Source organism: Cervus elaphus, chromosome 20 (assembly GCF_910594005.1).
Source record: "Cervus elaphus chromosome 20, mCerEla1.1, whole genome shotgun sequence".
NCBI classification, from domain to species: Eukaryota; Metazoa; Chordata; class Mammalia; order Artiodactyla; family Cervidae; genus Cervus; species Cervus elaphus.
In genome coordinates this window covers 113,454,482-113,576,377 of record NC_057834.1, presented here as the reverse complement: position 1 = coordinate 113,576,377, position 121,896 = coordinate 113,454,482, and the positions used below count along the sequence as shown (strand labels likewise).

Below are 121,896 nucleotides of genomic sequence, written 5' to 3'. Positions count from 1 at the left end.
CCAGCTGGGATTTGAACCCAGATCCAAACCCAAAGCCTTTACTTGACACCAGGCCCTGCAGGAATAGCAGGAGCTGGAAGGAGGCGCAGCACAAAGGCGCCAAAGCAGCAGAAGCAGAGTCGGAAAACTCAAGTCTCAAACTCCACGCCATCTTTACAGCCCTTGTGCGGGTTAGAGGATCTGCTTCTAGAACACCAGGACTGTCTCCATTTTCCACTAAACACTTAGAGTGGTTCAGACAGGTGATCTGAGCTTGTGCCTACAGCACTGGGCCACCACAGAGCCTGCGTGAGCCCCAGTTTGGCATCTCACTGAAGAGCCTACTTCTCTGAGGGGAGAGGATGGGGTAGGCGGGGCATGAGGTGTGTCCTGTGGCTGGAGAATACCTTCCCTACCCGGCTGCAATGATTAAAATCTTCACGAATTTAACACAGTAGGCACTCAACATATGTGCTGGTTCTCAAGTCCTTCAAGAAGGCTGTCTTTAGTTGATGTGTATTCAAACAGTAGAATCTTGCTTTTCTAGCTCCACTTGAATCCAGACTTAATGTTGAGAAGACATGAGATGCAACTCTGTGTTGGCTCCTGTCCAATCCTGTGAATCATACCAACTCTCATAAGTTTAAGCTCAGAGAGAACTGGAATTTGAGGCCAAAGAAGGCAAAAATATTTCCCTTTCCCATTCTTGAGTTCTTGATGTAATGGAAACAGACAGTCCTGGATTCAAATCCAGGCTCTGCACTTTCCTGCTTAAGTTACCTGCTGATCTCCATCATGGAAAGAACTCCAGTTATGGGGGAAAGTACACCTGGCCATTTTACGCAATCATTTATCCTTTCTAACCATGTCTCTGTACCTGCCAACAGAGGCAATAGCAGTTCTTGTCTTACAGGGTTTTTAAGGTTAGAGAGTAATGCATGTGGTACAATCAGGATCCAGTAGCAGCCGCAGGGAAAGGTCTGGAGCCTTTACATGAGCTGTTCATTCATTCAGGGCTCTGGAAATTGAAGTTGAACAAGTAGTCCCAAGTTTGAGTTACTTATCCTTTCCCCTCTGCAGCAGGAGGGCAGCCAGGTAAGGTAGCGGTGGGTGCTCTCCCACAGGCCAGAGCAGGTATGGGGGAGAGCCTTGTTAGGCAGTGGAAGGGCCAAGTACCACCTAACCCAGCCTGATCGTATTCTACCGCCAAAGACCCTGGCGCCAAACAGTGTTGCTTCAGCTGCTAGTAGTTAATACTCTTTGACTTGGAAACGTCTTCAGCTCCTGGGAGCAGTATGGTGCCACGAGGGCTCACGGCTCACCCCCTTAGTCTCTCTGCGACTGGGATTCCCAGGCACCCTACTCTCAGCCCAATTTATCGTCCTTCAAGGCTCACCAGGCTGTGGGCGCAGGGCCTAGGTGTGGGGGTGGAGGGTTGTGGGGTGGAACTTTTCCGGGAAGGGGCACAGCAGTGTCTTGGCTCGCTGCCCAGTTAGCCACGGCCCAGGACCCCAAGGTGGGAGAGTGAACGGAAAGGTACTCTTGCCTGGAGCGGTTGCAAAATCCTCTGCGGGGAGGGAGGTAGAACTCAGACGCACTTGGTGGAAGGGGCCCGCTCCCCCGCCCGCCCTTCAGGTGCTGGGGCCTGGAGGGGGTCCGGTTCCACTTGGGAAAGCTGGGAACTAGGAAGCGTCGCGGGCTAGGCACCCCGCCTTCCCAGTCTCCTAGAGAGGGGTGGGGGCGTGGTACTGCGGCCCCGCCAGGGCGGAGAGGGGTGAGGGGTCTGTGCGGCGCCTCTTCCTCCGGGGGAAGTAGGGCTCAGACCGGTCCAACGCCGGGAGGGGCAGGCCCTCCCGGCCCGCGCCTGCCGGGACCCTACGCCTGTGTCCGGAGGAGGCCGGCGTCCAGCAGATGCACGCGGGGGGGGTGGGGGCGGGGGAGAGGCGGGGAGGAGAGAACCCACAACAAAACTTGCGTCGGTCGCCGAGCGCACGGCTCGACTTGAATGGAAGGAGCCCACGCCCGCGGAGCGCAGCCGAGACTCTGGAGAGCGCGGTCGGCCGGCGGGGCGCAGCAGGTACCGGGCGCAGGCGGCCGGGTGGGCCGAGGGCCGGGACCTGGCTGGGCAGCGGACTCGGACTTCCCGCCCTGGTGCGGTTGCCCCAGCAGCTGGCCAGGCGGGGCCACGCATCTCGCCCCCTCAGTCAGAGCCCTACACGGAGGGCGCAGCCGGAGAGATCTGCCTCAGGGGGCGCGACCCTCCGCGATCCCGACCCGGTAGGGGCCTGTTCCCATCTCCGGCGGGAGGCTGGTCCCAGCCCCGGCCCCTCCCGCTGCGCACATCTGGAAAGAATCTGCGGGCGGATGGGAGGGGGGAGTGGAAGGACGCGGGCAGGCGACAGGAACGTAGGGGGCAGGTGGAACCGGGGAGGGTAGAGGAGTCCTGTACTTGGAGCCTGGTCGCTGAGTATGCCCGTGTCTTTCCACGTCAGATCATCCCAGGTAGCCCACTCTTCGACCCCTTTACAGACAGAGAAACTGAGGCCTGTAGCGGGGCAGAGATCTGCTCCCAGGACGCGCGGACAGGTGAGGCGGAGCCCGCGCGTCCCTGTCCCAACCCGCTCTGGGCTTGGCTCCTCAGCCCCGCGCCGCGCAGTCGCTGAGCCAGAGCTCTCAGCTGGGGCCCTGGTGTCTGTTTGTCTATCCGGGTGCCTCCCCGCTGGGACAGCGGGACTGAGAAGGGGGTTGGGGGATAGCGGCGGAGTGCAGGGTCAGGGGCGAGGCCGGCGCGCCCCGGCGGAGGCGCTCAAAGCTCCCAGGCTGCAGGTCCTTAAACCTCCAGGCTGGCCTGGGCGGGGGATGCGATCCGGCATTAGAATACCTGATGCGCCGTCAGGTGGAAGAGGGGGCGGCGGCGAGCTGCTGGTGGCCTCCGGGGCTGGGGCTGAGACTGGGGGTGGGCGGTAGCTGCAGCCTGAAGTTCAGGAGAGGAGCAAACGCAAGCGTGCTTGCGGCAATGATCGTCCGGATCCGAGTCTGGGATGCACAGAAGGATGCGCACCCTGCACCTTGCAGAACATCACGGAAAGATGGAGGGCCACACAAACTGGAGCGTCTACCCTTGGACTTCAGGCTGGTCAGGGAAAGTGATGCTGTGGTCAACCCAGCTACAGAAGGCCCCACTGGGAGCCCCTGGGAGGTCATGTCCCCTTTTAGGGTCCAGGGCCAGCCTATTCAAGTTAAGAAATGTCAGATTCACATGAATGCTTTCATGAAATCTTGAGGGAGCATCTTAGTCCCTTCTATCTGAATCTTGGGACAGGGGTTTCACCTTTAGGTCTGGTAGAGTCCTGTATAAGAGCTCTGACCATGATCTGCTTAGAACCCTTGATAGCTCCCTATCAGCAACCCTTTAGCAGAGTGCCTGATGCCCTTGGAAACTTGACTCTCCCTTTCCTGTTTACCCTTCCTTAAACACACCTCCCTCTTTACCCTCAGCACATTGTGCCTTTGCTCATGGCTTGCCCTCTGCCTTGAGTGCCTTTTCCTCCCCTTCATCCACCAGGAGAATTCCCTACTCAGTCTTTAGGACCGGCCCAAGGCTCTGAGCAGGAGTCAGAAGACACAAAATCTAATCCTGGCCTTGCCTTTAAAATACTAATCAGTAAACTGAGGAAATCAGACCAGATAATAATATTGTAGATCTTTCCAACTCTGCCTTTCACAAATACATTCCTTCATTCAGCAAACATTTCCTGAGCACCTGCTCCTTGCCTAGGGAGTCAGGGAAAGCTCAGCTGAGCCCTGAAGGAGCTGTGGGAGCATCACGGAACTCCTAACCCAGCAGGAGCCGCTTCCCAAGGCAAAGGCATTAGAGTAGCAGCTTGCTGGGGATGGGCAGCAGTGGGAGTCTCTTTGTGCTTTAGTTTTCTCCTCTGCAAAGTAGGAAGACTAACTCTTAGTCTTGGGATTTCTGTTGTAGTCAGTAAGATACAGCTTTTGGGGCCCAGCACAGAGCAGATGCTCAGCAAATTTTTACTGAATTTGAGTGGAGGAGGGAGGTGGTGCTGGGCTGAGGATTGACCTCCTGATCTGGATCTCCCTTCACCAACTGGGGCCACCACTCTCCAAGCCCTGTCTGTTACTGCTCCCACTCCGTTGAAACCACCTCTTCCTCTCCATCCTGCAGTTCAGCAGCTCCTTCCACCTAGACCAGTCTTATTATCCCTTCACCTGCCTTAACCCCTCATTTAAGCAGTTCTGGGCCTTAAGGTTTGGTTCCCGGGGGGTAGGGGTGGGTGGGTGATGGTGGGTTCCAGCTATTTCCACAGTAACAGTAACCCCAAGTATGTTGCACTTGCTGGGTGCCAGCATCAGCTGGGCATGTCTTTTCACTGACTCCTCATGAAGAGCTCTTGTCTCATTGCCTAGACTAGTAAACAGAGGCTCAGAGCACTGAAGTGACTCATCCAGGTTCACACAGCAGTTCAAATTGGAACAACTCCCATAGACTGAACTGTCCCCCTCGCCCAACAGTGTGAGCTCTGCTCATCAGGACAGCTCACTCTGGGGACTTCCAAAGCCTCAAAAGCCTGTTCTTCCACACACAGCTCTAACATGGCTCAGCACAAAGGAGGGGCTTGGGGGCCTATCTTGTTCCACATTCTTAGAGAGACAAAACAAAAAAATTGAGACTCAGATGGGTCAGTGATGTCACCAAAGTCACAAGCAAATGAGGTGGTGGAACTGGAGCTACTCAGGATCCCAAGGCCCTGAGGGTGGCTGGCCAGGCTGGAAGAAGGGGGACCCAGAACTGGGGCCACCACTCTCCAAGCCCTGTCTGTTACTGCTCCCACTCCCTTGAAACCACCTCTTCCTCTCCATCCTGCAGCTCAGCAGCTCCCTCCGCCTAGACCAGTCTTATTATCCCTTGCCTGCAGCACTGCACAGTCTCTGTGAGCTCCCCGCTGGTCCCTCCATAAGCCTGCCTATGCCACACTCCAGTTCTTCAATAACCTCTCATATCTCCAAAGATAAGGGATACTCTTCCTAATCTGGCTTTCGATTTTTTTCTTGGCTTGGACCATGGCCATTGCCCAGTCCTCCAACCCCACCAGACACTCTAGTGAGCTTTGTAGAGGTCACATGGGTGCTCTTGCCCCAGGGCCTTTGCACACACTGACCCCCTTGCTTGTATCACCCATTTCCTTTTGCCTGATAGTCATCCTTCATGGCTAGATAAAGCATTGCTTTTTCTTGAAGTCTTCTTGGCCTCGGACATACTTAGGCCTCCTCTGGGCCCCTGTGGACTCTAGGTTCCTTCTATCACACCTCTGATGACAGTGGTATTATAATACTCAATTTACACAAAATGTCTAGACCAGCGCTGACCAACAGAAATATGAGAACCACCAATGTAAGCCATGTGTGTGACATAAAATTTTCTAGAAGTCATGTTAAAAAGAGTAAAATGAAACAGGCAAAGCATTTTTAAAAAAGTAATTGATTTATTTTTAACTGGAGGATAACTGCCTTGCAATATTGTATTAGTTTCTGCCATATAGCAACATGAATCAGCCATAGTTATAAATATGTGCCTTCCCTCTTGAACCTCCCTCCCACCTCCCACCCTGTCCCACCCCTCTAGGTAGTCACAGAGAACTGGGTTCAAGCTCCCTGCGTCATATAGCAAATTCCCACACTGACATCTATTTTACATATGATATTGTATATGTTTCAATGCTATTCTCTCTATTCATCCCATCCTCTCCTTCCCCCACAGTGTCCACAAGTTTGTTCTCTATGTCTGCATCTCCATTCAGTTCAGTTCAGTTCAGTCACTCAGTCATGACCAACTCTTTGTGACCCCATGCACTGCAGCACGCCAGGCCTCCCTGTCCGTCACCAACTCCCGGAGTTCACCCAAACCCATGTCCATTGAGTCGGCGATGCCATCCAACCATCTCATCCTCTGTCGTCCCCTTCTCCTCCTGCCCTCAATCTTCCCCAGCATCAGGGTCATTTCCAGTGAGTCAGCTCTTCATATCAGGTGGCCAAAGTATTGGAGTTTCAGCTTCAACATCAGTCCTTCCAGTGAACACCCAGGACTGATCTCCTTTAGGATGGACTGGTTGGATCGCCTTGCAGTTCAAGGGAGTCTCCATTACTATCCTGCAAATAGGTTCATCAGTACCATCTTTCTAGATTCCATATATCTGTGTTAATATATGATAGAAACAGGCAAAATTTTAATAATTTAGCTCAAAATATGCACAATATTGTCACATAATACTATAAAAAATAAATGAGATATTTTGTTATTAATATTAATGAGATATTTTACATTTTTTGTACTGTTTGAAATCCATATATACTACATTTTATACTTATAGCACCTCTCAATTTAGTGTAGCCACATTTCAAGTACTGTTTGCCACATGCAGCCACTATATTGATCAGTACCCATATGAGGTTTTTAAGGGCAGCAGCCATACCTGAGTCACTTGTTTGGGTCCTCAGTGCCCAGCTGTGCTTGGCCCAGGGAAGGGCTCCATGGCTTTGTGGTTAAGACCCAGGCTGGGAACTTGGCCTTGCCACTTAACAGCTGTGTTATATTGGCCAACCCCGTTGGGCCTCAGCTGCTTGTCTATAAAGTAGTGGTGATAACATTTTCAATCTGCTTCATAATCTTCATATAAATTAAATATTAGTATAGATAGAGTGTACAGATCCTTACAGATGCAAAACTGAAGGTGAAAGAGGAGAACTAGCTGGTCTAGTGAGTGTATAAGATTTATGGGGAGGGTCCTTCTTCTTGGCCTCCTGCCCTGATTGAATCTGGGGCCTGGGCCTGTGCCCATACTTCGCCTCCCAGAGTTTGGATCTGCAGTGGGGTCAGACAGGCGGCAGGCAGGCTAGGGAGACTCAGGTCTAATGCAGGTGGCTCCAGGGGCTGAAAGCTGTTGAGATAGCTGGGGGGTTATAACGTGCCCTGGGAATGACGGTCAGTAGACTGGCCAAGGATTTATTGCCCATTTGGTCAGGGCACAAGGCAGCGGGGTGTGGTAGGGCAGGCAGGGCCAGGCTGTAGTGTGCATCCACCTCTGCTGCTGATGGAGCCTGAGAGCCGTGTGTACTTGGGCCCCCTGGTTCTCTGCCGCCTCAGGGGCCTGAGTCTGCTGAGGCCTTGTGGACCTACCTATGGGGTCAAGCTAGCCTGGCTGCCGGCCCTCTTCTCTCTCCTCACAGCTTTCTTTCTGGGGCCTCATGCACCTTTTACAGGGCTCACGTAAGCTGGTGGGCAGTGGTTATTTTACTGGGGTCTGCTGCCTCCTGGAGACTAACAGCAGGGACCTTATCTACTTTACCTGTATTCCCCGGGCCTAGCACAGGGCTAGGTGGGGCCTCACCTTCAAGAGCTGGCTGAGCCAACGAGTGAGGCAAAGCAGTATCTGAAATACCGCAGCAGCCATGGAGCTGCATAATTCGCTGAAGAATGGAATGTGCAAATCTTCAGTGAGGAGGTGGGCTTAGCACTGGACCAGAAAGGCACAATCAGGAGCTACTCACTGGAAGGGGAAGAAGCAGGGGTTTCTGAAGCAGACAATGTTGTGGTTGAGACATCAACAGTGCCCATGGATCAGATATTGGTGGTGGAGCTAACTACCAGGGAGCTAATATTTATTGAGCACTTACTGTGTGCAGTACATGCATCCCACTGACTCTCACAGTCTCCCCAATAGGAGAGCCCTGTGGCCACCCAGTTGGATGGAGAGGAATGTGAGGTTTAGAGGGTGGCAAAGCTTGCACAGAGTCACAGGACTGACGAGGACTAGAGCAGAGCTCACAGTCCCGGCTCTCTGGCTCAGAGCATGCCTGCTTAACCAGACACTGGTCTCATCATCAAGCTCCCTGTTTGCTCCCAGCCCAGCATCTCGTCAGAGCCTTCTAACGACTGGGCTGTGATCCCTGGGCTCATGGTGGGAAGAGATGCTCAGGCTGCAGAGTGGGTGTGCCCAGGCTTGGATGCCTGTCGTGTACCTGCATTTGTAGGCATCACAATAGTAGGAGCAGCCTCATCACCCAGTGAGTGCTGGGGGCTTTGCATCTACTCTCTTGCTGACTCCCTCCAGGAGCTGTGAGGTTAGATCTGTTATCTGCAATGTAAGATGAGGAAACAGGCTCAGCAAGGTCAGAGTCACCAAGCAGTAAACGGGGACCTAACCTGGGTGTGTATGACTCCAGAGTCCATGTACCAGAGTGACTGCTTGTCCCAACTTACCACACCCCAGAGATGTTTGCTAAGTGAGTCTCTTAAAGGGAACTCCAGGGACCAGCCCAGAGTTAAGCCATGCCCATGGCTGGGAAGATGGAATCCCAGCATCTTCCTCAATGGCCTAAGGCCATGCCTCTACCTTCTCTTTGCTGCCTTAGGGACCATGCTGGGGAGAGGTCTCTTGCAGGTGGCAGTTGATCACATGAGCACTGTAGGTCCAGGTATGGGCAGCTGAGGGTGCAAATACCAGAGACAAGACTTGAGGGTTTTTCAGGCAGTAGCAGCTCCATTCACTAATGACTACTCTGTGCCCAGCACGCAGGGACAGAGAATGGCTCATAGCCCTGTGTGGGAGAAACACAAAACATCACATTTTCAACTCATGCCAAGCCCTGGGGGAACAAAGTGATACAGAGCCCTGGGGCATCTCATATCCCAGGGGACCTAACACTGGCATTAGTTCTTGGAGAGACTCCTGATTGCACAAGAGAGGAGGAGGGGCGGCCTAGGCAGAAGGAACAGCACTGGGAAGGCCTGGAGGGAGGAACACAAAACAGACAATAAGCAGGGCAGGTGAGTTGTGGGAGCTGGAAGAGAGGCAGGGCCGAGTCCTGAAGATCCTGGAATGGCAATCTGAGGTGCTGGGACACCTCAGACCTGTGGTGTCCCAGACCTATTGCTGGCCCACCATGACCTGTGGCTGCTCCAGGAAGGACAGCCCCCCTCCCCGCCCCACCCCCCTCCCCCCGCCCCCAGCGCTGTGTGTGCCAGGACAGCGAGAACTCAGCCAAGTCCAAGCTAAGCCCTGCAAGTCCAAGTTCTTCCCAGGCCTCAGCTTTCCTTTCTGTGAAATGAGGGTACAGATCCCTTGAGGCCAGGCCCAGAGAGGGCTCTGGGAGGTTTTGCAGATCTGCTTAAGGACAGGGATTCAGCTCACCTGTCCACCCTCCCCGCGCTGCCGGAGGGCAGAGCTGATAAGGAGGTGTGGATGGGAGGGCAGCAGCCAGCAGAGCAGGTGTGTGCGGAGGACAGGGTCCAGAGGGGCTCTGCCCTGTGGCCTGGAAGGCCCCAGCATGACTTCTATGGACCCTAGTCCCTTGGCTGCGCTACCTGATAGGTTGTCAGCCCCGGCCTCCGGGTGAGTCCGAATTGACCCCTCCTGCAGGCACCATGGCCCAGGGCTGGGCGCTGCTGCTCCTGCTGCTGTTGCCGCGGCAGCTGGGAGTGGTGCTCGCTACCAGGACCCCCGGGTTTGGCCGAAGCGGCGCCCGCAGCCTGAGCTCCGAAGAGAATGAATTCTCGGAGGAGGAGCCGGTGCTAGTCTTGAGCCCTGAGGAGCCAGGGCGCGGCCCAGCCACCATCGACTGCCCTCGAGACTGCGCCTGCTCCCAGGAGGGGGTCGTGGACTGCGGCGGCATCGACCTGCGCGAGTTCCCGGGGGACCTGCCCGAGCACACCAACCATCTGTCCTTGCAGGTGAGGCTGCGGCGCTGTGCCAACGGTCACGGTCGCCGGAGGCTGCCGCGCACATGGTGGCTCCCATCCCGGAACCGCCCCCACCCCTACCACAGTCCTTGCCCATGGCCTCCCACCCTCCAGACACAGGGCGCTAGGGCAGGTCAGACAGAAGGATGGCTCCACCAGGGGCATCCTGGCTCTGACATCCCCGGCACAGAGCACTGTGATGTTATGACCTGCTTTGTCTCCTGGGAGGAGTCTGGGTTGAGGCTGTCAGTCGAGTCAGGACCTGTCTGAGATCCGACACAGACCTGCCCTCAGCTGACCCTCTGGGAAGACAGGGTACCTCAGACACCATTATGGACCAGGAAAGTGAACACACAGGAGACCCCTGAAGAGCACCCTGGGGGGTCCAGTGCTCTCCCCAGCTGAGGCCCAGTCTAGATTTCAGAACCTCCAGAAGTGGGACACAGCATTCCAGATGGGAACTCTGGGGGCACTGATGTGACCATAATCACCCTCGTGTAACCCTGAGGGACAGGGAGGGGCTGCTGCACCTGTTTCCAGAGGAGACCAGGCCCAGAGTAGGACAGTGACCAGCCCATGGTCACACAGCCCCCATGGGTCTGCACTGGTGGTGGTGGGAGCCCAAGACCAAGGTAGCCCCTGAGGGAAAGAGACAAGCTGAGGACAGGACTTATTGTTGGTTCATTCACCAAGTAGCTCCTGTGTACCAGCTCTATGCTTCTGGTCCTGTGTGGGCTTCTGGGCAAGTAGGGAGGTCTCGGACATGTATTGCCTGTGAGGTGCTCACTGTCTGGGAGGCAGAGACCTAAACAGGTAGAAAGAGCAGACAGAGATGGAAGGACTAGTGCTGTGAGGCCAGAGCAGCTCCTCGTCCAGCCCCCAATCCAACCCGGGAAGGCCTCTGGAGGAGGTGCTACCTGACCCAGGTTCTAAAGCATCCCAAGGGGAAATGGGGTCCACTGGGCCAGGAACCAAAAGTGGGTTTCTGGCTTGGGGAAGGGGAGAATGGGCTGGGGACACCTGTCACTAAGTGGGAACAGTTCTGGAGGGAAGCCAGCATTCTAAGTTTGAACTGCCTGTGGATATCTGTGTGTGTGTGTGTACGCCTGCCTCTTAGAAGGGAGGCCCACACCTCTGCTGTGGTTTCTGCTGTGCCTGTAACAGCCGCACCTGGGCCTGGCTCAGAGCTAGTCCCCAGGGGCTGTCCACCATGGGACAGAATGCCAGGGGAGGGGCCCAACAGAGGGACTGGCTCCTGGGAATGGACTGAGGTGGGTGCAGGCCTCTAATGGGGCAGGAGCCCTGGGCACCCCCTGGTGTTGCCTCCTCACCGTCCCCACCTCTCCCCGCTAGAACAACCAGTTGGAGAAGATCTACCCCAGGGAGCTCTCCCGGCTGCATCGGCTGGAGACGCTGAACCTCCAGAACAACCGCCTGACTTCCCGAGGTGAGAGATCGCCCAGGGCTGGGGGCTGGGACCCCAGACAGGAAACTAGGTGCCTATGGGGAAAGCCCTGCCCTCCAGACCCTGGCATGTGGGAAAGAGCAGGCCTGGGCTGGGCTGGCCTCCGGACCCATGGCAGGGGCTCCCTGTGGTTGCCTAACAGCCACTGCTGGGTGTTTCTGAGACTGGGGAGTCTGATCAAGGGAGAAGCTTCAGAGCAGCAGACTCCAGAGTCCAAGGACTCACAGAAGGCCTTTATAAACAAAGAGTGTAGAATCCTCAAATTTTAAAAGTTTTTTTTTTTTTCTGATGATGAAAATAGTTTCTAATTATAGTAGAAAATTTGGAAATATAGAAATTGGAGTACAAAAAACCCCACTCCTTATCCTGCCACTGCCACCTGAAGAGTGAAAGTGAAAATCGCTCAGTCATGTCCGACTCTTTGTGACTCCATGGACTATACAATCCATGGAATTCTCCAGACCAGAATACTGGAGTGGGTAGCCTTTCCCTTCTCCAGGGGATCTTCCCAACCCAGGGAATGAACCCAGGTCTCCTTCATTGCAGGCAGATTCTTTGTCAGTTGAGCCACGTGAAGTTCGTCACTATTGACATTTTGGTATATTTCTTTTCATTAAAAGAAAAAAAAGCATAATTTATATACCATAAAGTTTATCCAACTTAAAGGTACAATCTAATGAGTTTTTAAAAGTTTTTATGTTGTACAGCCATCACCACAATCCAGTCCAGTCCTTTTTCTTTGTGTTTTTAATTCATAGCTGTACTGATAGTATCGATACTATAACTGTTATAATTGCTTTGTTTCACTTAGCAGTTAGCTCAGCAGCATTTCTCATGTTGCTGAAAACTCTCCCCGGCCATCATTTGATGCAGGGTATTCCGCAGAGGGATGCTGCACAGTTTATGTAACTGTTCCCTCTTGTTAGATACTTGGGCGAGTCCCAGGATCTGAGGGTCTGGGAGCTCAGAACCAAGTGTCAGAGGCCGACCTCAGGACTGGAGAAGGGCCAGCCTGGCTGGGCTCCCGTGACAGCTGGGTTCTGACACCACATCTGCCAGATGGGGCAGGAGAGGGCCAGGTGCAGGGTGGGGATGGGAAGGGGCTCAGAAGCCATTGCCCTGCCCTACCCTGCCTGGGGCTGGGTGTGGAGATTCTCTCTGACCCTCTGGAGCTGTCCCCAGGGGCACACTCCTTCTTGGCAGGTCCTCTGCCCTGTGGCCTGATCTTTTGGGTGCGCATTCCCACCCAGGCTGCCCTGAGAAAGTGAAGGATCAGTCATCTCTCAGCAGACACTTGCCATCTGCTCTTCTGAGCCTGGGCCTCTGAGAGCAGGACTGGGGGTGGGGTGGCCCTGGGCAGGCCTGTTGGGACTGGCTGCCTAGGGTTCAGAGCCGCATCTGCCCCAGGCAGTGCCTCCCTGTCCTGGCAAGTGGGGTGGGTGTGGGGTGGTCAGTGCTCACGTGCTCCCCTGTAGCGTCTCCTTCATCCAGGGCTCTGACTGATGCCTGTCCTTTGAAGGGCTCCCGGAGGAGGCATTTGAGCATCTGACCAACCTCAATTACCTGTACCTGGCCAATAACAAGGTGAGGGGCCCGCAGCAGGGCAGGGTGTCTGGGGCTGAGCTCAGGGAACTTTCACCAGGGCCTCTTTTGGGCCGGCTGCTGGGTTCCTATTGCTGCTCAGACACGGTCCAGACCCCACACTTTAACACAGGGCTTCAGAATGGTCAGATGATGACCGAGGCCAAGGCCTACATCAGCATAGTTGGGTGAGAGCTCATCCCCATGGGGAGGGGGCATTGGAGGGATAGCATTTGAAGGGCCATGAAGGGTAATGGGATTTCAGCCAGAGGCCTCAAGGGGAAGGGCACTGCAGTAAAAGGGACAGCATGAGTAAAGGTACAAAGCCACTCAACCTCACAATATTTGGCCTGTCGCAGGGCTCTGTCCTGGCCCTTCTCTCTAAACTCCCAAGGTGACTATCTCCTCCTTGGTCTATAACACCCATCTACATCAAGGCCACATCCAGAGGCAGTCTCCAGGCTTTCCCCTACTCCCACGTGAGACTCAAAGATCCCCCTGCCTCCTCAGCATCTCCCCTGGATGTTTGATAGAAATAGAACCACCCGCTCCCACCACAGTCCTCCTGTTGTCTTCCCATCTCTGGAAGGGGCATCTCCAACCACCTGCAATGCCACTGGTCAGAGCCATGAATCCAGGAGTGCTTCGCTCACCCACATCTGCTCTCTCCACAGCTCCCCAGCCCCCTGTCCTGCCCACCAGCACGGGACAACCCACCTTCTCATCTGTGGCCCTTCTCCTCAGAACAGCCAGAAGGGCTTTTCAAAATCTTGCCCCACTCTAGCTCTACATCGTCCCCTCCTCACTTAAAACCCTCCCACAGCTTCACCATCTGCTCAGGAATAAACCCACATGTCTCCCTGAGACCTGCAGACCTGGGTCCCCTGCCCTCCTGGCTTTCTTAACTCATCTCCCCACTGGCTCCCACCCCCAAACCTGGCAGACCGTCCCCCATGGGCCTCTGCTCACTGTCCCTGCTGTGTGGGTGCTCTCCCACACAGATGGCATTTAGGGTGCCGTCATCTCTTCTCCAAGCACCCCCACAAAGTTGTTCATTGTCTTCAGTCTGTTTGAATTCCTGGCACAGCAGTGATCACTCTCGATGCTTTTATTCCTTGTGTATCATCTTCTCCACTAGGATGTAAACTTTTGGTGTGGGTGGTGTGGGCAGGGATCTGTGTCTTGTTCCCTAGGGCATGTCCAGGGCCTGGAACTCTGCCTGCACATTGCAGATTTCAGGGAGTACTATTGAATACTGTTGGATAGTGTGGACTGGGGCTGGAGAAACGTGGGTGCTCACTGTGTCTACACAGAGGGCCAGTGTCGGGGGCAATGAGGGGAGAGGCCAGGAGAATGGGCAGGGCAGGGGACAAGATGGAGAGATTTGAATGTCAAGCTCAGGACTATGGGGAGCCATAGTGGTTCTGGTTTTGTGTTATTGGGGACTTTAGAAAGATGGCTCTAGTTGCAGAGAGGGGACAAACTGAAGGGGCTCAGATGAGCAGCAGGCAGTGTGACTCCGAGCCGGCCTCTCACCCTCCACTGGTCTTTCTACCCCAACTCTTCCCTTTCCAGCTGACCTTGGCACCCCGCTTCCTGCCAAATGCCCTGATCAGTGTGGACTTCGCTGCCAACTATCTCACCAAGATCTACGGACTCACCTTTGGTCAGAAGCCAAACTTGAGGTCAGAGGTCAGAGGGGGACCCTGGGCTTAGGTTGGGGAAAGGGGAGGAGCTGAGGCAGAGGCTGCAAGCCCCGAGTGGGGTACAGGCAACCCAGAGAGGAGGGATGAGCAGTGCAGTGCAGCCCTGATGCCCCATGCCCAGGGCTGAGGTGACAGACACCCAGGGCTGCAGGGGCACAGGGTCTGGAAGGCTGACCCCTAAAGGAGGAGGAGGAGTCAGTCCAGAGGCGAGGACAGAGGGTGATGTCTGGGGAATTGTGGGGAGCAGATGAGGGTATTTCCCTCCTTGCCTAGCCCCTGGGAAGGGAAGCCTCTTCCAATAGGCAGAGCTGCCCTTGCTGAGGCTGCTCTGGGTGAGGCCCCACAGCACAGGTATGTGAGCGGGTAGGGGAGGGGGTGCTGGGGAGGAGAAGGTGCTGACGGCCTCCCGTGCCACTCTGTCCCTGAACCTCTCACCTCGATTCTCTCCATCCCCCGGAGAAGCCCGTGCTGCTGTGTGTGGCTCTGTCCCACAGATGAGAGGACTGAGGCCCAAGAGAGGCCATACAGCAAGAATGAGCTGTATTGCCAATGGATTTCTCTTATTCGTGGTCTTCCTTATAGAATGTTAGCTCCGTGAAGGCAGGGACTTGTTGGTTCTGTCCACTGCTGTATCTTTAGGATCTGGAACAGTCCTGGCACATAGGGGCACTTACTGTATGCTTGCTGAATGAATGAGGGGTCACCTCCTCTGAACCCAGATCCTGTGCTGGGCACTGGGGACAAAGAGGTGACAGGGACAGGATCCATTCTCAGGAGGTCCCACAGAGCTCAGAGACAGCTGTGTGGACAGGCAGGGACTCCAGGGCTATATCACTCGGGGAACAAGTGAGAACCTTGAAGGTTATGGAGAAGCAGGGGCTGGGGGTCAGGAAGTCTTGTTTCTTCCACTAACTTGTAGGGCGGTTTCTTCATCCCCTTGGCTATGTAGGGGGAATGGATTTGGAGGAGTCTGAGGTTGTTGAGATGGGAGGAGGGTGCCCTGGGCCTCAGGCCCAACCTGAGCAAGGTCTGGAGGCTCACCAGCTGAGCTGGTGTGGGGATGGTTGGGTGAGAACCTGAGCCTCGCCCCCAGGTCCGTGTATCTGCACAACAACAAGCTGGCGGACGCCGGGCTGCCGGACAACATGTTCAATGGCTCCAGCAATGTTGAGATCCTCATCTTGTCCAGCAACTTCCTGCGCCATGTACCCAAGCACCTGCCGCCCGCCCTCTACAAGCTGCACCTCAAGGTGGGAGGGAGAGGGCAGGGAGGAGCACTGCCTGAGCAGGGGAGAGCCCAGGCCCACGTGGGCACAGTCATGAGGCTGCGGGGCCTCGGGCACGAGCTGGGGGGCACAGAATCCACTGCGGAGAGGCAGAGACCCAGACACCTGGCCATCAGCCCCACGCTGAGTCCTTTAGGCCTGGGCCCCCTCCCATGGCCCCCCCAGACCCCTCTCCATATCTCATCCCAAGGCTGTGTCCTTGCCCCTTGACTGTCCCTCATGCCCCCTCCCCACCCTCCCATCTCTCAGAACAACAAGCTGGAGAAGATCCCACCAGGTGCCTTCAGCGAGCTGAGCAACCTGCGTGAGCTGTACCTGCAGAACAACTACCTGACTGATGAGGGCCTGGACAATGAGACCTTCTGGTGAGCTCCTGCCTGGGCCCCAGTGTGAACTCTGCACTCAGGAGGCCCCTCCCAGGGCTCACCTGGCCGGGTCCTTGCCCACCTGCCCCTGGCCAGTTTTCTCGGAGAAGAAACTTTAAGGCTTGTGCCTTTACTGACACTTCTGTTCCCAAGAATAGTGCTATGTAAGTCCTGCCCCAAAAAAGGCAAGGAAGTATTTGCAGAGGCTGGCTTCTTGGTACAAAGTAGAAACTCAAGCATTCTTGTTGAAGGCAGATCTATTTTCAGTTTTTAGGCCCGGGGTAGCCTAAAAGGACAAAAGGCTTTAAAAGTCTTCAAACAAATCCTGTGTCAGAAACCTTGCTAGATCCTTCTTACACTAATGTATCATTGAATCAAGCCACTGAGAGACTGGGAGAGGACTGAGTTCCCCAGTCAGCCAGTGGCAGAGCTGGGATGAGTTAGAGGGACGTCCCCTGCCACCTCCCTTGGGAGTAATGTTGGAAACAGGTGCCACGTGGGCTCTTGCCCACCGACCTAATCCCCCGCTTCCCTCCAGGAAGCTCTCCAGCCTGGAGTACCTGGATCTGTCCAGCAACAACCTGTCGCGGGTCCCGGCGGGGCTGCCGCGCAGCCTGGTGCTGCTGCACCTGGAGAAGAACGCCATCCGGAGCGTGGACGCGGACGTGCTGACCCCCATCCGCAGCCTCGAGTACCTGCTGCTACACAGCAACCAGCTGCGCGCGCAGGGCATCCACCCGCGGGCCTTCCAGGGCCTCAAGCGGCTGCACACGGTGCACCTGTACAACAACGCGCTGGAGCGCGTGCCCAGCGGCCTGCCCCGCCGCGTGCGCACCCTCATGATCCTGCACAACCAGATCACCGGCATCGGCCGCAACGACTTTGCCACCACCTACTACCTGGAGGAGCTCAACCTCAGCTACAACCGCATCACCACCCCGCAGGTGCACCGCGACGCCTTCCGCAAGCTGCGTCTGCTGCGCTCGCTGGACCTCTCCGGCAACCGGCTGCACACCCTGCCGCCTGGGCTGCCACGCAACGTGCACGTGCTGAAGATCAAGCGCAACGAGCTGGTCGCCCTGGCGCGCGGGGCGCTGGCCGGCATGGCCCAGCTGCGGGAGCTCTACCTCACCGGCAACCGGCTGCGCAACCGGGCCCTGGGACCCCGTGCCTGGGCTGACCTCTCTGGTCTGCAGGTGAGGGGGCAGGGCCGTGCCCATATAGGGTACTACTGGTCAGGCTGCCCTGAGCCCACCCAGCTGCTGGGCCCAGATGAGGGGGGAGCAGGAGGGCAGGGCCTCTAGAGGAGGGCCTGCTGGGCAGCCGGGGCATTAGGGTATGGATCCTGGTCCATGCCAAGGGTCTGGCAGGCTCATGGTCCAGCAGCGCACGGCAGAGTTCAGCTGGCTGGCAAGCAAGAGCTTACCACCTGCAGGGACAGGCTTGAGGAACCCTGTAGGGACAAGGGGAGTTCATGGCTGCAGGTGGAGGGCGGGGCGCATTGTCCAGGAGGACTGAAGGACAGGGACAGTTCAGGTGGCATGAGAAAGTGGAGCTCACCCACCTGTGGGCACAGGATAGATGCCGGGAGAAGGCTGGGCTTGTGGGAGCGGAGGGTGGCAGGTGCCTGAGGCAGGCTAACCTCACCAGGCTGCAGAGTCTAGAGGAGTGAACTTGAGGCTTCTGGGACTGACCGGTGGCTGTGGCTCCTGTAGCCACAACCTGAGACAGGAAGGCTGTCTGGCCATGGGAACTGAGCCTCCTTGGTTACAAGTGAAGCCTCCCGACCCAGTGAGGGGCTTGAAAGGGAACTTCATTAAGGAACCTGGGAGGCTCTGCTGTTTTACCAGGCCCCCCTCTCCCAAATGTCCTCAGGCCTTGCTCTGCCCTTTTCCGCAGGGCTCTGCTCAAATATCACCTCATTGGGAGGTCTTCCTTCACTGCCTGCCAACTTCCTCTGCTTTGTTTTACAGCATAACCTTCTTCCCTCTGACAGTAGGTCATCTGTTTACTTGTTTGTTTCCTGCTCTTCCTGCTAGAACAAGGCTCAGGCGTTTTAGTCAGCTGTGTTCACTGCTGGACCAGGGCCCTGGCTGTGGGAGGCACGCAGTCCATGCTTGTCAGGGGAGCTGTCAGGGTGGGGATGTCTGAGAGGAGTGCAGGGGAGAGGCCCTGAGAATGGGAGGCAGGGAGGTGGGGCTGAGCCCCAAGGGTGGGTGGTGGGAGGCAGCTGGACCTACAGGAGCAGCCAGGGTCTCTCCCCACCCAGAGAGTCCTGCTGAGTGTCAGACACCAGGGTCCAGCCACCAGTGCCCATCTCGCTTGTGCCAGTTCTTAAGGGGCCGCAACCCTATTACCCTCTCCTCTATACCTGCTCCTCCTGCTGCATTGGCTAACTTGCTGAAGGAGGTGACATCCACCTGGGTGTCCACAGGAAATGTGGATGCTGCCCTGACACCCCCTCTTCCACGCCGTCTGACCCCCATTGCCCATTGTTACTAAACCTTCCCACTCTATCATGACATCTCCCCATCTTTCCACTTCTCTCCATCCTACTGGACATATCAGAGAGTCAAGTCACCTCATTTCTTCCTGGACCTCAGCTTCCTAGGAGCACTCCACTCCTGTCTTCCGCATACAATCAGCTGATATCTTGAAAAAAAAAACAAAAAAACAAACATGCTCACTGTACACCCACTCAGAACCCTTCTGTGGCTTCCCTTTAGAACCCAGACCAGAATCCTGGCCATGACCTTCAGGGCCTGGCCTGCCTCTGCTCCCAGCTGAGCTTCTTGGTTTCCCAGATGCCCTGGACTTTGTTTATACTGTCCCCTTGTCTGGAAAGCCAGTGACACCTACTCACTCATTCATTCCACAAGCTGGTACCGAACCCTCACCACATGCAGACCCAGTTCTAGAACTGAGGACCTAGAGGGGATTAACACAGATCCAGGGTCACTGCCCTCCTAGAGCTTATCCTATACCTAGGACTCAGCTCAATTGTCACCTCCGCCAGGAAGCCACCACCTATGGGCAGGTGAAATGGCTGTCTGGGTGAGTCCAGTCAGGAAGGGGGTATCTGGTGAAGATCTTCCTCAGCCTGTTGGATCTTCGTACAAGCAGCGGCTCTCACTGCTCCAGAGCTCCCACCTGTGTGGGCTGCTGTCTACTCCCCCGACCCCGACTGGGCTGGATCGGGCCCCTCCCCCGGGCTGCCTTATCACAGCCTGGTTCCACGGCTGTCATTGTCAGATCGTTGTGTCCATCTCTCCTGCCAGCCTGGCTTCCCGAACACAGTGGATTCCATGTCCCCAGTGTCCGTGGGCACTGAGGAGGTCTAGAATGAATGAGGAAGTGCTGGATCCGTGTGGAAGGAACCCAGTGGGGAGCAGGGAGCCCTGCTGGTAGAGAAGGTGACAGGGAGGCTCCCTAGGGTGCCTGAATTGTGTGCTTCCCTGAATCTGGAATCTGGATTTATGGCCCCCAGTTCCCTGGCCCTGAGCCCCATCCTGTCAGGGTGAGGAGGGAGCTTGAAACGATGGAAGCCCACCCGTGGCTGTACAGGTGTGTATCAGGGCTAGGGTGCTGACAGCCCAAGGTGCAGGCAGTGAGCCAGGCCCGGGCATGTCCAGGTCTCCTTCCCGCTGCAGCTGTGCTCTGCTCCCTGGGAAACCCACCCCATTTCCCTGGCCACCTGCTTCCTGGACTCCAGGCCTGTGGTGAGTCTGACACTGACCAGCCTAGGGCCTGGTTGCCATGCCAGGGTCTCTCTGGGCCTTGAATCTTGGCCCTTGGCCCCTGTCTACATGGCCCTGAGAGCCACAAAGGAGCAGCCCCACCCCCATCCTCATCTGACAAAACTGGGTTGCGATTTAAAGACTGGAGGACACCTAGTCCCTGCCCTTTTGGGGTCTTTAGTCTGAGGGAGGTGACAGGTGAGTTAAGGAGGGAGGACTTTAGCACCCAGACACTGTGGCCATGAATTTGTGTGGCTAGGTGGAACGAGCAGGGTAGGAGATACACCAATTAGAACAAGTACTCGGAGTCACGAGCCCCAGCTTCCAGCCTTTACAGGCCCTGTGGCCTGTGATGGATCTCTGAACCTCTCCAAGCCTCTGTTTTCCCATCTGGAAATGGGGATAGTTATAGAGCCCGCCTCACGGGGTTATGAGATTTAGAATGCTCCGGGTCAGTGGGAGCTTGGCAAACTGTCAAGTGCCGTATCTGCCCTGCTCACCCCTGCAGCTGCTCGACATTGCTGGGAATCAGCTCACGGAGATCCCCGGGGGGCTTCCAGAGTCGCTGGAGTACCTGTACCTGCAGAATAACAAGATTAGTGCCGTGCCCGCCAATGCCTTTGACTCTACACCCAACCTCAAAGGGATTTTTCTCAGGTAGGAGGCCTGCCCCTGCCCCTCAGGGGGCTGCCCAGCTCCAGGAGGACAGTCAGGGCCCATGGGAACCACTCACAGGTAGAGGTCAGTGCTTGAAGCAGGTCAGTGCTTGAAGCAGTGCTTCCATAGAGCAGAGCCCTGGTTACATCACAGAGCCCCACTGAGCTCCTGTTCCCTTGGCTCTCAAGGGTGGGGACAGTCCTGGCCAGGCCTGGTGAGGTTCACTGGTTTGTGAAAGGGCTTTGGAAACTTTAAAAAGTAGAACTTGTGGGCGTTCTTGATGTTCCTGTGGCAGGAAGGGACCACAGAGAGCATCCTCCCAATGTACAGCTGGGAAAGCTGAGGCCCGGAAAGCACAGGTGACTGCTGTGTCCACAGCTGGACAGGCTGGGCCTGGGCCTCAGACCCAGGATAGCAGATGTTCAGGTCCTTGCTGGGTTCTGGGGGTTTAGGATAATACAGGGGACCCGGCTCCCCTAGGAGAGCAGAACCAGGGTGGTTCTTCCCACCATCCCCCTCCAAGTCAGACGGATCAGACAAAGGCAGCATGTGCACTCCCAGGGGCTTTGTGGCCCAGAAGGCCCAGGCTGAGTGACATCGGGGTGCAGTGTGCCTCGGCTCCTGCAGGAACCTGAGGTACAGAGAGTTGAGGGGGCCTGAGATCAGAGCCCAGCCTTCTCTTTCCCGAACATAAGTGTGTCCCCAACCCACTGTGGCCCTGGCCTTTCCTGTGCCCCTCTACACCCAGCTCCAAGGTGACTTCCGGCTGGCCACAGAGCATCCTCAGACCTCCAGGTTAATGCCAACGGGCGGCAGGGAGGACTTGCTTGTGTCTGCCACCCCTGGATCATAGTAAGAGCATATATGATGGAGGCCTTCTCTCCTCTGTACGGGGTCACTCTTCCCCGCTGCAGTAGCCACCCAGAATAGCTCGAGCTCCCTGTGATGGCCTGGACTCCTAAGCCCCTTCTTTTGTGCTTGCTGCATGTCTTCCTGGAGGGCCCGTCCCCTCCACCCCCTTCTGGGCTGGGTCACTGTGGGGACACTGTCGGGCTAATGGTACATGGGTGCCCTGCACAGGTTTAACAAGCTGGCTGTGGGCTCCGTGGTGGAGAGTGCCTTCCGGAAGCTGAAGCACCTGCAAGTCTTGGACATAGAGGGCAACTTTGAGTTTGGTGACGTTTCCAAGGACCGGGGCCGGTTGGAGAAGGAAGAGGAGGAGGAGGACGATGACGACGAGGAGGAAGAGGAAAGGCGGTAGTGACTGGGTGAACCGGATCTGACATAGGTGGGTGGTCTGTGTGGGGCGCCCTAGCCTGCTTCACCACATTCCTGCCGCTGACCCCAGTCTAGGGTCTTTCTGTCCATTCTCCACCCTCTGTACCCTGCTTCACTGTTCATTTTGCAACTCTATTAGAGCGCTCCGTGTGCTTGGGCCCTGGGTGCGAGGTCAGGGATGACAGCATGCCAGCGGGAGGCTGGCCCATGCCAGGGCCTCCGTCCACAGCGATGCATCCCTGCTGGGACTGGGAGGGGGGAAGCAGGGAATGGATATGGGGGCCCACGAGGAGGCTACTGCTGCAACCCAAGCCAGAGATGCTGGAGGTGGGCAGTGAGGTTGCGGACCAGCAGATGGGCCTGAAAGGAGGTCTGGAGGTGCAGACTTGAGGGACCCAGCTAGTCCTGCTGGACATGGGGTGAGGGAGAAGACAAGATTCCAGTTCTAGCCTGGAATTCCAGGTGAACGATAATACTCGGAGGAGCAGGTCTGGTGAGGGGAACGGTGAGTTTGGAGGACACTGGGGAGCTGCCCAGGGTGGACTGGCTATTTGGATCTGGGGCTCCAGAGTGAGGTCTGGCTGGAGAGGGAGGTCCAGGAATCGTAGGCCTGGAAACAGTCCCTGAGGCCACGAGAGGCTGGGGGAGCTCTCCAGGGAGAGAAGAGGGAGGGGGATGGCCAGCTGGAGGAGAGCAGCAGGAGGAAGGGAACAGAGCACCAGGGGAGGGAGGCAGAACTGCAGACAGCCCAGGACAGAGGGTCATCACACATGCACACAGTGCACCAACGTATACACACTCACACTTATCTAAACATGCACACACATGCACAAAGCAGACACTCAAACACACACCGCACATGTGCACACACAGATACACTTGCATGTACTTTATTGTGTATTCACAGATGCGGGGCAAGCACACCATTGCATATACTCATGTGTGCATGCATGTGAGTACATACACATGTGCCTCCCCAGGCATATATGCCCTTGTGTGCACATGTGCACACACACATATACATGTGCATGCATGTTATGCATCCATGCATAGGAAGTGGAAGGAATCAGCTGTGTGAACGCAACAGAGAGAATGATGGAACTAAGTACGGCCACTGACCCACTGGACTTATCTATAGGGAGGTCACTGTGACCTTGTCGGGAGCAGCTTCAGGGGCTAAGAGAGTGGAGAAAGTGGCTGGAAAGGAGAGGGTTCTGGGAGTATAGACAAGTCTGTCGAGAAGCTTGATTGTGAAGAGATGAGTGAGGCTGGTGGTGGGAAGGATACATGAAACTCAGGCAGGGTTCTCTTCATGCTGGGCCATTTTTAAGCAATGGAGCTGGTTTGAATGCCAATGGGGAGGGGCCCATGTTGAGGGAGGAGTTAAAGGCATGAGAGGAGAGCTGGGTGTAGCCACACCTGTGCAAGCAGGAGGAAGGACTGGCTTGGGCAGGGGGGTCAGTTCTGCAGAGGTTACAGTCACAGGCAGGTCAGTGGCTACAGTCACATGCAGGTCAGTGGCTACAGTCACACGCAGGTCAGCGGCTTCATGGCTGGATGTGAAGTCACACCCGCCTGGTGCCTTCAGCCTTCTGGTTTCTCTGTGCAGCAGGTACTCAGCAGACCAGGGTGGGTGTGGAGATGATGGCCAGTTGGATCCTTCCATGGCTGAGGTTTTGGCCAGGAGTGTGAGACAGGAAGGCAAGGAATAAGGAAACTGAGGGTGCTGGCAAGAGAGAGGCTGTCTTGCAAATGCTGGGGCTCAGGCTGAAAAGGGAAGGGGTGCAGATGGGAGGGATTGGTCTCCTGGGGAAGGAGGTTGAAGGGTGGGCATGATGGTGGGGAGTAGCCAGGAGGGGAGGTGTGGTCAGGAGAGATATCAGGGTAAGCTGAGCTGGATCGCTATTAGGATGTTGAATTGAAGTAGGGTCTGAGACAGAGAGAAGTCTGAGTGGGGTTGAGGATCCTGTGGGTGGAGGACATAAGGAGGAGGGAACAGGAGTCCAGTGGCAGAGAGAGGAATGAGTGTGCTGGGCTTGCTACCTGATTGTGGAGGGCGGGCCCAGAGGCAGTGCTCAGGAGTCACCTTTCTTGACTCCTGGGCCCAGGGGCATGGAGGTAGAGCCCCTTATCTCCATGCATTGTCCTCTGGCAGAGCCAGGGGTCAGTGACTGGGGTGACTAGCTATTCAGTGGGGGTGCTGGGGCCCTCAGAAAGGCACTGTGGGTCCTGGGGTAGAGAGAATCTGCCCCTCTGGAGGACATTGGGCACAGTCAACAGCCCTGGGAGAGGCCAAAGGGGTCCAGAGGTTTCCAGTCCACACCAGGCCCCCAGGAGCACCTCCCAGTGGGTGCCCCTCACTGGCTCTGGACTCCCAGGGCAACTCCCGCTCAGGCCTGCAGTTGCTTGACCCTGCCAGGGCCCCCAGCTCTAATCCCCTAGGCCCAGGCTGGGCTTGGTGGGCAGGTCTGCCTTGGCCTCCCCTGACTCGCCCACATGTTCTGCAGGACGACGGACCGCTGGAGCCTTTCTGCAGCACGTGCCTGAGCCCTGCGCGCCCCCACTCTGCCTTGCTCACAGACACTCCCAGTGCAGCGCCCACCAGGCCCCACTCCACACACAGACTGGACCCAGTCTCCCCTCCCGACCCCTTCCTGCAGTCCATCCACAGCCAGACACCCACACACAGCCAGTGGCACAGCGTCCTCCAAACTTCCCCATGTTGGCCCCACACTCAATGCCGCCCTCAGTCCCTGAGTCCTGCAGACGAGGCAAAGGGTCTGACCAGTCCCAGCACTCATGGGTACCTGCTCCCTGCCCCGTGGACGCATGTACACACACACACACATGAGTCACATGCAAATAGCTCTTCTCGGCCTCTGCCACCAGCAGCTCTTGCCCCAGCCAGAAATGGCCAGCTCGCCATCTGTCTGTCTGCCCCCTCTGTCTGTCCTTTGGAGAAGACACAGAGTTATCTCCATGCTGTCTGCAGCCAGGTGCCTGCACCCTCTGGAACTCACAGACTGGGTTTTCTTCCTTTCTCTCCATTTGGGGAAAGAACCTTCAGGACTGCTTCCTTGGCCCACCGGTCATGGTCCCCAAAGCCGGGTCAGTCATTCCCCGCCAGGCTCTGGCCAGGCCCAGACACAGCTTTGATGGACGAGCCCCACTGAGGCCAGAGGGAAGGTCTGAGGCTGGTGGGGTCTTGGGCTGGAGCTCGGTGGAGGTGGCGGGGCTGGGTGGAGCAAGAGCGAAGGGCCCAGCTGCACCGATGAGAGAACTTTTTTATTCTTTGGGCCTGAGGGGAGTTCTGGGTGCCTTTTTTTTTTTTTAATTCTTTTTTAAGGAAAAAAAAAGATAAAAACTTCAAAGCTGATTTTTCTTGTTACAGAAAAACTAATATAAAAGCATTACCCCTGTCTGGCAGCCTGTGGCCCTGTCTGTGTGTGCTTCCTGCCAGGTGCCGGGCTCAGGCCTGGCCGGCCAGGAGGGATCCAAGCACTTCAGCACTCTCTGACCAGCAGGAGTCAGCGCAGAGTTCACTTCTGGGGGCCCACAAAGTTATCCCATAGAAAGAAGTCCAGGGACACAGGGTTTAGGTGAAGGTGAGGTGGCCTGGAGGCCCCTCAGCTGGGGGGTCGGGGGTCAACAGATTGGGCCGGGACCACCGCACAAAGCCCGTGAGCCCGCTCGCTCTGTGCTCCGGAGGGGCTGAGCATCCAGGAAGAGGACCTGCCAGCTTTGGGCTGCTCAGAGCTCCTGGGCACTGAGTGGCCATAACTGATGGGGTCCAGCCCATAGAGGATGCTGGGATGGGAAGGGGGCTGGAGGCAGGCCTGGGAGCTGGAGCAGAGCCCACCTCAGGGCCCTGGTCCCTGCAGGCTTGCCCAGAGGTGGCAGGCTAGCCCAGTGTGTCACCATCACCAGTGGGGCCAGAGCTGGGCCAGAAAAAGGCAGCCCCCAGCTCAGAGCAAAGAACGTCTCCAGGCAGAGCTGCCCCGGATCATAATGGATCACATGCCCCGGAAGTGGTAGCCCTGGAAGTAGTGCGCCACTGGAGGTGTGCAAGCATGCTGCCACTGCTTTACTGTCGAGCCCAGTAAAGAGCAGCTTCCTGACCCGTGTGGAGCAGATGCCATTGCTCAGAGAGATGTGCCACAGGAAGGTGGACAGTAAGGTAGGCAACACCATGGGGAGAGTTACGATAGCTGGACATCTGATCCGTCACAGGTGATTAGGCCTTAAGGGAGGAAGGATGCTCCCAAGGTGGATTCTACAGCCTCTAGCCCTATGGTGGGAGGGGGAGCCTAGGGCCCTTCATGGACTCTTCAGACCATAACCCTGGGAGGAAGATGGAGGTAGTTCAGGAGTGGGGCCTGGGAGGAAGGTGGTCGTTGTTGTTCAGCCGACTCTTGGCGATCCCACGGACTGCAACACGCCAGGCTTCCCCATCGTTCACTGTCTCCTGGAGTTTGCTCAAACTCACGTCTATTGAGTCAGTGATGCCGTCCTACCATCTCATTCTCTGTCACCCCCTTCTCCTCCTGCCTTCAGTCTTTCCCAGCATCAGGGTCTTTTCCAATGAGTCAGCTCTTCACACCAGGTGGCTAAAGTATTTGGAGCTTCAGCTTCAGCATCAGTCCTTCCACTGAATATTCAGGACTGATCACCCTCCTGATTCTCTGACTGACCCTGGGACGCTCATCCTCTCCCCCAGCTTCACAGTCTCCATGGTGCAAAACCCTGGGGCTGTATCTTCTCCCCAAAGTGCATCCAGAGCAGATTGTGTAGCCAGGGTCTTCCATCTCCCCTGCAAGCCTCCTGGAGACACGGTGAGGCTGAGGAGAGCCAGGGAAGGGGAGTCTGAAAACTTCTCGGGCACACCCCCTGCTTAAAGGAAAGCATTCACCGATGGGAGCCAGGCTGGCTGAGGAAATGTGTTTCTTTTGTGAGGACTGACCTCAGGGCCCTGACTGTAGAGCCCAGACTATGAGCAGAGTGGTCTGTCCACACCATGGTTCCCAGACAGGCCCCTGGGCAGCCCCGTGTGTGCGCTGCTTCCTGCATGTAATGGCTCAGGCAGGTCTGTCCTCACTCTGGCCACCAGGACAGGCTCATCTGCACTCTGGCTGCCCAGGCAGGCCCATCCATACACTGACAGCCCAGACAGACCTGTCTACACTCCAGCGCTGCAGACTAGGCTGTTTACATTCCGGCTTCCTGGACAGCCCCGTCTGTACTCGGACTGCCCAGACAAGCAAGTCTGCACTTTGCCTGTATTAACCCCATAAAGAAATGCTGGTTTCTGTATGGTCACTAAGCCCACAAGACTTGAAAAACAAAATACCTTTATTTAGTTATCACTGAACTTGCAAACACAGAAAGGAATAGAAAATCTAACTCCTCTTCATCACATGGGCTTTGGGGCAGGGGGTGGAGGGAGTGCTGACCCCAGGGCCATCTGGGCAGCTTGACTGAAACATCCCAGGTGAGTCTGCATCCCCAATCCTGGCTGGCTCACCTGTCCAATGGGAGACTAGCCCAGGAGTTTCTAGGGGCCCTGCAGCTCTGGTGAAGACATCTTCATCTCCACATCAGATGAGCTTTATGAGAGAGAACTGCTAGGTCAGGAGATGGGACTGGCTGTGGCACGTGGAAGGCAGTGGGTCTCGGCTTTAGGCTGGGCCCGTCCTTGGGGAGAGCTGTTGGTCTGAGGCCACGTGTTATGGGGCCGGGTGGGGGTGGGCCTGGGCTGGGACACAGCTGGGGCAGAACCAGGACATTGCTCTATCTTCATAAATTGAAAGCAGTGGTGGCTCTGGGGCTTCTGGAGGGGTCAGAGCATCCCTCTCGGCATCTGGCCCTGCAGGCATCTCTGTCCTCTGGCAGGGAGTGGCCAGGGCTTGAAAGCCTTGAACTAGAATCCTAGTCCTGATATCACTTGTTCTGAGACCTAGGGCAAGTGTTTTCAGCTCTCAGAGCCTCAACTTTGTGATTCAGAAAGTGGAGACCATACCCCTGCCTGCCACCCTCACAGGCCAGCCCAGTGGAAATGTCGCAGCTGGGGCTCAGGCTACACCTGCCTGTAACTCTCCAGCTGGGACCCCCACATGCAATCTTTCCCCTGTCTGACACTCCACTTTCCATCAAGTGGAGCCCATTCTGGACCCTCAAGGGTGGGGAGATAGTGTTAGCCTGGCCCTTGTGCTCAGGAAAGTAGTGAATTGAGATCCTGCCCATGGCCCCTAACCCTGGAGGCCTCCCCCGGGCCCTGCAGTTCCTGGGGCTCAGACGTTGGTCTCGAGCTCACTGATCTCAATGGTGCAGTGGTCCAGACTGGCAGTGGCTGGTTCCTCATCCTGCTCCACCTGGACAGGGACGTGGTGGGGACAGGAGGGGCCGAGGGTCAGCTCTGCGGCCTCAGCCACGCTCTTCACACAGCCATTCTGCTGGGTCGCCACGATCTCCTGGAGGCTGACAGGCTTGGTCTCACAGGGCAGCAGTTTCTGGGGAGAGGAAACAGGTCTTGGCAGCAGCAGGAGGGACTGAGTTTAGACAGTAGGGAGGACTAGACAAGCAAAGGGCTGGGGACAGTCTGGTTTTCCTACAGACATGCTGTGAGACCTTGCTAGGTCATAGGGCCTCTCTGGGCTCCAGTTCCAAGTTGTCTTGCCTCCTGGGACTGTCTTAGTAGAGGAGGCACCTGCCCCCTGGGATCCAGTGTGGGAGTGGGCAGCACCCCTGCCTGAGCCTCAGCATCCTCCCCATGGAGTGGGACAGCCACTATACGTGGTTATTGAAGGAGCCCTGAGGACCATGAAGCTCCCAGCAGACATGTGAACACTGGCCTTGTTGTCAACAGGACACTAGGGTATGGCTCCCTGAGGATGCTGCCTGTGTTCACCACCAGCCATGGTAGATGTTCAACAATCAGCTATTAGAGGAATCTGTCACCTGGGTGCCTGTGAGGAGACCAAGGTGTGGAGGGATCGGTGGAAGGCTGCCCAGCTGGTGGGTAGCTGATGTGCTGCCCTGCCCACCACTCCTGGCTTCACCCTTGGGCCTTTGGGCAGCCGGGCTGGAGGGAGATGGTGTGCTCACCTCGGTGCCCGTGTCCTGAGCGAAGTCTTTCCGGCAGACGTGAGCCATGATCCCGGCAGCCAGTGCATCACCCAGCACATTAATCATGGTGCGGAAACGGTCCCTGGTGGGCCAAGGTGGTTGGTGAGCGGCAGGCCCTCTGTTGTAAGGGGATATGGGAGAGGGCGGTGCTCACGGGACGGGTGCCTTCCTGGTCCTCCTGGCCCAGCACCCCCTGGCCGTGCTGAAGTGGGTGATGCAGGCATGTGAATGGGTGGTGCCTCAGGGCCTGTGTGTCAAAGGGCTTGGGCTAATGCTCTGCTCCCCCCATCCTGAAATTCTTTGTAGTTTTTGAACAAGGGATCCTAGGTTTTCACTTTTGAAAACCGGGCTCCACAAGTCATTCAGCTGGGCAGGTGTCAATGAGTACCCACTGTGCCAAACCATGGCAGCTCCCCGGTCCACTGTGAGTGCCTGCCTCCCAGGGGACAGGAGAGGGTGGGGGGAACCCCACTCACAGAGCCCAATCGACAGCGATGATGAGGGTGATGTCATCAGTGGGAAGCCCCACGGAGGTGAGCACGATGACCATGGTGACGAGCCCGGCCTGGGGGATGCCGGCTGCCCCAATGCTGGCTGCAGTGGCCGTGATGCTGCAGGAGAGGGTAGGGAGTGTTGTTGGGCCCTGAACCCAAGGAGGAGGCCAGAATGCCAGAGCCTCTGGGGACAGCATTGTGGAGCAGGCATTGTTAGGAATGCCACAGCAGAGCATTCTTGGGGCAGGGCCATGCCTCTGCCCAAGGTCCTGTGGTCCCAGAGGCTCAGCAGAACATCCTAAGAAGTCTGTGGAAAGCCCTATGTCTGGGTTTGATCCCTGGGTAGGGAAAATTCCCTGGAGGAGGGCATGGCAACCCACTCCAGTATTCTTGCCTGGAAAATCCCATGGACAGAGGAGCCTGGCAGGCCACTGTCGCTGTAGGATTCCAGGAAGTTGTCCACAGGTTCCCATTGTCCTCTGGCACTGGGTCCCCAGGGTGAGACTTGCACCCTCAGGCTGGCATGTGAGGCCTTCCCCTTCACCTCTGTCCTCACTTAGCACCTTCCCCCAGCTCCAGCCACACCAGCAGCCCCTCCACTGTCCTCAGTCCCGCCTCTGGCCTCTGCTTGCCCTGTGCCTACCTGCAGTGTCCTGCCTGCTATGTATGTCCCCACTGCAGGCCCTCCTCTGGGCCCTAGCTTCCCAGGTTGCTCAGAGCTCCCTATCTGCAGGGCAGCACTGGGAAAGGAGCCTGGTGCCCTGAATCATGAGACCCCAGCACTGACTTGCTATGTGACCTGGAATGAGCCCCTTGCCCTCTCTGGGCCTCAGAGACCACATGAGATATGGGAGCTCAAGACTCCCGAAAGCCGTTCCAGAGCAGCCGTCCCCAGTCCACACTGGGTGCAGGGTGTCACCTGATGGTGATGATCTGGCCGAAGTCCAGCTCATAGTTGTTGACCTGGGCGATGAAGATGGCAGCCACGGCCTCGTAGAGTGCGGTGCCGTCCATGTTGATGGTGGCGCCCACGGGCAGCACGAAGCGGGCAATGCGCCGGTCAATGTGGTTGTTCTCCAGCAGGCACTTAAAGGTGATGGGCAGTGTGGCTGAGCTGTGGATAGAAGGGCCAGTGTCTGCCCACCACCCTCCTCCATGATGGTCAGGGCCCCTAGGTTGCCAGCTGGTTAGTAACAGAAGCTCCCCCTGCCCCCAGTGCCAGGCAGCTGGCCCATCTAGGGTGGAGAACAGACTGAAGGGACTTTTAAAATGGTCATGTGGCCAGACTTGCCCAGGTTCAGGACCTGTGCACACTGGTCAGGAAGGGAGTGACCACCAGCAGAGCATCTACTATGTGCCAGGCGCTGTGCTTTACACCTCATGGCTTCCTGCTAGGAAGGTTTTGAGCTCCTTTAATAGGTGAAGAAATGAAGCCCAGAGGGGAGGAGGGGCCACGTCAAATGACCGACCATGCAAAGTAGAGATGAAGTGGTCAACAGCAGGGCTCTGGGTAGGAGCACTGGCTTCAGATTCCAGCTTCCCACTAACTTAGTGGCCTTGGCCCTTCCTCAACCTGTATGTGCCATAGTTTCCTTGTCCCAAACAATCGGTACACTACGGAGCTATTAGGAGGATTCAACAAGAGATTGCTTAGAATAGCGTCTACATACTGTAGGTGGTTTCCCTTTGTGGCTCAGCTGGTAAAGAATCTGCCTGCAAGGTGGTAGACCTAGATTCTAACCCTGGGTTGGGAAGATCCCCTGGAGAAGGGAAAGGCTACCCACTTCAGTATTCTGGCCTGGAGAATTCCATGGACTGCATAGTCCATGGGGTCACAAAGAGTCGGACATGACTGAGCGACTTTCACTTCACTTCCCTGGTTGTTCAGACAGTAAAGAATTTGCCTGCAATGCAGGAGACCCAGGTTCGATCCCTGGGTCAGGAAGATCCCCTTGAGGAGGGTGTGGCGACCCACTCCAGTATTCTTGCCTGGAGAATTCCGTGAACAGAGGAGCCTGGTGGGCTACAGTCCATAGGATCACAAAGAGTCGGACACGATTTAGCAACTTAGCAAGCACCCATCGTAGGTACTCAACCAATGGTAGCCCTTGCTCTTGTAGCTGTGTTGTCACTGAGCTCCCAGTAGCAGTGTTGGGCCTGAAATTCAGGTTTGCATAGCCCCACAGCCCCTACTCCCCACAGGTCACTGCCTGGGAAGCCCAGGTACACTTGCCAGAGCCCCTCATGGGCCCCAGGCATGCTGGACCTGAGGCTGTGGTTCCTGCTAACAGGAAACAGCGAGGGCTGCCGGTGCTGGTAGGGCTTAACCAGTGACATGGGGGCCAGCAGCTGCTTGGGGCTTCATCGTTCCCTCTTGCCTCCCCCCTCTGCCCTGGGCGGGGTTCCCAGACAAGGCTTCTAGGACTTTTCCTCACTGGTTCTGCTCCTCCTGAGTCCTGCATGAGGTACTTCTGCTGCCAAGGGCAGGTTATGTGGCTGCTGGGGAAGGAGGTCTGTGGTGGCCCTTATTCCCATTTTACAGACTGGGAGACTGAGGCCTAGGGAAGAGAAGGCAGTCAGGGATGGACGGAAGAGCCAGGCCTTTGAGGCCAGAGACATGGGCTTAAGTTTAGGTGACTTCCTCCGTGTAGAGCTTGGACACTCACTGTGAGGAGAACCATTCTTTCTTCACAGGGTTAGATGCCCAGTAAGTGACTGCATCCTTCCCTTCTCCTCACTCAATTGCAGAGTTTGCATGACTTCATCTCCCTGGGTCTTCTGCACTCAGTTGCGGTCTGGGATGCTTGAGGTCAGGTGTTGCTTTACCAAGCCCAGAATGGCCTTAGTGGGTTATCTCCATTAATCACACAGCAACTCTACATGCCAGAGGCCACAGTGATCCCCGGTCTGTACATGAGGAAACTAATCCCACCACCCAGGGAGGTGGAGTGACTTGCCCGCAGTCGCAGAGCTAGTGGGTAATGGAATCATGACTCAAATTCCCACTGTCTAGAGACACTGCCAGTGCTGTGACAGGGCTACCTGCCAGTGACAGTAAACAGGCAAAGTCCCTGAAGAGCAGAGGGCCTGGCTCCAACAGAAGCACCACGTGGCCGTGAAAGGCAGCAGAGACTGCAGACTCATCACTCTTCAGCTCTGCCGGCCCCTGACACGTGGACGCCAACCCCCATGTGGACTGAGGGAACACTGGGGATGTGGAGGAGGGCTTGCTGCCATTCGGGAAGGTAGGGGCTCAAGCATTTCAAGAATAGGTCTTGTTACCAAATCCTCCCCCAAGTTTGTGAAGTAGGTCACATTGACACTTTCCATGGTTCCATGGCTACAGACAAATGATGGCTGGACAGAAGGATAGCTTTCAGCCATGGTCTCTTCCCTGACACTTTCCCTGCCCAGGGCTACCTGGAGGAGGTGGCCAGTGCAATGAGCAGGGCCTGGAGGATGCCGCGGATGAAGACGATGGGGTTCTTTTTGGTGATGAAGAAGTAGAGCAGGGGCAGGATGAAGAGGCCATGGACCACCAGCCCACACACCACGGTGACTGCATAGAAACCCAGCTTCTTTCCTACGGTCGTGGGGTTGTCCATCTCCAGGATCTTGCCAGCAATGAGGAACACGATGCCAAAGGGGAAGTACCTGAGGTGGGCAGGGCAGCCGGCTTAGCACCAGGCAGGCAAAGACTGTGGGAGGTCCCAGGCACTATATCACTGCTGGGCCTGACTGCCCTGAGCCTTCCAGGACTCTTATGAGGATAGAATGTGACTATGTACCCAAGTACCTGGCATATGATGTCACTAATGCCCCCTTAACCAGTCCAGCCATGCAGTCTTTACCCTTCTGCCTTCCTCCGCAGGCCCACATTTCAGCCCAGCAATGAGACAGTCTCTGTGGCTGACCTTGGCAGGCCTCTGCCTTTTCTTATCTCACTGTGCAGGGTTGGACTAGAAGATTCCTAAGGTCTGAACTCTGAGCCAAGGAGTGGAAGCTGGTTGTCACTTCCAGTGTCTCCTTTCTCCAAAAGCTTAGCTAATGAGGCCCCAAGAGATGGGGAAACAGAGGTCAGGACCAGGCTGATTAGCTCTTGATTTGCCTCCAATAAGCCTGATGGGGCCAGAAATGGCAGGCCCAGGGCTGGAACTCGGCCTGGTCAGGGCTGGGGGTATCCTCTTGTGCCCAGCTTTCTGCTCATTCCTTTGGGACCATGGGGTCCCTCCAGCTGCCTAGGGCAGGGCTGAAAGGGGGTGGAGTGGGTAGGAATCTGCCCTTGACCCCCACGACGAGGCTCACCACACAGCCACAGCCACGATCTTCATGACGGACTCGTTGAGGCACTGGCAGAAGCTGACCAGCGGGGCCCCACTGTCACCCATGCGGCCCAGCATGATGCCTGCGGGGGGCAGGGACACAGCAAATGACAGATCTGGCAGAAGGAGGCAGACCGCACGACACCTATGTGAGCCAACACATGCTGTGGCCAGGCACGGACAGACCCACGGGCACACACAGATCTCAGCGCCTGGCCGACTGCCCAGCAGCCTCTGCCACCCAGTGCTTCCCCCCTACTTCCCCTCCCTTCCCAGCCTCCCTGCTGGAGAGGGCTGTGACCTTCCCATAGCGCTTCCATCTCTTCCTCCTCTCCACCCAGCAGCATGTGCCACCTTCTAAAGATAAAAATGCTCCCTGCCAACACCCCCAACTGACTTTCCTGCACACAGACCATAACTAACACCCCACCCCTCCCACCCTGGTTCAGGCCCCACTTGACCTGGCCATGTCTCTAACTCCCGCCTCTGTCTGGCCCTGCTTTCCCTTTCTCACTCACTCCTTCTTCACTTTTCTAGACTACATCAAGCTCTTGGCTGTGGTGGGGCCTTTGTCCATTCAGTTCCTGATGCCTGAAGCCCTGGCCTGGAGGCCTGCCCCTCCCCAACTCCCCCTTGGCAGACTCCCCATTTATTCTTTAACCCATCTCTTTCTGATCCCCTCATATCACTTATTACAACACTTATCTGTTGTATTATTCTGTCTCCTCCAATAGAAAGTTAACCCATGAAGGCAACTTATCATTGAATGAATGAATGAACAAGGGAATGAATGATGAAGTTTTTCCGAAGCCCCTGTCACCCTCCCCTTGGGGTTCTGAGGTCATGCAGGTAACCACAGTTAGGTCACTCCTGGAACAGTGATAAGCAGCTGCTCTCCCACTGGTGACACAAAAATGGAGAGCATAATACACTCTGTGTCTGCCTTCACGGAGCTTACTGTTGCCGTGTCCAAGAGGTTCATCCACTGAATCAGCCGGTGAGGGGCAGGATCTGAATCCTGGCCTCTGGGACCCTAGAGACAAGCTCTTTCCCTGCCCGGGATGCCCCAAACCCATGCTGAACGGGGAGCAGCTACCACAGGGAAGGGGAGTGGAGGGGTCCTGCTGGGGTGGGCAGGAGAGGCCAGAGAGGCAGGTGACACTGGGCCCAGCTCTGTCCACCTGGCCTGTGGAAGCCTGGCTGAACTCAGAGAGCCAGGTTCCCAGCCATTCCTGCTCCTCATCAAGCTCCCTGTTCCACCCTCAGGCCCTGGTTGGCTTAGAGCAACTGTACATGGGATGCGGAGGGTGGCAGTGGGCTTCCTCCCACAAGCAAGGCCAATGCCACCTTAGCATCAGCCACATCCCGACACCAGGGAGAAGACGGGGAAGGAGGCTGCAGTGAGGGAAGCCAGCTGCGCAGGTGTGCTCACCCACACTCAGGTGGGGGTACACAAAGACGTTGGCACGGCTAGAGTTGAGGACACACAAAAAATAGTCACTGACACGTGGACAGTGACATGTGCTCAGTAAACAGTGAAAGGAGTCGAAGGGTCTCAGAGTTTTCTTTAGTTCTGCTGATAGATGTCCTTTTTGGGTATGTTCCCAGCCCTAAGAGAGCGGTGATGGCTGGGGAAGAGGAAGAAAGTCCAGGGCGGGGGACAGATTATCAGATGTGCTGAGGATGCTTCTGAACACTGTCCTCTCATACTCTGGGGTCTCTGAGGTCCTGGCCCCTCTGTGTGCCTGCCTGGCCTTTTGACCAGGATGAAAAGAGCTCTGTTAACCATTGTCATTCATCTGCCTGTCTACCGATCTTTCCCAGAAGTTTACCAAGCATCTACTCTAACCAGTCACATGGTGGCTGTGGGGCTACATGGGGACCAAGACCTGTCTCTGCGTGCGTGGAACGTACAGAGCTGCCACGCAGGCATTGAACAGCCACGCCAACAAGTAGGCAATTGTATTGGGTCAAACATTTAAGGAATAACACAGGGCACCTGACTGGGGTTAGACTTTTCCCCAGGATGGGACGCTTATACTGAGCTCCCTCAGGGATGAGAAAAGTGTAGCGGAGAGGCAGGAGCAGCCTGGCCGAGGGAGGCGCCTTCCAGGAACCGACAGGCAGAGCGGCTGGGGAGGTGAGCCCCAGGGCCGAGAGCGGCAGCCTGGCCGGAGCTCACAGGCTCTGTAGGTCATGTGGTGTTTGGACCCCTCTCCGAGGACAGTGGAGCCAGTGGAGGCTTTACATGGGGACTCGACGACCCTGTGAGGAGGACACACAAGGACAGGGGACTCTTGGGGCAGTTTTTCCAGAAACCAGGTGAGAGATGAAGACGGCCTTGGCTGGGGCAGTGGGCAGAAGGAAACGCAGAGGCTGGAGAGACTTCAGAGGCAGACCTGGTGGGATTTGGGTGTGAGCTGAAGCAGAGGGCAAAGTATAAAGTAACCCCCAAGTTTCTGCCTAAGAGACCAAGAAGACAGGAGAATTTCCACTTGAGAAGAAAGCCCTGTGTAGGAGTTGGAAGCTGGAGAGCCCTCCACTAGGCCCAGGGCTGGGGCAGTGTGGGGAAGGGGCTGATAGGATTTTATAGTGAGGCTCGTGGTGACCCTTGGCATGACCTAGAAAGACGAGGTGTGACTGATAAGCTAGATAGTTGTGGAGGGGTTAGGAATTCCTAGACTCTAAAAAAGGAAGAGGACTTCACTGGTAGCTCAGTTGGTAAAGAATCTGCCTGCAATGAAGGAGAGGTGGGTTCGACCCTTGGTTGGAAATATCCCCTGGAGAAGGAAATGGCAACCCACTCCAGCAATCTCGCCTGGAAAACTCTATGGACAAAGCAGCCTGGTGGGCTACAGTCCTTGGGGTGGCAAGAGCTGGACACGACTTAGTGACAAACCACTGCTACCAAAGAAAGAAGAAGGCTGTCTGCATATGTCGGTGGGGGTGGTCAAGGGGGGGATGCTGCAGGCAGAGGCATATCCAGAGGTTTTGTAGTACCTGAAGCTTGCACAGTTTGGAGCCTTCTTCAAGAAAAAGAATATAAAATTTAAAAAAGGAAAAAGGATACAGGCCTTAGAAGGGACCTGTGCAAGTTAAACTTCACCAGCTTCATGGTAAGTAGCCTGTGGTGGGCCTTGGAGACCCAGCAAAGGAAAGGGTATGGTCACGGGCCCCCAGAAATGGCACAGACAGGTCTGCAGAGAGAGGTGGCCACTGAGAAAGCCCTGTGGTTGAGGGTGGAAGGGAAGAATGAGGGCTTTAAACAAATAGCTGCTGGCAAGGTTAGAGGCATGGCCCTCTTAGAGGGAGGACCAACACTCCTGGAGGCAAATAGCACCCAGGGATGGGGAATTCCCAGTGCGGAACAGCAGCTCCAACTCGGGGAGGGCTAGGGACACCCTCTTGCCCTTGGGTAATGGAATAGGGACTTGAGTCACTCCCTCGGAAAAGGAAAGGAAGGAACCTCCTGGAAGATGGGGAGACTCCAGGCTATTCAGGTTACTGGACACGGGATGTAGGGAGGGGTAAATGCAAGGAGGGCCAGGCTCCAGGGCTTCCTGGGGTGGCAGGCAGCACATACCCATGGTGGCAGAGAAGATGACGATGCCCAGCACGTTCATGCCATCGCTGGTGCCAGGCTCTGACTTGTAAACGACCTCTGGCGGGGGTGTCAGGTCCAGGGCGAAGTTCTGCACATGAGAGCCATTCTCCTCCTGGACCCCATAGATGAGGATCCGCCGAGAAGGGGCCTCCTCTGATGCCACCTTGGGGGACTTGATAACGGGGGTGGTCTTGGTGCGATACTGGTGGGCAACACCCCAACCAGGAATGAGTCAGGACCAAGTGTAACATCAACAACAATAATAAGAACATCTGTATCCATTCATGAACTATATGATTGACAGTAACCCTGTGACATAGGCACGACAGGGATTATTATCAATATTTTACCAAAAAAACAAAACTGAGATTTGTTTGGTCATCCACACTACCCGGGCACACCTCCCTCCATCCCTCCTCCCCTCTTCTTTCTGTGCATCGTTACACCTACCTGTGATAAGTCACTTCAGTCATGCCCAACTCTGTGAGACCCTGTGGACTGTAGCCCGCCAGGCTCCTCTGACCATGGAATCCTCCAGGCAAGAATACTGCAGCGGGTTGCCATGCCCTTCTCCGGGGGATCTTCCCAACCGAGGGATTAAATCTCTTGCATTGACATTCTTTACCACTAGCACCACCTGGCTGGGACCCTCTAACCATCCATCCATCTCCTACACAGATAATCTACTTGGATAATCCTCCATTCACCTGTTTATCCTCTTTCAGCCATCCACTGTCCATCTGCCTAACAGCCAGCAAGCCCTGCCTTCCACTGAAGGAAACTTGGACCTTCTGTTAGGAAAGCTTAGTTTGCCCCAAGCTTTCTTGATGAGATGAGATGCCAGCTGGGGAGAACTGAGTGACTGAGTCACCTACCTCTCTTCCTCAGCCCCCAGAACATTTCCAAGTCTTTTCTTCTCATTCCTCAGGTGCTATGAGCACAAACAAGGGCTCCTATCTTCCTAACACCAAGTATCAATAAAGCAAAGTTTCTGGGGGTGGGTGGAGAAAAGGAACCACTCAGGAAATAGACATAAAATTTCAAAGCTTCAGTTCCCTCATCTGTAAAGTGGGGTCTTAATAGTTACTTACCTCATTAGGTTAAATGAGATGATGTATGTAAAGTGCTGGCAGTAGTGCCTGGCACATGGTAAGCCTTCTGTAACCATTACTGCTATTATCACTACCACCACCTCACCATCATAACCACCATCATCACCCCAGTGTTGAACACTCCGTGCCAGGTGCTGATTCTTGAAGGATGGGCAGGAGTTTGCCAAAAGATAAAGGGCATTCCAGATGCGGTAGAAAGTAGAGCAATGTTCACTTTCTCTCTCACATCTTCAGTAATTGGCCATCACTGTTGGAATAATATCCAAACTCCCTAGTCTAGCATTCAGGGCCCTCCACTACTTGGCTCATTTCACAGATGAAGACACAAGAGGTTAGGGAAGATACAGAGCTTTCACAGCTCCTTATTTTGGAGCCTCTCCTCCATCTCTCAACCACCTCTCGTGTGTCTCCAGGCTCAATACAGGGCCCACCACAGGGAAGATCAGGAAATACTTGTTGAACTGAGTCAACCAACAGACTGACATTTTAGAAGGGAAATTATTAGAAGTGCACATCAAGATTGGTGTACAGGGTTGTTGGAAACTGACCCTGAATATTCATAAGCGCCAATTCTTTAGCCACTTGATGTGAAGAGCCAACTCACTGGAAAAGACCCTGATACTGGGAAAGACTGAAGGCAGAAGGAAAAGGAAGCAGCAGAGGATAAGATGGTTAGATAGCATCACTAACTCAGTGACATGAATTTGAGTGAACTCTGGGAGATAGTGGAGGACAGAGGAGCCTGGTGTGTTACAGTCCATGGGGTACAGAGTCAGACATTACTTAGCGACTGAATAACAGCAAGGCTGTTTTGGTAAACAACCAAAAGGAGAAATAGGTAAATAAATTACAGCCTAGACTTACATCAGGCTATGACATCATCACTAAGCATTGTATTTTTTGTTGTTGTCAGTTGCTCAGTCCTGTCTGACTCTTTGTGACTCCATGGACTGCAGCACACCAGGCTTCCCTGTCCTTCACCATCTCCCGGAGCTTGCTCAAACTCATGTCCATTGAGCCAGTGATGCCATCCAACCATCTCATCTTCTGTCTCACTTCTCCTCCTGCCTTCAGTCTTTCCAAGCATCAGGGTCTTTTCCAATGAGTCGGCTCTTCCCATCAGGTGGACAAAGTATTGGAACTTCAGCTTCAGCATCAGTCCTTCCGGTGAATATTCAGGATTGATTTCCTTTAGGATTGACTGGTTTGATCTCCTTGAAGTTCAAGGGATTCTCAAAAGTCTTCTCCAACATCACAGCTTGAAAGCATCAATTCTTCAGCATTCAGCCTTCTTTATGGTCCAACTCTCACATCTGTACATGACTTGTATTTTTAAGAAACATTAATAACCATGTAAAGTGCTCATGATATAATGGGAGTGGGGGAAAAAAGCAAGATGCACACTGTGTGTGTACTATGATCCTAATTCTATTTTTAAAAACATTTCTGCAGAGAAAAAAAGACTAGAAGCATACCTTCTACTATCACTATTGCTAGGTCCTGGAACTACAAGTGATTTTTATCCTCTGCTTTGGGCCTCCCTGCAATGCAGAAGACTCCAGTTTGATCAGACCCCAGGAAGATCCCCTGGAGAAAGGATAGGCTACCCACTCCAGTATTCTTGGGCTTCCCTTGTGGCTTAGATGGTAAAGAATCTGCCTGCAATGCAGGAGACCTGGGTTCAACCCCTGGGTTGGGAAGATACCCTGGAAAAGGGAACAGCTACCCACTCCAGTATTCTGGCCTACAGAATTCCATGGACAGAGGAACCTGGCAGGCTACAGTCCATGGGGTCGCAAAGAGTCAGACACAACTGAGTGACTTTCACTTATTTATTGTAGTATTTCCCTTATATTTTACTGTGAGTGTTATTACTGTTTTTATTAGGAGGAAAGGATTATTTTAAAAAGAAAGAGAAAACAGGCTTTGATGCCAACAGGCCTGGGTTCACCTACTAGTTCTGCCATTTACTAGTGATTTAACCTTGGGCAAATCGTTTAACCCTTCTGAGTCTCAGTTTCCTCATCCAGGAGCTGTTTTGGTCCTAGCCCAGGGTAGGGTTATTGTGAGGACTGAGTGAGACCCTGTGCGTGAGCATGGGCATGATGGAGGGCGGAGCCGGCACTCAGTGGGGGCTTCCTTCTCCCCTCATAATTCTTCCTTGTGAAAAGTCAGAACCCAGGGCAGGGGTATGGCCACAGGAGACTCTAAAGATCTAGGTCCTCCCCCCGCCCCTCCCCTGTAGCCTCCCACCCCCAGAGACAGGGAGACTGACCAGCCGAGCCGGGCCCAGGGTGGCCCTGCCTGCCCACTCTCCATCGCCCAGGGACCCACTCACCTGTTTGAATGTGGCTTCCACCAGGTTGGCTGGGAACATGTTCCTGGAAAGAGAGTCAGTCATTGAAGAATTTCAGGACAGGAGGGCCCTTGAGGTCACCTGAACACCTCCTTTGGCAGTGGAGGCCTTCCATAACCCCGCCCAACTGCCCCTGCAGTTTTACTTCTTCCCATCACTCCCATCTCAGGACTTCAAGCTTCAACACCAACTGCATATGGTTCCCAAAATATGCTGCATACTTTTCCAACTCTGGGTCTTTGACTGCTGTTCCTTCTGCCTGAAATGCCTTGCCTACTTCTCTGGCTGATTCTTATACCAGTCAAGCAGAGACCAAACCTTCTGCAACTGCTCCAGACAGACTCCTTGGCCCTTCCCCTATAGCTACCTATGCTCCAGCATGCTGCTGGTGGCACTAGTCAGGTGTCTGCCTCCCCATTGACTGGCCTCCTTGAAGGGGGGACTTGATCATTCGTATCTTATCTGTGGCTCCCAAAACAGGACCTGGCATATAAATAGGATTATTATTCTTATTAACATAATCTTCATCTTCTAAAGCAGGAGGGGGTCCTGTCCTACCAGATGTGAAAACATACTATAAATATGCAGCTCTCAAAACAGTGAGATACTGACAGCCATCAGCAGAAAAATCAATGTAACGGAACCTGTACCTGGAGACAGAACCTGGGACATCTAAATATTTCATATTTGATAGAAGTTGCTTCACAAATCAGTGAAGAAAGGAAGGACTCATTCTAGAGAACTGCATAGCTGACCAACTATTCAGAAAAATAAACACTAGATCTTGGAACTTCCTTGGTGGTCCAGTGGTTGGGAGTTTGCTTTCCAGTGCAAGGGGTACATCAAAGCTGTATATCATCACCTTGTTTATTTAACTTATATGCAGAATATATTATGCAAAATGCCAGGCTGGATGAATCACAAGCTGGAATCAAGATTGCCAGGAGAAATATCAACAACCTCAGATATGCAGATGATAACGTCAGAAAGAGGAGAGGAACTAAAGAGACTCTTGATGAAGGTGAAAGAGGAGAGTGAAAAATCTGGCTTAAAACTCAACATTGAAGAAACTAAGATCAAGACATCTGGTTCTATCACTTCATGGCAAATAGATGGAAAAAAGTGGAAACAGTGACAGATTTTATTTTGTTGGGCAATGATCTCAAAATCACTGTGGATGGTGACTGTGGATGAAATTAAAAGACACCTGGAAAGAATGCTTTGACAAACCTAGACAGTGTATTAAAAAGCAGAGACATCACTCTGCTGACAAAGGTCTGTCTAGTCAAAGCTATGGTTTTTCCAGTAGTCATATATGGATGTGAAAGTTGGATCATAAAGAAGGCTGAGCGCTGAAGAATTTATGCTTTTGAACTATGGTGTTAGACCAGACTTTTGAGAGTCCCTTGGACTGCAAGGAGATCAAACCAGTCAATCCTAGAGGAAATCAACCCTGAATATTTACTGAAGGGACTGATGCTGAAGTTGAAGCTCCAATATTTTGGTCACCTGATGTGAAGAGCTGATTCACTGGAAAAGACTCTGATGCTGAGAAAGATTGAGGGCAAGAGGAGAAGAAGGTGACAGAGGATGAGATGGTTGGATGGCCTCACCAACTCAATGGACATGAATTTGAGCAAACTTTGGGAGACAGTTTGAAAGCAGGGAAGCCTGGTGTGCTGCAGTCGATGGGGTTGTGAAGAGTCAGACAACCCTTAGCAACTGAACAACAACAGCATAGATTGCAAGTTCAATCCCTGGTTGGGTGCTAGGATCCCATGCATCTCACAGCCAAAAAATCAAAACATGAAACAGCAACGATATTGTAACAAATTCAATAAAGACTTTAAAAATGGTCCCCTTAAAAAAAAACTTTAAAAATAAACCCTAGATCTTTATGTTGTTGTTTTTGTTTAGTCACTAAGTCATGTTGGATTCTTTGCGACCCCATGGAGCCCACAGGGCTTCTCTGTCCATGGAATTTTCCAGACAAGAACACTGGAATGAGTTGCCATTTCCTTCTCCAGGGGATCTTTGCAGCCCAGGATCAAACCTGTGTCTCCTGCTTGGCAGGCAGATTCTTTACCACCGAGCCACTTGGGAAGCCCTAGATTTTTATGTACACTGCACCAAAATAAATCCCAGATGGCTGAAAGAAATAAATAATTTAGAAAATAAAACCATAAATATCTAGAAAAAATACAGAATAATATTTTATCAGATCTCAGGATGTGGAAGGACTTCTAAGAACAGAATGAGCAATTAAAATAAATCAATAGATTTTACTTCATTAAAACTAAGAACTTCCTAAGTGCAGCTTAGTATCCTGGGTTGGATTCTGGAACAGAAAAGTAGGACACTAGTGGAAAAACTAGTGAAATCCAATGAAGCAATTTAGTTAATACCGTTGTACTAATTTAATGTCTTACTTTTGACAAATGTGCTAGATGTAGGTTACTAACATCAGGGGAAGTTGAGCAGAGCTGGGAACTCTCTGTACTCTGCAACTTTTCTATAAACCTAAAATCATGCCAAAGTCAAAAGCTAAAAAATTAAGAAGCTGTTTAAGATGGATTACAATACAAATAAAATAATATAGCAAACAAACTGGGGAAGCCATACAACAAAGTGTTACCATCTTCAATCTTTAAAGAGTTTTTACAAATCTTGGCCTTGCTTCCATGTTCACTCTCTGTGTTTTCTCGCCAGAACATCAGCTCCCCGGAGGGTGGGATCTCTGTTTTGTTCTCTGCTATGTCCCTAGCTCCTGGAAGCGTGCCCAATGCATAACAGGCACTCAGCAAATATTTGCTGCATAAATAAATGGACCACAAAAACATTAATACCTCAATAGAAAAATGATCCCCTTCATAGATCACAGACTTGTCACAGCAAAAGGGCTTGCATAACTCTATGAAGCTCTGAGCCACGCTGTGTAGGGCCACTAAGATGGACGGGTCATAGTGCAGTTCTGACAAAACATGGTCCACTGGAGGACGCAATGGCAAACCACTCCAGTATTTCTGATGTGAGAACCCTATGGACAGTATGAAAAGGCAAAAAGATATGACACTGGAAGATGAGCCCTTCAGGTTGGAAGTTGTCCAAGGGAAGAGTGGAGAACAATTACTAATAGCTCCAGGAAGAAAGAAGCAGCTGGGCCAAAGCAGGAACGACACTCAGTTGTGGGTATGTTTGGTGGTGAAATTAAAGTCCAATGCTATAAAGAGCAATATTGTATAGGAACCTGGGATGTTAGGTCCATGAATCAAGGTAAATTGGACATGGTCAGTCTTCCAAACAGGAGATGGAAAGAGTAAACATCGACATCTTAGGAGTCAGTGAACTAAAATGGATAGAAATGGGTGAATTTAATTCAGATGACCATTATATCTACTACAGTGGGCAAGAATCTCTTAGAAGAAATGAAGTAGCCCTGATAATCAACAAAAGAAGAAGTTCCAAAGCACTTTCCAAAGCTAAACTTGCACACAAACAAAGGTCATAGTCACTGTTCGGTGGTCTGCTGCCCATCTTATGCACTACAGTTTTCTGAATCCTGGAGAAACCATTACATCTGAGAAGTATGCTCAACAAATCAATGAGATGCACTGAAAACTGCAATGCCTGCAACCAGCATTGATCAACAGAATGGGCCCAATTCTTCTCCATGGCAATGCCTGACTGCAAATCACACAACCAATGCTTCAAAAGTTGGATGAGTTGGGCTACAAAGTTTTGCCTCATCTGCCATATTCACCTAACCTCTTGCCAACTGATTATCACTTCTTCAAGCATCTCGACAAATTTTTGCAGGGAAAATGCTTCCACAACCGGCAGGAGGCAGAAAATGCTTCCTAACAGTTCATTGACTTCTGAAGCACAGATTTTTACACTATAGGAATAAACCTATTTCTCGTTGGCAAAAATGTGTTGATTGTAATGGTTCCTATTTTAATTAACAAAGATGTGTTTGAGCCTAGTTATAATGGTTTAAAATTCACAGTCTGAAACCACAGTTATTTTTGTACCAATCTAATAGAACTAACACCAAAAAAAGATGGCCTTTTCATTGAAGGGGTTTGGAATGCAAAAGTAGGAAGTCAAGAGATACCTGGAATAATAGACAAGTTTGGCTTTGGAGTGCAAAATGAAGCAGGGCAAAGGCTAACAGAGTTTTGTCAAGAGAACATGTAGGTCATAGCAAACACCCTTTTCCAACTACACAAGAGATGGCTCTACACATGGACATCACCAGATGGTCAATACCAAAATTAAATTGATTATGTTCTTTGCAACTGAAGATGAAGAAGCTCTATACAGTCAGCAGAAACAAGACCTGGAGCTCACTGTTGCTCAGATTATGAGCTCCTTATTGAAAAATTGAGGCTCAAGTTGAAGAAAATAGGGAAAACCACTAAGCCATTAAGATATGACCTGAATCAAATCCCTTATGATTATACAGTAGAGGTGATGAATATGTTAAAGGGATTAGATCTGGTAGACTGCTTGAACTATGGACCAAGGTTCACAATATTGTACAGGAGGCAATGACCAAAACCATACCAAAGACAAAGAAATGCAAGAAGGCGAACTGGTTGAGGAGGCCTTACAAAAAGCTGAGAAAAGAGAAGCAAAAGGCAAGGGAGAAAGGGAAAGATTTACCCAATTGAATGCAGAGTTCTGGAGAATAGCAAGGAGAGTCAAGAAAGCCTTCTTAAGTGAACAATGCGAAGAAATAGAGGAAAACAATAGAATGGGAAAGACTAGAGTTCTCTTCAAGAAAACTGGATATATCAAGAGAACATTTCATTCAAGTATGGGCATGATAAAGGACAGAAAGGTAAGGATCTAACAGAAGCAGAAGAGAGTAAGAGAAGGTGGCAAGAATACACAGAAGAACTATACAAAAACAGTCTTAATGACCTAGATAACCACAATGGTGTGATCACTCACCCACAGCTAGATATCCTGGAGTGTGAAGTCAAGTGGGCCTTAGGAAGCATTACAATGAACAAAGCTGGTAGAAGTAAAGAAATTCCAACTGAGCTATTTAAAGTCCTAAAAGATGATGCTGTTAATGCGCCGCCTTCAGCATGTCAACAAATTTGGAAAACTCAGCAGTGGCCACAGAATTGGAAAAGGTCAGTTTTTATTTGAATCCCAAAGAAGGGCAATGCCAGAGGATGTTTGGTGACATGGACTCCCTCAGACAGTTCTGGCAACAAACTATAAGGCAATTTGCAATTCACGGTGAGGGTCTCTGCCTTTATAATCTGCCTTAGGAATCTATCCTGAGTCCGAGATGCTCACAAGGAATTTTGTTCCTGTGCTAGTACTTCCTTGAACAGGCCAGGCACCTCGTGTTCACGCTGTGTCTTCTACCTGGACCCTCCTTCCCGCTCACTCTTGTTCTTGGCATGTCTCTTCTTTTGCAAGACTCAGCTCACATATCCATGGAGTTATACATGTGAACATGAGTGTGGGTTTTTTTTTTCTTGACTTTACACCCCAGCAGTCAGTGTTCAAAAGCAGAAACTATAATTTTTTTTCACCGCTGCTAAAATACATATTCAGGGTAACCTGTATTTTATGTGGCGGTTAGGAGAGGACTTACAGTGAGCTGCCAAGGCAGAAAACTGCCAAGGCAGAGAATGGTCATGGTTTTCCCCACTGATTTCAGCATTGTCACAAGGGAGAGGGAAAGCAGGGTCAGGAGCTGAGATTGAAGAAGCTCACCTGAGAATTTTTTTCAATAAGTGATAAGCAAATTTCTGTCACCAGAACAACGGCTGCTGGCAAGGGCTTTGGAAATCAAGCATAGCCAAAGCTAACAGCAGGCACACTGGCCCAAGCACTCGTGACCAGAGTGAAGGATGTCCACGCTGCGCCAGTGATAGCAGTTTGAAAATGTCTCCTGGAAACAGTCCCAGTAGGTTCGAGTGACTAAGTGTTTCTCTAAGAAAACTTAGAAGGAAAGTCACTCTAGCCTGAGCAGAAACCAAGAGCATTCAAAAGGCCACACGTAAGAAAGCGAACAGAACTTACACCTCACGCATTCATCTCTTTACAGTGTCCTTAACAATGAAAATAATTTAAAATATGTGCTGTGGCAGGGATGACTAGCTGTCTACCTGGTCTCCATTCTTTCTTCTCACTAACAGAAACTGAAGGCTGTTACAGGGACCAAGAGGGCCCTGACAATAAGCCCTGTCTCCCAGCCTCTCTTTCCAGAGGGGTGGTCAATGCAATGTAAGTGGGAGTGATTGGGTGGCGTTTCCTGGAAAAAGTTTGCAAAGATGTTCATGCAGCCAGGACCCTTTGGTCCTTTCCTCCAGCTCATTTCTTTCTGCCTAGGACATGGACATAACAGGTGGAGCTTTAGCAGCCTCACTGCACCATGAGACACTGATGAGAAAAGCCAAGTGCTAAATAAACATGGGAAAGCACAAAGGTGGAGGGAGCATGGGCTCCTGGTGATCACAAACTGCCACCTCTGGTCTGCTTATTGGAGAGAAAATACACATCTTTACATTAGTTAAGCCTCTGCTGCTTCAGGTTTCTCTTAACTAGCAGCCAAAAGCATTTCCTGATGCATGTAGCTGTATTATTATCAACAAGCTTATCCTCAGATTTTTTTAACTGTTTAAAAAGATTCGGGGGGCTACACTGGGTCTTCCTATGGTGCACGGGCTTCTCATTGCTGTAGCTTATCTTGTAGCGGACCACAGGCTCTAGGAGCACAGGTTTCAGTAGTTGTGACCCGCAGACTCAGTAGTCATGGTGCATAGGCTTTGTTGCCCCTTGGCATGTGGGGTCTTCCCTGACCAGGGATCAAGTCTGTGTCCCCTGGACCACCAGGGAAGTCCTATCCTCAGATTTTTATAAGCAATTATACTTTTGATTATCAAATGAAAAAACATACATTTTCTTTTGGTTTTGAAGACCCATGGGAAGCCTTTCTTTTTTCCCCAGGAGACCTGGGTTCCTGGTGGTAGTTACATAAAATTCAGACATAATGTGCCTGGGAGATATTAGTCGGCCAAGACCATTCACTTTGCCCCAGGCCTCCCTGCATGTCTCCTGGGGCAAGGCCACGGTCCACCTCACTTATTATTTGTAAGTTCCCAAACTCACCCCTAATCCCACATCCCCAGCCCAAACTCCAAAGGTGGGAATGGTTCCTTTCCAAGCACAGCTCCCAAGAGCTTCATCCAATCCCTGAAGGGGTGACTGGGGGCTATAAATAGAGCCAAGCTGACTTAATCTCTCTGGTGTTTTTGAAAGATTAGAAAACAAAGAAGGGGCCCAGCTCTGATTGGTGTTTCGCTTGGGTTTGTCCCGGGAGGCTGCCCTGTGAGCAGACATCAGTTTTCTGGAGCCCCCACTTGGAGTCCTAGGAAATGAACTCATGTCTTGGAGAGTCATCCAGGGACATGGCCTGTTGTGTTCCTCTGGAAGCATCTTAGAGAGATACAATGTATATCTTCCCATCCTGAAGGATGCTGTGAGCCTTATTTTCCTGTTCAATTGAAACCCTCATCTTTCTGACTTTTCCTTAGTCATGTCTGCCTCCATTTCTTAGTTCCCTCTCCTGGTCACCTGTACTCTTGTTTTCAACACTTGGTGGGCATCTGCTCTGGGCCAGAGCAAGGGTGAGGCGGCTGCTTTAACCTTCCTGCTGGTGCCTTCATTTTCTGCACAGCCTCTCAGAACCTCAGAGCTAGAAAAGGACTCCGAGAATGGCTATCCAGGGCGTTCTTCCCATCTGTCTGTCCTAAGATGATTGATGGCTGGATGCAGGGACCTTTATTCTCCTGCCCTCCCCACCGCACCCCTCCCTCCTCGCACCCCTCCCCCCGCCCCCCTCTCTCCCCACCAGCTCTCAGTCCAATGCCTCTGCCCAGAGAAGTTACTTAATAAAAGTGGGTTGAAGGCGACTGAAGTGACTTCACCCCTTCCCAGGGCATCTGCATGCCTCTAGGCACATCCTGGCCACCCCATGCTACCCTGCTCTGATCCATCCTTCCCAAACCCACTGGCCTCCCCCTTCTCAAGTAGAGCAGCCACCCCCTCAGCCTGGAATCAAGTCTGCAAGGTTGAGCTCTACCCCGTTCTGCCAACCTCATCTCCCAGAACCTGCCTCAGAACTTTCTGCCCGTGCCCAGAAGCCTCCTCACTGGCCTCTAGGCCTTTGTGTTTCAGAACCACAGAGCTAGAAGGGATCTTGAAACTCACTGGGGGAAGAGGCCCGGGGAGGGGGCTGGCCCCCAAGAGCCACACAGCAATCCCATAGAGCTGAGATGAGAGTCCCTGCGGGAAGCACATGATCCCCCCCTGCAGCCCCGCTCTCTGACTGAGACACGGTGACAGCGATGTCCAACCACCCAGCTTTGCAAAAAAACTTGCTCAGGGTTGAGAGCGACTGGGAGAAAAACCTCAAACCAAAAGTATCAATTTTCACCACGTGAAAAGCAGCTGAGAGCAGGGACTCCTCCTGGAACATTTGACTCTGACATGTGTGTATGATCCAGGGCCCTGAGCCCCTGAGCAGGGGAGGCCGTTGGGGAGGGCGGGGGCTCCCCCTGCGCCAAGACTCCTTCCACCACAGGGAAAGGCTGTTTCGAATCATAGGCTCCAAGAAATGATGACTCATAGGCACCAAATCTTAGAAATAGTGGGTCTTAGACATGAAACTTCTCGAAATTCCTCTGCCCTTGGCTTCCAGGACATCAGCTTTCCTGGTTCTCCTCCTGCTCCAGCAGCTCTGCACCGTCCTCCAGGGTGGTTGTGGGCAGAGACTCACCCGGGCCTCGACACCTCGTGCTTGGCCATTTTCCCCGTGTCAGTGCCTCAAACCCCACTGGGGCTTCAGGCCCCGGTGCAACAGATGTCCCCGCCTCCCACGTATGCAACCAGCAAGCACTCAGCGCCTCCGCTCTGTGGGTCTGCTCTAGGCTCCAGGATACAGCAGGATGGTTTTTAAACAACTGGCCCTCCCGGAGCATACTTTATTCCAGTAAGAGAGACAGAAATACACAGATAGGGTAATGGCAGGCACTAAGACCGGCTATGAAGAGAGAGAGGCTGGGAGGGCCCTCTGCAGAGGTGTAAACGGAGCAAGAGAAGGACTATCCTGACAGAGGCAGCGAGGAGGCCGAGGTGCTGAGACAGGATCCAAAGGACGTTCCGAGGACTGTATGGAGGCCAGCAGGCTGGAGCCAGGAGAGAGTTGGAGTGAAGGTCAGAGGCCCAACCTGTACATGGCGGGGTGGATCATGATGGGCCTGTAGGCCACAGTGAACACTGTGGATTTTGTCAACCTGTGACAGGTTGTGAGCAGGTTTATAAAGGATCCATCTGGCTGTTGTGCTGAGAACAGACTGTAGGGAAGCAGAGAGAAAGCAGGTGACCATACTGGACCCTCAAGAGAGAGGTGATGATGGTCTGTGCGAAGGTGGAAGTGGTAGAGGGACAGAAGGCATAAGGTTTAAGATATTAGAGAGCTGGCAGAATTTGCTGAAAGACTGGATGCAGGACATGAGAGAAAAAGAGACACCAGACTAAGATGGGAGGGCTGAGGAAAGGACAGATTAGGGGAAAATCAACTGTTGAGCTTCGGATGTGCTCATTTTGAGATGCCTTTAGACAAGTGCATGGAAGAATCTGGAGTGCAGGTGAGAGGTTTCCACTGGAAACAAAATTTGGCAGTGTCAGTGTACAGAAAGTGTACAACACCATTGTACTGATGGAATCACCAGGCACGTAAAGGTAGCTACAGCAGACCTTGCTTGGAACTCTTGACCCTGTGGGTGAGAACCACACAGCAGGAACAAAACTGCAGGTACTTTTGTGATCCTTTGTTCATCACATATCTCAAAGGATTAAAAGAACCTGGAGAATGGAGAAGATGGAGGGAGTGGTCGCTTGATTGTACTAATGGCCCTTATTCATTGATGCCTTGTCACACCTGGATACCCAAGTGGCTGAGTGGTAAAGAATCTGCCTGTCAGTGCAGGATGATGCAGGAGACGTGGGTTTGATCCCTGGATTGGGAAGATCCCCTGGAGTAGGAAATGGCAACGCACTCCAGTATTCTTGCTGGAAAACTCCATAGACAGAGGAACCTGGCGGGAGGGCTACAGTCCATGGGCTGACAAAGAGACAGGGCACAACAACTTTTTTGCCTTGTCACATTGCTATCCCTTCCCACCCTAAGTCATGGCCACATGACTCTTCTTGGCTGGTAGGATGTTAGTGGACTCAGCTAAAGTAGAGACTTACAAAAACACTAGCATGTTTCTGCTTCCCTCTCTGTTCCTCTATCTTCCTCATAAGAGCATGCCCAGGCTAGCTCTCCCTTGGAACCCCATCACCACCATGAAATAAATCCAGGCTGGCCTGCAGGAAGATGAGGGAACATGAGGAGCACAGCTAGATCTAAGCCAGGATCATCCTGGAGCAGCTCTTCCCCAGTGGAGTGGCCAGCTGCCTGCAGACACATGAGCCAGCTCAGCTGAGCTCAGTCCAAGTCAGCGGGAACTTCCATCTGACCTGTAGACATGTGGTGGTTGTTTCAAGGCACTAGGTCTTTGGATGATTTGTCACACAGCAACAGCTGACTGATACAGAGGGCAAGGGTTACTCGGGAGAAAGAGAAAGGGAGAGAGAGGGATTGTATGCTGGGCATCTACCCCCATAGGGGACGAGAGGACTGCTTCTCCTTCACTTTAAGTCAAGAGAACTACTCAAAGACCTTGGCTGTGTCCTCTAGGATCTGCGGCGTGTAGGACCTGGGGCCTGACTCATGTCCAAAGGACCTGGGAAAGGCCCGCATATCCACAAAGGATGTGTGCATGTGTGTGTGTGTGTGTGTGTGTGTGTGTGTGTGTGTGTGTGTGTTCCACAGGCCAATGTGAACTTTGCAGAAGGGACTCTGCCTAAGAGGATCACTGGAGTGAGTGGTGGTGAGGTGTCCCCAGACACCAGAGGTCAGGGCTGAGGAGGGCATCCTGAGCAGCCAAATGGTGCAGGGAGTGTCTGAGTCAAGGGGACAACAGGTGAGAGATACCAGTGATAGGAGGGGCACCAAAGAGCCCACAAAGGCTCCCCTGAAGAAATACAATCAGGGAGCACCTACCCCAGCTCACTCCACTTCCAGTGAAGGAGGACTTTGCTAGCCATCCCTCTCCCTCTCTGCTGTGCAGCCCCAGAGCTAGCAACAGGGAAGTAGATGGAGCAAGAAAGAAGGAGAAGCCTCCTATGACCTTCTTCCTCACTCCGATTTCCATGTCTGAATCAGCAAAAGGCTAGGACAGGATCTGTTTTAAATGGAATGAGTTTAGAGTTTTACTGTTAGGTTGGACTGGATTTCTTACGAGTTCTCTCTTTTTTTTTTTTTGGTTGTGCAGTGTGTCACGTGGGATCTTATTTCCCCAGCCGGGGATGGAAACTGCATTGGCGGGTGGGGAGTCTTAACCACTGGACCTCCAGGCAAGTCCTGGACTGGATTTCTTATATCTGAAATTAGCAAGAAAATGGGAGGGACCAGAAGAAGTCCACAGAGCAAGTTTAATGGGACACCCTGTTGAGCCCAGTAAACTGTTTCCAATGTGGTGCTTCCCTGGGTTTAATCCCAGCCCTGCTGTCCATACCCACACTGTCCTGGGAGACCCCTTTGCCATCGGGGTCTTCTTAAGGCCTCTATCTGCTCTTCTCCCAACCTCCATCTCTGGCTCAGACTCCCCACAGGATTCAAATCCAGCAGCCAACCACCAGGTGACACCTCTCCCAGGAGATCCACACCTGCTCCTCACTGTCCTCTGGCCTGGCGACCATGCTGTTGCCCACTCAGGTGCCCAGGCCAGACACGTTCATGCCTTTGAAATCAGCAGCCCCACCTCCTCCACTTCTCCCCCCATCTCGCCGTCTCCTGCTGATTTTACCTCCTGCGCGGCCTTCAGTCTTCCTTCCTCCCCCAGGCCCATTGCTACCACCCTGGCCCCATCCTTTCTTCTGTCTTCCTCTCTGGCTGTGCGCCCCCAATCCTATCCACCAGCACTCTGGCAGACAGAGTAAGCCTTCTGAATTGGATCATGGCACTCCTATGTCTAAAACCCATTTCCTGTGGCCTTTAAGGTAAAGGTTCCTAAAATTTAGGTTCCCAATGCTTTTCATGGTCTGGCCCCAACTGACTTCTCCAGCAATGACTGTCCACTTCCCCCTTTACACCTCAGGACCCAGAATGGCCCGTGACTTCTCCCTACAACACTGCACCCAGCTCAGGACTTCTGTGCAACTGTTGCCTTCCTGACGAATGTCCTTACTGCATCCCCTTTGCCCGCCTGCTCATCCTGTCCTGATGGGGGTGGACAGTTCAGTGTGAGCCCGCGGGGAGCATGGGGTGGAGGGGGCAGAGTGTGGCCTCTGTGGCTGACCCTTTGTGACCATGAGCGATCAAGAGAAGACCCTGAGCACCTGTCCCCACCCCCTCTCCCGCTCCTTGGGTGACAGGCAGGGCTGGGTCTGTGGAGTCAGCAGCCCCACCCGGGTGTGGCATTCCCAAGTAGGGTGCTGGCCGCGGGGGTTACCGAATGAGGTCCAGCAGGGGGTCGGCTGAGCTCATGATGGGCTTCCCACTCTGCTCAGTTGTCTCCTTCTGGGCTGCGCCACCCGGATGGATGATGGAGACCATGATGATGCCCACGATGACCGCCACGAAGGTGGTCCACAGGTAGTACGCCACGGTGAGGATGCCCAGGCGGCTGGAGGTCTTGGCATCCAGGGAGGCAAGGCCGGACATCAAGCTGGGAGAGCGGTGGGTGTCAGCGTCTGTGGGTGGGCAGGCCAGGCACTCAGGTGCACCCACTCTCACTCCCTCCTTGCTCTGCCCGGCATCCTCGCAGAGCTCCTGGGAATGAGCAGGCATGGGGATCCTCCCACCCCTAATCCCCTGGCTCCATCGAGCCCCCCTCTGCTCTTGTCCCCTTGCCCGGTGTCATCAGCCAAGCCCATTCACACTTCTAGACTTTTCCACATGTTCTTTCTTTTGTTTTCTGTCCTCTTAGCAGCTCCCTTCAGTTGCCCAACTCCTACCCAGCAGATGAGACCAAGCTCAGTGCCACCTCTTGAGTGAAATCTCTTTGGACTACCTGCCTCTCCCCCAGAGTTAGGACCCCATGGGAAGAGTCCCCACAACTCCTGGCTCCTCTTTCATGACCCTGGTTGTCACTGTCTGTCTCTCTCATCAGATTGAGGACGTGTGAGCAGAGGGGCAGGTCTGTGTGTCCTTTGTGCCCAGCATGAGTTTTCAGTGCTGCCGCAGGCAGGTGGTTAATGCAGGCTTTTGAATGAACTCATGCCTGAGACTGAATGAGGGAGTGAGTTAGAGCCGTGGGCTGGGAGTTGGTGATCTGGCTCTGTGACCCAGGCGTCCATCTTTGGACGTCAGGAGCTGCATCTATAAAATGGAGCATGGTTAGATTTTCCCTGAAAGGTGCCACCCTGTGGCTGGCCCAGACTCTCCACGTGGGAGGTTGTGAGAAGGGTCTTGTGGGTCTCCTCCCTCTTGGCTCCTCCCCAACTCTGCCTGCCACCCACCAGAGCAAGTCAACCCTGGAGCTATTCTTCTCACGGCTGTTGGGGCAGGTTGGGGTGGGGAGTGAGGGGGTGGGGGTGGGGGGGGAGGTTGGGGGTGTGCGTGAGGGGGTTGAGGGTGTGGGGGGAGCAAGTGAGGTCAGTTAAGGAGATGCTTGCACTTTGCTTTGCTGCCAAAAGGATTTTTCCCCAAAGCCCTTTCATTCTTTCAGATAAAGGAAGTATTTGTCTGTTTTTAATCATGTAAACAAGAGCAGATAATCCCTTCCTATCCACCTCCTCTTATCGTTAGACTGCAGCAGGCATCATCTAGCATCAGAGCTAAGCACAGAAAGCCTCTCCCCCACCCCAGGCTGTAACCGCTGCCTGTGAGCACCCTGCTCTTGCTGTAGCAAAGGCCCACTCCTCTTTAAGACACAGTTAAAAGGTCTCCTCCTCCAGGAAGCCTTCCCTGACCATCAGACAGGGGTAATACCCCTTTGCTGGGATGCCACTCTCCCTGTGCTGTCCCAGTCCCACCTCACTAAGCAGTTGACTATTTACTGAAAGTGCCTCCAGGGCTGAGCCTGGGTCTGTTTCAATGCTGGGCCTGTAGAGCCAGAACCCACACTCCAGAACTGCTAGAGTGTAGTCTGCTGAGTGAAGGAGTGAATGAGTCAGTATTTACAATCTCCATTCATGTCTGTCTGCCAAGACACCATATGTTAGTGATGGGCTTAGGGTGGGTCTTAAATGTAAATCCTGAAGGGCTGGTAATGAGATTGAATGGAGAAATGAGGGGCCGCCCTGCAACATTATCCATGAGAGAGATTATCCCCAGACGAGGGCCAGCACATCAGCTCAGGGCCAAATGGGCCTCTGACTGTAACAGACTCCCCCAGAGCCAAGTCCAACTACTGCAGGCCATAGGGAAGCCCTGGCCCTGAGCCAGGACACTAGTGGCTGGCTGAACTCAGTCCCTAGCTCCAGGCCTGTCCTCTTTCACCCTTGTAGTTATTTAGTCCTTTAGTGCATGTCCTCAGAGAAGGGCAATGGCACCCCACTCCAGTACTCTTGCCTGGAAAATCCCATGGACGGAGGAGCCTGGTAGGCTGCAGTCCATGGGGTCGTGACGAGTCAGACACGACTGAGTAACTTCACTTTCACTTTTCACTTGTATGCATTGGAGAAGGAAATGGCAACCCACTCCAGTGTTCTTGCCTGGAGAATCCCAGGGACAGCGGAGCCTGGTGGCCTGCTGTCTATGGGGTCACACAGAGTCGGACACGACTGAAGCGACTTAGCAGCAGCAGCAGCAGTGAATGTCCACTCTGTGCCATGCTCTGTGCCCACAGAAGGAAATCAGAGTCAATCCCTCAAGCAGCTCCTGCTCTGGGAGGGGGGTGGGGAGCAAGACAGACCTGGACACTCGAGACATAAGTGGACCCCAGGACATGATGTTTGCATCAGTACCACAAGGGAGGGGACAAGGACATGCTGTCTTCATTCAGAGGAGGGAGGGGTCACTTACAGATAGGAGAAATAAGGAAGGGTTACCTGGAGGAGAGGGCACTAGAAAATGAAGAAGATTTGGAGATGGGGGCAGAGGTGCCAGGCAGTGGGACACCATAAGCCAACAGGGAGGCCGAGGGACTTGAAAGTGTGGGGACACCGTGGTGCTTAATGTGGTCAGAGCTCAGGTCATATTTGAGGTTGGGTGACATGTGGGGCAGAAGGGATGGACTAAGCTCAGATGTGGGGGTGGCCTTGAGTGCCAACCCAAGGAGGACACAGAGGAGGGTAGGGTTTAACAACACATCTAGTAGGATTTGCTGGACGTCTGAAAAGGGAAAACTAAACATTCCTTAGGTCTGAGAATATCAAAGTAAACAGAGTATATAGGGAAGTAGTATTTGTAAGAGCAAAAACATGGGGCCATCTTAAATCACTGAGGCAGATTAGATTCAAAGTTACAACCTATCCATGCAATAGGGTTCTATGAAGCCATTAGAAGTGATGGTTTCATTGGAAATGTGTTCCTATTTAATGTCAAGTGGGGAAAGCAAAGAATGAGACCCTCTCTGCAGGGTGTCCTGGAGCTTCTATGGTCCAGATAAACATAGATGTGCTTGAGGGATTGTGCAGGAGAGGGGTGTAGGTGAAAATCAGACCCCAGAAAGAAGCAAGGGGCCCCTCAATAGGTCACCCCGAGGAAAAAGAAGTCTCACCCGGGGTTAGTGCCCTCTCAGGAACAGACCAGATGTGGTAAGAAAGGGAGTGCCAGTCCTAGATCCAGCCAAAGGGACCCCTGACACGGGGGCTCTGGAGAGGAGAGGGCTAATGGGTAAAATGGAAAGAATTCCTTCACCCGGGACCCAAGCAGTTCCACTCTGGAGCCGCGCTCCCAGCACCCAGCATGGAAAAGCTTTCCCTACTGGCTGAGGAGGAGTGGGAGCAGCAGTGGTGAACTGCTGACACTATGACAGAGCAGACCTTCGCCGCCCCTCCCCAGACTGACAGCATATCAGAGAAGGCCCTCGTCTCCCCTCCCCAGGCTGGTGCCAGCAGTTCTGGGGTGACCACAGTGATGGCAGAGGCCGAGGAGAACAGGAGCTGAGTGTGGGAGGGCCTGGATTTCACAGGAGACAGCGGCCACTCCTGGAACTCACAGTCACAGGAAAGGAAGTTCAAGGTCCTGCCATTCAGCTGGAGGGGGCTCTTTGAGGTGTAGACTTTGGGGCCAAGCCGTTAGTTAAAGTGGCCTTTCTGAGATCCTACAAGCTGGGGTGGGGTGGTCTGCATGGAGTGTTAGGTCACATGGTCATGCACAGGGTAAAAACAAGAAAATTTATCAGTAGCCGTCTTTGGGTGGTGGGATTATAGTCAATTTCTGCTCTGTTTTTATTGTTTTTCCACATTCTCTATTATTTCTAGAATGAGCATGTCTTGCTTGTGCAATGAAAAACACAACCTCAAGTAGCAGTAGCCACAGAGACCATGATTTGTCTGGACCTTAACTGTCCCCAAACACCTGAACATCTACCTCATTGGATCCTTAATCTCCTGTGTCAGTATTGCCTGATGGGATGATAAGGTGAACTACCCTGTAATGTAAAATTTTTTTGCAGTCACAGTAAAAAAAAAAAAAGAAACAAGTGATGTTCATTTTTGGTGGAATTAACTTTAATATTTTAATTCAGTAAATCCAAAATATTATCATTTCAATGTGTAATCATTAGAAAAAGCTTATAAAAACTACTTCTGGTTTTAAATTTTTTAATTTAAATAAATTAAAAACAAGAAGTTTAGTTTTTCTGTTGCACTTATCCACATTTCAAAGGTTCACCAGTCACTTACGACCAGGGACTGCTTTATTGGGCTGCATAGTTTAAGTTACAGATAAGAAAAATAAAGGGGTGGAGACAATTGACCAAGCTGCCCAGCTGGTCAGTTGTAGAGTTAAAACTGGGACAGGGGTTTGGGGTTCAACCCTGTGGGGTTTCCCTTCTCCCACAGTGACTCTCCATGGTACAGATCTGGTTTAACTCCTATGGAAGTATAAGGCCTTCCAGATTTGGCTAATCGTAATTTTAGTGTGATTCAGTCCATGTAATACCTCTTTAGTTCAGCTCTTAGAGTTCATGACCTGCCCCGTGGCCACTGCCCTCAGAGTTGTGGTAGTGAGCTCCCCATCTTTGGAAGTATCCAAGTGGAGGCTGGGTGGCCACCCATTGGAATGCTAGATCAAGGCTTCCAGACTTAGTGGGAGATTCCATGAGGTTGACTTCAAATGTTCCTTCTGGCTCTGTGATTAATAGGTAGGGAAGACTCGGTAAACTTGCCTTCCCAACTCCCAGAATAGGGGTGCTTCTGGGAACCCCCCACATCCTCAAGGGCCCTGGGAAGAGCTTCAGGAAGCCCAAAAGTCTGGGACTCCCTCCTAAGCCATCTGGCCACCCCGCCGGGCCCGGGATTATGTTTCAAGAGATTGATGTGATTGGGGAGCTGACTGGCCCCTGGGCCCTGTCTGTTGCAATCTGGTAATCTGGTAATTGCTCCACTTGCAGGGGTAGGGGAAAGGAGTTGCTGTTGCCAGGCTCCACCAGGAGGGAGAAAAAGGCTGCCACTGACCCTCACCTGTTCTCATGCACACCCCTGAGGTGAGTATCGTGACCCTACATAACCAGAAGAGGTACCCGCGGCTCCCTGCACACTTCAGTGTGGAGGGCAGACAGCCTGCTCAGACTGCTGGGGGCCCCGCCCTGTCAGAAGTCTGTGGTGGCTCCCGTTGGCCCTCAGGAACTGTCCACACTCCTTCACGGCCTTAGAATCATTCTTCTCCTCACTGGTACCTCTCCAGCCACCCCGTTCTCACTGCTGCTCCTTGAACCACCTTTGCGCTGGTTGTTCCTTTAGCCTGGTACCCCCTACCCCACCCCACGCACATCTCTCCAACCTAACTGGTTTCCACTTGCTCTTTCCAAGTTCAGCTCAGACCTACTTCCTCTGGAAAGCCTTCCCTGACTGTGGCCATCTCATTCACTTCCCCAGGGCACCCTGTACTTCCCAGTTTGTTCCAAGGCACTCTGCTGGCACACTCCCTTCTGAATCCCCAGGGACCACCCACCTCTGGCCCTGGGCAGGCTGGCCCCCACACATGCTGAGTGAAGCAGTGAACAGTGAGGGAACGCTGTTACCTTGCCCTTGCCCTCCCTGCTTTTTTTCTGGTCCTCTCCTGCTGCCGCCCATTTTTCTAGTCTCCACTCAGGTACCTCCTCCTTCTGAGGGCCTCCTGAGCCCACCAGACCAGGCCAGGCAGCTCCTGGTTGCCTGCACACAACCCTCACTGTGTGGGAGGCTCGGGCACTTTCCTGAGCCTCTGTGCACCTCAGTTCCCACTGGATGATAAAATAGGGATGTGCCCAGTCATTCAGTCATGTCTGACTCTGTGACCCCATGGACTGTAGCCCACCAGGCTCCTCTGTCCATGAAATTTTCCAGGCAGCAATACTGAAGTGGGCTGCTATTTTCTTTTCCAAAATGGGGATAGTGATTGTTTACTGTGAGGGTTAGTCTAGGTTTAGAAGAGTGCCTGGTACATAGCAAGTAGTCAACACATTCCAATTACCAGCATACCTCTGTGCTGTCATCAAATGTTCCATGGCCACCTGCCCAAGCAGACCGTGAGCTCCTCTAGGGAAGGGCAGAATCTGGCTCAGTTCTAGGTCCTGAGAGCTCAGGGCCTGGCCTGGCATGGGTGCAGGTTTGCTGGTGTGTGTGTGTATGTGTGTGTGTGTTAAGCCAGGGTGAAATTCTAGACTAGATTGTGAAAGGGGGTGACTTCTGAGCTCTGATGACCGTGAGCACCCATTGTGGGCTCTGGAGAACAAGTCATCGCGACCAGCCTTGGTTCCCTTGCCAGGTTTAGCAAAGTGCCCCTGGCAGTGTGTGTCCGTGTGACATTGAGGTAGTTGGCACAGGGCCTCCTGAGAACTGTGAGAGTGACTATCACAGGCAGAGCCCTCTTCTGAGTGCTGAGAACCTGGGAGGGTCTCTGGAGCTGTACTTTGGAGCTCTCCCTTCAGCCCTCTCCTTCCCGGTTGTTTTTATCAATGGCTCGGCCAAGGGCACTGACAGCATGTGGGTCAGATTTGTAGAGGATGGGAAGCTGGGAGGAACAGCCAGTGTGCTGGATGAGGGAGTTGGAACTAAGCAGAACTCAGGCTAGTTTGGTCTGACCTGATGAAGATGAACATGGACACATGCAGAGCCATACTTGGCTTCAGCACCACAGAGAGCACGAACACTGGGGTGGAGAAGGGCTGAGCCCCAGCTGCAGCACGCGGAAGGGGGACTTGGGGGGTTTGTTTGCTGCCAGCTTGGTGAGTCACTGGGGAATGAGGCTGCCGAAGGGCAGCCTGTGTAGCTAGAAGCCTGGAGGGCTTGCTGAAGAGGCTACAGACCTGCCCTTGACGTTGAGACCCACTGGAAATGGGACAAAGGAGGGAGGTGTGTGTCCCAGAGAGGGCAGCTGGGGTAGGTGGTGGGGGACAGTGATGCCAGCCTGGAGGCCAGGGGCTGTGGAGCATAGAAGAGCAGACCTGGGAAACACTGGGATCCATGGGAAAAGCCATGAGGAAGCAGAGCTCAGCTCAACACCAGGAATAACTTCCTAGAAACATCTGTCCTGCCCTGGAAGGGACCTCCTTGAGAAGTAGTGAGCTCCCAGTCACTGGAGGTGTGCAAGCAACTTGCTCAAGTCACACAGTGAGTAAGTAGATTTGAACCTTGGTCTACCAGCATGACAACATCCACAATCACAACATCCTGCACTGGGAAGTTAAAGACAGGAAGGAGCCAAGTCCTTGGGCTCTGGCCTTGGCTGACCTAGTCAGGGAGGCTCTACGAAGCTGGCCTCTGGGTGCAGCTGCAGGCAGTTCACCCAACAGGCAAGAGATGGAGGCATCCGGGGGTCCGTGGGAGTCCCGTCAGCCCTTCCAAGTACTCAGGTCTTTTTCCTTCCCCTGAGTGAACCATAGACCGGGCAGCTGTGTCACGTAGCAAGTGCCACGTTAGCACTTCGATGCTGTCCCGGCCACACCCCCACCCTCAAGCCAAACTTCTTCTGAGACCTAAGGCAGGATGCCTAGGCTCCCACTTGGCTAAGATCTAGGTCTTCTAGCTCCAGCACCCCCTTCCCAAGGGTGGGAATTACTCTACCATCTTTGTTTGCATACCTCAGGGGACAGAGGACTCACTACCTTCACTGTGGGCTAGTTATACTTATCAGTATGACATCTGCCTCCAGGGAAGAGAATTTCTACACTGAGCCCAGCCCTGCCCCTGGAGCCACGCAGACCAAACCTCTTTGGTTCCACTGCAGATTCCATGGGGCCGGGGTGGGTGGGAAGGTGGGGATGAAGTTCAGGGCTCAGAGTGTGAGGCGGGGTGAGAGATGGAAGAGTAGGGGTGGCAAGGAGCCAGGCATGGATCTGGGGATGCTGCTGTGTCCCCAACTGCCTTCTGGAGGTCCCCCTTCCCAAGGCCCCTGGCCACGAGATGGGTTGGGAACTTGCAAGTAACAAGCTTGAACTCAGTCAAAAGCAAAAGCTTGGAGGAGCCGCAGTTGCAGCCCTTGAGAGCTCATGTCTGATCATATGTCAGTCTCAACCACTTTTCATTAGGAAGGCTGCGTTCCCAAGAGCAGTAAGGGGCCATCCAGTTTCCAGTCTCCTACCCCTTTATTTTCTGTGAAGCAAAGAATGTCAGGTGGAGGGAGCCAGTTTTCCCACATGTGACCGTGACTCGGCTCTGTGGCCACAGGTAGTCACCTCCACCATTAGGAACGGCTTTCCTGGGACAACCGTCATAACTGGTTATGACCAGTGCCCCTATGCCATGGTTAGGAGGGAGAGAAAGAACCCACCCAGAGGATATGGGAACACAGGTCCCCTACTTCCCCTCCCTCTACCAGAGGGGCGGCTAGTGTCTAGTCCAACTGGGCCCACCTGCCCCAGGCTCTTGAACTTGACCCTCCCCATACAGTGGTTGTCCACAGAGGAGAGTAGCAGGAACTTTTTCAAGATCTCACCCACCTCCCCAGACTCACATATGTCCCCAGAATGCCCCATGTTGAACACATACTCTGCGTGTCGTGGGCTCCTAAAAAGAAAGGAGGAGGGTTTGTGGCCCCCAGGTGGGTGGAGAGACCTGCAGGCTGGACATCACAAAGCCCTGGGTTGTGGTTGGGTTGAGAGAGGCCAGAGCAGGGGTCTAGCCCAGCCTGGGAATCAGGCTGGAGTTCCCATAGGAGGTGGCTGCTGAAAAGATCCTTGAAGGATGAGTAGGAATTCTCTAACTGGAAGTGGGGAAGATCCTGGGGGTCTGTGATGGGTGATAAAATCTGGAAGTTTTCGGAGTCACCAAGCTGATGGTCTGACCCCACCCGCAGCCCACAGCTGGGCTTTGTTTCCCCTTCTGATGAGTAAGGTGATCAGCTGACTGGGCAAGTGGGCCAAAGAGTGATCCCAGGGCTCCCATCAGAAAGGTCAGCAGGGCTCTGCTAAGAACATTTGCCCCATGACTTGTAGGGTAGAGTTCAGAAGTGCAAGCTGCCCATTCCTCCTACCTCCCTCCCACTGACTGTCTACCCTGGGACGCCCCAGGCAACTGCCCCTTGCAGACTGGCTCTCAAGCCAGACTTCAATGGCGGCTTGGCCCAGAACCATCTCCAGTAAGTTAGAACGTGGGTGTTTGGGAGTTGTCTGCCAAACTAGAGTTCCTCAGGAAGGGGGAGAAGGGAGGTTTGGGTTTCTTTGGCCAAACATGACTTCCTCATTCTGAGAAAAATCAGTCTAAAATTCTTACAATAGAAAAGCAGTACATATACATGTGCACACATACACTCACACAATACACGTGTAAATATCTACAGCACACATTCACATAATAACCCACACACTCGTGGATTTCTCTGCTATGATGTGGAGCTAACAAAACATTCTGCCATGTTCAGCATCAGTGAGTCACAAACACATGGATTCAGTTTTCCTTGAATGATGCCTGGTTTAAGACGTTGAAGAATGAGGGGAGAGGAGAGTTTGGCAAAAAGCAAGTGGAGATTTGGAGGCTCTAGCTGGATCCAGATGCTGATTTGACCCACCCCTGCTTCCTTGCATCACTCTTGTCTGGGGATGTGTGAAAACAAGGCTTAGATGACCTCCCAACATTAGAAGCAAAGTCCAACCTCACTGGGGCCAAAATGGTCCCCCTCCCCCCATAGCACCTGCTGGGAACATCTTTGTAAAGTTTGCAGAAGGCATTGTGTCTATCTTATGGTTGAGGTGAAGAGTGTGGTAAATAACAGGTGTTGGGGTAAATCTGGGGGCTTCCTTCGTGGCTCAGACAGTGAAGAATCTGCCTGCAATGCAGGAGACCCTGGTTTGATCCCTGGGTTGGGAAGATCCCCTGGAGGAGGGCATGGCAACCCACTCCAGTATTCTTGCCTGGAGAATCCCCATGGACAGAGGAGCCTGGAGGGCTACAGTCCATGGGGGTCGCAAAAAGTCCAACATGATGGAGTGACTAAGCACAGCACAGCAGTGAGGTATCTTCCAAGAACATAAAGGAACAGGAAGTTGCCAGTATTCTTTGGGTTAAACCATAAATGTAAATTGGGTTAAATAATAAATGTAAAGCAAAAGGGATCCAGGTAGCAACAAGTGATATTACAGGGAGAAAATGGGAAAGGAAGGCTCCAAAGGCTTGACTTTTCTAATGAAAGAAGGTGTAATTAGCATGGAATCAGTCAGCAGTGGAGCACAGAGAAGACAGAAGAGAGTGGTAAGTTCCTTAGCACCGTCCAAGTACAATGCCATGGCAGGTGCTAACCATCAGACTATTAGTTCCTATGCCAATGTAACATGAGGCAGAGCTTTCTAAATTTTGTCTGAGGCTTCTGTGTTCCTTGCAGTTGAGTTCGTTTTTAGAAGAATTTTTCAAGTGACAATTGTGAGGCAAGAAGGCACCCATTGTGCAGGGGAAGGGAGAGACTTGCAGTTTGATGGAAGTGCCCCTCCTTGAGACCTTAAAATCTGCCGAGTTATGGAAAGGGGCACTAATTTGCACAAGAGACTCAGGGGCCTTCTGAGAAAAAAAGAGACTAAAACCCTAACCACTGCTTCTTGCAATTTGAAGTTAGAATCAGGGTTTACTAGTGTGCCCATGACCAAGGTCTGTCAGCACTAAAGACCTCCAGGGCTAACTCACCATGGGGGAGAATGGATTCAGGGCTCAACCTCAGTGAGCTAATCTCAGAGCATGACTGAAGTTGTTTTGAAGAACCACAACTGAGCTCTCTGGTATGACCTAAGAGCCAGAACTGAGCATCCCTGTGGCTTGAGCAGGTACATGTACCTGCAAAGGGCCGTGTTTAGGCTGAAACCAATCCATGCAGAACCTGTGCTCAACAGTGACACTATGTGGAAGGAACCAGAGCAACAGGGCTAGTGGCAAGATCAGATGTTCCAGTTCTCTCTTTACCTATTAATACTTATAAGCTGATCTTGGCCAATGGGTGCAGGCCTCAAGAGGAAGAAAATGGGCTTCCTGCTTGTGCATATTCATTCCTCAAGTCAGTACATAAAGCAAAAACCATTCATAATTAAATTTTCCCTTGAAGATCCCTTAAATTGTTCATAAAGTTCAGGAGGTATATACTTTCATTCAAGACAGTTTTCCTCCCAGTTTTGGGTTGCTGTTTCTTTAGGTGATCACCAGCTGAAGTGGACGGCATTCACTTGGAGGCCATGATGTGAAAAAGAAACCATACAATCCTCTCTTCATGGCCTAGAATCACCACAGCCATGTGGGGAGATGTTCACGTGTCAGATGCAAGACACGTGGGAACTGAGACTGACTTAGAGTGAAGTGGACCCAGCTCTCCCATGGTACAGGCACCCAGGACATAGCTCTTTGAATGGGGGAAGCCATTTGTCTCCTTTAAAAGATTTTCTCTCTTTTTCGTATCACATGTAATTGAATTCACTAAATTTAAACGCATGTAGGATGGAACTCCACCACCTGGGCCCTGAAAACTAAAAATGGCAAACCTAGACTCATACAGGTTATACCGTTACATAATTGTCCTGCCAGCACAGATTTAACCAGTGAGGTCCCCAAGTGATGAGTCTACAGGAGAAGTGCTCTGGCCAGAGGCTGGGTGCATTTGTCCTCCTTGGCAATTGTATTTATCTCTGTGGATGAAGAAATTGACATTTGGTTTATTTGGCTGCTTCTTGCCGGTATCAGAGGACAGGCATGACCAGTTCAGGGGCTCAGATGAGGTTGAGTTTCTGAATCAGTAAGCCAAGGACCACACCCTGGGCCTAGTGAATTCACTAATAAGAAAGACAAGAACAAACATTTTCAAGAAAAAGAATAGGGGCAGAATTAGGGATGTGGAATGATAGGATTGTTTGTTATCCAGTGTTTGTAATCCGCTTATGTAACTTTTTAAAGTGCAAACCATTTTAAAAAGATAACTCCGAATCATTGTTCAAATGTTGGTCATAAACCTTGCCTGAATTCTGCCTCAACTTCTTCCACTGCTCTTTGTTCATTTAAAAAGCATTTCTTAGGCACATATGATGTACCAGACCCTGTGATGTCCCTGAGAAAGAGACGAATTCATATTCTTCAGGATCCTTTTTATGGTAAGGAGGTTGTCCGTGTTCAGAAGAAATTCCTCGATGAGCCACTGGGACCAGAAGCTGGGAAGCACCTCCACCCAACCCCACTCCAGGAATAGGGCGTGAGTGGAGATGACTTATAAAGACAAGGAGGGTAGGATTTCTGGCTCGTCTTGAAGGGGTAGAGAGAAGGAAGGTATGGAGACAGAAAACAGGTGGACACACCCTAGGGTGACCCCTAGTGATCCATGCCCTTGTGAACATAGAGGGGGACTTAATTAAGAGGTGAAGAGGGCATCGTGGGAGGGAAGCAGCCTGAGCAGAGGTGGTATGCGGCATGCTTAGAAACTAACGAGGGGACCAGCCTGACACCAGGGGCTTGGTGTCGGGAAGGGAGGCAGATTCTCCAGGAAGAGAGGAATGGGTGCCAGGCTTTGGGACCCCAACTTGCAGGTTACTGGAATTGAAGCAAATGTGCCTTGATGTGTATCCTTGTACTGCCCTGGAGCAATTTACACAGCAGGAAGCCTCTGTCTCCTGGGGGTACAGCTTGGAGGCCCGGGAACAGAAGAGCAACAGCCCTCAAGCCAGGCTCTCTAGCTTTCCAGCCAGAAGTTCTGACCCCAAGTCATCATGGTTTCTTTTCAAACCATTAGAACACATGTGGAACTTTTAAAACAAACTCATTTGGGCCCTTTGGCAGTTCTGGTTCAGCAAGCTGGGAATGAGGCCTGACAGTTGAATTTTCAAATTTGCTTTGGTGATTTTTCTCTGTCCTGAGCGACAAACCCCAAACCAGAGGGGCTGCTCCTTGAGGATAAAAATGCCTGGCCCTGGGCTGGTCAAGAGCAAGAGCTCAGGGAACCATGGGTGATGGATGGGCAGATGGATTACAGACCAGTTGAAGCTAAAGGAAGACAGGCTCAGGGATGGAGCAGTTAGGCGTTCAGAAATGTGTCATTTTCTCCCAAGAAGGTTTAATTCTCCCTTAATAGGGAAGTTTTACAGCACTTTCATATTTCAGTGACACGGTTGCTCTGCACCAGCCCAAACTATATAATATAAACACATGAAACATATAAACACACACTGGCTTTTCTCAAGTTAATACCACATTCCACTTTCAGCCAAGAGAAAGCACTTGAGTCTGGTGGCATGAGACCAGGCCTTTGAGAGCCAGGACTCAGAGAGCTGGATGGGCCTAAAATCACTGGGTAGCCTGGGTAAACTGAGGCCCAGGTAAACTTGCCTGCCCCAAGATCACCTGGTGATTGTGGCAGAAGCAGACCTAGGACCCAGGCCTTTGACCCTGATTTCGGGACATTTTTTTTTTTTAAGTTAAATAACTTGCCCAAGTCACACAGCTAGGAAATAGCAGAGCCAGGATGTGAACCCAGGCAGGTTTGCCTGATTCCAGGGTCCATGCAAGGGCCACTTCATTTGAAGTGTTTCTGTTATGAGTAAGAGGCAACACCCTGGCAGTGAGTAAGGTCAACAATAAAGGGTGATGAAGATGCCCCATAATATTGCTATACAACTAGGGAAAAGGAAACAAAACAACAGAGTCCTGTGTTCCTCCGGCAGCATGTTTATTTGGCTGTTGTGTAATTGTCTATTTCCTCATCAGTCTCCCTCACAGCCTGTGAGCTCCTAGTAAACAGAACCTCATTCATCTCTGCATCTACAGCATTCAGTACAGGGCCACATGCCAGAAAGCACAATTGTTGAACTCATTAATCCACTCAGCAAGTATTAATAAGCACTTAAAGCGCGCCAGGCATTTGACAAGTTCCTGGGTGGAACCTCAACAGAATATTGCCTCTGCCTTCACAGAAAGTATAGTCCAGTGGAAGACAAGTTAACAATGATATACATATAGAATAATAACACATAGTAAGTGCTAAGCAAGAAAAGGAAGAGGGCATGATGGGGGAGAGTGAAGGTGGTAGTGAAGGGGGATGGATGGGGAGGGCCTTTCTAAGGCAGTGACATGGAAGTTGAGATTTAAAGGAAGAGGAAGGGGAAGACATGGAAAGTGTTGGGGAAGCAGGCTCCAGGCAGAAGGAAGGCCCTGAGATGTGTGGAGACCCTGAGATGGGGAGGGTTTGGTTTGCTTACAAAACTAAGAGGCCAGGATGCTGGAGTGAGTGAGGCACAAGACCAGGTGGAGCACAGGCTGGGAGGACCCTGAAGGGCCTCCTAGTTAGGTTAAGGATGTGAGGTTTATACTAGATGCCATGGGAGCCATTGAAGGGTTTTAGGTGAATGAATGGCATGGCCGGATGGGCTTTTCATGAGACCATTCTGGACACCAGGTGGAGAAGAGATGGGAGGGGAACAAAAACCCAAGCCTGGAGACCAGTGACATCACAGTGGAGTCTGCACCTGTGGTGGGGATGACGATGGGTTCTAGTTGTGGGGAAGAATCAGCTGGAGTCACTGATGGATGAGCTGGGGTGGGGAAGAGAATAAACACAGAGGTTTGAATAACTGGGTAGGTGGAGCTGCCACTTACTGACAAGCAGAAAATAGGAAAAGGAATGGGTTTACAGGGCAAAAATCTCATGTTGATTGTGCTAAATTGAAATCCTCATGAAATATCAAGTCAACATCAAGGCAACGTCCCAGGTGGCGCAGTGGTAAAGAATCTGCTTGTCAATAGAGGAAATGCAGGAGACATGGGTTCAATCCCTGGGTCAGGAAGATTCCCTGGAGCGGGAAATGGCAACCCGCTCCAGTGTTCTTGCCTGGGAAATTCCATGGACAGAGGAACCTGGTGGGCTACAGTCCATGGGGTCTCAAAGAGTCGAACATGACTGAATGCACACACACACACACACACACACACACACACACACACACCATGTCAGGTAGGTAGTTTGAGTAATTCTCAGAAGGGAGGGGGGTCTATAAACTTGGCTTATAGGTGGTATGTTAAAGCCATGAGGACAGATGAGAAAAGGCCTGAGAAATTGCAATTCAGAGGTTGATTAGAGGGGGGTGAAACTGGGATGAAGGGGCAGAGAGCAGACAAAGCTAGAAAGTGTAAGGTCATAGGGAGGAGTGTTTTAAGAGGGAAAGAGTGACCAATCATTTTATCAAGTGTATGAAATGTTGTGAACAGGTCAGGCAGAGCAAGAACTCAGAGTGTCCTTTGGATATAGCAATAGGGAGGCTACCGGTGACCTTGACAGATTCCCTGACTTAACGAATGACTCAAAAGATGTGTGAAGAGGAGGCAACCACTGAAGACGGTTGAGGAGTCAGGGAAGGCTTCTGGAGGGAAATGGCCTTTTAGCAGAGCCTTGAAGGTTGAGTCCTGAGAGACCCAAATGCTGCCTGCATGCAGCTGAACTGAGCTTGGCAAGGCCTCCTACAGGCAGCAGAAAGCACCATTAGCTGGCCTCTTAGATAATGGGGGACCATTATCTCTGCCACCCTAGAGGGGTGGCTCCCTCCTCAGCAATAGGGAAGCCGAGAAGGCTAATGACCCTGCCCAGGGGGACAGAGCCCCCTATATCCAGGAACCTCCTGAATCCAGGATTCAGAGGCTTGTCCACTTCCCTCCCTGCACACAAGTCCTGGGAGGTAAGGGTTCTAAACCCATGGTCTCAGAGCAAAGGGCTCTTGGACACCATCTGGAGCCACCAGCTCATTATACATCTGAAAATTCTGAGACCTAGAGAGGACCAGGGCCTTGGTCAAACTCACCAGCACTTCTGTGGTAGAGACCAGGTGACCTCCAAGGATTTGCACTGGCCCTCACCCAAGTGGGTAAAGACTGAATGCTTTAGCCTGGCATTCAAGGTCTTTCATGATGAAGAACCCATCCTCCAGCTTCATCTCCCACCTGTCTGCCCTCAAAGCCTGTGCTCAATAGATAGCTTCCAATGGTCCTCACAGCAACCTTTTGGAGTAGATTTTTTTTTTTTTCTTATTTTACAGATGAGGAAACTGAGGCTCAGAGGAGTCTGACAACCTGTCCAAGTTTCTGCAGGCAAGTACAGCACATAGCTGAGCCAGGATATCATCCTGTGATCGTTTCCAAGGTCACCTTTACCCCACGCCTCGCTGCATTCATCACCTAGAGCCTCTCTCCCTGGGAGCAGGGCCTGAACTCCCTGACCCTGAGCTACCCTGGAGTCAGGTCAATCTCTATGACTCCAAATCACTCCAAATTAAGTCAACAAAGTGTCCACTGAAAGGGACTGAAGCAACCGGTGCCACTGAATGAGCCAGACTCCAGCAGCCCCTGCCACAGCCTCCTCCCCACAAGGACCCTACAACCATGCCATCCGGAGCCTGCAGTCCAGACACCCACCGCAGGAGCAGGGCCCAGACGGAATCTGTACAGAAGCCTCTCCCGGAAACCCCACCCCAGCCCTCCCAGCCGAACACCCGCCCCTCACCTGGAGACTACCAGTGGGAGGATCAGCATCTTCAACATCCTCATCAAGAGCTCTCCCGGAAACTGGAAGTAACTAATTTCCTGAAAACACAGAAAGAGCTGGGCTTAGAGCAGATGATATGGACTTCACAGTTATTTTACAATCTTCAGAGCACCGTTTCACCCATATTCTCCTGTCTAACACATGGACAGCAGAGTCCATGGAGAAAACACTGGCTCTGGAGCCAAACAGACTTGGATTCCAATCTTGACCCCCTGTAAGTAGCTGTGTGGCCGTAAGCAAGTTACTCAATCTCTCTGAGTTTTTCTCATCTGTAACATGAGGGTCATAACCATTTCATAGGGCCACTGGGAGGCTTAAATGAGAGGATGCACATATAGCACTTGGCAGAGAGCCTGGATGAGAATAAATGGTTAGTAATCACATTAAATCACCTCTCTCCCCCGACTCTGTACATTCATCCTCCTAGCCTTGCTACAAATCTGTCTGAAATGATGATATGTGGCAAGAGAGCAGGGTTGAATATTGTTCACACATTCATTCAGCCCATACTGTGCCAGGCTTCGTACTGGGCACTCAAGAGTGAATGAGGCACAGTTTCTGCACCAGAGAAGTTGTCGGTCTACTTTATGAGAACACTGACTCATAAACAGACCACAGCATTCTTGAGTCAGTTTCCCTTCTGTACTGGGTCTCCTCACCCCACACTTCCATAAATGCTTACCAGCCCTTTGAAGGAGGGCTCACATTTAAAATGCTGAAAGAGAGAGAATTGGATTGGTTGGTGAGACACCACTGTCTGTATTGAAGAGCCCTTCCTGGGCACCATTCTTACAACCAGCTTCCTCATAAGCTGCTGGTTTCCCCTTATCTGGGGCCCTTGGATTAAAGCACCAGGTCCTTGCCCAATCTGCTGTCTCCAGAGTAACTGGTCACATAACTGCAACATGATAACTGAAGAGGAAGGTACCCCGAGGGACAGTTAAGTTTGAATTTCAGATAAACAACAAATATTTGCTCTTTACTTATACTAAAAATTATTTGTAGATGGTTTTTTGCTTTTGTTTGCTTGTTTTGCCCCAGTCATACAGCTTGTGGGATCTTATTTCCCCAACCAGGGATCAAACCCATGCCCCCAGCAGTGGAAACACAGAGTCTTAACCACTGGACCACTAGGGAATTCCCTTATTCATTGTTTATCTGAAATTCGAATTCAATTGGATGTGTTCTTTTTAAATTTTTTAATTTAATTTAATTCAGTTTTGTTATTTCTGGCAATGCTAGCTTGAGTCCACTTTCCTCAGAGGGTAAGCTTGTGGCTGAGGCCAGTACAAGACTTTCAAACAAACACCATATGACTTAAATTTTTGTACTTATAAATTTTTTTTGTAAACCCAAAGCCAAACATAGCTTTGGTTACTGGTCTGATACTTTGAAAAGCCCCAAATTATAGAATGTTGGTGCTGAGAAGGGGTTTTAAAGATCTTCTAGTCCAGCCGCCAACTCATTTTATATATGAGGAAGCTGAGCCAGGAGAGGGAGGTGATTTGCCCACAGAGTGAGTTAGCAACAGTGCAGGACAGAAATAGGGCCTCCCAGTCCCCTTCCACTACCATTTCCAACACACCCAAAAATCTACTTTTAAATATATACCCATTATGACTTTGTCTTTTGAATTAATTTTAATCCACGTATATTGTTGTTTGGTCACTCAGTCACATCCGAATCTTTGCAACACCATGGACTGCAGCATGCCAGGCTTCTGTGCCCTTCACCATCTCCCTGAGCTTGCGGAGACTCAAGTTCATTGTGTCAGTGATGCCATCCAACCATCTCATCTTCTGTTACCCCCTTCTCCTCCTGCCTTCAATCTTTCCCAGCATCAGGGTCTTTTCTAATGAGTCAGTTCTTCGCATCAGGTGGCTGAAGTATTGGAGCTTCAGCTTCAGCATCAGTCCTTCCAATGAATATTCAGGACTGATTTCTTCTAGGATTGATTGGTCTGGTCTCCTTGCAGCCCAAGGAACTCTATAGAACTCTCCAACACCACAATTTGAAAGCATCAATTATTTGGTGCTCAGCCTTCTTTATGGTCCAGCTCTCACATCCAAACATGACTACTTGAGAAACCATAGCTTTGACTAGATGGACCTTTGTTGGCAAACTAATGTCTCTGCTTTTTAGCATGCTGTCTAGGCTGGTCATAGCTTTTCTTCCAACCAGCAAGCATCTTTTAATTTCATGGCTGCAGTAACCATCTGCAGATTTTGGAGCCCAGGGAAATAAAGTCTGTCATGGTTTCCATTGTTTTCCCATCTATTTGCAATGAAGTGATGGGACCAGGTGCCATGATCTTTGTTTTTTGAATGTTGAGTTTTAAGGCAGCTTTTTCACTCTCATCTTTCACCTTCATCAAGAGGCTCTTTAGTTCCTCTTCACTTTCTGCCATTAGGGTGATGTCATCTGCATATCTGAGGTTATTGATATTTCTCCCTGCAATCTGGATTCCAGCTTGTGCTTCATCCAGCCCAGCATTTCACACAATGTACTCTGCATGTAAGTTAAATAAGCAGGGTGACAATACGAAGCCTTGATGTACTCCTTTGCCAATTCTGAGCCAGTACATTGTTCCATATCTGGTTCTGTTACATCTTGACCTGCATACAGGTTTCTCAGGAGGCAGGTAAAGTGATTTGGTATTCCCATCTCTTATATATTCTTTACTTTAAATAGCACTATAATGACATGTAAGATACTCAGGTTTGATCTTCAGGTCAGGAAGATCCTCCGGAGGAGGGCATGGCTACTCACTCCAGTACTCTTACCTGGAGAATCCCCATGGACAGAGGAGCCTGGCGGTCTACAGTCAATGGGTTCACAAAAGAGTCAGACACAGCTGAAGAAACATACCACATAATGATAAAAAACAGCTGTTCCTCATCCATCTTTATCCTCAACCCCAACTTCCCACCCCGTTTGTCCTTTAGTATTGCTATTTGTAAATAATATGGTTATAATGCTATTTCCAGATATATCTTTTTGACATCTATTAACTTCCCTGCCATGACAGATGAGGGCTTAGTTCTTACTCCCTTTTTCCTCCTATCATTTCACCATTATATCATTTTTTGGTTAAACTAATTGCCAAGATTTAAAAATTTTGATCACAACATATTGTTCACTGTTGAATCAACCATGGCCCCTTTTTGTACAACCTTCATTTACTTCCTGAAATTAATAACTGACTGATTTTTCATTTACCTTGTTTTCTGTGAACCATTCATTAGTTTCTTCCAAATGCCTTAACATCTCTTTTAAAATGCTTAACAATAGTGTTTCCCCAAACACGTGGGTCCATTTTTAGGCTCCTGGGATATCAGTCCAAAACTCTCCATCCTCTTTTTCCAGGCTGCATAGACTGCTGTCTAGGCCAGTGGTTGTCACGGGTCTCTTCTTTGCTGGGACTTTGTCCTGTCTAGGATCCCTTCTTTCCTGGATTCCTAGTCTTCTTGGTTTACCTCCTTGTTTTGCTGGAGCATCTTCTTTGATAGATTCCTCAGTAAGGGCAAATGGGAGAGAAACTTCTGAGTCTTACATAGTTGTTTAGTCATTAAGTCATGTCCAGCTCTTTGTGACCCCATGGACTGTAGCCTACCAGGCTCCTCTGTCCATGGGGCTTCCCAGGCAAGAATAAGAGTGGGTTTCCATTTCCTTCTCTAGGGTATTTTCCCGACCCAGGGATCAAACCCACATCTCTTACATCTCCTGCATTGGCAAGCAGGTTCTTTACCACTAGCGCCACCTGGGAAGCCCCTTACATAGTAAAAATGCCTTTATTGTCCCTTTACCTCTGATAAATTCTTGGCTTGAAAGAATTTCCCTGCCAAATTTCAAAGGCATTTCCTCTTTGTCTTCTAGATTCCAGCATCACTTAAGATGTTTGAAGCTATTCTTACTTCCTATTCTTTACACCATAGGTGTGTGTGTGTGTGTGTGTGTGCTAAGTTGCTTCAGTCGTGTCTGGCTCTGTGTGACCCCATGGACCGTAGCCCGCCAGGCTCCTCAGTCCATGGGATTCTCCAGGCAAGAATACTGGAGTGGTTGCCATGCCCTCCTCCTTGAGATCTTCCCGACCCAGGGATTGAACCCATTGTCTCCTATGTCTACTGCTTGGCAGGCGAGTTCTTTACTACTAACTCCACCTAAGAAGCCCATTCTTTAAATTAGACCAGTTTTATTCTCTCAGAACCATTTTAGGATTGTTTATTTACCTCTAGCTTTTTTGGTAATTTTCATGAATAGACCATGGTATGAGCTTCTCTTCTTTTTTAAGAAATTCATAGCACTGAGCTTATACCTTTCACTTCTGAGAAATAGTCACGTTTTTCTTTGTGAAATTTTTCTCTCCACTTTTTCCTGTTAGCTCTCTTTAAAACTCTTACTAGGAGGTTGAATGTTGGACATCCTCATTTTCTTATATTTTCTTTTTCTATTTTCATCTCTTTTTGTTTTACTTTCTGGGAGATTTCTGCAGCTTTATCTCAGCTATTGACATTTTTATCTTGGCTCATCTACTTTTAATTTTCAAAATCTCTTTCTTATTATTGAATTATTCCTTCTTTTTGCATGCTGTTCTGTTTGATAGTCAGTATATCTTCTCTCATATACCTGAAGAACTTAAGAAAAGATTAGAAAATGTTCTACTCTTGGCATTGCCCATGCTTTATTAGAGACCCTCAGTGCTATTTGTTTGGCCTCACTATCTTCCACATTAGCAGGTTTGACTTCACCTTCTGCTTATGTGTAAGTGTGAAGCACTAAACTTCTGTATGAATGAGCGGAACTTGTCAACTGAAGGCTCCTCAAGGAAGACTGATGCGTGAAGATCTGGTGTTTTTACTGGGGGGAGGATTCTCCTTCCCAGCAGAATTTGGAGGTCTCTCCTCTGAGGCTTCACTGAGAAGTCCCTTTCTACTTCGGGCTAGGTGGAGGTGTGGCTGTGCCTAAGCCCAGCTGACAGCAGTCATAGGTGGACCCGCACTCAAGATGCAAATATTCCTTCACTCATTCTCTTGAAGCATGCGCCTCATCACCTCCTCTCTCCCGGCACTTACAGGTGGACCTAACATCTCTTAGTCAAGCTTCTCTGGTTCCTTGTGTCAAGCAGGGGGATAGAGATAGTAGATAAGGAATCCCCTGATTACATGAACTGGAAGGGACCTAGGGGTCTAACTGCTCCAGTTACAAAATCCTAGCCAGCATCCCTGATTTCAGCAGCATGCCTGACCCTTGCCTCCTGTAGCACCCTGTGCTTTCAAGTCCCGAGCCCTTCTGGGGTTTCCAAGACAAGCTCGAGTGGTATCTGCTTCAACAGACACAGGAATTCAGCTTTCTGAGCTCTACTAAATGAGAGCATTCAGCTCCATCCCTTTCTCATCTAATGTATTGTAATTCCTCAACTTCTTTTTTCAGAGTCTCCTTTTGTATCATCATTGTTCTTGGAAGCTTATATCTTTAAACAGTCCCATTGCTACAGTTTTAGTGGTATCCCAAAAAGGAAAGAAAAATGGGTACAATTACAAATTCACCATGGTTTAACTGGAACTCTCAAAATGATCTATGTTTTTGAACAAGATACCCATTTCCAAAGATAAATGTTGTGATTTTGTAAGTTCTTTTCACAAATAGGACATTTTACCCTTTTGCATATAGTTTATGATTTTTGCCTTGTTGCATAAGCTTACAAAATAAAAAGGGTTTGGTTTCTGAGTCACAGGCAGAGATCAAACAAACAACTCCTGGATTTCAAAGATGCTGAGAAAGCCAATTCCTGCCAAATAATTGTTCTAAGACTCCACATCCTTCCTTCAGTTTATCTGGCAGGTTAATCCAGACCGGAACACGTTTGCATTTCCAAACAGATGGGGAAGGCAGCCTTGGCAAAGGAGGCCCCAGATGAGTCTGGCTTTTAATAGTAGGCATTCCAATTTGTTTTCACAAAATAATCTTCCTGCAAGAGATATATTTTAGTTGTTGAAGAAAATTAAAGTGGCTTGCAGATTGTGCCATTGCCAGTTTAATTCAGCAATTAGTTGAGTGTTCTCTCTGGACTTAGGTAGAGTCGCATTTTCGATCAAGAAAGCCCATGTGATAGTCAACAAGTCAAAGTTTGATGGGAGAAATAGACTCTTAACAAATGATTCTGAAGCAAGACCGCCAGTGGCTGGGCTCCAGTGGAGGGATGAGCCTGGGATGAGTGTGGGAGGAGACTGTAATTTCAGATGTGGGCAGGTCTGGAAGAATTTCTATCAGATTTGGGATATATGAGGTGGTTCTTGGTAGCACCTGGACTCATAGGTAAGGGAAGGAGGAGTGAAGTAACGCTCACCAAGTACCCACTGCATCCGGTCACTGATGACTCCCTGTTTACCCCTCGCAGCAATTCTAGCAGATATATAGTCCCACCCCCTCCATTTTGCAGATAAGGAAACTGAGCCCCAGAAAAGAGATAGGATTTTGTCTATGGCCACACAGCCATTACCAGTAGAGACCAAGTTCAGAGTTCCTCTGCCTCCAGAGTCCATGCTTCTCCCTAAATAACCAAGAGCAGTTTAACAGTGTCACTATCATAATAGTGGGCTCGATTCCCAGAGAGGGATGTTTTCCTTCTCCTGGATGATGAAATCTGATGCCTTGAGCCCCAGTTGTAGAGATCATATTACTGAACTGCAGAGAGAGGAGTTCTATGAGATAGGGAATCTTCCAGAAACCCATTGACAAAAACTCTCTCCTTGACCAAACTTTAGACAGGTTATTCTGAGTCCTCTTTTCAACTGAGCCTCATCCTTGTGCCTTTTCTTCATCCTGCTTCACCTATTTGTAGCAAAAATCCTGCTAAGTCAATTTCGTGAGAAGCCCCCAACTCTGCCTTCAGCAAGCATCTTGTTAGTGAGTTTAGCAAGAATCCCCCTACCCTACCCTTTGATGTCTCTTAGTAATTGTCTGTTCACTGACCTCTGCACTGCGCTCGTCAGCTGTAAATCCCCAGCTTCTGTTGTTGCGCCTGATCACTCTCCCCTACTGCCGTGGTCTTGACACCTATCACAATAGTCCTGAATAAAGTCCTCCTTACCATTTTAACAGCATCATGATAGTTTTTCCTTCAACACCATAAGAGTCCCTCCCTCTCCCATGGGAGCTGGGTGCTAACTGAGAAAACGGCCCTTCCCCAGGCAAGGCATCATCACCCTTGCTGTTACACAGGCCAGAGCCCTGAGGGCCTACCTTATCTCCCTGTCCCCCAGCCCCACATTCAATCAGCCACCACATCCTAAAGCTTCTTCTTTGGGAAGCAGTTCTCATATCTGCTCTGTTCATCCCCACTCTCATGTCTCATCCCCTCACTGCCCCCTGCCAGTCCTACCACTACCCAATCCTCCACTCAGCACCAGAGGGATGTCTCCAAGCTCAGGTCTGACCATATCACTGCCTTGCACGGAGCTCCTCAAGGTTGCCCCAAGTCAGTGCTGGGTGATGGGATCTAGAGGCCTGATGGCCTTTGTGCTCCAGCCCCAGCCTCACAGTGTCCATTCCAGCTACTGTGAATAGTTCGCTCAGCCCCTCCCTCACAAATCTTCCATGCCCCTCTGTCTCACCACTCCTGCTGTTACCTCTGCCTAGAATGCCCCATGAACTGCTTTAGGAGGTGGTCTCTAATGCCTGCTTTGCACACTTACAGACTCCATTCCGCGTGGACCGATTCAGTGGACCTGAACTTGGGCAAACTCCAGGAGATGGTGAGGGACAGGGAAGCCTGGCGTGCTGCAGTCTATGGGGTCACAAAGAGTCAGACACGACTTGGTGACTGAACAACAGCAGACTACCCTTCTCTCCCCCACAACTCTTAGCTTGTGGGTACTCTCACAAGGTACCCTCACCTCCCATTCACCTGGAGAGGCCAGTGTGTAGCCACTCCCTCTCACACTCTTGTCCTGCCATGCATTTGTCACACTCCACTTACAGAGGAGAAAACTGGGACCCTGAGATGAAAAGTGACTCACCCACTGTCACGTCACCCAGGAGCCATGGAGTGGGAGCGTGACCCCCAGATCCCTCAGGCCCACCCAGCCCTCTGAGATGGGGACCCATGATGCCCAGCATGGCTGACCTGGGGTGAGAGGCTCCGGGTCCTCAGGAAGAAGCCAAGGAGGCAGCCCACGGTGACAGAGAGCACAGACAGGATGAGCAGTCCATTCCGCTTGCACACATCCCTCCCACGTGCCAGGATGGCACCCAGCACCATGGCAAGCCCAGCCTGCTGGCCCGGGGCACAGCACCATTCCATGCACGGGAGGCCAGCCCGGTCACAGGGTCCTGGCTCTTGCTCCTCAACAGGCAGGTGGTTGGGGTTGCTAAGCGCCAGTCGCCAGCCGCACAGCTATGGCCTGTGTGGCTGCCCCAGAGGGAAGCCACAATCCTATTACCAGCAGCATCATTAGGAGCTAGGAGCAGATTAGAGCCTGGGAAATTAGAGCAGGCCACGTGGTTGGGGGTTCAGACCTCAGAGCCAAGTGCTCCTCTTAAAGAGGGGAGAGGACCAGGAGCTGGTGGGAAGAACCAGAGGAACATTTGGTTGGTTTGACTTTTACCTCTGCTTCATTCCAGAAAGAACTGAAGGCAAGACAATAAGTAGCAGTAATAAGCAAGAATAAACTAATAATAATAGCTACCTAGCAGAGCTAACAATCACCAACATTAAGCATTCATTGTACACCACTTGCTGTTACTTGTATTACCACATTTAATCCTAACACCGATCTCAAGAAGTAAGTACTGTTAGCATCATTTTACAGATGGAGCAAAGAGAGGTGGGGCAAAAGCAAGCATGCCGTGTGGCAGGCCTGTTCAAGTTGTGTTATCTGTGTGAACCATCGGGAATCATCCCAACAGCCTTGGGTTCCAACCTTCATTTTACTGAAAGGGAGACTGAGACCCCAGGGAGCCAGAGTCCCTTGGCCAGAGGCCTAGAGCTAGCAAGTGGCAGAGTGGAATTTGTTGGTTTGGTTTCCACCACATGAACAGGTGGATGGGTTCACTGCTCCTTCCCAGTATTGTAGGGAATGTAGGATTATTTTGTAAATTATTTTTAAAAGTAATTAATTTTGGGGGGTTGCACTGGGTCTGCATTGTCATGCATGGGCTTTCTCTAGTTGCTGCAAGTGGAGGCTACTTTCTAGTTGTGGTGTAAGGCTTCCCACTATAGTGACTTTTCTTGTTTCGGAGCACAGTCTCTAGAGCATGGACTTCAGTAGTTGTGGTGTATAGGCTTAGTTGCCCTGTGGCATGTGGGATCTTCCTGGACCAGGGATCAAACCCATGTCCCCTGCATTGGCAAGTGGATTCTTAACCACTGAACCACCAGGGAAGCCCAGGAATGTAGGATTTGAGTCCAGTGGACCTGAGTTCAAACTTAGGCTCTGCTACCCATTGTCCTTCAGGGTGCTTTAAGCCTGAAGCTGGGAACCCTGGAGAGTCTCAGGGCTTATTGTTTTTAGAGATGACAATGTCCAAGGGATCTACATTCAAGTCCCAGCTCTGCCACTTGCTAGCCATGTGATCCAGAACAGCCATTTAATCACACAGGGCCTCAGTTTCCCCAACAAAACGGACATAATAATCACCATGTACTTCCTTAGGGCTGGTGCAACATTCTACTCAGAACACATTCATGAAAGCAGGGGTGAGCTGTAACGTGCGCGGCAGGGAGAGGTTATTAGGATTATCATCTGTATTCAGCATTAGAGATAAAGGTGGTTTTTGTTTGTTTGTTTTGAGGGGGGTTTGTTTATTTATTGGTTTTTTGGGTTTTTTTTTTTTTTGCTATTTCTTGTGGCCTGGCCTGCCCTTTAAAGCCAGAGGGAATTAATGCTCTATTTCACTAGGAGACTGTAATCTCATTAGGGCAGTCAGGTGACAGCAGAGAGCTTGGGTCTGTGGGTCTGTGGTGGGTGGTGTGTGCCCAAGTTTGCCTCCCCTGAAAAGGTGACAGGGCCAAGGAACTGCCGGGGGCTTTGGGGGAGGGCACAGTGGTGCAGGCCCTGAAGCCTTGGGCAGAACCCCCAACAGGGAGGGGACCCTCCAGTCTCAACCAGCTCTGTGACCTTGCCCTCTCTGGACCTCAGTCTTGTTCCATAGAATGAGAGAAACAGCCTAAGTGCTTTCTAAGGATCCCTCGGTGCCATAAGCCAACCTTCCAAATCTCTTCCCTGGTAGCTCAGTCAGTAAAGGATCCGCTTGCAATGTGGGAGACCTGGGTTCGATTTCTGGGTTGGGAAGCTCCCCTGGAGAAGGGAACTGCTACTCACTCCAGTATTCTGGCTTGAAGAATTTCATGGACAGAGGAGCCTGGCAGGCTACAGTCCATGGGGTCACAAAGAGTCAGACATGACTGAGTAACTTTCACTTTCTTTTCTTTCCAAATATATTGCTCTTTTCCAGTAACTTTAGGAGTATGGGTGTGGATACAGGTCTGAGAGTATTTTTTTTCCCTCCAACTCCTACTCTTAAAACCAAGAATCTACTGATAACACCTTCAGCTCCAACAAATGCCTCATTTTCCAATTGACCAGGTGATGTAGTTGCTGCCTAGAAGAGAAAATATTCTGAGTAGATATTTGGATTTGCATTTCGATCAGTGTGCAGTTCAGTTCAATTCAGTCACTGAGTCGTGTATGACTCTTTGCGAGCCCAAGGACTGCAGCACGCCAGGCTTCCCTACCCATCGTCAACTCCCAGAGCTTACTCAAGTTCGTGTCCATCGAGTCGGTGATGCCATCCAACCATCTCATCCTCTGTCATCCCTTTCTCCTCCTGCCTTCAATCTTTCCCAGGATCAGGCTCTTCTCAAATGAGTCAGTTCTTCATATCAGGTGGCCAAAGTATTGGAGTTTCAGCTTCAGCATCAGTCCTTCCAATGAATATTCAGGTCTGATTTCCTTTAGGATGGACTGGTTTGATCTCCTTGCAGTCCAAGGGATTCTCAAGAGTCTTTGAATCACAGTTCAAAAGCATCAATTCTTCGGCGCTCAGCTTTCTTTTATAGTCCAACACTCACATCCATACATGACTACTGGAAAAACCATGGCTTTGACTAGATGGACCTTTGTTGGCAAAGTAATGTCTCTACTTTTTAATATGCTGTCTAGGCTGGTCGATGTGCAACCCTGGCCTTTAACCATGAAGTAGGTGAGTCTTGCTTTCTGTTTTGGCTCCAAGACTCTAGATTCCCACGGTGCCCCCACAACTATTCCTATCTCCTGTCCCTCACACTCTGACACAACCACCTCCCAGGCTCCAGGCCTTCCTTTCCATTGCTTCCACTGTCTTCAACAGGGGAAGTTACAACTCATTTAAGCAAATATTCTTTTTTTTTTAGCTAATTAATTTACACACATATTTTTTTATTTTTGGCTGAGCTGGGTCTTTGTTGCTTTTGCACAGGCTTTCTCTAGTTGTAGAGAGAGGGGGCCACTCTTCATTGCAGTGAGAGGGTTTCCCATTGTGATGGCTTCTGCTGTTGCAGAGCACAGGCTCTAGGGTGTGCAGGCTCAGTAGTTGTGGCACATGTGCTTAGCTGCCCTCAGCATGTGAAATCTTCTCCGATCAGGGATGGAACCCATTTCTCCTGCACTGGCAGGTAGATTCTCATCCACTGGGCCACCAGGGAAGACCCAAGCAAGTATTCTTATCGCACCCTCTCATGTCATCCCTCCTGGGTACTGGAGACATAGCAATGAGTTGATACAATACTTGCTCTCAGGGAGCTTATAAGAATATTGAGGTGCTGTAGGAAAGGACTTCTTAGGTGGCACTAGTGGTAAAGAATCTGCCTGCCAATGCAGGAGACGTAAGAGACTTGGCTTTGATCTCTGGGTGGGGAAGATCCCCTCGAGGAGGAAATGGCAACCCACTCCAGTATTCTTGCCTGGGAAACCCCATATACAGGGGAGCCTGGCGGGCTACAGTCCATAGGGTTGCAAAGAGTCAGATACGACTAAAGCAGCTTAGAGCGCAGGAAAGGACTAATTCACACTAAAGTATAAGTGACTGATAACAAGCATACTAAGGATATTTACAAATCAAGTAGAAAGGCTCCTGGATAAGAACCCTTTAAAAGCTCCCCATTGTCCACAGAATCAATTGCCTTGCAATGTTACTAGATGTGCAAAAACTATAATTTGGATGAAACAAAGTTAAGCTAGTTCTTTACTCCAGGAAGCTCAAAATCAGACTATCCAAGTTCATATCTTAACTCTACCACTTACTAGCTGTGTGACCTTAACCTCCTATAAAATTTCTTTACCTCTTTATAAAATAGGAATAATAAAACATTACATAGTTTATAGGGTTGTGATCAAATTCAGGTCAAATTCAGTGATGCCTGCTGTATGCTTGGAGCATTGCCTGGGTGCCCTGCAGACTCACAGGAAGTTACTATTCATTTTAGCAGAGCCTTTATAAAACTAGCATATGTTGGTGGAAGTCTCCACATGAGGGTACAGAAACCCTCTTCAGGAGCTGAGAGTTCTATGGTCTGGTGTTTGGGGAAAACACATTGGAACACTGAAACCTCCAGGAAGAAGTCTCTGTTTCTGAGGTCCTCAGGGGCTTGTATGTGCTCACCTCTCCAGCACACCACCTCCTCCTGCTCAAAGTAATACCTTAGGCTTCTATAATACCAAACAACTTAGGGTTCCGGGAGCCCTGCATCCTCTCTCCGGCCTCCACGTCTGTGTCCATGCTATTCCCCTGCCTGGAATGTCTTTCTCTGTCTCCAAAGTCACAGGTCAAATGCCCCATCTTCCCTGAAGCCTTTCCTAATCACCCCAGATGTACACCCCCTTCCTTTTCTTCCCACTAATTCAGGCCCTTTCACAATCACCACTGGGGGTTAACCGCAGTTCCTTTATTTTTTTGTGCCACGCCACATGACTTGCAGGATTTCAGTTCCCTGACCAGGGATTGAACCTGGGCCATGGCCATGAAAGCCTGGAATCCTAACCACTAGGCCACCAGGGAAATCCCTCCAGTCCCTTTTAGGTGGCTCAGACAAGGAAGTAAAAATCTGTGTGAACAAAATTAAGTCTCTGTTATCATGTTATTTGAAAACACCTTGAAGGATCATCCTTAAAGTTAGACTTGGGTCTGGGGGAGCCCCAAGGGGCAAGGAGTTACCTCCAGAGCAGCTGAAACTGATGGGCAGCAGGAAGCATGGGAGATGCTTCCTGGCAGATTTGAGCCACACTGATTAAGATGCTGTGGACAGAGAAGATAAACAGTGTTGGCAAAAAAAGAGCCCCGGATCACAAGGGCAGCTGTCGCACCCTGCATGAATGAGTCTGTAGTCAGCCTGGTTCTCACCACGGCAACTCTGTGCAGGATGTATCACAGTAGAGAGCTGCAGGGTCCATTTATTTGCTAATTATTAATGATTCTCTAGGGCCAGCAGAGGGGCTGACTCAGCCAGGGAAGGTGTGTGTAGGAAGGCTTCTCGGAGGAGGGGTCATTTAGTCAGAGACCTAAATAAGCCAGGAGTTAACCCAGGGTAGGGAGTGTTGATCAAGGGGAAGGCAAGAGGAGAGCTTGTTACAAAGAGGGGCCCAGGTTGGGGATACAAGAGCTGCTTTGGGGAGCCCTCAACACAGTGGGCTGAGTGGCTGGCAAGCCTGGGGTCTCACTGCTTTCACTGTGTTTCAAAGTGAGTTTAGGTTGAGCTGTCTAAGCTCCCAGCTGAGTTTTATGGTGATGACAGCTCTGGGTTTGTTGGCTGCTTTTCAGAGACATACCAGAGGCGCCTTCATCTCCTCCCTGACGCATCTCCCAGCTCTCTGTAGGCTGGGCCATTCCCGGAAGGTTTTCTGTGGACAACTAACCCGACTGGGTGTGGATTCCTGTGAGCCTTAGTCACTGAGGGGCTGTCCGACCTCTGCTGAGACTGGTCCTTTCCTGTGTTTGCCTCAGAGAATGGGGTAAAGTGACTCTCCCATGACCTTCTGTCTTCCCTGGCCAGTCCCCTGTCTAGATTCTTCATCTTTAGAAGTTGGCCCTAAGCACCCACAAGACCAGTTGCTATTTGTTGAGCACCTACTGTGTGTCAGGCTCTGCCAATGAGCTTCACACCAGAGGGAGCCAGTGAGCGATTCAGCCCCTCCAAAGGCATCACTGAATCGATCAAATGCTGCAGGACTTGTTGGGGACAAGTGCAAGGCGAAGGGCACAAGTTCTGGATCTGGTCAGTCCAACTCAATAGCATTACTTAAGATGAAATTAATGGGACATAAAGTTTAAAATTCAGTACTCTAAAGTGTGATGAGATGTCCCGCTCAAGAAATAAGGCAGATAAAAAGGAGCAAATTTCAACTTTTCTCTGCCCTTTTGTTCTACCCCAGCCCTCAACAGATTGAAGGGTGCCCACCCCCACTGGGGAGGGCGATCTACTTTCCTCCGTCTGCTGATCCAAATGTTAATCTCAGCCGGAAACACTCTCCTAGACACACCCAGGAATAATGCTTAGCCAGATATCTGGGCATCCTCTGATCTAGTCAAGTTGACACATAAAATTAACTATCGCAGTCCCTGAAAAGAGCTTCTGGTGACCTGGTGTATGTCCTTTGACAAGGACAGCTGGTGTCAAACCAGTGTTGTCATCCCTTGAGCCATTGAATCAAATAAATGGACTTCTGGCTGCACCCACATAATAGGACTAGATTTGTTTGAGAACACACACTTAAACTTACTTCAGTAGAGACTTCTTCACTGGAAACAACACTAATCACTTTGTAATGAGATTAAAATGTTATGATAACAAGAATATATGTCCTGCTATACACAGGAAAAAAACGAATTCAGTCACACTAGCCATATTCCAAGGGCTCAATAGCCCCATGTGGCTAGTGGCTACCATATTGAACAGAGAAGTTACAGAACATTTATAGGATCACAGAACGTTCTACTAAACTTTCTAGAGTCATGATGAGCTGGATTCAAGACTCAAATCTTCCCTTGGAAGCTGTGTGACTTTGCCCAAATTGGTAAGCCTCTTTGAGGCTCTTTTCTACATCTAGAAAAGAGCTTGTGTTCTTTGCTACATCTAAAAGCCTGCAAGTGTGTTGCATCACACTTCCACCCACTTGAATATAATAGTTGGAGCAAAGTATAAAGTTAAAACCACTAGCGAGTTCAGATTAAGTTTCCAAATCAAAGGCTCTTGTTAGCAAATAACAGGAAATTAAATCAAGCCAATTTCAGTAAAAAAAAAAAAAAATTTATAAGTGAAGCTGACTTGATAATTTGTGGGGCCCAAAGCAAAACGAACATGTGAGGCAGGGAAAAAGTGCATTAAAAGTACTAAAACATTTTTTAGTTTTATTATTTAGTTTTTATTATTATTTATTATTTAGTTTTTATTTTTTTCTCTATAGTGTTTCTTATCATAGTGTTTTTTAATTTGCTATTTAATGTCTTAAGTAAGTAAAAATAAAAATCTTAAATTACTAACATGAATTTTCCCATTCATGTTTGAACATATTTGCAATGCCAGTTTCAAAATATAAGAGCTTTTAAATAGTATGCAGAATCACCAAAATTACGCAATCTATGTATAGTAACTCTTACATGTATATGTATTTTGTTCTTAACCAGAACAGTGGAAACACTGGACAAAACTAATTCAACTGTATTTCACTTCTTGACACATATACATTCTACAAGTACATTCTCTCCCTTTGGTTCACTGGTGAGTGAGGAAGGACTTAAGGAACTGTGGGGGTGGAGAGTCTACCTGCCAATGTAGGAGACATGAGTTTGACCCCTGATTTGAGAGGATCCCACATGCCTCCGGTTAACTAAGCCCATGTGCCACAGCTATTGAGCCTGTGCTCTAGAGACTTGGAGCCACAGCTTCTGAAGCCCCCACTCTCTAGAGCTCATGCTCTGCAACAAGAGAAGCCACTGCAGTGAGAAGCTTATGCATCACAACTAGAGGAAAACCTGAGCAGCAACAAAGACCCAGTCTGGACAATAAATAAATAAAAATATAAAAACAGAAGAAAAGAAAAAGAAAAGAAACTATGGGGACTTCCCTGGCAGTCCAGTGGCTAAGACTCTGAGCTCCCAATACAGGTGGCCTGGGTTCAATTCCTTACCAGGAAACTAGATTCTACATGCTGCAACTAAGACCTGGCACAGCCAAATAAGCAAATAAATTAAAAATAAATATTAAAAAAGTAAAAATAACATCACCTTTGTTCTGTTCTTTATAGTGGCTGTTACCAGTTTACATCCCACCAACAGCAATAGGAAGGTTCCTTTAAAAAAAAAAAAAAACTATGGGTAGTCCTGTCTCTTTTTCTTCTGTATCATTTTCAGTATAGATAGTTTGCTAACACAGTAAGAAAGGCTATGTAACTAGAGAACAGTATGGAAATTTCTTAAAATAAAACAAACTAGGAATAAAACTACCATAAGACCCAGCAATCCCACTATTGGGCATATATCCTGAAAAAACCATAATTGAAAAAGACACATGTACCCCACTGTTCATTGTAGCACTATTTACAATAGCCAGGACATGGAAGCTACCTAGATGTCTGTTGACAGATGAATGGATAAAGAAGTTGTGGTCCATATACACAGTGGAAGATTACTTGGGCATAAAAAGGAACATATTTGACTCAGTTCTACTGAGGTGGATGAACCTAGAACCTATTATACAGAGTTAAGTAATGAGAAAGACTAATACTGTATATTAATGCATATACAAGGAATCTAGAAAGATGTTCCTGATGAACCTATCTGCAGGGCAGCAGTGGAGACACAGACATAGAAAAAGACTGGTGAACACATGAGGGGAAGGAGAGGGTGCAATGAATTGAGAGAGTAGCATTGAAATATGCATTACTATATGTAAAATTAGATAGCCAGTGGAAATTTGTCATATGATATAGGGAGCTCAAATCTGATGCTCTGTGATAACCTAAGTGGTGGGATGGGGTGGGAAGGGTGGATAATAATGATAATATTATTATTATTATTACATTATTCAAGAGGAAGGGGACTTACACATACCTGTGGATGATTCATGTTGATATATGGTAGAAACCAACACAATAGTGTAAAGCAATTATCCTCCAGTTAAAAATAAATAAGTTTTTTAAAAAAGGATGTTACGTGAGGTTCCTTGGTCATTTCTGTTTCTTTGAATGACACTGTCTCCTTTCTGTGTTCATAGCAAGTTCAAGTTTAAGGAAAGGGTATTTTCTCAGCACTCTTACTTACTCAGCTGCAAATATAGCATACTCTCCTTGCACCTGCTTCAATTCTCGCTGAATTCCCAAGTATCTCCAGTTTACCAGAATTCTGAGCTCATGGGGCATCACATACACTGTGTGTGGGTGGAGACATCAGGAACAGTGGAGGACATTTATACTACGTGCATCTTCTCAGCTCATGTGCATGCTTCATTGTCCTGTCAGACTTTTGCATATAAAACAGGCTCAAACATAAAATTAATAAGAATTTAGAGGCGGTGATAGCAGAGCATTAACCCACACATGGGGCCCTTCTGTTGCCCATGAAACCAGTCCTGCTTACAAGACTGGATGGCAAGGCTGCCACAGAGCCCAACAGTAAGAATAGCACGGAGCTGCACAGATCCTCTGAGCTAGGTGCTCGATTGTTACAGAATGCTCTTCCTTACCGCTCTCCTTTCTGCCTGCCTGATCCATTCATTCATTCTTCATTCATCACAAATTTACTGAAACTTGGTGTCAGATGGTGGTGAGAAGCACACACTTTGAAACCAGATGACTTGAGTTTGAATCCTGGTTCTTAGACCAATAATCTGTGTGACTTTAGGCAAGTTACCCTGTGTCTCAGTCTTCCCATATGAAATATGGGGGTAATAATGTTATCTTACAGGATTGTTACATGGGTTAAATATATTACATGTGTGATGTAGACAGGACAGTTGTCTGATCATAATAAGCACTATATACACATTCCTATTATTTTCATTATTACTATGTGCCGGGCATATTCTAGGGATACAGCAACACACAGAAACAGTCAACAGCCTCAGCTCTCACAGAGCTTACACTTTGGTGGTGACCTCTGGGCTGCATTATTCTTTCTTTAATGGAGAAAACGCAGCATTTCCACTACTTTTCTGGTCCGAGCGGAGGAAACATGGCTACCAGTAGCTCCCTTTAACTCCAAGTTCAAAATTGCCAGGAAAGGTTCTAATTGGCCTGATTTGGACCAATCATCTGTGGTTACTAGGGGCAAGGGGCAGCGTCGTAATGTTTAAAATGGCTGCTTTCATGGTAACCCTGTAGATGTATGTGGTAGGAGTTAGAAAAGTGCACTGGGAACTCCCCTGGTGGTCCGGTGGCTAGGACTCTTCACTGCCAGTGCAGGGTGTACAGGTTCGATCCCTGGTCAGGGAACTAGACTCCACATGCTGCAAATAAGACTCTGTGAAACTAAATAACTATATTTTTAAATAGTTTATTTAAGTAAATAAAAGCGGACTGAACAGACACAGCAAACTAATACGTCATCGTAGCCATTCAACTCTTGGCTTTCTTTTCTTGTGTAAAATGTCTGACATCTTATCCCCTGTAAGGCTGGCTCCAGAACTTAGGATCAGCAGCTCAACTTTCCTTATCGCTCTTCTTTCTCTGATGTCTACCTCTCCCCTTTATGGCAGCAGGCACCTGGGGCCACATCCACAGCGGGCTCAGAAAAGACTGCAGGCCACTGTCTGGTCCAGGTGATTTCTTATTCCTTCTCAGTCCACTGCTTCTCGCCTGTTTGGGCCCACAAAGCCACCAACTTAAGGAACTCACGTTCAACACCCAGGTTTAAAGCCCACAGGGAGCCCTGGACATTCTGGAACATTCTCTGAGGCCCCAAAAGAGAAAGGAACCTGGGCAAGGCCATCTGGAAACTAGACATCAGGTCAAGAATAGAACTGGGGTCTTCCTCTCCCTACTATTCAGCCCTTCCTAAAGAACCATTCTGCTGTTAGCTGTTATTTTGCAGTCTGTCGCCTTTATGATCTAGACTTTGCTCCATCTCCTAACCTGCATGGCAGTAACTGTGTGGACCCTTTTCTGGAACGTCTCCTCCCCTACCCCACCCCAGCCTACTGATTCCTATGCAACCTGTGTCCAGGTTCTTGGTACCCGCTGCCTCTGGTGGCCAGATGCTCATTTCCTTTGGGAAGGGGCTGAGGTCAGCGGTTAATGAACGGGGGAGGCAGAGCGGAGGGAGAGAGGACAGCTGTCTTCACAGTCATAGTGGTCAATGACTGGATTTAGGGCAGTTGGGACCACAGATGCTAGCGAATCAGATTTCCCAGAAACAGGGAATGGATTCAGCCTTAATTTCTGATGAAAGTCAAGGTGAGAGTGAGCCAGTGCATGGAGGCTCTGGGTAGAGGGTGAAAAAGTCAGAGGAAGGGCAAAGATTTAAGTTCTTATTTCAATACTGAGGAATGCTCTCAGGGAAGTCATTTGACGTTTCTGAACCTCAGCTTTTTCAACTCAAAGATGACTCCTGGCTGCATGAGACTACAGCGAGGCTGTAAGACAGGCAAGCACAGTGGTGAGGAGCATGGCTTTGTTGTCAGACAGACCTGAATGTAAACTCAGCCCCATTTTTAACTAGCCATGTGACTTCTTAGACATTTTGCTGCACTGCTCTGAATCTCTATTTCCTCATCTGTGAAATGAGGATATTAATTATATATATAACTCATAGGGTTTGGGGATGTTTCAATGGAATCTTACATGAATAACAGTTAACACAGAGGCTTGGCATATGGTAACTACTCAACAAATGGTTGCAAGGTATAGCGACACCAAGGAAGAAAGCTTAAGCTTAAAAGAGCAATTTATTCAAAAGCTCTTGAACCTTCCCTCCTTCCTACCACATCCCTATTTCAATATTCCACAGCAATTTTGGAACCTGACAACCATAAATGTTTATGGATGGAATAGGCTATCTGAAGGTAGTAAATTCCTTGTGCCCAGACAAAAGCTAACAAAAACTAGGAAATGTCTTGGAGGGCACAGTCTGTCTTGGCAGAAGGGATTCAACTAATGGAGTGAAAGGAAAAGGGCGCTGGGTTATAGCCATCAGCAGTCTTTTCCAGACCCTCTGTCACGCTGCTCACCCACCCCTAGGTCTAGGGAGGGTAGTGACCACTGAAAATTCTCATTTGGGCAACACTAAAGAAAACCCTGCTGAGAATTGTCAGTCCAGAAAGTCCACTATAAACAGGTCTCTCTGCATCATCACACATGCCTGTGTTTGGATTTCATATTTGTACAGTAGGGGACTAGTCATTTGAGAGAAAATGGTGCAGACAGCTGGCCAGTGGCCTCCTTCAGTGAAAGCCTGGCCAAAGAGGGGTCTTCAGCAATCACTGAGAATCTCCAGGCCAGAGATAATAAGCCTTCTCAGGAGCAGTAATGAGAAGCTCAGGGAAGCAGTTCACAAACCTCACCTCCTGGGCCTTCTCAGATACCCAGACCAGACACCAGAGGTGGGCACAACCACAGACTGGTCATCTGATCAGGTGTTTCTACTCTCGGGGAGGGAGAGGTAGAGCATAATTCCTTGAGGGGTGTGGCACAACCTCTGAAGGAGGCTTTGCTTTAAAACCCATACTCAATAATTTCACTTTTGACGAATAAACCCAAATCCCCTTTTCTTTTACTCTATGAACCACAGAGTAGAGCTCAACAAAAACGTCTTGGCTAGTGGAGCTGTTTCTACCTAGCCCCACTGGCCAAGAAAATCCCAAAATGTTGTGGGAGAGAGACTGTTCCCCTGGAAGGGCCACATCATAGTCTCTGGGGATGTGAAACTCTTCTGTTCCTCCAAAGTGAGTGTGTATTCAAAAGGGTAAAGTAACTCTGACCTAGAACAAGCAATGTTTTCCAGAGGAGGGGAGAAATAACTGCAAAGGAGAGGGATTTACCCAAGGTCAGAAGTGGCTTTGATTAACTGAGTTACAGTTAAACCTCATCTGTTCTCATAAAGTCCAGGACTCCTTAGTGCATTGATTGAGATGCATGTGGCACTTGAAGATAATATGAGCAATAGAGTTTAGAATCTTTAGTCATTAGATCAAGGCAAGAAGTCAAGGTTGGGGATGGCTCCTGTTGGGGTCAGCAGGTTAACTCAGCTACTTAGCCCCTGAGTAATTTGAATTACATCCAAATTCTTAAGAAGGGGCAAGTTTGCTCTAGCTGTTGTGCTTCCCCATCAAGCTATGGTCAGTAAAATCTAATGATGTCATAGTTAAGAACATAAGTCCTAACCATCTCTCATGTTGACTATTTAAAGAGGAGCTTTTATTTTATTTTCTTCCCAAAGTAACCACTCTCCAAACTTTGTGTTTCATCATTCCACTCCTTTTCTTTTTTTTTCCCTTTATTTATTTATTTATTTTTTCAGTGGGTTTTGTCATACATTGACATGAATCAGCCATAGATTTACACGTATTCCCCATCCCGATCCCCCCTCCCACCTCCCTCTCCACCCAATTCCTCTGGGTCTTCCCAGTGCACCAGGCCCAAGCACTTGTCTCATGCATCCCACCTGGGCTGGTGATCTGTTTCACCATAGATAATATACATGCTGTTCTTTCGAAACATCCCACCCTCACCTTCTCCCACAGAGTTCAAAAGTCTGTTCTGTACTTCTGTGTCTCTTTTTCTGTTTTGCATATAGGGTTGTCGTTACCATCTTTCTAAATTCCATATATATGTGTTAGTTTGCTGTAATGTTCTTTATCTTTCTGGCTTACTTCACTCTGTATAATGGGCTCCAGTTTCATCCATCTCATTAGAACTGGTTCAAATGAATTCTTTTGAACGGCTGTCCACTCCTTTTCTTTATGGGCTTCCTTGGTGGCTCAGGTGGTAAAGAATCTGCCTGCAATGCATAGATTTGAATTTATTATTTAGTTTTACCTACTTTTGTATTTGTGCAGATGTATGCCATTGAATTTTTTTCACTTAACATCATGCTCTACAGATTCAATGTTCTTGAGTGTAGCTATAATTTATTTTTTCTGTTATGTAATATTCCATGGTATGAATAGAATATTTTTTACTTACATATTGTAGATGGACATTTGGGTTTTGCCTAAATTTTGCCTATTATGAACAATGCCATTGTAAACATTCTTAACTACAACTGCAAGTGGGGAAGATTCTCTCTAGGTTACATACATAGCAATGGAATTACTAGCTCATAGGTTATGCAGATGTTCAACTTTGCTAGGTAATGCCACCTGTTTCCAAATTACTTTACCAATTGATACATTCATTCACAGTCTATGAAAGTTCCTTTGCTCCACATACACACCAACATTTGGTATTGATTAATTTTTAACTCTTGCCACTCTGGGAGGTGTGAAATAGTACTTCATTATGGTACATATTTGCATCCTCATTACTGAAATGAAACATATTTTAATGTGTTTGTGAGCCATCTGTGTTTCCTTTTCAGTGAAATTTCTGTTCTTTTGCCCATTTTTAATTGGGTTGTTTATTGTTTCTTATTGATTTATAGATCTTCTTTATATAACCTGAATATTAACTCTTTATCATTTCTATGTATTTCCCTATTTATGACTTATCTATGATATTTTTAGATTAAAAAAAACTTATAGCTATTAACATAATTGAATGTATCAGTCTTTTTCTTTATTATTTGTCTCTCTTGTTTTAAAAATATACATATCCTTGAATAAAATTACTCTGTCATCTAAATTTCTAAGAACTGTGTACTTTTACTTTACTCATATAGATCTAACCAATCTGGTTAAAGACTGATTTAAGAGTCTATCATGTTTTAATAAACTACATGAAAAAACTAAAAAAACACAACTGGTGGCAGCTAAACAGTATGCTACTAAATAACCAATGAATCACTGTAGAAATCAAAGAGGAAATTAAAAAATACCTAGAGAAAAATGAAAATGAAAGCACAACAGCCCAAACCTATGAGATGCAGCAAAAGCCATTCTAAGAGGGAAGTTTACAGCAATACAATCTTACCACAAGATACCAAAAAAATTTCAAATAAACAACTTAACCTTACATCTAAAACAACTAGAAAAAGAACAAACCAAACCTGAAGTTAGTAGGAGGGAAAAAATCATAAAGACCAGAGCAGAAATAAATGAAATAGAGACAAAGAAAACAATTGCAAAGATCAATGAAACTGAAACCTGGTTCTTTATTAGCCAGACTCATCAAGAAAAAAAGGAAGAAGACTCAGATCAATAAAATTAGAAATGAGGAAGAAGTTACAGTTGACTCCACAGAAATACAGAGGATCATAAGAGACTACTATGGGAAACTGGATGCCAATAAAAAGGACAAGTCTGGAAGAAATGGACAAATTCTTAGAAAAGTACAGTCTCCCAAGACTGAACCAGGAAGAAGTAGAAAATATGAACAGACCAAATACAAGCACTGAAATTGAAACTATGTTTAAAAAACTTCCAACAAAGAAAAGTCCAGGACCTGATGGAATTCTATCAAACTTTTGGAAAAGAGCTAACACTTTTCCTTCTGAAACTGTTCCAAAAAATTGCAGAGAAAGAGAAACTTTCAAACTGATTCTGTGAGGCCATCTTCACCCTGATACCAAAACCAGACATGGATACCACACACACAAAAAATTACAGACCAATATCATTGATGAAAATAAATGTAGAAATCCCCAACAAAATACTAGCAAACAGAATCCAGCAATAGATTAAAAAGATCATACACCAAGATCAAGTGGGGTTCATCCCAGGGATACAAGGATTTTCCAATATGCACAAATCAATCAGTGTGATATACCACATAACAAATTGAAAAATAAAAATCATATGGTCATCTCAAACAAAAAGAAGACTATCATGTTTTACTTAAGATTAGCTAATTGTCTCAGTACCACATGTTGAAAAATCTATCTTTTCACTAAAATGAAATAAATTTTGCTGCCACTCTTAGTTACTATAAATTTATGATAATTCTTGATACTTTGTCAGGCAAGTCTCTTTTTCTTCCTTTTCAGGAATGTAATAGTTTTCAACAGAGGCACAAAAACAATTTAGGGGAAAAAAATTTGTCAGTTTCCAGGAAAAAAATTATGATTTTTATTATAATCACATGGAAATTCTCAATTTGACAGTTTTGATATGCTTATGATTTTGAATCTTCCAATTCATGATCATAATATATCATTCCACTTATTTAGAACTTGTTTCTGTCAACAAAAACTTAATCAGTCAATCTAAAAAAGAAATGGGAAATTTTATTCAAGCAAATTTGAGGATTATAACCTGGGAAGAACATCTCAGAAAGCTCTGAGAACTGTTCCACACATTAGAACTCAAGGAACGGTTGTATAAGTTTTTGAGACAGAGGACTGTATATCAAACAACATATGTAGGGCTTTCCTGGTGGCTCAAATGGTAAAGAATCTCTCCTGCAATGCAGAGACCTGGGTTCGATCCCTGGATCGGGAAGATTCCCTGGAGGAGGGCATGGCAACACAATCCAGTATCCTGGTCAGAGGAGCCTGACATGCTACAGGGGGTTTTTTTGGCCATTCTGTGCAAAATGTGGGCTCTTACTTCCCCAACTGGGGTGTGCCCATTGCAATGGAAGCACAGAATCTTAACCACTGGACCAGGAGGGAAGCCCCAAATGACGTATTATTGACAGTTTACATAATCCAGATCTAAACGGCATCGTAGTAGGTCATGTGACCTCTTACAAGCTCAAGAAGGAATTTTTTTTTTTCTATACTCACTTTTTAATTTCTTACAAAACTCTACATTCCACATTGCTAGGTCTCTTCATTCTCCATTTTATGCCACATTTTCATGAAAAGGTATTTCCCTGAATCATAATCTGCCTGATTGTGGGTTTGTTGTTATGGTTGTTGCGGTGTAGTCGCTAAATTGTAACCCCATGGATCATAGACCCCCAGGCCCTTTTGTCCATGGGGTTCTCTAGGCAAGAATTCTGGAGTGGGTTGCCATTTCCTTCTCTGGAATGTTTTCTTTTAAGTTGTATTGTTGATGCTGGGAAAAAGGTTGCTCTTTATGGCTGAGCAGGTATTCCCACTGATGAAGGAGGTTTGGTCAATGCATACCGGAGATGTACGATGAACAGTGAGGGGAGAGACGAGGTCAAAGGGCAGAGAGGAATGCTTTACATTAAATGTTTCTTGTCTTGACATAAAATATTAATTTTATTTCACAGTTCAATAGTTTTATCATTTTTCTCCTTGTGTTAAAAAGGTGTTCCTACATGCTTTATACTTGTTGATGATATTGTAAGTAATATCCTGTTTTATTGCATTTTATACTTGTTTCTGGTGGCTAGAAATACAACTGATTATTGTTCCTGGATTTGGTATCTTGTTGACTACCAAATTCTCTTTGAGGTATTCCATGTAGACAAACATATGATCAGCAAATAATGATATCTTTGTTTCATCCATTTCAATCCTTAAACATTTTATACTTTTTTCCCATTTACTGCCATGGTTAAGACCTCCAGTACAAAGTTGAATCAAAAATCATGATTTGGGGGCATCCATGTCTTATTCCTGATTTTAGAGAGAAATGTTTTCAAAATTGTATCATTAATATTGTTATTGTTATAGTTTTTTGGTAGATAATCTTTTTAAGATTAAGAAAGTTCTCTTTCTCTTTTATTCCTCACTTAATAAAAGGATTTTCTATTTGTTTTGCTTTTGCAAGTATGTTTTTTAATCTTCCCAGCATAAGTTTTCCTGTTTAGCTTTCTGTCTTTTTTTTAAAGCTCTATTCAGGTATAATTTACATGCCATATGATTCACCAATTTAAAGGATGCAATTCGATGTTTTTTAGTAAATTTACTGAGTATGTAATCATCACCACAATTCAATTTTAGATTTCCATAATCCCCCAAAGAACCTTCATGCCCATTTTCAGTCAATCCTCAATCCCCAGGCACAACACCATTCAGTTCAGTTCAGTCGCTCAGTCGTGTCTGACTCTTTGCGAACCCATGAATTGCAGCACGCCAGGCCTCCTTGTCCATCACTAACTCCCGGAGTTTACCCAAACTCATGTCCATCGAGTCGGTGATGCCATCCAGCCATCTCATCCTCTGTCCTCCCCTTCTCCTCCTGCCCCCAATCCCTCCCAGCATCAGGGGCTTTTCCAATGAGTCAACTCTTCGCATGAGGTGGCCAAAGTATTGGAGTTTCAGCTTCAGCATCAGTCCTTCCAATGAACACCCAGGACTGATCTCCTTTAGGATGGACTGGTTGGATCTCCTTGCAGTCCAAGGGACTCTCAAGAGTCTTCTCCAACACCACAGTTCAAAAGCATCAGTTCTTCGGCGCTCAGCTTTCTTCACATCCATAGTCTCACATTCAACTCTCACATCAATACATGACCACTGGAAAAACCATAGCCTTGACTAGATGGACCTTTGTTGGCAAACTAATGTCTCTGCTTTTTAATATGCTATCTAGGTTGGTCATAACTTTCCTTACAAGGAGTAAGCGTCTTTTAATTTCATGGCTGCCACTTCCCATATCCATATATTTACCTTTTGTGGATATATTATATAAATAGAACCATAAAATATGTGATCTTTTTTCCCTTGACTTTTTTCACTTAGCATAATATTTCTGAAGTTCATCCATGATTGTAGCATGTATAATTAGTTCATTCTTCTTACTGATGACGTATTATATATATTGTATGGATAGAGCATGTTTTATTTTTTCCCACTCATCAGTTAATGGACATTTGCATTGTTTCCACTTTTTGACTTTTATGAATAATGTTGCTATGAACTTTCCTGTACAAGTGCTTTTGTGGACACATGTTTTCGTTTATTTTGAGTGGATGTCTATGAGTCAAATTACTATGTTGTTAAACATAAATTTATATAAACTTTTTAAGAGACTGCCAAGTTATTTTCCAAAGTGAATACATTATTTTACATTCCTGTCAGCAAACTATAAGGATTCCAATTTCTGCACATTCCTTCCCATAGTTATTATTGTCTATCTTTTTGATTATGGTCATCCTAGTGGGTATGAAGTGGCATCTCCTTGTGGTTTTAATTTGCATTTTCCTAATGACTAGTGATGTTAAGCATCTTTTAATGTGCTTGTTAGCTATTCATACATGTCCTTTGGTGAAATGTCTATTCGAATCTTTTGTCTATCTAAAAAATTGGGTTGTTTCCCTTATTGAGTTGTAAAAGTTCTCTATATTCTCAACATAAGACCTCTATCAGAATTATGACTTACAAATATTTTCTCCCAGTTTGTGGTTTATCTTTCTATTTTCTTAGTAGTGTCTTTCAAGGTACCAGTTTTTAAAATAATTTTATTTATTTTTATTTTTGGCTCTGCTGCATCTTTGTTGTTTTTCACGGGCTTTCTCTAGTTGCAGGACTACTCTTCATTGTCATGCATAGGCTTCTCATTGCAGAGGTTTCTTTTGCTGTGGAGCACGGGCTTTAGGCACAAGGGCTCAGTATTTGTAGCACACAGGCTCAGTAGTTGTGATATGCAGGTTTAGTTGCTATGCAGCATGTGGAATCTTCCTGTTCATTTGTTTCATTTTTTTAATCAAATTTGTTAGTCACTCAGTTGTATCTGACTCTTTGTGATCCCATAGACTGCAGCCCACTAGGCTACTCTGTCCATGGAATTCTCCGGGCCAAAATGCTGGAGTGGGTAGCCATTCCCTTCTCCAGGGGATGTTTCTGACCCAGGGATGGAACCTGGGTCTTCTGCATTGCAGACATATTCTTTACCGTCTGAGCCAAGAGGGAAGCCCATGTACCAAGGATCAAACCCTTGTTCCCTGCATTGGCAGACTGATTCTTATCTACTGTGCCACCAGGGAAGTCCTAAAGTACATTTAAAAAAAAAAAAAAGACTTTTATTATGTATTTTACTCTTTTTCTTTTCTTTTCTGGCTGTGCTGTGTGGCTTTTGGTATCTTGGTTCCCCCACCACAGACTGAATCCTTGGCAATGAAAGCACAGAGTCCCAACACCTGGACCACCAGGGAATTCCCCTAACTTTTATTGTCAAATTTATCAATTTTTTCTTTTATGGATTTTTATCAATTTTTTCTTTAGTGTCACATCTAAGAACTCTTTGTCTAATCCAAAGTCAAGAAAATTTTCTCCTATGTTTTTTCTAAAAGTTTTATAGTTTTAACTCAAATTTTGGTTGATGGTCCCCTTTGAATGAATTTTTGTGTGAGTTAAGGGTATAGATTAATTTTTCTGCATGTGAATATCCAAGTTTTCTGGCACCATTTATTGAAAAAGCTTGTTATTGTTTTCTAATAACCCTGTTGTGAACAGAGAAGGAGGATCTATGAAAGTAAGCCTTTGTGTTTGTAGAGATTTGCTTTATGACCGAGCAGCAGTTTGATTTTTATAAACCTCCAACATGTGCCTATAAAGAATGCATATTCTGTAAATGATGAGTGCAGTGTTATATATGTGTGTATATATATATTAATTCAAACTTGAGAATACATTAATTCAAATCTTCATCTGTATCCATTTTCATGTCTGTTTGACCCAGCAGTTGCTGATGGATGTTAAAATCTACTGATGCAGATTTGTCTTTTTCTTCTTGTCCATTTGATTTGTAATGTGTATATTTTAAGGCTGTGTGGTTAAGTTTCATACAAGTTTTCCTTATGATTTCATCATTTTATCACTATGTAGGGACCATCTTTATCGCTATCAATATTTTTTTGCCTTCAAGTCTATTTTGTTTGATATTGATATTTTGTAACGAGACAACCCAGGAACTGCATATGTGGAAGGATTTGCTCTGGTGGAGTGATAAATACCACCTAAAACATAGTTGATCTTTCCATAGCACCTTCCCTCTCTTTCCCTCCCAACCAGGCCCACATTCTTGTATTAATCTAAGGAGATCTTCACTGAACAGGCAGCATCTTCTCCTTGGGGTGTCAGAGAGCACCAACAATTTTTAACAGGTTATTCAAATCAGATGTTTGGAATATAAAGAAATGTAAACATGACAGAGAAAGAAGTTTCTGTCTTTAAAATCCGGACAGACCTAGGAAACTTACTTATGTAAATAGATTACATACCAGAGGAATGCAAAATGTTTTGGGTTCTAGATTTCTTTTCTAAGGCCCATTATCTCCACAAATGTGTAAAGCACTGCCTTTCCCCTGCAGTCTGACATGGACTCAGCAGAAGGCGAGGACAGCCATATTTTAACAGACTCTGAAACAATCGGACAGGTCCAGTAAATCAGGGTGAGGCTTTCTCTCTGCCTAGAGGTCATCCCCTTCACCCAAGGAGAGGACACCTCTTCTTCATCATTGGTTGATTCAGAGTAACTTTCTTGGGTTAAGACAGGAGACACCTGCATCCTAAGAGAAATACTCTCTCCCAGTGTGGATGAAGGTCTTTGTTTCAACCAACACACCAAAAGAAAGTCCACTTATTTTTTCTTTTAGTATTTATTTATTTATTTGACTGTGCTGGGTCTTAGTTGAGGCATGTGGGAGCTAGTTCTGTGACCAGAGATTGAACCTGGACCCTGCATTGGGAAAGCAGAAAATTAGCCAACTGAACCACGAGGGAAGTCCCGAAAGTCCATTTATTCAGCACTTCTTCTGTGCTGCATCCTTGGCATACATGATTTCATCTAATCCGTACAACAACCCCATGAGGAAATATTGTCATCATTGTTTCACAAACGAGAACACTTAGACCTAAATAGACTGATTTTCCAACGGATACTCAGCTAGTAAGTAGCAGAGCCAGGATTTAAAACCCAGCACTTCTTACCTTCCTAGTCACAGAAGAAACCAGAGAACCAGGCTTTTGTAGAGAAGAGTTTTCTATCCACCTGGAGCAGCCAGGAGACGGGAGGGAGGAAGGGGAGGTGGTTGTGGCCACCTTCCCTCGCACTCCCTTCTGAGCCCTAGTGCTTGGTATAGGAGGACAACAAGTGGGCACAGTGGGCCCATGGGTGACCCAGACCCAGGTGTCAATCCTTCTCCAACACCGTACCAGCTGAATGACATTGGGGAGTCACTTAACTGCCCAGGAGCCCATCAGTAACTAGTGGGACTGATAATAGTTCCTTGTTTGGAGGGCAACTGTGAACATGAAATAGCGTTATACACGAAGAACACTTGTGTTCCAACTGTGTCTCCTTAGGTTATGTATTTGTCTATTTGGCGTCCATTCATCACAGGGCCAATTACATTAACTATATTTTCTTGTATCCTTGATGCTCTTGCATTTAGGGCTTTTACAGATCAAAGAAAAGATTGCCCCTCCCAGGGCTGGCTGATTCTGAGAAAATGAGCATGCCTTTCTGAGTCTATACCCCCTTAACCACCTTTTTATCTAACTCTTAAGCTTGAAGCCAATATTTTCCTGCCCTAAAGCAGCCCAGATTCAGGTACCAGGCAACTAGAGACCACGCCTACTGCCCAAAGCCTGCCAGAATTATCCTAATTGTTTACCATGCCCTGCCTTGGCTTCACTGAAAAAGTGAAAGTCGCCCTGTTGTGTATAACCACCAGGCTCCTCTGTCGATGAGATCTCCCAGGCAAGACTACTGGAGTGGGTTGCTTTTTCCTTCTCCAGGAGATCTTCCTGACCCAGGGATCGAACCCAGGTCCCCTGCATTGCAAGCAGATTCTTTACTCTCCGAGCCACTCCAATTAAGACTCTGCTCTAGACTTTTCCCTTGCTTCTTTCCATCTCCTGACTGACATAGTACTTTCCCCTGTGGCTGCATGGAACCCTTCTCTGGGGTCATGAGCATAATAAACTTCTTCCTTTCAAGTCTTATTCTCTTTCCTCCCATAGCCACAGTGACTTTATCATCTCATATCTAACATGGACATTCTTACAACAGCCTAGCAGTTTGTAGCCTGTAGTAAACATTCAGTAATTGTTAGTTATTACTTTTACAGTATTCTAGATCAGCTTCTTGTTAATTATGTGATCATAAACAAGTCTCTTTCTTTTCTGATCCTCAATTTCCTCAGGGTACCAGTGGAGATTCATGATAACCCCAACCTCAATGGAATGATTTTGAAGATAGGATATGTAAAATGTAATTATTAGTCTATTTTCTCTCTCATTTTTTTAATGTCTCCTTCTAGAAGCTTCACAGAGAGAGAGATTCTCTTGAGCTCATAGTAGGTTTCATAGGCTAGCAATCACCTACTTTTCATCTGCTGCCTCTGGTTCCTCCCAGGACCATTCTGCACAGGAGCTGAGATCCAGAAGTGACAAGGCCCTCAGCTTGCGGCCCCACCCCAGAGAGCTGGCTATGGCCTGAGCTTCAGAGAAGGGGTACATAGAAGGAACCCAGACCAAGAGAAGAGCATGTGCATAGATGTGGACACTTACAGACATGATGCACTCAATTAAGCCACCTTCTCCATGACTGATCAATTAGTAAATTGTTCTCAAGTATTTAGGGAGCGCTGTGTGGGACCTGGTCTCTGCCTTCAGAGCTTAGTACTAAGCTGCAGACATAAAATGTACCAACCTGCTTATGACCCTATAAGCATTCTAGGATTTCACTTGCAAATCAGTGCCTGGTTCTCACAATAAGTTGTTCTTTGGGGGGATAAAAAAATTATACACTGTACTATGTGGGTTTTCCAAGTAGCGCTAGTGGTAAAGAACCTGCCTGCCAATGCTGGAGACATAAGAGAGGTGTGTTTAATCCCTGGGTCAGGAAAATCCCCTGGAGGAGGGATGGCAACTCACTCCAGTATTCTTGACTGGAGAATTCTACAGAGGAGCCTGGCAGGCTACAGTCCATAGGGTCGCATAGAGTCAGACACAACTGAATTGACTTAGAATGCATGCAAATACTATGTATTACATTTCTGTTCCCATCCATGGAAAAGCATTTATTTAATATATTATTCCATATAACATCTTAAGGAAAAACCTGAATGAACATTTTGGCCAACTCAATATATATAATTACGTATAGTGATATATCTTTGTAGTAAAAATTGTAGGAAAAATAAGCAGCTCAAAAAAAAAAAAAAAGCTCATGTTGTTTGGGTTACTATGTAAATGTTTGTAGTATCTACATAATGAACATAATAAGTTTGTAGATACTACATAATGTTTGTACACAAAGTAGATACTACATAAATATTTATAGACAAAATAGTTGTCTACAAAATATTGTAGACAAAAAGCTAGCTTGTTTTTGGTCTCAGTTGCTTTCCTTAGGACTTAGCCACTTGCTTCTGAGGTCCTGGTGAGCCTTGCAATTCATTTTGAATGTTACCTACCAAATTCAGATTTTCAAGAACTAAATTTTAGGTAGAAAACAATTATTAAAATTAAAAACAAAACTAAAAAAAACAACTCCATAACATCAAAAGGCAAGTGACAAACTGGAAAAAATTATCTGCAACTCATATCACAGAGGACTTGTTGTTCAGTCACTAAGTTGCATCTGACTCTTTGAGACCCTGTGGACTGCAGCACACCAGGCTTCCCTGTCCTTCACCATCTCCTGGAGTTGGCTCCAACTCATGTCCATTGAGTCACTGATGCCATCCAACTGTCTCATCCTCTGTCATTCCCCTTCTCCTCCTGCCCTCAGTCTTTCCCAGCATCAGGGCCTTTTCCAATGAATCAGAGCTCTTTGCATCAGGTGGCCAAAGTATTAGAGCTTCAGGATCAGTCCTCCGAAGGAATAATCAGGGATGATTTCCTTTAGGATTGACTGGTCTGATCTCCTTGCTGTCCAAGGGACTCTCAAGAGTCTTCTCCAGCACCACAGCTTGAAAGCATCAGTTCTTCAAGGCTCAGCTTTCTTTATGGTCCAACTCTCACATCCACATATGACTATTGGAAAAACCACAGCTTTGACTAGACAGACCTTTGTTGGCAAAGTGATGTCTCTGCTTTTTAGTATGCTGTCTAGGTTTGTGCTAGCTTTTCTTCCAAGGAGCAAACGTTTTTAAATTTCATGGCTGTAGTCACCATCCACAGAGATTTTGGAGCCCAAGAAAGTAACATCTGTCACTGTTTCCATTTTTTCCTCATCTATTTGCCATGAAGTGATTAATGCTCAAAATTCTCCGAGCCAGGCTTCAGCAATACATGAACCGAGAACTTCCAGATGTTTAAGCTGGTTTTAGAAAAGGCAGAGGAACCAGAGATCAAATTGCCAATATCTGCTGGATCATCGAAAAAGCAAGAGAGTTCCAGAAAAACATCTATTTCGGCTTTATTGACTGCACTAAAGCCTTCAACGGTGTGGATCACAATAAACTGTGGAAAATTCTGAAGGAGATGGGAATACCAGGTCACCTTACCTGCATCCTGAGAAACCTGTATGCAGGTCAGGAAGCAACAGTTAGAACCAGACATGGAACAACAGACTGGTTCCAAATAAGAAAAGGAGTACATCAAGGCTGTATATTGTCACCCATTTATTTAACTTACATGCAGAGTACATCATGAGAAACGCTGGGCTGAAAGAAGCACAAGCTGGAATCAAGATTACCGGGAGAAATATCAATAACCTCAGATATGCAGATGACACCACCCTTATGGCAGACAGTGAAGAGGAACTAAAAAGCCTCTTGATGAAAGTGAAAGAGGAGAGTGAAAAAGTTGGCTTAAAGCTCAATATTCAGAAAACTAAGATCATGGCATCTGGTGCCATCACTTTATGGCAAATAGATCGGGAGACAGTGGAAACGGTGTTAGACTTTATTATTTTGGGCTCCAAAATCACTGCAGATGGTGACTGCAGCCATGAAATTAAAAGACACTTACTCCCTGGAAGGAAAGTTATGATCAACCTAGATAGCATATTAAAAAGCAGAGGCATTACTTTGCCAACAAAGGTCCGTCTGGTCAAGGCTATGGTTTTTCCAGTGGTCATGTATGGATGTGAGAGTTGGACTACAAAGAAAGCTGAGCGCCGAGGAATTGATGCTTTTGAACTGTGGTGTTGGGGAAGACTCTTGAGAGTCCCTTGGACCGCAAGGAGATCCAACCAGTCCATCCTAAAGGAGATCAGTCCTGAGTGTTCATTGGAAGGACTGATGTTTAAGCTGAAACTCCAATACTCTGGCCACCTCATGAGAAGAGTTGACTCATTGGAAAAGACCCTGATGCTGGGAGGGACTGGGGGCAGGAGGAGAAGGGGATGACAGAGGATGAGATGGCATCACCGACTCAATGGGCATGAGTTTGCGTAAACTCCGGGAGTTCGTCATAAACAGGGAGGCCTGGTGTGCTGCGATTCATGGGGTTGCAAAGAGTCGGACATGACTGAGAGACTGAATTGAACTGAGCTGAACTGAACTGAGCTGATGGGACCCAATACCACAATCTTCATTGTTTTAATGCTGAGTTTTAAGCCAGCTGTTTCAGTTTTCTCTTTCACCTTCATCAAGAGGCTCTTTAGTTCCTCTTCTCTTTCTACCACTAGGGCAGTATCATCTGCATATCTGTAGTTGTTGATCTTCTCCCCGCAATCTTAATTCCAGCTTGTGATTCACCCAGCCCAGCATTTTTCATGATGTACTCTGCATAAAAGTTAAATAAGCAGGGTGACAATATACAGCCTTGATGTACTCCTTTCCCAATCTGGAACCAGTCCCTTGTTCCATGTCCAGTTCTAACTGTTGCTTCTTGACTTGCACACAGGTTTCTCAGGAGGCAGGTCAGGTGGTCAGGTATTTCCATCTCTTTAAGAATTTCCGGGAGGGGGGAGGGGGGATGGGAGGGGGGAGGGGGGATTGGGATGGGGAATACGTGTAAATCTATTGCTGATTCATGTCAATGTATGACAAAACCCACTGAAAAAATAAATAAATAAATTAAAAAAAAAAAAAAAAGAATTTCCCACAATTTGTTATAATCCACACAGTCAAAGTTTTTAGCATACTCAATGAAGAAGAATAATGAAATTCTCTTGCTTTTTCTATGATCCAAGGGATGTTGGCAACTTGATCTCTGGTTCCTCTGCCTCTTCTAAATCCAGCTCATACATCTGGAAGTTCTCAGTTCACGTACTGTTGAAGCCTAACTTGAAGGATTTTGAGCATTAGTTTGCTAGCATGTGAAATGAATGGCACAATTGGGCAGTAGTTTGAACATTCTTTGGCATTGCCCTTTTTTGGGATTGGAATGAAAACTGACCTTTTCCAGTCCTGTGGCCACTGCTGAGTTTTTCCAAATTTGTTGGTATGTTGAGTACAAAGGATTAATTCCCCGATATTAAAAAAGCTTCTAGAAATAAAGGAGAACAAAACATCGATCTAATAGAAATAGATGGGCAAAAGACAAGAATGAGAAATTCACAGATAAATACGGCTGACCCTTAAACACAGGCAAAGAAGGTCAACTTCATTCAAAATAAGAAAACTAAAGAGTAAAATGTCTAGTAGCTACAATTTTTTTACCTAACAGCTTCACAAAATCCAATACATTGTTTTTGGTGAGTTTGTGGTGAAACAAATCGTCTCATCATTGCAGACAAGAAAGCAAAAACTTCTGTGAGCAGCAAACACCCCTATGAGATTTCCATATTCCTTTGCCCTTTGATCTTACACACTACTTCTAGGAATTCATCCTCTAACTTGTATTAATGTGAAATGACACATGCACAATGGTTTTAAGTAAGGTAATAGCAAATAGTAATAGTAAAAAATGGAAATAACCTACAACCATTACATGGGAGATGGTTAAATACCCCAAGATACATCCACATTGTGAAAGGATAGGAAAGTACAGAATACTTTGTGCTTAAATGGAAAGACCTTTAGCACATGTTAAGTAAAAAACTAAGGTGCAGAAAAGTAATTGTGTAAGAAGGAAGAAAACAAGAATGAATACTTATGTTACTGGTATTTACAAAAGAGACACTGGAAGATACATTAGAAATGAAGAGACATGTATATTTATTAGACTAGAGCAGTGGTTCATGAACCCCAGCATGTATTAGCATCACTTGGAGGGCTTGCTACAACACAGATTACTGGTCCCATGCCCAGAGCTGCTTCTTCAGTAGCTCTGGGATGGAGAACAAAATGTGCATTCCTAATAAGCTCCCAGGTTGCTGGTTAAGGGATCATATTTTGAGAACTACTGGGCCAGAAAAATGGAATAGAGAGAGTCAGAGGTTGGAGCAAGTCTTCCTAGGGTGTATCATGTTTTTATCATTTTGATTTTTTTAAACCTATGAATGTATTACCTACTCAAAAGAAATCTCAATTTAAAGAAACCAAGATGTCCAATAAAATGACCTGCTCCTTAATCACTCTCTATCCCTTGAAGTGTTTTATTTTTCTTTATAATATTTATCACTATACCTAAAATGATATTTCTTTTGTTTAATTGGTTTTCTTCCCCACCTTCCCCCACTAAAGTCAGGACATTTCCTTTCTATTGCTCACTATATTTCCAACACTACTATTTTATCTGGCACCTAGTAAGTGCTTGAGAAATAGCTCTTGAATGAAATGTACATGCTGAATTCTCTCAGTAGACCCTTGATCAGTGATCCTCAGTTGATTACTTGGGGAGCTTTTAAAACTCACCACTGCCCCTGTCAAATGCTAGATTTTGATGCAAATTGGGGTGAGGGTGATGAGAGCCACTGGTCTAAACCACAGCAATGTAGAAACTTATGGTTTGGATTCTTAGCATAAAATGTATTCATTTTTTATATTAAGGACTACTGTTTTATATATATAAACATTTATATGTTAAAATGTATTAATAGACCTTGCTGCATTTTTGTACATTGCTTTTGGGGCTGGTTCCGAGACCATTTTTGATTCGCAGACTCCCTCTCCTTTCTCTTGAGGTTGTCTTATCTGGAAGCCTCACTGAAAAGATAGGCTAATGCCCAAGACCCTTTTCTGGGCAAGGGCTAGTTCAGGGTTGATTAATAGAACAGAGTTAATGGTCTTCATGTAGGTTTCTTCCTTGTGGAGCAGAGCAGGGCAACCAGTCTGAATGCTGGGCTCACTAATTGCCCGTTGCCATGGCATTTTACTTCTGCAGTTTAGTCAAGGGGCCTGTGGGCTCAGGCGATACTGTGTTGCAATCTTGCAACATCATCAGAGTGAATAGAGATTAGGTTTTGAAGTAATAGAGAGGTGGCATTCAACCCTATTGGCCCCTCATCCGTCCTGTGACCTTAGGCAGCTCTGGGCCTCCGTTTCCACATCTGTAGAGTGGAGATGCTAATCCCTATCTCTTGGGATTGTGGGGAGAATCAAATGCTATAAAGTGCGTGACACAGGGAACCCAATTAATGTCAGTTGTTTCTTGGTGTTTCAGCTTAGTTATTGCATCAGCTGTTTTTATAGTTCTCCCCCAGGGTTTATTAAGTAATAGCTCTAAAAGTTTAAAACAGGTCACAAGTTGGCAGCCTGCATCCTTATTTTGATTGGCTTTCAAAGTGTTTTTACAAAAATCCAACTTAATTGCCAACATTTAAAAACTAGAGATCTTACATAAAAATCTGGATTTGCGGTTTCATTAGAAACATCTGCATGACCACAATCGCTGGAACTAAGGGCTGGATTCTCGCTCTGCCCACAGTCCCCGTGACTCCCCACACCTTCCACCTCATCACCCCATATCCCTGAGTTCCCTGAGCAGTTACCACTCAAGGCTTTGAGTTCTCGATTAAGCCCCCAGTTTATAAAGTGCGTTCACTTACTTCCTCTCACTTGAACCTCACCCATAAGGGAGATGTTACTATTATGCCCAGTTTTACAAGGAAAAAAGCTGAAGCTGAGATGTTATGTGACTTACTCTGGGTTGTTCATACCAGGAGCAACAATAAATAGCTAACATTTATTGAGTACTCAACATGTGCTGGGCTTTATTCTAAGTACTTCACTTTGGTTTGATTAACGTAATCCTCACTACAATGTTATTAGATATTTTCATTATCCCTGTTTCACAGATGAGGGAATTGAGGCAGAGAGAGGTCAGTTAACTTCCCCAAGGTCAGACAGTCAGAAAGTGCAGAGTAAACCAAAGATTTCTAAGTCTTCATCTGCATTCATTCTACTGTACTGCAGCACAGTCTTGCCTTCCTGCCTCCTTTTCTCTTTTTTAAAATAGTCAAATCTATGGACCCCAGCTTCTGGTAAGCTTTATAAAGTACTTTTTTAATTTTTTGGTGGGGAGCAGGTGGAATTACATTTTGTAATATTTACTTCCTACTGTGACTCATTGGAAAAGACCCTGATGTTGGGACGGATTGGGGGCAGGAGGAGAAGGGGACGACAGAGGATGAGAAGGTTGGATGGCATCACCAACTCGATGGACATGGGTTTGAGTAAACTCCAGGAGTTGGTGATGGACAGGGAGGCCTGGCGTGCTGCGATTCATGGGGTCACAAAGAGTCAGACACGACTGAGCGGCTGAACTGAACTAAACTGAACTGTATCCTCAGCACCTAGAATAATGCCTGATACATAGCATAAGCATAAGAAATATAGCAATGTAAAGCAATAAGCGCATTGATCATTATCATTATCATCAGCATTTAGTATTCCTGGCTTCCGTAAAGAAGTTAATTGGTTAACTAATTAGCATAAAGATGAGGACCTACTATGCGGGCATATAATGGGTTTCTTGCTCTTGAGTAGCTCAAGACCATGTGAGAAACACTGATAAATACAATTAAAATACAGAATATATATGGACGTAAGTCACTTGCCAAGAAAGCTACCTATCCCATTAGAAATCATCAATTATCTACTTGTGATATTTTCAATAAAGGCTAAAAATGTGATAAAGTTAGTTTAGAATGATAATCTTACTGAATTTTTATTTTCAGTGGTGAAACTGGGTCCATGAGACAGGAAGACCTGGTGCCTGGGAAAGTCTTATGATGAAAACCCAAGACAAAATGCAATTTGAAAGGATTTCCCACTCAAAAATTCCCATGTTGCTGGGAGAGGCTCACTGGAATCCAGCAGAGACACTGAAGTCTAACATGTTTGATCAAGCTAATCTCTTCCGTGGTTTCCCTTATCAGGGCTTCTGGAAAGTTCTGACAAGGATTGCTGCCTCCTAGAGGCAGTTGGGGGAAAATAGAGCCGACACAATTTAAATATCCAATAAAAAGCATCAAGAAGTTAAATATATCCCAAAAAAGACAAAATTCCTATCTCAAAGAGATACCTGCGCTCCCCCTAGCAGGACTGTTCACCATAACCAAGGAACAGAGACAACCTGAGCCCACAGGCCCCTTGACCTTACTGCAGAAGTAAAATGCCATGGCAACAGCAGAGTCATTGGGCCCAGCATTCAAACTCAGTGTCCTGACCTACTCCACCGTGGGGGAACCTACATGAAGACCACTGAAGTTAGTTATGTTCCATCGATCAATGCCTGAACTAGTCCTTGCCCCCAAAGAGGGTCTTAGCCTGAAGAGGCAGAGGGGTGGCCCACATCACACAGGTCGGGGTGTGCTCTTCCTTCCCAACACTGCCCATCAGGGCCTTTGTACCTCTACTGCCTGTTTCCTTCCTTTTTCCAACTAAAAAAGAAAATGTTTCAAAGAATACATGTTTATTGTTGAAAAGTAAGAAAAACACAAAAATATCCTGTGCTTTAACACCCAGAAATGGCTTTTCAGTTTATACTACCAAACATTTTTCTGCCTTTAGTTTTTGGCAAAAGCTTTCATATTGCTTCTTTGTTTCTCTTTCCTTTGTGCTAAAATGTGCATAACAGGAAATTTACTCTTTTAACCACTCTTAAGTGTGTGGTTCCGTGGCATTAAGCACATGCACACGGTTGTGCAACCATCACCACCTTCCATTTCTGGAACATTCTCATTCATCTTTCCCAACCGAAACTCTCTACCCATTAAACACCAACTCTCCATTCCACTCTTTCACAGCCCCTGGCAACTACCACTTTACTTTCGGACCCTAAGCACCTTGTATAAATGGAATCATATATTTGCCTTTTTGTGACTGGATTATTCCACTTAGCACAATGTCCTCAAGGTTCACCCATGTTGTAGCATGTGTCAGAATTTCCTTCTTTTTTGAGGCTGAATAATATTCTGTTGTACACCATATTTTGTTTATCTACTCATCCATCCATGAACATTTGGGTTGCTTCCACTTTTTTTGGTTCTTGTGAATAACACTGCTATGAATGTTGGTGTACAAGCTATCTGTTAGAATCTCTGCTTTCATTTTTTTGGTATATACCCCAAAGTAGAATTGCTGGATCACATACACACTGCTTTCTATTTTTAGTTTTTAAAAATTGTGGTAAAGTGCATATAAAATATAACTTACCATCTTAACCAGTTTTTAAAATTTGTTTGGCTGTGCCATGAAGCTTGCAGAATATTAGTTGCTGAGCAGGGACTGAACCTGGACTCCTGGCAGTGACAGCATACACTTCTAACCAGTGGGCTACCAGGGAACTGATTGTTTTTAGCTGTACCATTTAGTGGTATTAAGTACATTCATTTTGTTGTGCAATTATTGCTCCTGTCCATCTTTAGTGCTCTTTTCATCTTGTAAAACCACGACTCTGTGACCTTCAAACAGTGACTCCCCATTCTCCCCTCCCACCAGCCCTCAGCAACCACCATTCTACTTTCTAGTTCTATGAATCTGTCTCTTCTAGGAACCTCATATAAGTGGAATCATGTGACCAGCTCATTTCACTTAATATCTTGTCATCAAGGTTCATCCATGTTGTAGCATGTTGCAAAATTTTCTTTCTTTTTTGAGGCTGAATAATATTCCATCATATGTATATACCACATTTTGCTTATCCATTCATCTGTTAATGGACACTTGGGTTGCTTCTACCTTTTAACTATTGTATATGCTACTTCTTAATTTAATATATTATAAACATCTTTTCATATGAATAACCAAAATTTCCCCAAGGCCTTTCTAGTGGCTTCTTTGTAGTACATTTTATCGCTGTTTAACAGTTTAGTTGACTAATCCCTGCTAGTAGAAAATTTGGTTTGTTTCAAAATTTTTGCCCAGGTAGCATGATAGGGTATTTTTAAGACATGATAAGCATTTAACCCTTGACTTTTGTCATCTTACTCCTGGGAATGTAGTTTGAGGATATGATGCAAATTAAACATTTTATTTGCACTAACTTTTGGGAGGCAGTATGGCTTAATGACAAAGTATGAGCTTTGGAGACAGACCAAATTTCACCCCAAGCTCCCCTGCTTCCTAATTTTATGGGCCTTTGGGGACATGTTGATTTACCTCTTAGAGCCCCATTTTCTTAGCCTGTAATATCCATCTCCCCCCTCAAACTCTCTCTTGCTTCAAAGAATTCTTGACTGAGAGGTTTAGATAAAATCACCTAGAGGGGAAGTTCCCTGCCAGCCTCATTGCACAGCCAAAAAAATCCGCAGGGAACTGTGTGGGCACATGGCATCACGGCAGCACAAATGGTGGTATTATTGCCATTACTCTTCACTGCAACATTATCTGTAACAAGAAGTTCGGAAATAGCCTAGATACATAGTAAAAAATTTTAGGTGGTTTTAAGTGTTTATATAAGCATAGTAATGAAAATCACACAACTATTTCACGTGAACAAAAGTAATTTCTTCCTTTGGGTGACTATATTCTTTTCCTGTGGCTGTTGTGGGGCTTCCCAGGTGGTGCAGTGGTGAAGAGTCTGGATGTCTGCCAGTGCAGGAGATGCAAGAGATAAGGATTCGATCCCTGGATTGGGAACAACCTCTGGAGAAGAAAATGGCAACCTGCTCTACTAGTCTTGCTTGGAGAATCCCATGGACAGAGGAGCCCGGAGAGCTACAATCCATAGGGTCACAAAGAGTTGGACATGACTGAGCACAAGCACAACACGAAAACATGGCTTAAAAATTACCACGAATTCGGTGGCTTCAAAAACAGAAATTTATTCTCTCACCCTTCTGGATGCCAGAAGTCCTAAATCAAAGTGTCAGCAGGGCCATTCCACCCCCAGAGACTATAGGGGAGAATCCACTGGAGAATCAAGCCTCTCTCCAAACTTCTGGTGGCTGCCAGCAATCCTTGGCATTCCTTGCTTTTCGCCCCTATCTCTCCATCTTTGTCTTCACATTGCTTCTCCTCTGTCTGTGTGGTCCCCCTCTGACTCACTCATAAGGACACTTGACATTGAATTTAGAATCCACCCAGACAATCGAGAATAATCTCCTCATCTTAAAAATCCCTAATTTAACGATATCTGCAAGTAGTCTTTTACCAAATAAGGTCATATTCACAGATTATAGGGAGGATGCAGACATATCTTTTTGAGGAACTACTACTATTCAACTCAATACAAGCCATTTAAGAGAATTCAGAAATTTGGGGGAGGGAAACCAAGCTGAAACATCAGAACAGATGACGGTTATTGGAGAAAGAACTAATGGAGGACACAGAAGACAATTTTAACACAACAGTAACAAATAGAAATATTTGTTGAATGGATGAAATGAACTGAAGGGAATTGAGGAAGAGCTATAACAGAAGTCTGAAGTCCTAGACTTATCTCCCAGTATCAGTAACAAACCATGGACTTATTAAATGTCTGCTGTCCACTCATCACTGTGCTGAACTCCTTTCCTCACCTCTTAACCCAGTTTTGCCTCAAGCTTGTGTCACGTTTGATCAATGTCTTGAATAATCTGAAAACAAAAATGAGAATGAAAATTGGGGGTGTGTGTTTGTACTGAGAGATTGAATATATAAACAGACAATGGCAACAAATTGACAATAGCTGACAGTTGAGCTCTTAGCCACAACCTCTGGAGCAATCAGGTCCAAACATTTAGGACCAGGTCAATAAGGGTCAGCTTTTCTAATCTTTGCCCCCACTTCCAACTCAGGACTAGCCAGAAAATCCAAATTTGCTTCCCAAACCAATTTCATAAAGACACCCCACTTCTAATCAGCTGTTTCCAATCCCCTTTGCCGACAACCTCCAATAAGGTTACCCCCGAAGCTCTCACTTTTTTTCATAATAAACCTATCATCTGCCCTGTTTTAAAATTGTTTTTTTGTTCACGCCACACATGGGATTTTAGTTCCCCGACAAGGGATTGAACCCAGGACCTCAGCAGTGAGAGCACACAGTCCTAACCACTGGACCCCCAGGGGAGGTTTCCCCTCTGCTTGGCTATGAGTCTCTGTCAAATGCAAAGGATCGTGGCTGACTCCCTTGCTATAGCAAGCTCAGAATCAGCCCCTAATTGTTCTCACTTGGGTGGTCTTTGTTTATTTCCACAGTGCAGTCTCTTTATTCTGCTCAACTGAATGAGCTTAAGTCCTTACCCCTTGGTTATGTCTGTTGCCTAGAAAGTTGAACTGCTAAAACCAGAGCAGTGCCTGGCACATGGAAAATTTTAAAAAGTGAAAGTGTTAGTCGCGTCTGACTCTTGGTGACCCCATGGACTGTAGCCCACCAGGCTCCTCTGTCCCTGGGATTCTCCAGGCAAGACTATTGGAGTGGGGTGCCATTCCTTTCTCCAGGGGATCTTCCCAACCCAGAGATCGAATCTGAGTCTCCCACATTGCAGGCAGATTCTTTACCATCTGAGCCACCAGGGGAGCTGCAGATGCTAACTAAATTATTGACTACTGAATGAATAGCCCTCTAAGTTAAGGTGAAGTGTGTTGTTATAACTCCAAGTTTGTAGATTAAATTCTGGGGAGTAAGTCCAGAATATTTACTTTTAGGGAGATTCCAATGAAGTCTTGGTTATTCTGAATTATTTGGAAAATAGAGCTTTCTAGTTAATTGAACTTTCTAGTTGACTCAGTCAGAGGATCTGAATGCCCTCAGATATAGTCCTCACTTAACAGACCTTAATGATTCTTAAAGATGAAGATGGCATGATCAGTTTAGTTCAGTTGCTCAGTTGTGTCCAACTCTTCACGACCCCATGAACCCCAGCATGCCAGGCCTCCCTGTGCATCACCAACTCCCAGAGTCCACCCAACCCATGTCCATTGAGTCAATGATGCCATCCAACTATCTTATCTTCTGTCATCCCCTTCTCCTCCTGTCCTCAATCTTTCCCAGCATCAGGGTCTTTTCCAATGAGTCAGCTCTTCGCATCAGGTGGCCAAAGTACTGAAGTTTCAGCTTCAGCATCAGTCCTTCCAATGAACACTCAGGACTGATCTCCTTTAGGATGGACTGGTTGGATCTCCTTGCAGTCCAAGGGACTCTCAAGAGTCTTCTCCAACACCACAGTTCAAAAGCATCAATTCTTCGGTGCTCAGCTTTCTTCACAGTCCAACTCTCACATCCATACATGACCACTGGAAAAACCATAGCTTTGACTAGATGGACCTTTGTTGACAAAGTAATGTCTCTGCTATGTCATAATTTCACAAATGTTGTGGAAAGTCCTGAGTACCAGACAAAATGAGTAGCAGTTGGATGGTGCCAGTTCTGGGGCTACACCAACCCAGGGGACTATTTCTGGACTAAGTGTCTAACAGGGGCATGTCTTCTTATTATTTATTGCTCACAAAATGCAATGCAAAAGGCTCTCATACCATCAACAACATGGGGTTCCTTGATGTTCTTGATTGTTTAGACTGGATAAACAGGCTGTGGGGTGGTTACTGGGGAGAGAGCCTGGAGGCAGCAGAGATGAGGAAGACAGCAGGCCTGCAGGAAAAAGCTTCAGAAGAGGTTCTTGTGAGGCTGCTGTACCCATGAAACACTAGGACCACAGAATCTTTCACTTCTGTTAACTATGCAAGGTGGCAGTCATCAGTTCCAAAGCCAGGAGAAGACAATTTCCCTGAAAACAGCAGGAGGTTTTTCTGACTCTGCCTTGCCGCATGCTTTTTAAAATTCAGAACATCCTTTTCAAGCTCTGTTTAGCTCTTTTTATAGCTGTGTTTAGATAAGTTGAACAAGTCAAGTTTACTCAACATTTCAAGGGCAAAGCCTTTGGTTGGTCATAGCATATTCTATGCTCCAATAAAAGTTTGAGTTTGCACATCAGCAGAAACTGTGCCATGAGAATGTATTCATTACAAAGGCCAGAGGCTGTTCTCCTTGTCCCCTTCTCTCTACTTTTCCTTCCTTTCTTCCTCCTTCCCTTACCTCACACACACTGAAATTCCTGTCACCTCCCCAGCATGCCCATACCCTTTTTAGTCTGTCCTGCTCCCTCTGTTCCCACCGCCTGAGTGTTCTTTCCTCTCAGTCCATCTACTGTACCAAGCGATGCTTTAAGACTAAACACAAGTGGGGGTTCTGGGGACAGGGCACGTTAAAAAACACCAGTAATCTATCTTCCAGCCTAGACAACAATTGCTCTGGCAGAATCCATCTGAGGTAGCTATTCTGGTACTCTGAAGTCTGTTCCAGGCTTGCAACTTCCAGACAAAGGCTTGGATGGTAAATGGCAGTTAATCTGGGTCAATGTCAGCTCTTCACACAATAGCAGCTGTCCATCCTCCATCCCAGGATCCTGGTAGACAGCTATGCATAGGGTCCTGGATCAGCTTACTGGAGCCAGAGAGGTCCTTCTAGTACCAGGGGGCTGTGCTCTGATCGCTGATTGCTGCTTCTGATCACAGAGGCACAAAGAGATGTCCCAGCACCTCTAGCGCTGGAGATGTGGGTTCAATTCCTGGTGGTGGAACTAAGATCTCACACGCCTCAGGCTGCAGTCAAAAAGATTTTCAAAGATTTAAAAATAAATAAATAAAACCCCAGGGCTGAGCACCCTTCCTGGCAAAGAGTAATTAGTAAATGTCAAATGGAATGACATTTTTAAAAGTTACACAGCTTTGCAAGCTCACTGGGATGGAATAAAGTAAACTCAAGGTATTTGTCATAGAAGTCTTCAAAAGCAGAGAGACTCTGTGAACATCAGTGATGATTCTCAGTGTCTGGGGAGAGAGTCAGAGAGTGAAGCCAGATGGTTCCTTTATTGGTACAGGGCACAGCGCCTTGCTGCCACCAGCGGACACAGCGCGGAACTCTAGCTCTGTAACGGCCATTCGGGACGCTCTCCCTGCTGCCACATCCCTCTCCCTTCTGTGTGCCAACAGAGGTCTCCTTGCTGGAGCTGGCCCTGCTGAAGGCCAAACAACTGCAGACAGGATTTACAAAGCTCTGAGATTTTGTGATCTCATCCAAATGCCTGACTGTGCGGGGCAGATTGGTTTTCCCAGGCTATCAGCTCTGACGTGGTGGAAATTACACCAGACTTGGGCTCCAAGGCCTGGGTCTGTCACTTTACAAAGAAATGACCCTGAATCTCAGTTTCCTTTGCTGTAAAATGGAAATGATGATTGTGCCTCCCTCACAGGGTTGTTATGAGAAGTAAGACAATACACATGGGACATGCTTTTAACTGTTTGTTGCTGTAACATGCAAGAGATGGTTAGTCACACAAAGAAGCAAGAGTTTCTCAAGCCACAGTCTCAGGGCAATGTACCCAGCATAGTGAGTATGCTCTTAATAGCAAATGCCAAGATGTCTAGACAACCCAGTCGGTTTATCTGAGTTCATCATTGACAGCCACACAATAGGGAAACTACTTGCTGAGTTGATTGGACCAGATGTAGTTATTTATAAAGGCCCTTTGGAACTAGCCCAGGATCTGGAGGCAGAAATCCTGGAAATGAATCCTAGATCCCCAACTTCTCTTTGTGTGAGCTAAGTGTTGTTTTCTCAGCTCTAAAATTGGCACTAAAATTTCTACTTTGCATGTGCCCTGTGACCCAGCAATCCTGATCTTGGATTATAGCTCAGAGAAGTTCTCTTATAGGTGTATAAATAAGGAGACATGTTGGAGGGGAATCCTGCCCCATCCCTCTACCTCCGTGGTGGTGTCTGTGATGGCAGACAGCAAAGGGAGTGAAGGTTTTCACCACCGGAGAAAACCATAAGTAAACTGTGGTGGGTGTGGCTACAGGATTTCTGAGAGTAGATATAAGCAACATCTAGTCATAGACACACATATAGCAACAGGAATAATCCTTCAAAACAGAGTTGCATAAAGACCTGAGGGGCAGAACATGTATCACAATACCACAGACATGAATAAAAAAGACAGAAGCATACAAGAAACAAGAAAATATATTTTACAAGGATACATGCCTATTTACAGATTTGTATCAAATGCACTAGAATGGATGCCTATGAATGGAGATTAGTGATGAGGGGGAAAAATAAAACCAGAAAATAACATTGCAGAGACCAATGACAATAACAGGCCATACCATGGAGGAGGAAATATCAACGCATTCCAGTATTCTTGTCTGGAAAATTCCATGGACAGAGGAGCCTGGCAGGCAGGCTACAGTCCATGGGGTTGCAAAGAGTCAGACACAACTGAGCATGCACCCACCAGAACTAAAAGGTGTGAGCAATTTGATTTCTTGCATTAAAATTTTAAAAATCCCTCCTTCAAGGTGTTGTCAGAATTATGCATAATGTTCACTAGCATCTCTGGCACAGTGCTTGGTACATGTAGATGCTCTATATCAAGTATGTACTTTATGCTGGATGTGGTACAAGGAGCTATAGAAGAGACAGCTGTGTGTCTCTCAGGGGCTTGAGATGGCAGAGGGGATGTGATGGCATCAGGAGGAGGCAACCCTCATCAGGATCGCAGAGACCATGCTGTCAGATCCCCTCACTTTCCAAAATGAGGTTGAAAGGAGCGGCTAGTTCAAGGTCACACAGCAAGTTAGTGACGGAGTTCAGGGCATCTATTTAGGTCTCCAGGGCCCTTTCCAGAGCATTACCAAGCCTGCGCACAGGCCCTCTTTACTGCTGTGGGGTCTACACTCTAGCTGCGGTGTGTGGGCTTCTCACTGTGGTGGCTTCTCTTGCTGCAGGGCATGAGCTCTAGGGCATGCGGCTCAGTAGTCGTGGTCCACCGGCTTAGGTGCCCCGATGCATGTGGAATGTTCCCGCACCAGGGATTGAACATTGTCCCCTACATTGCAAGGTGGATTCTTAACCACTGGGCCACCAGGGAAGCCCAATAGATGGTTTTTAAAGTGCAGTTGGGTAGCTAAAACCTTTCAGGAGACAGAGCTGAAACTCTCAGGAGTCACCCTCCCACTCTCCCTCTTCTGCACTTGTCCAGTTGCCTGAGGGACCTCAGGTTAGAGGCTCCCAGTCCAGAGCAGTCTCTACTCCCAGCCCTCAAAGTTTGCCCTCAAGTCTTCCCATGTAAATACTACTTTAAGGAGGGGGAGAAGGGTCCCTATAATCCCCTCTTAGCCTCTATTACCCTTTTACTCATCCCTAAAATATCCTATTTCCCCCACATGAAACAGGACCTCCAGAGGAGAAGGAGTAAGGAAGTTTCTGATGTAGCCCAGGTCTCTGAGGTTTGATGGAGGGGATGGGGAGAACTCTGGGCTGGCTCATGGGGTGCTGTGTTTCAGACAGCAGGTCCATGTGAAGGCACCAGAAAAGTGAGGAGGTAGTCAGAGAAGCCCAAGAAAGAGGGGTAGATGTAGCAAAGGGGAGGGACTGGTCCCTGAAGACTCTGCCAACATCTTGCCAATCTTGATTCACAGGTTTATGATAGCCTTTCCTACAATTTTACAAAAATTCAAAAGTCTTCCCATGGATTTCAAAATGAGACTGGCAAAGAACAGAATAATATACTGATTTTCCAGGACATGCATGGTCAGTTACATGTCAGATATAAAGAGATATGAAGGGGAAAGAATTCTCTCGGGGGTGAGAACTCTCCATCTCCTGGGAGTTTGGCAGAACCCTGAGCAGGGATAAGGGGATGCTGAGGAGAAGCAGGATGGCTAACATATAGTGAGCACTTTCCCTGCCCTGAAACACTGTGCGAAGCCCCAACTAGATTGTCACCATTTAGCTCTCACACAATAGCCCCATGAGCTGGGCACAGTCACGTGCCCATTTTACAGATAAGGAGGTAAGATGCAGACTTATGGCTTGCCCAGGATCATACTTTTGGGAGCAGGATTGGAACTCAGACTGTCTCACTCCGTAGTCCATGCCCTAACTGCTTAGCAAAACAACAGCTAATCCAGAGTCTGGTCATTTCAGATCTCCCAGCATGTGGCTGAGAACGTGAGATAAACAAGTCCTTTCCACCCAGAGCAGGAATCCAAGTGCCCATCATTCAGGGCTACTTTTCCCCTAGGAATAATTTTTAGAAATCCACTCCAGGAAAGCATCAATCTACAGTCCCTGTAGCATACTTTTGCTTTCTGTATTCTCAGTATCACTGCCAATATTTTATGGTGTGCTCTCTGCAACTCGAATAGCAGGTTGTTTTTTTTTTTTAAATCACCTCTAACCTTCTTTCCATTGTAACTGATCTCTGGCTGTGTTTTTCAGAATTCTCAGCAGCACCACTGGTTATGGAATGTTTGGATAACATTATTATAAGATATTTAAAGGGATTTTAGAACTCAAAAAAGAAATAAAAACCACCACAGTTAATAGAAGACATTCTAGAGTATGTCTCCTTCAGACAACATCGATGGATCCTGTTAAGAATTTCTGTTTATTGGCTAATGTGGTGCCACCGTGTGGCAGGAATGTAAACATAGTTCACAACAGATTTGCATAGCTAGCCTTGAAGCTGTGGGTCCTGATTAACAGTTTTTAAATGAGGAGAGTTGCCTTATTTTAAAACTGTACACATAAAGTCAGGCTTTATTAGCATCTTGCATCACACTATTTCCAATTATCAGGTGGCCTCTAAAGTACAATGTAGGTGTCCTATATATCATGGTTCAGGCCACCTTCTGTCAAGCTCTGCTGATTAAAGAAGCCATGTGAAACAGGTGGAAATTCTGATAATCTAATATTAGGAGCATCATAGAGGTGCCTTGGTTGCATTCTCTCTGGCAAAAATATGGTGAAAGATCGACTTTAAATGGCACTCTGAAATTGACCCAAAGAACTTTGGATTCTCTGGGCCAAAGAATATGAACAACAGTATAGATGGTAAAGAATCTGCCTGCAATGCAGGAGACGTGGGTTCAATCCCTGGGTGAGGAAGATCCCCTGGAGAAGGGAATGGCAACCCACTCCAGTATTCTTGCCTGGAGAATGCCGTGGCGAGAGGAGCCTGGTGGGCTATAGTCCATGGGGTTGCAAAGAGTCGGACATGACTGAGCAATTAACATGTTCATGGTGACCCTTCAGGAAGGTACATGTTAATCATGTGACTTTAGTCACACTTGGTAGGATGTCTTTACATATATCTGATTTGAGAACCTATCCTGGATAGATTTCATAGGTTTAACTCTTAGAGTTCAGGGTATTGTGACCCATGCCTATTTCAAAGGATTGTTGTGAGGGTTAAGTGACATAACACTGGTACAGCACACAGCAGAGGATGGCAGCCAATAATTTTTGGTTGCTTTTCCTTTCATTATTTGAAATGTGCGTTGAAAATTACAAAGTGATGAATGTCATTGACAAATATATCTTTGTATTATGCAGTTGTAACTGGTCCAGTGGAAGAGACCACTGTTTCCCAAATGCTAATGTACCTACAAACCACCTGAGGATCTTGTTAAAATGCAAATTCTGTGTTCTGTAGTTCTGTGATGGAGCCTGAGAGTTTCCACTTCTAACTAGCCTTCAGGTGATTCCAGTCCACTGGCTGCACTTTGAATAGCAAAGGTTTATAACAGTTGATCTTAACTAGACTGTACGTCAGAATTACCTATGAGATTTTGTCAAGTGTGGACTCTCAGCCCCCACACTAGATCTACTGAATCAGAATTTCCAAGGATAGGGCTCAGGCATTCATAGTTTTAATAAGTGATCCAGGTAACTCTGGTGCTCAAAATCTTAAATCTGCTCTCAGCCAATTCTGATTAATTCAGTCAGCTGATATCTGTTGAGCTTCTACTCTGTGCCAGGCAATGAACTTGGTGAGGAGGAAAAACAAAAGAACAGCAACAACAAAGCTTACGATAAATGTTGGATGTGGGGTACTTTATACGGGACAGGGGGTATGAGGGCTCAGCCAGGCTGTTCAGTCATGGGCAAGGAAGGCTTCTCTGTGGGAGGGGAAGTTAGGAACAAGTATAAAAGTTGAATAAGGCCAAGTAAGAACAACAAGAGGAGGTATAAAATAACATAACATGTTAGGAAAGACTTGAATTCACCCATGAAGAGGGTCAGAGAAGAAACTGGGAACAAGATCACAAAGGTGTGCTAGGCTAAATAGTTTGACCTTCATTATGAAGAAGTCGAGGGTTTTAAGAAGTATGTGGCAGGGCTTCCCTGGTGGCTCAGTGGTAAAGAATTTGCCTACCAATGCAGGAGATGCAGGTTCGATCCCTGGTCCAGGAAGATCCCACATGTCACTGAGCGGCTAAGCCTGTGCACTACAACTGTTGAGCCTGTGCTCTGAAGCCTGTGAACCACAACTACTGAAGGCTGGGTGTCCTTGACAGGGAAGCCTGGCGTGCTGCAGTTCATGGGGTCGCAAAGAATCGACATGACTGAGCGACTGAACTGAACTGCCCGTGCTCAGCAACAAGAGAAACCACTTTAATGAGAAACCCATACACTGCAGCTGAAGAGTAACCCCTGCTTTCAGCAACTAGAGAAAAGCTCAAGAAGCAACACAGTACAGTCAAAAATAAATAAATAAATTGAATTTACTCAAAAAGTACTTGGTAAATAGCAAGTTTAGTTAGTTCAGTTGCTCAGTTATGTCCAACTCTTTGCAACCCTATGGACTGCAGCATGCCAGGCTTCCCTAT

The 121,896-nt window shown here is 48.3% G+C and overlaps 2 protein-coding genes and 1 long non-coding RNA gene across 7 annotated transcripts; 2 read left to right on the top strand and 1 right to left on the bottom strand.

Annotated features, from left to right (window-relative positions):
* The first annotated feature begins 1,908 nt into the window (after positions 1–1,908).
* On the top strand, positions 1,909–25,240 carry PODN (podocan). Of its 3 annotated transcripts, none has more exons than XM_043876853.1 (12): positions 1,932–2,056; positions 2,472–2,565; positions 9,420–9,730; positions 11,093–11,186; positions 12,724–12,788; positions 14,361–14,470; positions 15,585–15,741; positions 16,027–16,142; positions 16,681–17,338; positions 20,388–20,536; positions 21,617–21,824; positions 24,322–25,240. In XM_043876853.1, the coding sequence occupies exons 1-11, from the start codon at positions 1,985–1,987 to the stop codon at positions 21,795–21,797; spliced, it is 2,007 nt and encodes a 668-aa protein (XP_043732788.1). In that variant the 5' UTR covers positions 1,932–1,984; the 3' UTR covers positions 21,798–21,824; positions 24,322–25,240. The 3 variants fall into 3 exon arrangements, with proteins under 3 accessions (XP_043732787.1, XP_043732788.1, XP_043732786.1); XM_043876851.1 differs by having other exon boundaries at positions 1,947–2,056; positions 2,509–2,565; XM_043876852.1 differs by lacking the exon at positions 2,472–2,565 and having other exon boundaries at positions 1,909–2,056.
* Positions 25,241–27,013: 1,773 nt separating this feature from the next.
* Positions 27,014–78,386, bottom strand: SLC1A7 (solute carrier family 1 member 7). 3 transcript variants are annotated; one of them, XM_043876855.1, is made up of 11 exons: positions 78,165–78,386; positions 69,998–70,077; positions 53,415–53,630; positions 40,807–40,849; positions 37,336–37,558; positions 33,736–33,835; positions 32,851–33,084; positions 30,350–30,544; positions 29,413–29,547; positions 28,916–29,018; positions 27,014–28,320 (listed from the first exon to the last, which is right to left on the bottom strand). In XM_043876855.1, the coding sequence occupies exons 1-11, from the start codon at positions 78,339–78,341 to the stop codon at positions 28,102–28,104; spliced, it is 1,725 nt and encodes a 574-aa protein (XP_043732790.1). In that variant the 5' UTR covers positions 78,342–78,386; the 3' UTR covers positions 27,014–28,101. The 3 variants fall into 3 exon arrangements, with proteins under 3 accessions (XP_043732790.1, XP_043732789.1, XP_043732791.1); XM_043876854.1 differs by lacking the exon at positions 78,165–78,386 and adding an exon at positions 70,432–70,563; XM_043876856.1 differs by lacking the exon at positions 53,415–53,630.
* LOC122677078 lies at positions 49,777–70,004 on the top strand. The gene is made up of 3 exons (XR_006335708.1): positions 49,777–50,067; positions 58,467–58,559; positions 69,534–70,004. It is a non-coding gene; the product is annotated as an uncharacterized LOC122677078 (long non-coding RNA).
* Positions 78,387–121,896: the final 43,510 nt, after the last annotated feature.

What these genes read in the sequence shown, in the direction of transcription:
- PODN (XM_043876853.1), top strand. Translation starts at nt 1,985, where the DNA reads ATGGAAGGAGCCCACGCCCGCGGAGCGCAGCCGAGACTCTGGAGAGCG. An exon ending in CCAACCATCTGTCCTTGCAG is followed by an intron (nt 9,731 to 11,092) that starts GTGAGGCTGCGG and finishes TCTCCCCGCTAG; the next exon opens with AACAACCAGTTGGAGAAGAT. An exon ending in TGTACCTGGCCAATAACAAG is followed by an intron (nt 12,789 to 14,360) that starts GTGAGGGGCCCG and finishes TTCCCTTTCCAG; the next exon opens with CTGACCTTGGCACCCCGCTT.
- SLC1A7 (XM_043876855.1), bottom strand. Translation starts at nt 78,341, where the DNA reads ATGGAATGGTGCTGTGCCCCGGGCCAGCAGGCTGGGCTTGCCATGGTG. An exon ending in CCCGGAGCCTCTCACCCCAG is followed by an intron (nt 70,078 to 78,164) that starts GTCAGCCATGCT and finishes CTGTGTTTTCAG; the next exon opens with GAAATTAGTTACTTCCAGTT. An exon ending in GCACTGGCCACCTCCTCCAG is followed by an intron (nt 30,545 to 32,850) that starts GTAGCCCTGGGC and finishes TTCTATCCACAG; the next exon opens with CTCAGCCACACTGCCCATCA.